Consider the following 136,583-nt stretch of genomic DNA (forward strand, 5'->3'; position numbering starts at 1 on the left):
AGGTGCCAGGTGTGGGCTGCCCCATCCGGCTTCCCCTCCTGGACTGAAGAACGACAGGGCCTCCCCCTCCCCCACCCCCGTGGCTGCCCTGCTGACCAGGTGAGGAGGGCCCACCTTGGTCAGGGGCAGGTGGGAGGGGATGGCGATGCCCTCCTTCTCCAGGAGCTGCTTCTCCTCGTCCGTCAGGACCAGCAGGGGGAAGTCCAGCTGGGAAAGCAAAAAAGCAGGTGGACGGTCAGGGCCCGGGGGGCAATGGCAGCTGGGGGGCCCCAGATGGGCGGTCTGTCCAGGCTGCTTACCTGCAAGGCCCCTCCTCCTCCTGCCCCCACCAGGGGCTCTTCCACGCGTGCCGCAGGGGGAAGGCCGAGGCCATCGCCACTCTCCACACCTGCCCACATCTCTGGAAGAGGGAAGAAAACGGTGGAACGGGCAGCGCGGTGAAGCAGCCACACATACCCCCTCTTCCCCCCCCCCCCCGTGCTGACCTCCTCTGTGGCCAGGCCAGGTCCACTCAAGACACCAAGCCAGCCAGAGCAGGTCTGGCTAGTGGGGGCTCCAGCCAGCTCCTGAGGGGGAGGGGCTCCGGTGGTTCCCAGCCAGTGGGGGTCGTTCATCCAAGGGGGTTGTTGGGGGGGGAAGCTGGCTGGGACACAGAGTCACAGGAAGCCTGACACTTCACACCATCTGGACCGGATCCCCCTGTTGACGCAGCGCAGGACGGGCTCAGCTGTTGAGCCTGGCTCCCACTTAAGCGGTGGCTCCCCAGACACCCTGGGGCCCCTCACGGCAAGTCCCCGTCCCCCCATTCAGTATCCGGGCACTGGATCTCTCTGACCCGCTTTGGGGGTCACATGAACACATGTTTCCGAAGGTCTGAGGAACCGAGACTCCGCCGGTCTCCAGGCGAGTCCCCCCACATGCAAATAGGCGACTGGGGGGGGTGGAGAGACTGTACCATGAGGACTTCTGAGCATGCGCAGAAGCTGAATTTCTAGCACTGCGCATGCATCGACATCTTGTTTTCAACTGTTTTTTTAAAAAATTAAAATTATTTTTTGGTGCTGCGCATGTGTTCACGCAAAGCAGACCTGGCCCCCCGAGTTCCCTAATAATTTTATTATTTTATGGCTGGGGGTCACCACAACATGAGGAACTGTATTTAAAGGTCGGGGCATTAGGTGGGTTGAGAACCACCAGGCAGCAATCCCCCTCCCCCCTTGGTGTCATCTGCAAATATATATTTTTTCTCCCTTCCCCCTAGGCTTATAGAATCTATGCATGGTGTGCTTGTTGGTATGATTGGTCTCTTAAATTGGGGGTTTTTAGATTACTTTTTAATATTAGATTTGTTACATTGTTTTTTATTGTTGTTAGCCACCCCGAGTCTTCGGAGAGGGGCGGCCTACAAATCTAAATAAACTAAACTAAACTAAACTAAATTTGATGAATTTCCCTCCTATCTCCCTCTGGATGGAAAATTCTGCGAAGTCCTGGAGCTGCTGAGCCGGAGCTGCCCACTTCCCTCCTGAGCCAGTTACCAATCCACCTGCGGGCGGTGCGGCCTCTCCCACATTGTTCCCTCTTACCAGGCAGGCGGCCTATTTTGTCAAATGCCTTATTGAAGTGAGAGTTTGGCAAGTGGGCGAGCGCCCCCCCCCCCGCCCCCACTAGAGCAGGAGAAACCGCGGTGCCTGGCGGGTGCCTGCCTTGCGCTCAGGTGCCGTTTCCCTCCCAGCCATTCCTCCCTCCTCGGCGCCACGCACAAGGCCCCCGGCAGCCCCCGGACCCGTCGCCCGGCCCAGCCAGCCCCGCTCACCCAGATCGATGGCCACGTCGTCCTCCGCCGCCCCCCAGGAAGGCTGGAGGGGTGGCGCGGGGCCAGGCAGGTGCAGCGAGTAGTTGTGCTCCCACGCCACACGGCCCGTGCCAGGCAGGCTGCCGGCGGGCGACGGGCTCCGGTCCTCGGCGAGGCTGCTCTGGCCGGAGGGCTCGGCGGAGCTGTCCGACTCCTCCCCGAAGGGGCTCCAGAGGCACCGCAGCAGCTCCTCCAGCTCGTCGTCCGGCCCGCCCGGGACCTGCGGGGCGAGAGGGAAGGAGAGGCGGCAGGAGCAACCGGGGCCAGCCGAGGGCGCCGCCCGCCCGCCTCTGCCTGGCCCGCCGCTCACCTGCGGGAAGCCCCCCGCCTCCGGCTCGGGCTCCGGCTCGGGGCCCAGGAACAGCTCCTCCCGCAGCAGGAAGTCCAGCAGGTCCTGCTCGGCCATAGCGGGATCCGAGGGGGGACTGAGCCCGGGCGGGATCCGTCCAAGGGAAGCCGGCAAAGAGTCCCCGCCGCCGCTCGCTCCCGTCCCGCTCCGACCCCGCTGCGCCGCCCCTTCCAACACGGCAGAGATGACGCCACCCCAGGAAGGCTCTCGCTCGCTCGGCCCGTCTTCCTCTCGGCCCGCCTCTCTCGCGGCCGCTCACTGGCTCGCGCGGGCATCACTCGAACTTGGGGGGAACCCCCTCCCGCGGCTTCTGACGTCATGGGGCGCGGGCGCCGGGCTCTCCCTCGGCGTCACGGGGCCTCGGAGGTGCTCTAGTCCGGGCAGAGAGAAAAAAGCTGAATGGTCTAACAACTGGCAACAAATGCTCCGTCCTACATATTGGTAAAAAGAATCCGAATACTAAATACATACTTGGTAAAACTGAACTAGCAGCGGACCCTCACTCAGTCAAAGACCTTGGAGTCCCCGTTTCCAATGACCTCGGTGCTAGAGCCCCCTGCAACAGCATGGCCAAGAAAGCATTAAGAATGGTAAACCTAATCTTACATAGCTTCTTCTCTAGAAACACTGATTTATTAACCAGAGCATACAAAACATTCGTCAGACCTATTCTAGAATATAGTTCACTGCATACCAGAGATTAATACCACTGCATACCAGAGATTAATACCACTGCATACCAGAGATTAATACTATGGAAGGAGTCCAGAAATAATTCACAAGAAGAGTCCTTCACTCCTCCTCACATAACAAATGACCCTACTCCTCCAGACTTCAAATACTAAATCTAGAAAATTTACAACTACGTCATCTCTGAACTGATTTAACTGTTGTTCATAAAATCATGCATCATAATGTACTCCGTCAGTGACTACTTCACCTTTAACAACAACAACACAAGAGCACGCAATAGATACAAACTGAATGTAAATCGCTCCAAACTTGACTGCAGAAAATACGATTACAGCAATAGAGTGGTCAACACCTTGAACTCATTAGCTGACTCTGTGGTTGCTTCCCCCAACCCCAAAATCTTCAACCTTACATTATCTACAATTGACCTCTCCCCTTTTCTTTTCTTTTTTAAATATTTTTTTATTAATTTTCATAAAAGACAAACAAGACAAACATACATTTAACATATATAGGGGCTACAATTGCCCCGCTCGAAATAGACGTCTAATACAAAAAAGAAAAACACTAAAATTTCTAAGATCAATACAGAGAAAAGAAATCTCATCTTTAAACTTTTCTTAAAGAGATCAATTCATATACGTATTACTTTTATTCCAATCATTTACCATTCTTTCTGTTTAACCATACATAAATCCTTTCCCAAATTCTATAATAATCAGATTCTTCTTGATCATTTATTTAGGATAAATGACCTCTCCCCTTTTGTAAGAGGTCTGTAAGGGCCATGCATAAGTGCACTTATGTGCCTAATGTCCCTGTCCTACTGTCTTATTATCCTTTCTATTACTACCTTCTACTTATGTTATGTTATGTTATGGCACCCAGACCTCTGGCGCATCAGGTTAACTAGGCACAGATAGCACCCCCCCCCCGATGAAGACCGGGACCTCAGGGGAGCTCCTGCCCATCAAGGCATCTCAGGGCAGCTTCGCTCAACAGGGGGGGCTCCGCTGGGCCTTCCGTACCCTTCCCCCCCTTTTTACTATATCATGTATATGAATATTATTGTATCTTTGTATGCCACCAACACGTACCAGACAAAACAAATAAAAATAAAATAAAACTGCGGTCCTGCCCTTCCAGCTGTTGCAGCTGTTACTAGATGAGTTGCTAAGCAAAGTCCCAGGTGAGGAGGAACTCGGGGCTGAAGACACTGCGTGGACTTTTGGCAGGAGGGATTCTCAGCAGGCAGCCCCCCTCCCTCAGCGCCCCCCTCCCCCCCACTCCTTACCTGGGAGCAGAAAACCTTCCCTGGAATCCAGTCCAATGGGGAGACCCATCCGACCTGCGCTGCCCCTCCCCCTGCCTGCCCCCCCCCCGGTGCTCTGCCTGTCCGTTCTGGGGCTGAAAACGCAGCTTGGGGTCTGACTCCTCTCTCGGGGGGGGGGGGGCTGCCAAAGGTTTCCAGCTCTCTGCCCCCCACAGCTGGAATCCCGGCTGCAGGGAGGGGGCTGAAATCCTTCCTCAGTCCCTAGGGGAGGGACAGGGGGGGCAGCTCAAAGGGGGGGGGGTCCCTGCTGGCTTCAGGGTCCCTCACAGGATCCTTCCTGGGCCACTTGGGAGCTGCTCCTCAGAACAAACAGGGGACCAACCCTCCAGGCTGCAATCCTGAGAGAGAGAGAGAGTGTGTGTGTGTGTGTGTGCGTGTGCGCGCACCATTCTGCAACAGTCTGAAGGGCTTTATAGGAAATGGAGCCTCCTTTCTGAGGCCATCGTTATTCTGAAGGGTCGTTAAGCAAATGGCCATAAGTCCCTGACCATCTGTATAGAAACATAGAAATACAGAAGACTGATGGCAGAAAAAGACCCCATGGTCCATCTAGTCTGCCCTTATATTATTTTCTGTATTTTATCTTAGGATGGATCTATGTTTATCCCAGGCATGTTTAAATTCAGTTACTGTGGATTTATCTACCACGTCTGCTGGAAGTTTGTTCCAAGGATCTACTACTCTTTCAGTACAATAATATTTTCTCATGTTGCTTTTGATCTTTCCCCCAACTAACTTCATGTCCCCTTGTTCTTGGGTTCACTTTCCTATTAAAAACACTTCCCTCCTGAACCTTATTTAACCCTTTGACATATTTAAATGTTTCAACTGTGTCTCCCCCTTTTCCTTCTGTCCTCCAGACTCTACAGATTGAGTTCATGAAGTCTTTCCTGATACGTTTTATGCTTAAGACCTTCCACCGTTCTTGCAGCCCATCTTTGGACCCGTATATCTTTTTGTGCTTTTCGAAATCCGCAAATGAACATGAATGGAGACTTCTGAAAATTCCCTAATAAAACCTGATGTTTTTCCAATTCCACCGATATATTGTATGGAACAGTGAGGGCAAACCTGCAGGCCACGTGCCGGGCCGTGTCTGAGGGCGGGTGGGGTGTTGCCCTCGGGCAACTCCAGCAGGCAGGTGCCAGATTTTCAGCTGGTTCTCGGCCGTTTGCGCTCTGCCCAGGCTTCGGGAACGGCTCCTGAACCCCGCGGATGGTGAAGACCAGCCCAACAGGCCCACCGGAATGTCAGAAACGAACTCCAGGTGGGCCAATTGGGCCGCTTTTTGCTCTGCCCAGGCATTGGGAGGCCTTCCTGAACCCTGAAGATGGCACAAAATGGCCCAGGGGGCCTACGGGACATCCAGAGGCTTCCGTGGGGTCTGGGGGTGGGGGAGGACATCGCATTCTGGCTGTGGGCACTCGAGTGCATACTAGGGCACGCTTTCGCACTCTTTTAGCCCCCGAGCCAAAAAAAGGTTCAACATCACTGGTACAGAATGCCCCAAATTTGAAAGAGTCAGGACCCTGTCATCATGGAGTAAGTGCAAGAGATGCCGTTCTCCTCCTACTTTTCTCTCTTTCATTTCCTTGTGGTCACTTCTGTAACCAAGGTGAGAGCACTTAGCAACGCCCCTCGAGCCCATAGGCTGCTTACTGAGGCTTCATAGCTCCAAGGGGTCTCCAGAGTCAGCGCAGGGACCCCAAAAATCGGCATCCTCATTTTGACAGACTTGCACAAGGAGGGTCAATCTTGGGCCGCTCAGGATTGAACTCCTGGCTGAGGGCAGAGTTTGCCTGCAATGCTGCACTCCAACCCCTGGGCCCCTGCAGCTCATGATGAAGGTCAGCCTTGTCTCGTCCCATAAATGTTGTTCCATGATGTTCTTCATGCTCCTCCGCCCGGCCCTCCACACACTCCCCTCCCTCACCCAGGCAGCAGTAGCCATTTGCCCGCCTGCAAACTGGGGCTTCGGGCTCTGCCTGTGAGGAGCCAGCGGCTTTGCCCAACAGCCTTGGCATTCGGTGAATGACGGCAGCTGCAACTACGGGGGTTGCTGAGCGGTGCAGCCACACACTTTGCAGTCAAAACTCCCAATGACCAGAGTCAACCCAGGAGGCTGCCTGTGATTGAAGTCTGGCAATGGTCCCTGTACCTACATACAGCAAAGGTTTCCCTCCTCACTGTTTCCTCCATTTGGCATCCCAGCCTCTAACCAGGTTTCCCTCCTCACTGTTTCCTCCATTTGGCATCCCAGCCTCTAACCAGGTTTCCCTCCTCACTGTTTCCTCCATTTGGCATCCCAGCCTCTAACCAGGTTTCCCTCCTCACTGTTTCCTCCATTTGGCATCCCAGCCTCTAACCAGGTTTCCCTCCTCACTGTTTCCTCAATTTGGCATCCCAGCCTTTAACCAGGTTTCCCTCCTCACTGTTTCCTCCATTTGGCATCCCAGCCTCTAACCAGGTTTCCCTCCTCACTGTTTCCTCCATTTGGCATCCCAGCCTCTAACCAGGTTTCCCTCCTCACTGTTTCCTCCATTTGGCATCCCAGCCTCTAACCAGGAGACCCTCCTCACTGTTTCCTCCATTTGGCATCCCAGCCTCTAACCAGGTTTCCCTCCTCACTGTTTCCTCCATTTGGCATCCCAGCCTCTAACCAGGTTTCCCTCCTCACTGTTTCCTCCATTTGGCATCCCAGCCTCTAACCAGGAGACCCTCCTCTTGTTTATTTCAGACTGAACTTTGCATGAAACTCTCCAGCCTCCGTTTTCCCTGAATTAATGGTCGGAATATAAACTTGGTGATTGGTGCATTTAATCGTTCATTATCTTGAGCTTTCCCAGATTCCCAGAGTCCTCAGAGAGGGGCGGCATACAAATCTAATAAATTATTATTAATTATATATTTATTCACTGAACGTGAAACTCAGTCAACTGGACATTTAAAAATGCATTATAAATACCACTTAAGATGTACGATGTTCCCAGGAGCATTTTTAAATAATATTTTTTGGTGTTATTGCAGGAAGCTTCAATTCCTTGATGTGTTTTGTGGAATCCTTGCACATGATACCAAGTGGCCCAATGACAATGGGCATCACTGTCACAGGTTTCATCCACAGCTGTGTAGTTGCCATATTTCATAATTTTTTCCAGTTCTTTTTCTTCGACTCTGGCATATCAGTGGACGGTACTCCTCGGCCCTCAGCGACCTCGACATCTGGCCTGTTGTGCTCCAAATGACGATCTGTCTGTTTTCGAACATCCCACAAAATCTTCACCGTCTCATTTTCAGTAACTTTTCCCAATTTGTGCTGGCATGACTTTTCGGATACAGGTACGTTGTATTTTTTACATATTTAGCAACTCAATCATGTCTAATTTTGTAATCAGTTTGTAGGATTTTGCTGCACTCACATATTGTGTAAAACCGTTTCAACTTTCTCGTTGCAAAGTCGGCAGTTTGGATGGTCAGTGGATTCCTGTGCCTTTTCCTTCATGGCCTCGGTTTGTGGTGCTTGTCCTGGTCCTTCTGCTTCTTTCTTGATGGCCCCCATCTAAAGCTCGGCCCAGGTAAGGTTGCCATCGCGTTTTCCTCCAACATTTTTCGAGTGTTGTCCATGCAAAGCTTTGGTTTTCCATTTATTTAATCTGTCATCCAGTTGTTTTTCCTTATGTTCTGCCTTTGTTTCTGTTGTTTTTAAAATGTTCCCCATTTTCACAGCCTGCAGCAATTTTTCTGTCCTTTGGTTCACATAATCATTCAAACATCGTTTTTCTTCTTGCACAGTTTGAGGGGTTTGTAACCCCTCTTGATCTACGAGCAGAGTAATTATTATTATTGTTATTATTTATCCTTGTTTACAGAGACATTTATATTGAGACTGGTTGTGAATAAAACCCTACATGGCTCAGAAGGACCAAAGTACTTACAGGACCGTCTCGTGCCTCACGTATCCCAGCGGCCGGTCAGATCACGCAGGGAGGGTCGGCCTTCTCCAGGTCCCGTCAGCCAAACAGTGTTGGCTGGTGGGCCCGAAGGGAAGGGCCTTCTCTGTGGCAGCTCCGGTCCTCTGGAGTTAGTCCCCCCCCGGGAGGGTCGCATTGCCTCCACCCTGCTGGCCTTTTGGGAGGCTTTACAAACACGGCTCTGCCGGCAGGCCTGGGACCGTTGAGCCCTGGCACTCTGCTTCGGCCGATAGAAGGTTCGTGGTATAATTTTAGTTGAATGGTTTTGAATGTTACGTTACGTTTTTTAAAGTTTGCATTGTTTTTACCTTGTACGTTTGGGATTTTTAAAATTTTGTATTCTTTAACTTTTATTTTGTATGCAAACCAAGATATCAAGCTTAAACACATTTTAGCTGCAATCCATGACTGCAATAGAGGGAGATTGCAGCGACATAGCAGCGCATACTAAACAGTGAGCAGCCAGGCCAAGAGCAACAGAGAAATAAGCATTTAACCAGTGGGGTCCCAGCTGGGGGTCGGCACTGTTTCACAAGGGTTTGCCTGAGAAAAGAAAACTAAAGCTTCTATTCTGGCGCCTTTCTACAATTTGACCAATCAGGTGCTTACAGTGGGGGTGTCTTCATGACCTTCCTGCCAATCAGGGTCAAGCTCTGTTGGGAGAATTGGCGCTAGACTTATGGTTGGGGATCACCACAACATGCGGAATTGTATTAAGGCAGCGTTTCCCAACCAGTGTGCCGTGGCACACTAGTGTGCCGCGAGACATGGTCAGGTGTGCCGCGAAGAAGGAAGCTCAGCTGCCCCGCCCGGCTGGAGTTTCCCTGGCGGTGGCAGCAGGTGAGCTTTGGGGCCCAGCGGGAAGGTGGCGGCAGCGGGAAGGTGGCGGCAGCAGTGGCACTGGGCAATAGCCGCTGGGTGGCAACAGGGTGGTCGGCTGCGAGCCAGAACTCCAGGACAGAGGCACCGACGGCGGCGACTGGACATGTTGCTGTACGCTGTACATGCTGGCATTGCGTGGCTGGCACTTGCCTCCTGGCTGGGATGGGATGGAGGCTCCAGCCCCACGCCCATGCCCAGCGCAACGCCAGCATATACGGCATCTAGCAACACGTCCAGCCGCCGCCGTCAGTGTCTCCATTCTGGAGCTCCGCCTCACAGCTGACCACCCTGCCACCGCCCCATGGCTACTGCCCAATGCCGCTGCTGCGGTGTGGTGTACGAGAAAGAGAGAGAGAAAGAAAGAAAGAGAGATAGCAAGAGAGGGAGAGAGAGAAAGAGAGGGGGGGAGAGAGGAAGAGAGGAAGCAAAAAAGAGAGAGAAAGAGATACCAAGAAAGAGAGAGAGGAAGAGAGAAAGACAGCAAGAGAGAGAGAGAGAAAGCAAAAGAGAGAGAAAGAGGGGGAAGGAGGGTGAGGGAAAGACATAGAGGGAGGGAAGGAGGGAGAGAGAAAGAGAGCAAAAAAGAGAGGAAGGAAGGGAGAAACAAAGAGGGATGGAGCGAGAGAGAGGGAAAGAAAGAGGAAGGAAGAGAAAGAGGGAGAGAGAAATAGAGCGAAAGGGAGGAAGAGAGATTTTTTTTGTCCAAACGTTTTTTAGCCCCCCCCCCCCCAATGTTCCCCAGGATTTTGTAAATGTGAATAATGTGCCTCAGCTCAAAAAAGGTTGGGAAACACTGAAACTTTAGCTCCATCTTGTGGCAATCTGTAACACCTGCAGCCAATATATTGCCAACCCAACAGTTAGGGGCAGAGTCTTAACAATGTGTCCCCCCCCCCCAAGCCTTCTGGGCAAACACAACCGGTCAGTGTCGCTTCGTGGATGCAAAGCACGGTACATATCCAAGAGGTTATGGGGGTTTTGGTCCAGGTTTTCCAGTTCAGCCCCAGTGCAGTGGATGATTTCAACTGAGTAGCAAATTACTGGCACTGACACAATGGCTTTAATTATGTTTCCATCATTCAGCTCTGATGTTAATATTTTGTGGGCCTTCCTGATGTATTCCTTTTGTGTTCACTCTTTTCCATTTCAGATGTTATCTGCTCCCAACAGGGCTAGGTGTTTGTAACATCCTTTGCTAATGCTTTCATCAGGCTCCCATTTCCTAATTCTATTCCTTCTATCCCCCCCCTTTTCCCTCACTGAATGGATAATATAGCACATTTTTCCAAGTCCAAAGTTCATTTTGATAATATTGCTGAAAAGTTGAACTGTGTTGAGTATTGATTTAAGTTCAGGGGGCCTTTATGCATACATTTTAAAGTCATCCATATAGAGTAGATGCTTTATCTTGCTACATTGGCTTGAGACTTGGTATTTTATTGTTGTTATTGTTATTATTTATTTATTTATGACATTTCTGTGCCTCCCATCTCACTGAGGCAACTCTAGGCGTAATTAATTACATTATATAAAACATTAAATATACATGTAAACAGCGTACAGTTAAAATTCAATTAACCGAGATGGAGGGGAGGATCTGGTGGGATGCGACTCATTCTCCTATTGGGACCGGTTCCTTGGGTTATGGTTCTCTACTTACTCATTTAATTTCTAGAGCTGTCCAACTCAATCGGGTGACGCGGAAGCCACCGCCACGGATGGCTTCCAACCCCTTGAATCGGACCCAGAAGCAAACCAGCAACCGGCTCGCGAGTGGGGGCGCCACCTGCAGGGTAGCGTCAGCGACCGAGAGGTTCCGACCTACGATAAGCACCAGTCTGCCGATCCGGGCCTCCCGGCGTCTTCTTCCGCCTCTGCCGGCGCCTCCCAAGCAGCCGCCCCGCGGAGCTGCTGCTGCCCCAAGGGGGAAGGGGGGGGCTGCTCTGGCGGGGTCTTCGCCGCCCCGGGACCCAGGAGCAGCCGCGGCGGAGCGGGAGGGCAGCGGGCGCCTTCCGACGGTCTCCCCTCAGCTGAACGCCGCAGAAGCGCGCATCTCAAGCTCCGGAGCGGCGCTCGGCAACCGCGGCCAGCTCAGCACGGCCGGACGTCCATTTCCAGAACCGCCCGCCTGGAAAGCGAACCTCCATGTCCGTCGAGGCATCCGGGGAGGGGAAGTGCCGGAGCCTTCGGGCCACCGCGGAGACAGCGAGTGAAGGCGGCGGGGGCTCCGCTCCCCCGGGCTGCCCTCCACGGCCGAGAGGCGTTTCGCGGGGCCTCGACTCGGCGGCTGGGAGGTCCCCGCGACGGTCCCGGGCATGCGCCCTGCCGGGGAGGCGCCTGGCGGGCGGGGCGGGGCCAGGCGAGAGGTGGGGCGGCCCTCCCCGTCCTCGCTCACAGCCCAGCGCCTGCCGCCGCCGCCGCCGCCTTGCCCCGCAGGTAAGAACGCGCCGCCGCCGCTGTAGCTCCCCCGGAGGCCCCGCTGGCCGCGCGCCCGACGGTCGGGGAGGGGCAGCGCTCCGGCCCCGGTGCTCCCTCGTCCGCCCTCCGGGAAGGGCCCGAAGCCCCAAGGCCGTGGCCGGGGAAGGCCCGGGCGCCGTCCAGCACTTCCCGGGTTTGCAGGGCGCGCGCGGGGAGCCTCTCCCGGGCCCGCCTCCAACTTTCCCCCGGGTGGGCGGGGGGTCCCAGCGGAGAGGGAGGGTCCCGGGAGGGCGGCGGGGAAGAAGCGTTGGACCAGGCGAGCGCCCCTTCCTCCCCCTCTCCGTCTCCCGCCCTTGGGCTCCCCACCCCCCGCCCTCCCCTCTCGGCTGGACTCGTCGTGCCGCTCCGCGCGGGGCCTCCGGGAAAGTTGGGCTTCGGGCAGAAGGAAAGCGGAAAGGAGGATCTGCTGGCCCCGCCCCCCTGCACTCCCCCCTGCAGCCCCCCCCCCCGGCCCAGCCAGACTACTTTGCGGGGTGGTGATTCTTTGCCGCAGCAGAAGCGGGAGAACCTCGCCTGCTCCTTAAATTCCAGGCGGGGAAAAGGCGGAGTTTCAATATTGAGCCGAATGTGAACAAAATCGCCCCTTTTATGGCGCTGTGCTCCTTGGCGGGGGGGGGGGGACTGAGGGAGGGGCGTTTGGCTTTGCATGAAGAGCGAGCGCTCTGTTGGGTTTCTGAAAGACTTTGTCCCAAGAGAAGGGAATCCGGAGCTGCTGGCGCTGAATTGTGGAGGCCTCGCCCGGCTTTTGCTAGCAGACTTTTCATGCCTGCCGGGAACACACACACACCTCTCGTGTATCAAAGAGAGAGACAGAGACAGAGAGTGAGTGAGTGAGTGAGCGACAGACAGACAGACAGACAGAGGGAGAGAAAGGGAGGGAAAGACAGAGAGACAGAGAGAGGGAGAGACAGAGACAGAGCGAGAGAGAAAGAGAGAGACAGACAGACAGACAGACAGAGGGAGAGAGACAGAGAAAGGGAGGGAGAGACAGAGACAGAGAGAGAGAGAAAGAAAGAGACACAGACAGACAGACAGAGAGAGAGACAGACAGACAGACAGAGGGAGGGAGAGAAAGAAACAGACAGACAGAGGGAGAGTGACAGACAGAGAGCGAGAGAGAGACAGACAGACAGAGGGAGAGAGACAGAGACAGAGAGAGGGAGAGACAGAGACAGAGCGAGAGAGAAAGAGAGAGAGACAGACAGACAGAGGGAGAGAGACAGAGACAGAGACACACAGAGAGAAAGAGACACAGAGAGACACAGAGCGAGAGAGAGACAGACCGACAGAGAGACAGAGAGAGGGAGAGACAGAGACAGAGCGAGAGAGAAAGAGAGAGAGACAGACAGAGGGAGAGAGACAGAGAAAGGGAGGGAGAGACAGAGAGAGAGAGAAAGAAAGAGACACAGACAGAGAGCGAGAGAGAGAGAGAGACAGACAGGGAGGGAGAGAAAGAGACAGAGAGAGACAGAGACACACACAGAGAGAGAAAGAGACACAGAGAGACAGAGCGAGAGAGGGAGAGAGACAGACAGACAGAAGGAGAGAGTCAGAGAAAGGGAGAGACAGAGACAGAGGGAGAGAGAGAGACAGACAGAGGGAGAGACAGAGACAGAGAGTGAAAGAGAAAGAGACAGTCAAAGAGAGACAGAGACAGAGGAAGTGCTCTAGTAGGTTCGTAGCATCCGCCGTGTGTGTGTGTGTGTGTGTCTTGTGCAATGTGGGTGCTCCAGAATGAGCAGGCGAGCCGTTTACAGGAAAAAAAGCCAAACCCCAAAGGGCAGTGGAAGCTCCGGCCTTTGTCAAACCTTTGGGCCCTTTTGATCTTTAACCTGCTGAAAACAGCTGTGAAATTTGGGGGAATCGGTTTCTCTGCCGTAATAATCCACTTTGGGTCACTGCTTTGCTCTTCGCTTTCCCTTCCTTTCCAAGGCGGCACTTCCTGGCCCGCTCTGCCAGGGACTCCAGGAAGCCTGTGGACCCCCCCCCCCCATGGACTTCCTGCGTAGCCCCCCCCCCCCATGGCCTTCCCGGCTTCTGCATTCTGCCGCTGGAGCTGAGAGGGCCAGGCGGCCGTTGTGCCGGAGGGGGCAGAGCGTGCAGCCGACTTTTCTCCCACACGGAAGTTGCCTTGCAGGGCTCAGCTTGAAAGGGCACCACTAGGTGTCACCGGGCACACCGTTGCAGAAGGGCCTCCGGCCGCTGGGTGCAGAGCCTTTGCAACTGCCACTCGGTCGCCTTCACTTGCGTGTGGGGGGGGGGCCTCTGGGGCGCGTATCTAGGATTGGGGGGGCTGCCCTTCACTTTTCTCATCTTAGCCCCCCCCTCCCTCTCTGGGGTCGTGCCCTCTGCCAGGGCCTGGTGCTGTGCTTCTCTCGGTCTCTGAATCGAGGCCCTCAGCCTCCCCCCACCCACTGGACTGAGAGGGGGGCAGAGGTGGCCAGGAGTTCCATATGTGGTAGCAATCATTCTGGACTCCTTTGCCGTGGGAGGGCGACACTCCCCACTCGGCCCCTCTTCCTCCTCCATCCCCATTGGGGAGAGGGGAGGCGCAGCCCAGGGGGCCCTGCAGTGGTTGGGCCAGAGGGCCCCCTCCCGCCCCTCCCTTTTCCGGCCTTGGGAGGGAGGGGAGGGAGTCCGGAGCCTGTTCTGGCTCTGTGGGGCAGGGGCCTCCTCTCCCTGCTCTTGGGGGCACCCTGGAGTGCTAGAAGGGGCTTCCGGTGGCCCCTCTGCCTCCGCCCCCTTGGCCCTCCTCCTTCCCTTGGGCCCGGTGAGGCGAGAGAGGGAGGGGGAGGGAGCTCTGGCCTCAGGGGAGCCTGTTGGGGCAGGAAGTGGACCTGTGGGCAGCTGACCAGAGGAGACCCGGCCCTTCTGCCCGTGGAGTCAGAGGTTTGGATGGGGGGGCTCCCTCCCTCCCCTCCCGGCCAGTGTGCTGCAGATGTTGGGCTCCGGCCTGTGGCGGCCCTCGCTCGGCTGCTGCAGGGAGAGCCCGGGAAAGTGGGCCCTGCTCAGAAGGGGTGGGGCTGGGGTGGACCCCGCGCCCAGGGAGGGGGCGGCTGAGTAACTCGGAATGGCACAGCCCAAGGCAGGCTCTTCTCTCCCCCCCCCCCGCGCTGGCTGTTGGGAGGCCTGTCAGCTCCAGCTCAGGCAGCCACAGCAGCAGCAGCAGCAGCAGAGCCGTGGAAGTCGGGCGGGTGAGCCATTTCCTGTTGCGCTTCTCTTTGGCGGAGGAGAGATGGCCCCGGGCCAGTGGGGGGGCTCTCTCCTCCTTCCCTCCGTCCCTTCCGCGGCTTGGCTGGCCTGGCTTTGCTTTGGCTTTCTGGAGAGCGAGGGGGGGAGAGCTGCCCCTTGCAGGGCCCTCCTGGCTGGAATGGGCTTCCCCGGGGCCCCGCCTTGCCAGGGGGTGAAGCCAAAGGCTGGCCTGATGGTCTTTGAGTCGGGGGCCCCAGCTCCACCCCCCACCACCACCACCTTCCCTCCCCGCGGAGCTGCCCCCCTGTCCCTGTTCTGGACGGGGCTCCCCGCTTGCCTTCTGAGACGCCGGGAAGGGGGGCAGGTGGGCCCGGCTCCTCCTCCGTTCCTGGGCTGCTCCGTGTTTCTGGAGGGGCGTTCAGAGCTGGGGTCCCGCTGGGGAGGGGGACGTCCACTCTGTGCCCCAAGTCATGCAGAGGTCAGTTCTGGATGGTGCTGCCATATATCCAAGCTAGAAAGCGGGCGGCTCTTTTGTTCCAATTATTCCCGATTTCCGTGTTTCTGACCCCACCCTGGGCAAGAGGGGGTCCAGGGGGCTCTTTTGAATGGCCGCCTGCCCCTCTCACCTGCCCAGAGCGTCTCTCTGGGGAAACTGGGGGGGCAGGGGGCAGCAGGGCCCCTCCTGTGGGTGGTTTCCCAGCCTGGTTCCCCATTCGGCCAGTCCGCCTCTGCTCCCCCCCCGCTCCCCCCCTGCTCCCCCCCCCCCGCAGCGTCTGCTGCTTGCTGAAGAGGTTGATCTCCTGCACTTCCGTTTTAAGAAATTGGCACACTCACACACACACACACACACACACACACACACAAACATGCAGGGTATCCAATGCAGTTGACAATTCCCCAGCTGCATTAGAGATGGTTTGGAGCACAACGGGGGTGGGGGGGTGGGGGGGGTTATAAGCCTGTTTGTGCCAGAGTGTGTGTGTGTGTGTGATGGCTGCAGCCACTGTCTGTGCAGGGGGGCAGGAGCTCTTTGTGGCCCTGCCAAGGCCGGAGGCGGGGGGGCTCGGGGGGGAGGCAGTCTAGGGCACCCACTCCGTAGCCTCCCAGCAAGCCTTCTGCCCCAGTTGCCCCCCTTCCTGCTTTGCCAGGTGACCCTCTGGGGGGGGGGGGCTCCCCTCCGTCTCCTCCTGTGTTCTCTGCCCAACTTCTAGCACAGGCAGAGTGGGGGGCAACCCAGATACTGACTGGGGGGGGAGTTCATGGCTGGTGGCTGAGCACACGTGGGTTTGATTCTGGACTGGGGGGGGCAGTGAAGGTCCTGATGTGTTTCACGAGTTGCCTCAGGAGGAAATGGGGCAGAGGCTTTGTGTGTGGGGGGGGGCGGGTGGAGTTGTGTCCTCCCCCCTTAGGAGGTCTTGTGGGATGATGGAGCCCACAGAAAGGGCCCCAGTTGGAGGTCCAGGACTGGGGCAGCTTCCAGAGTGCAGGACGGACGGACGGACGGACGGACGGACGGAAGGCTGCTGTGGCCCTGAACTCTGGCAGGGAGGCCCAGCAATGAGCAGGGGGCTCCCGTCCCCCCCCCCATCCCAGAGGAGGGCCTGCTTCTCCTGTTGGCCCTGGGTCAGAGGGTTGGGGGGGAAGTGAGAGGGAGAGAAAGGGGAAGCCCAGCGGGAGAAGGTCTTCTGGGAACGGGGAAGGGAAGGGCAGAAGGGTCCCCCCCATTGGTTGCTTCCTCTTTCAGAGGGGGGAGGGAGGGTGTGCTTAGGCAGAGGCCTGCCCCTCCTTCCTCCCCCCACAGCCCATGGAGCCTCTGGCATGCCTGGGGCTGAGCTGAGGCCGGGGGGGGGGGGACAGGGGGGACCCCCCTGGGAGCATGTGGAGACTCCACCTCTGGAAGGTCTCCCTGTCATGGGGGGGGGTGCCTGCCTCCTAGGGAGGGGGCCAGGGAGGGGTCTGGGCAGAGGCGGGGGGCACTCCCCCCACAGACAGCTGCTTCCTGACTGGGGGCTCCAAACAGCCCAGGGGTTTCATGGGAAGAAGGGGGGTTCAGAGCCCCTCCCTGCATGGTGCCCTAGAGAGGCTGGCCGGGCCCCTCACTCCCATTGTTGGCAACGTTAACAAAATTACCCCCCAAGTCCCACTCCGAGGCAGGGGGAGAGTTTGCTGATTTCTGGGTCAGTCTGGGGGGGGCAGCATCCTGGAGCCCAGCAGTAAAGGCAGCGAGGCCCAGCGAGACCTGCCAGGAACAGCAGGGGCAGGAAGGGCCTCCTTCAGGGGAGCCCCCTTGGGAGGGAGAGTTATGATGGCTGGGGAGGAGGAGGAGGAGGGGCTTAGAAGCCTCCTGGGGGGCCTGGTTGTGCTGACCACCCCCTCCGCTGGACAGTGAGGAAACGTCCGTCCTCCCTTTGGGCCTGTGTGGCTGCTTTGGGGCCGGCCATCCGAATCCACCTATTGGCCAGGGCCATTGAGGGGAGGGGCCTTGAGGAATGGGTGTGGCCTGGCCAAGCGGGGAGGGGGGAGGCTGGCCTTGGGGTCAGAGGAGAGGAAAGGGGGCCACAGAGAGGAGACACCCTCACCCTGTCCAGACGCTGAAGCAAGTGGGCTTCCAACCCAGCCCCTCCCCTCCCCCAACAAGGACCCCAAAGGACTGGGCAGCTGGACAGGCAGGATCAGGTACCCGGAGTCCTGTGGGGCTGGGGAGGGCAGAGGAGGTGCTTGGCTGGAGGACAGAGCAGAAGCCCCTCCCTGCCCCCTCCAAGCCCTGCAAGTGACCCCCCTCCCTGCCGGCTGCCTCTGGCACAAAGGTTGGGCGCTTCAGGCATATCGGGGTGGGGGGCTCATCCGGCACCCCTTGTGACCACCCTCAGATCTGAGCTCAAGGGGGTCCCTCCTGCCCCCTGCAAGCCTCCCACTCTGGGAAAGCAGAGGGGCGTGAGGAAAGGGGGCAGGGGGGGCACAGCACCTGGGTGTCCCGGGGTGGGCTGCCTTCCCAGTTCTCTCCTCCAGGAGGCGCCTGCTGGGCCTTGGGCCCAAGATGGAGCGCTTTCTCCCCTGTGGGGCTGCTGTGCCCGGGAGGGGCCCCTGCGGAGCCTCGTTTGGGGCCAGAGCCATCGGGGAAGCCTTCAGCTGTCAGGGGGCTGAGAGGGGGGGGGAGGCTGGGCCTTCTGGCTTCCTTCAGCGGTTTCCTCCTGCCGTCCATCTGGGCATAATCTGCCTCCTCTGGCCACGGGGGGGGGGGGGGGCAGGGGGCTTATCAGCTCAGCTCCACCCGGAGGGGCTTCCTCCTGTGGGCATGACGTGGCACATCTCCTCCCACGGGCTCCCCCTGGGCCCCAGCACCTTCCTCCTGCCCTGCCCTGGGCGTGCGACCTCCGCACTGCTCCACCGCGGTGAGCGTAAAGGGGAAGTTCCTTGTCATGGGACGACAGCCTCCTGTTCTGCTTTGACTGCTGCCCCCCTCCAGCAGCCGTGCCAGGGGTGGGGGTGAGAGGGAGGGGAGTGGGTTTTCTTGACTATTTGAGAGGCTCCGGGTCCGTTCTGGAAGCAGAGGAGCCCCCTTGTGGAAGGGGCCATGGGGTTGGGCAAGGAATTGCGGCCTCAGCCCCCTCCCCCTGCCTCTCCCGAGGCTGCCGCTGCCCCTCCCTGTGGGAAAGGAGGGGATCTGGGTTCCATGCAGGAGAGCTGCCGGTTTGAGCCACCCGTGCGGGCCCTTGCCTTGTCCTGCTCCCCACTCACCCCACCCTCCCTCCGCAGGTGAAGCAGGAGAGGCCACGTCTCAAGTGCCATCATGGTGGCCCTGTCGCTCAAGATCAGCATTGGCAACGTGGTGAAGACGATGCAGTTCGAGCCCTCCACCATGGTGTACGACGCCTGCCGCATCATCCGGGAACGGGTGCCGGAGGCCCAGATGGGGCAGCGTGAGTGGCCTGGGAGGCTTGCGTGAGAGGAGGGGAGGCCGAGGGAGGGTGGGGAGAGCCGCCAGCCACGAGCCGCAGTGGGCCGGGGGGGCGGTTCCCACTTCCACCTTGTCCCTGTGTCTTGGTGGCATCGCTGGCCGAGGCCCAACCCCCCTCCTGCTGTTCTCTCTTCAGCCCATGACTTTGGCCTTTTCCTCTCGGATGAAGACCCCAAGAAGGGGATCTGGTTGGAGGCCGGGAAGGCTCTGGACTACTACATGCTCCGCAATGGGGTGAGTACTTCCCTGCAGGGGAATTTCCGATCAGCCGAGCGAATTGGTAGAGGCTGAAGGCTGGTGTTAGCCACAGCAGTTCATGAAGGGCTCTTAGCCTAGTGTAACTCCCTGTGCCCCCCTCCCCAGGTGAGGGCACTCTTGAGCAGGGCAGACGGGGCCACGAGTAGAGCCACTCCTCAGAAACGCCCACGGCATGGCTCCGAGTCCAGAGCCCCTCTGGCTGGCCCAGCCTCGGCCTTTGCTTCTCCACTGGTGCTGTAAGAGAGGCAGGGCGACGGGTACCTCCTCCTGTCTACGGAGGGCCCCCTTTGTTGATGCTGGTGGAGGAGAAGGCTGGGCCCGGAAGCATCCTTCAGAGGAGACCCAGAGACCTGACCTCTGCACACACACACACACACACACACACACACACCACACCCCATGGAGCTGGCTACTCGAGGCGGAGGAGGAGAGGCTCCCCACCATGGCCCCAAGTAGGTCAGCCTAGGAGGAAGCCCCGGCTGATGGGCCAGGAGGAGGAGCCCAAGAGGGACAGCTCAGTCTCTGCTGCCCCCTTGGGTGTCCGTGCCCTCCTCTTCCCCCAATTCTGACCCTGGAATTTCTGGGTTGTGGCTTCCCAGGACACCATGGAGTACAAGAAGAAGCAGCGGCCCCTGAAGATCCGCATGCTGGATGGGACGGTCAAGACGGTCATGGTGGATGACTCCAAGACGGTCACTGACATCCTCATGACCATTTGCGCCCGGATTGGTGAGCAGCTTGGGGACTGTTGGGTTGATGAGGGGGAGGGGGAGGGGGCAGGAGGCAGCCTCCATTCCGTGGGACCTTCCTCTGCCCTCTCCCTTGGGCCAGGGGGGACAACTGTGTTAGCAAAGCTTAGGTGGGCTGCTGGGCAGTGGTGGCCGTGGACAGGACAACCTGGGTCCCTGGCAAGTCTGCTTTGTGCCCCCAGGCATCACCAACTATGATGAGTACTCGCTGGTGCGGGAGATCCTGGAGGAGAAGAAGGAGGAGCAGACGGGCACGCTCCGCAAGGACAAGACCCTGCTGCGCGACGAGAAGAAGATGGAGCGGCTGAAGCAAAAGCTCCACACAGATGACGAGCGTGCGTGGGCTGGGTGGAGTGCTCGGGAGGTGTGGGGGCGGGCGGAGGGGACCTCGGCGGCTCTCATCCTGCCCTGCCTCCTCGTGCAGTGAACTGGCTGGATCACGGACGCACTTTGCGCGAACAGGGCATCGATGACAACGAGACGCTGCTCCTCCGACGGAAGTTCTTCTACTCCGACCAGAACGTGGATTCCCGTGACCCCGTGCAGCTCAACCTCCTCTACGTTCAGGTGCCTCTCGCCGCCCCTCTCTTTACTGGGGCTTCTCTTCCCTCCCCCCCCCCGCTTTGGGGGCTGGCATGGGACGGTTTGGCCCACCTGCGGGCAAGGGAGGCTACTTAGGGGGTCCGGCCACGAGGGGCCCTGCTGATCCTGCTTCTCTGTCTTCAGGCCCGAGACGACATCCTGAATGGCTCCCACCCGGTCTCCTTCGACAAAGCCTGCGAGTTTGCCGGCTACCAGTGCCAGATCCAGTTCGGTCCTCACAACGAGCAGAAGCACAAGGCCGGGTTTCTGGAGTGAGTCCGCCCGCCTATAGCTTGGGCCCCCTGGGTCTTTTCCTCGGGCTGTGTCCTCAGCTGGGCGTTTGGGTGAGGGGAGTCTGGCCCGGGAAGGCCCCTCTCTGACAGAGCCCCTCTTTCCCCCCGGTGCAGCTTGAAGGACTTTCTGCCCAAGGAGTACATCAAGCAGAAGGGCGAGCGGAAGATCTTCCTGGTGAGCAGGGCGGCTCTGGAAAGCGGGCGCTGTGGCCCACCACCCACTCTAGGAGGAGCTGGCTGACGGGGGGAGGGAATCTGCAGGAGGGGGAGGGCTGAGGGGGCCAGGGAGAGGCCGGTCATTTGGGAGCAAAAGGGTGCAGCCACTGTCCTCCCTCCCCTCCCCCAAGGCCCACAAGAACTGTGGCGGCATGAGCGAGATTGAGGCCAAGGTCCGGTACGTGAAACTCGCCCGCTCGCTCAAGACCTACGGCGTCTCCTTCTTCTTGGTCAAAGTAAGCCATGCTCCTTCGGGGCCCCAGTGGCCCCCACCCGGGAGACCCTGGGGTGGAGGCTGGCTGGAGGGGAAGGGGGCGCACCCGACGGCCTGGGCACTTCCCTTGCAGGAGAAGATGAAGGGCAAAAACAAGCTGGTGCCGCGTCTGCTGGGCATCACCAAGGAGTGCGTTATGCGGGTGGACGAGAAGACCAAGGAGGTCATCCAGGAGTGGAACCTGACCAACATCAAGCGCTGGGCAGCCTCTCCCAAGAGCTTCACGCTGGTGAGGGCGCCTCAGCCAGAACTGACTCCCTCCCTCGTCCGCAGCCAAGGGCAGACCGGGAAGGGAGGGGAGCCCCCTCCCTCCCTCCCTGGATCAGGCAGAGTCCAGCTGGGCCCCCAACCACCTGGGGCTTCCCAGAGACCTGCCCCCCGGGGCAGCTGTGCCCAGTGGTGGCTGTGACGTTCTGCGGGCTGTCCACCTTGCCGCTGTCCGCTGTCAGACCTGCCGTTGCCTCCCAGCACAGCACAGGGTGGGGTGTCTCCTGGCCACTTTCTCTCCTAGTTGGCCTCTGCCAAATAGGCTTCATCCCCTCAGCCACGCCTGGAGCCGCTTCAGGGCCGCCTTTTGTGCCCAGTTGGAGGAGATCCCGTGACCCACAGATGGGGGACTGTGGGGGGCCATCACCTTCCTCCCAAGGCCCCCTGCTCTGGGGATTATCTGTTCAGGGCCAGCTGGGGACAGTGGGCAACCCCCCCTTCCAAACCTATTGCCACCCCAAGGGACCCCTAAGGGGCCAGGAGGCGGTCCCGGCTAAGTTGAATGGCTGAATTTGCCCCTCTCCCAGCCACACTGACCAGGAGCGCCACTGACTCCTGAGCGCGGCTGCACGGGGGGCTTTGTTTGGCCGGCCAGGAGTGTGGAGGGAGGTGGACAAGACCTTCAGCAGTTGGGTCTTGTGGGAGGCAGGAGCCCCAGCCAGAAATACCCCCCTCCAGTGACCGGCTTGGCTTTGGGGTTGCAGGACTTTGGGGATTACCAGGACGGCTATTACTCTGTGCAGACCACTGAGGGGGAGCAGATTGCCCAGCTCATCGCTGGCTACATTGACATCATCTTGAAGAAGGTGAGTCCAGGGTGGGGGCTGAGGGGCCATGTCTCTCCCCCCCTCTGGCTCAGTCCGGCCAGGGAGCAGGGATGACCGCTGCCTGTGCCTTGCAGAAAAAGAGCAAAGACCACTTTGGCTTGGAGGGCGACGAGGAATCCACCATGCTGGAGGACTCGGTGTCCCCCAAGAAGTAAGACTGGCTCCACCAGAGTGGGAGGGGGAGTCAGTGGGAGGGGGGGCGGCACTTCACCCCCTGCTTGCCTCCCAGGTCGACCCTCCTGCAGCAGCAGTTCAACCAGCTGAACAAAGCCGAGCACAGCTCTGTGGCCCTGCCGGTCATCATACGGCCCGGTGCCAGCGGGCCGGAGAACTTCCAGGTGGGCACCATGCCCCAGGCCCAGCAGCAGATCACCAGCGGGCAGATGCATCGGGGCCACATGCCCCCTCTGGTAAGCCACCCTGAGTCCTCGGAGGGGGGAGGCGTATAAAATCAATAGATAAACAAGGCAAGGGAGGGAGGGGGGAGGGAGGAAAGGAGGGAGGGAGGAAAGGAAGGGAGGGACGGAGGGAGGAAAGGAGGGAGGAAAGGAGGGGAGGGGGCCAGGCTTTCACCTGTCTCTGGACTTGCTGATGGCCTCAGTGCCGGCCACTGCGCCCCTCGTCTCCCCTGCTGCTCCCGCACAGGTCTGGGAGTTTCTGCTGCCCTCTGAGACTTGCTGCCCCTCTGGTTCTTGGGAAACAGGGAGGCAGCCCACCATTCGCCCCGCTCACCCAACCCTCCTGCTGCTGCTGCTGCTGCTGCTGCTGTTGGGGGGGGCATTGGGGGGGGGCTTTGGTTCATCCGTCTTCCTCTTGTTCTGCCCTGCAGACGTCGGCTCAGCAGGCGCTCACGGGCACCCTCAACTCCAGCCTGCAGGCCGTGAAGGCTGCAGAGTCCAGCCTGGATGACTTCGAGACCCTCCCGCCCCTGGGCCAGGATGCGGTGAGAGGGCCGGGAAGGAGGGTGTTCCCTTCCCTGGAGACGCCCCTCCTGGGCCGGACCCCTGGGGTGACCCCGGCTTCTCCCCTCCCCCTGTAGGCCTCCAAGGCCTGGCGGAAGAACAAGATGGACGAGTCGAAGCACGAGATCCACTCCCAAGTTGACGCCATCACCGCGGGCACAGCTTCCGTGGTCAACCTGACCGCCGGGGACCCAGCAGAAACAGACTACACAGCCGTGGGCTGTGCCGTCACCACCATCTCCTCCAACCTGACCGAGATGTCCAAGGGGGTGAAGTTGCTGGCCGCCTTGATGGAGGACGAGGGGGGCAACGGGCGGCAGCTCCTGCAGGCCGCTAAGAACCTGGCAGGGGCCATCTCAGAACTGCTGAAGACCGCCCAGCCATCCAGCGCCGAGGTCAGGGACAAAGGGGCCACAGGCAGCGGCTGGGGAGCTGGGGCCAGGAGAGCCAGCGTGGGGTGGTAGCTGGTGGGAGGGGACTTCAATGGAACCCCTCACAGGGTTGTTGTGCAGTAAAGGGGTGTGGAGGGAAGGCCGTCACTGCTGCGTTGAGCTCCTCTGCAAAAGGAAACGGAGCAGGCAGACTCAGCCCCTCCCTCCCTCCAGCGGTGTCCTTGCCCTTCTGGGCCTGCCAGGACAAGCAGCAGGGCTGGGGGGGAGGGGATGGAGGTCTAGAGTCATTTTCCTGACTGCCCCACTGGGCCAGGGCTGTTCTTGGGATTTCCGGGGGGGTGTTTCCTCTCAGGGCACCCTGACTCCTATGGCAGCTGCTTTCCTAATCCGGGGGGGGTGAGGGGGACTTTTGCCATCGACAGAGCAGAGTGTGGTCATGTGGGCAGCTTGCCCTTCTCGGGGCACGTGGGCAGACCGAGGACCAGGCGCTGAGGTGCACCCGTCTTCCTCCCTTCCAGCCACGGCAGAACCTCTTGCAGGCAGCTGGCGCAGTGGGACAGACCAGCGGAGAATTGCTGCAGGAGATTGGGGAAAGTGACATGGACCCCCATTTCCAGGTGAGGGGTCTGCCAGGAGCCACCCCAGATAGATGAGACTGGCTCAGCAGGAGCCGAATGAGGCCTGGGGGGCTGCAGGGAAGTCTCGAGGGGGAGAGGAGGGGAGAAAAGGCAGCAGGCCCTCCTGATCAAATGTGAGGCCTGCACTGCCAGGGCCACAGACTCGGGAGTTTGCTCCACCCCAGCAAGGGCTCCCTGAGAGTCGGAAGTCAGTCAGTGGTGCAGAACCAGAGGGGAGGGGAGGGGAGGGGGGCTCCGGGTGTCTTCCGGGAGGGTCTGAAAGGGAGGTTCCTGCCTTGAGCCTTCAGGGGTTAGAGTTGGGTGGGGATTCCGTGAGGTCTGACGGCCTGCAAGGTGACTCCGCCACGGGCAGTCGAGGTTTGTGGGCTTGGCCGCCATCTCTCTCAGGCTGTGGATGTTCATATGCAGATTGCGGAGAGCCGCCACCTCCGGACCCTGTCCATCCTTGATGCCAAGATGGTAAAAGGGCCTGAGCTGGCCTGTGGCTGTGCTCCTCCTTGCGGGACTCCTGTGCTTGCCACCCCGCCCCCAATCGGTGTGCTTGGCCGAGGGGTTCCTGCAATGCTTCCTCTCTGCGGCCTCCTCAAGGCCGCTCTCCGGCTCGACTCTGTCCGCTGCCCGTCCCCACCATCTGATTGAATAACCCATGGGAAAGCCACCCATGACCGGGTGATACAGGCCCCCCACTGCGCTCACTGCATGGATCCGACCTGCCTCCTCGGGGGTGACCTGGCGCCCTCTGAACCCCCAGAGATAATAGGGCCCCTCCTCAATGTGGGCAGTAGTTTCAGTTGGCCAGGAGAGAAGAGGAGGAGATGGGGGGAGGGAGGAAGATTTACAAAGTGGCCCAAGGGGGTCTCCAGCCCAGCAGCCCCTTCTGCTCTCCTGGTCCCCAAGCTGTGTCTGCGTGGATTTGGTGATGGGCTTGGTGTGCGGCACTCTGCGCCTGAAATTGAGCTGCTCTGGTGGTGACGGTTCCTGGTTGGGCAGGTTGGTGGCGGAAGTGTGGCCACCTCCAGGAGGAGGAGACCTGGGCCCCTTGGCCTGATGTGGCCCTTACTTCCTCAGGATGTGTTGATGCAGCTTGCCAAGGCGGTGGCCAGTGCGGCGGCCGCTTTGGTTCTGAAGGCCAAGAATGTGGCCCAGAAGACTGAAGACTCGGTGCTGCAGACGCAGGTGATCGCTGCAGCCACACAGTGCGCCCTCTCCACTTCCCAGCTGGTGGCCTGTACCAAGGTGGGTCCTTCTTGCCTGGGATTTGGGTGGTCAGCAGCACAGCCTCTGTCTGGACAGGTGGGGGGCCTCTGCCTTCTTGCCCTCTTACTTTCTCTGACGGACAGTGGCCAGAGAGCCTGCTCCCGACCTGTGCCCCTTGCTCCTCCTTTGGCAGGTGGTTGCTCCCACCATCAGCTCCCCTGTCTGCCAGGAACAACTGATCGAGGCTGGGAAGCTGGTGGCCAAGTCGGTGGAAGGCTGTGTGGACGCCTCCCAGGCAGCCACCTCTGACGAGCAGCTGCTGAAACAGGTTGGGGTGGCTGCCACGGCCGTGACCCAGGCGCTCAATGACCTTCTGGAGCACATCAAGCAGCACGCCACGGGTGGGCAGCCCGTCGGGCGCTATGACCAGGCCACGGACACCATCCTCAACGTCACCGAGAACATCTTCAGCTCCATGGGCGACGCTGGTGAGGAAGGCCGCTTGGGAGGCTGCCCCGTCTGCAGAGCCCCGGAGTTGCAAGGCGATGCCGGCTGTGTTTGTTGGGCAAACCCTCACGGCCTCTCCTTGCTCTCTACCCCCCCCCCCAGGTGAAATGGTTCGTCAGGCTCGCATCCTGGCCCAGGCAACGTCTGACCTGGTGAACGCCATCAAGGCTGATGCGGAGGGGGAGACCGACCTGGAAAACTCACGCAAATTGCTGAGTGCTGCCAAGATCCTGGCAGATGCTACAGCTAAGATGGTGGAGGCAGCAAAGGTCTGGCGCTGAGCTGCACGGAGCAGAGTGTTGGGGTGTTTAGGCCAGCGGTGCCTGTTTGGCTCTGTGGCCAAAACTGCACAATGTGGAAAACGGACCTCTATCCTGTGGGCAAGCAGTGCCAGGCAGAGGCACGCTCTGCCCCCTGGCACGCAGCTTGCAGGCGAGTGGGCTGTGCCAGAGCCCTCTTTGCGGGTGGCGGTTTATTAGAGTCACCCCTTCTGGTTGGAGCAGAGGAATTTGGGGGCGGGTGTGTTCTGATGGGTCTCCATCCTTCCTGCCAGGGGGCTGCGGCCCACCCGGACAGCGAGGAGCAGCAGCAGCGGCTGCGGGAGGCGGCGGAGGGGCTGCGCATGGCTACCAATGCAGCCGCCCAGAATGCCATCAAGAAGAAGCTGGTGCATCGGCTGGAGGTCAGTTCCGGGGGAGGGCAAAGCTCCCCCTCCCCTTTTGCCAGCTCTTTCCGATTTGGGGAGTGGGGGTCTCACCTGGGCCTTTCTGTCCAGCATGCGGCCAAGCAAGCCGCTGCCGCTGCCACGCAGATGATTGCGGCTGCCCAGCACAGCGCGGGAGGGAGCAAGAATCCTTCCGCCCAGCAGCACCTGGTGCAGAGCTGCAAGGTAAGGGGGTGGGAGGGCGGGGCCCTCTCTTCAAAGACCCCTCGGGTCCCTTGTCCCCAACGTGAGTGGGGCGGAGTGGGCCCCAGTAGGGGAAACCCAGACGTTCTCCCCTCTCCTCTCCTGGCAGGTGGTGGCCGATCAGATCCCGATGCTGGTGCAGGGCGTTCGTGGTAGCCAGTCGCAGCCGGACAGCCCCAGTGCCCAGCTGGCCCTCATTGCCGCCAGCCAGAACTTCCTGCAGGTAAGCAGACGCGCTGGCCCGGCCAGTGGCTAGAAAGGGGCTTACGCAAGCCCAGCCACTGCCCGTGTTGCCTGTCCGACCTCTTTCACTTCTAGCCCGGAGGGAAGATGGTGGCTGCTGCCAAGGCTACGGTGCCCACTGTTTCGGATCAGGCCTCTGCCATGCAGCTCAGCCAGTGCGCCAAAAACCTGGCGGCAGCTCTTGCCGAACTCCGCACAGCAGCACAGAAGGTCAGCCACTTTGTCTGCGGGGCCCCATGGGGGAGGGAGGGGGGGTAGAGCAGGAGGGAGGGACCTTGCTCTGTCTGGGAGGCTGAGCCTGGCCTCTTCTTTCCCGGGCTGGGGGAGGGGTGGGGAAACCCAGGGGGCTTTGATTGTGGGGGGCAGGAGCAGTGTGTGCTTGTGACCAGGATGGGCCCCCCTCCTCCCTCCAGGCACAGGAGGCCTGTGGCCCTCTGGAGATCGACTCGGCCCTCAGCCTGGTGCAAAGCCTGGAGAGGGACTTGCAGGAGGCCAAGGCGGCTGCTCGGGAGGGCAAACTGAAGCCCCTTCCAGGGGAGACGGTGCGTGGGGCAGGGGGCTCAAGGGAGCTGGGGGAGGCAGGGGGAGGCAGGGGGCCCCTGTGGGCTCCGGGCCCTTCATGACAGCCCCCCTGTGCCGCAGATGGAGAAATGTGCCCAGGACTTGGGCAATAGCACCAAGGCGGTCAGCTCCGCCATTGCTCACCTGCTGGGAGAGATTGCCCAGGGCAACGAGAACTACACAGGTAGGTGCCTGGCTCTGCAGGGGTTGTGACCGTGGCGGCTACAATTGTGGCTCTTTGTGGGTGGCCTGTCCTGTCCTTTTCCACCCCCACCCCCCTGGCCTGAGGAGTTAGGGGCTCATTTTAGCCTACAGCTGCCCCCACCTCCCCTCGGGACACCTCAGCCCAGCCGGGTTTGCCTTCCTGGGGATGGGGACGAGGCCCTTGTTCACCTCCAAGGGCAGGTAGGTGGCCGGGCAGGGGGGAGACGCCTGGGCTGCCCATCCCCGAGGACTCCCGTGCTCCCCTCCCCTCCCCCAGGGATTGCAGCCCGGGACGTGGCCCAGGCACTGCGCTCCCTCAGCCAGGCTGCGCGGGGGGTGGCTGCCAACACGGAGGACCCCCAGGCCCAGGCGGCCACCCTGGACTGTGCCGGAGACGTCATGGACAAAGCCAGCAGCCTCATCCGGGAGGCCCGCATGGCCGTGTCCAAGCCGGGGGATGCCGAGAGCCAGCAGCGACTGGCACAGGTGAGAGGGGGGCCTGGCTGGGCTTGGCCTTGCTAGGGGCAGCAGTTGTTTGGGGGTGTGAGTGGGAGGGCAGGCCAAACATTCTGCGTCCTCCCTGCAGGTGGCCAAGGCCGTGTCCCAAGCCCTCAACCGTTGTGTCAACTGCCTGCCTGGTCAGCGGGACGTCGACGCCGCCATCCGCACTGTTGGCGAGGCTAGCAAGAGGCTGCTGGCCGAGTCTGTGAGTGGGGGGGGCGCTCTAGGTCTGGGCGGGTGGGGGACCCTGGGCTGGCCCCATGTGGACTCTGCAGAGGGCCTCTGCCCTGCCGGAGCTGATCCCTGGAGGACGGGGCCAGAATGAAACAAGGCCCAAGGCTCCACAGTGCCTCAGTCTTCAGGATATCAGAGGGGTTGCTGGGTGTTTGGGGGCTTGGAGCGGGGGAGGAGTTAGGCACAGCCCCCGCTCTCCTTCCTTGGCTTTGGGAGAAGACTTGGGGAGATTAACCAGCAGCCCCCAGGCTGTGGATTGGCGGAACTGGGCCACGGCTCCCAGGCAGTGGAAGGGGCCGCCCTTCCATTACTCAGACCTGGGGTCCACTGGAGGGATGGGCTGCAGGAGAACCAGATACGGTGGCCGAGTCCTTGAGGGAAGCCACCTAGGCCACGCTGGTTCTTGGTTGGTCAGGAGTTGAGACGGGTCCCAGGTGGCCAAGCTTGACCACTGTTTCTGCCCCCAGTTTCCTCCCAGCACCAAGAACTTCCAGGAGGCCCAGAGCCAGCTGAACCAGGCTGCGGCCGGCTTGAACCAGTCGGCCAATGAGCTGGTGCAGGCGTCGCGCGGGACCCCCCAGAACCTTGCCAAGGCTTCCGGCAAGTTTGGCCAGGACTTCAATGAGTTCCTGCAGGCTGGGGTGGAGATGGCCGGGCAGTCCCAGGTAAGAGCCTCTGGCTGGGCGAGGAAGCTCTCCAGGGTGTCCGCAGAAGGAGCCCCCTGCCTTCAGGCCCATGTGGGGGTGTGGCGGGAGGCCCAGGCGGGACGTTTGGGAGGGCTGAACCCTGGCGGGATGCGAATGGGGGGCAGGAGCTGCTCCAGACAGCGTCCAGGGCAGGTTCCCTGGGGGCGGCCAGGCAAATGCCAAGGTGCCCATGGCGAAGGGATCAGGGTGTGAAGCATCAGGCCCTGTGACTGGCAGGCCGGGTGAGGCCAAGAATGGGTGGGTGGGTGTCACCAGAGATGCAAATGTGCTCTTTTTCCTGCAAGGTAGTTCCAGTGCCCGGGCGGTGGGCAGGGGTGGAAATCTGTGAGGGGGTCCAGCACAGCCCCAGGGGGCCGGACCAGAAGTTGGCGTTGGCAAAGGGCCCGGGGTGGGATGCAGCGGGGCCAGCCAAATCCCTCTGCACCTGACGTCCCGTGGAGGGAGGGTAGAGGCGATACCTGTGCAGGCTGCTCAGCTGCACTTGGGGGTCTGGGGACTAAAGAGCTCAGGCTGGCGTTCCAGAAGGGTGGTAAAGTCCCGAGGCAAAAAGGGGGAAGTGGGGCGGGTGGCGGGGGGGTTTCGCTCCTTGCTCTGGGAACTGCCCCATTTCCAGCAAGCTGAGCAGGGAGAGAGCTTAGGCAGGCGAGGGGGCTGCCCGTCACGGAGCGCAGCGATGGTAGGGAGGGGCTGGTGGCCGGGTGTGGTTCAAGAGCCTGAGGGTTCCCTCCGTCTGCCCCCCCCTGCAGTCCAAGGAGGCCCAGGGCCAGCTGGTCTCCAACCTGAAGGGCATCTCGCTCTCCTCCAGCAAGTTGCTCCTGGCAGCCAAAGCGCTCTCCGCAGACCCTGCAGCGCCCAATCTCAAGAACCAGCTGGCGGCAGCGGCCCGGTACACGGCCCTCTTGTGTTGGTGGCGGGAAGTGGGACCTCCCCCCTCCCCACTTCCCTGAGAACTGCAGAGATGCCTCAGTGGGGCCCCTCTTGGGCAAGGATGGAGGGGTCAGCACAAGTGGGCTGTGCGTTGAGGGCGGGGCAGGCTTAATGGCAGCGTCTCTTCCTCTCCCCCCCAACCCCGGCAGGGCTGTGACGGACAGCATCAACCAGCTGATCACCATGTGCACCCAGCAGGCCCCGGGCCAGAAGGAGTGTGACAACGCTCTGCGGGAGCTGGAGGTGAGCCAGCCCCACTCGGAGAAGGGCAGGTGCCGCGAGGGGGACTGGGGGGCAGGCAGGGCGGGCGGCCTCAGGCTCAGCGGACTGTGAAGGAGGGTGCAGAACCCCCTTGAGTCTTCAAGGACAGGCACGGAGGAAAGCATGGGCTTCCAGCAGATATCCAGGAGATATGAGTAATTATTCAGTCATACAAGACACATATATTAAAGTGGATAATTAATTTAATTTATTAAATTTATATAAATAATGTTTAGAAATAGCACAGTCACGTTAAACAGCCCCATCATTCACATTCAAATCAGTCAATAGCTCAGAGTATAATAAGAATATTACATATCAGACACATATTACATCTTACAAATACATTAGACTGCCATAGAACACACAGAGCTTACTACATCAGTCACAGTGAATCAGCAGAAAGAACAGAGAGAGTATCAGGCTTTCTGGCTCCCTCTGGTGGCAATTTGCAATGCTACCTCATAAAGCTATAGTACTTCAATACATGCAAGCATTCATTGTTAGTTTGTTTATATATTGCAAAGCAAACTGTCTTGTACAGAGTACTAACATTGACGGGTTCTCCTCTCCAGACGGTGCGAGAACTCCTGGAGAACCCCAGCCAGGCCGTCAGTGATATGTCCTATTTCAACTGCCTGGACAGCGTCATGGAGAACTCCAAGGTGAGCGGGGGTGGGGGCTCCAAACTCTTGACTGGAGAATCTCTTGAGGCCTTTGAGTTCCCCAAAGCTCGGGGGGTTGGACTAGAAGACCTCCAAGGAAGCCCAGCTTCATGTTGGTTGAGGCAGGCAGGGTTCCCTTGGGTCCCGTTTGTTGGGGGTCAAGGGAGGGTCTTGCCTTCTCCTTCTGCTCAAGGTCCCCATGGACAATTGGGGGGCCACTGTGGGACACAGAAGGCTGGACTCAATGGGCTTTGGCGGCCCCATTCAGCAGGGCTCTTCTTGTGTTCTTACGTTAAGGGGCAGAGGGCGCCCACCCCCTTTCTGGGTCGTCTTGGGGAGCTTTGCAGACCCCTGTAACCTCTTCTGCCCCCTCCCCCCTTAACACCTGCTCTCTCTGAGTGGCATGGAAGCCCTCGGGCTCCGTAGATTCGTCCGCGCACACCCTCACACCCATGCTTCCCTGCCTTCTGTCTGCTGCAGGTGCTGGGCGAGGCCATGGCTGGCATCTCCCAGAATGCCAAGAACAGCAAGCTGCCCGAGTTTGGAGAGTCCGTCAGCACTGCCTCCAAGGCCCTCTGCGGCTTCACAGAAGCGGCTGCCCAGGTGGGAGGCGGAGGCCCCTCGCGAGGCGGCAGTGGTGGGGGAGGCAATGCTCCCAACTGCGGAGCAGAGACTTTGGCGGGGGAGGGGCTGTCTTCCCTGATCTCAGGACTCCCTGTCCGTCCTCTGTTGCAGGCGGCGTATTTAGTGGGCGTTTCTGACCCCAACAGCCAGGCCGGACAGCAAGGCCTGGTGGACCCCACCCAATTTGCCAGAGCCAACCAAGCCATCCAGATGGCCTGCCAGAACCTAATCGACCCAGCCTGCACGCAGTCTCAGGTAGCGGCTGCCAGGGGCTGGGAGGGAGGATAGAGGGTTCTCAGGAGAACAATTGGTCAGAGGAACTGCTGGCCTCCAGATGCCGTGGGTGCGCCAACACTGGAGGTTTTCATAAACGTGCTGGAGGGCTACAAGTCCAGGATGGCATGGGGTCTCCTGCCTGAGCAGGGGGTTGGACTAGAGGACCTCCAAGGTCCCTCCCAGCTCTGTTGCGGGGGGTTGGGGGGATTTAACCAGGCAGTTGGGAATGCAGTCCCACAGCCAGTGGCGCTCCTCCCACAGAGGCGGGGGGGCTCCTTCATCCTGGGCATGATTCGTTGGGCCTCCTGGTGGGGAGAGCTAAGGCGGGGGGCCTCCTTGCCTTCCGCAGGTCTTGTCGGCCGCTACCATCGTGGCCAAGCACACCTCCGCCCTTTGCAATACTTGCCGACTGGCCTCCTCCCGCACCGCCAATCCAGTGGCCAAGCGCCAGTTTGTCCAGTCGGCCAAGGAGGTAGCCAACAGCACAGCCAACCTCGTCAAGACCATCAAGGTACCCCAGGTTATTCCCAGCTGGAAAGGGGGTGTCCGGCAGAGAGAAAAGAGAGCCCTACGCAGAGCCTGGAGGGAGGAGGCTCAGGGACAAGAGGGTCCCGGCTGAACCGAGCAGCTAGGCTCGCACTGCGTTCTCTGGGCCTGGCGGAGATTGGGCCAAGAGGCAGATTTCAGGGGCTTTGCAAGGTCGTGCCGCAGAGGGTGGGGGAGGGTTTCTGGCCAGGGGAGGGCAGGTGCGACCACTGCTGCCGGCTGACCCTCTCCTGCCTGGCTCTGTGGGTGCGTTTCCGCTTTCTGTGGAAGCCGGAAGTGGCTGGTTCTGGGCTCCAGTGTGGAAGGTAAAGGCCCAGCGGGGTCTCCCGGCAGGCTTTGGATGGCGCTTTCACTCCAGAGAACCGCGAGCGCTGCCGCGAAGCCACGGCCCCACTGATTGAAGCGGTGGAGAACCTGACCGCCTTCGCCTCCAATCCCGAGTTTGCCACCATCCCTGCTCAGATCAGCCCAGAGGTGGGCAACGGTGGCTGGGGGCCCGGAAGGAGGGAGGGTCCGCTCCTGGCCTGCTGCCCTGGGGTGACCCTCTTCCGATTCTCCGCAGGGCCGCAGGGCCATGGAGCCCATCCTCTCCTCGGCCAAGACGATGCTGGAGAGCTCAGCCGGCCTCATCCAGACCGCTCGATCTCTGGCGGTCAACCCAAAGGACCCCTCCAAGTGGTCGGTGCTGGCGGGCCACTCGCGGACCGTCTCCGATTCAATCAAGAAGCTGATCACCAACATGAGGTGGGGGCCCCCTGGCTGCCCGGCCCTCTTTCTCTCGTGGGGGGGGGAGACCACAACTGGGGAGATCACCTTAAGACTCGGGGACTGCCAGACGGCTGGAGAAGGGACTCCCTCTGCCCTCCAAGCGGTTGGCAGCACGTGGGCATCTCTGGCTAGTAGGGCTGGGGAGTGGAGAGGAGATGAGGCAGCCGGGGGGGGGCAAGCAGGGAGGGGTCCACGAGTGCATTTGCTGTCCGCAGGGACAAGGCTCCTGGCCAGCGGGAGTGCGACCGGGCCCTTGAGACACTGAACAAGTGCGTCCGCGACCTGGACCAGGCCTCCCTGGCAGCCATCAGCCAGCAGCTGGCACCTCGCGAAGGCATCTCCCAGGAGGTGAGGGGCTCAGCCGGTGCTGGGGGGGTGGGGGCAGCCAGGGGATGGGCCTCTGCGGAGAGCATGTGGCCGCTCCTTCCTCAGGTTGGAGGGCCGGTGGAGCCCAGTGCAATGCAGGAAAGGGGGGGGGCTGGCTGGGTAAAGAGACTGCAGCCCCCACCCCACTGTCAGAATTGGGTCCTCCTCCGGCTTCTTGGGAGGGGGGCTTGTCCTCCTGCTGACCCCCCCCACCCCCCGGTGCTCACGGCTGGCTCCTTCCACAGGCCCTGCACAACCAGATGCTCACAGCGGTCCAGGAGATCAGCAGCCTCATCGACCCCGTGGCCGGGGCTGCCCGTGCTGAGGCCTCCCAGCTGGGCCACAAGGTGAGGAGGAGACCCCCATGGCCAGGGCCGGGCGGGAAGGCTGGCAAGCCCCAGGCTCTCCGTGGCCGGTGTCTCTCCGACTGTCCTTCAGCCCCTTCTTCATGAGGCAGTGGGGGGTATTCCAGTCCCACTGGAGAGCTTTGAACCTCTGCACACACACCCCTGCTACCCCCACCCCCCGGCTGCCCTGGAGGTCTCCCTCCTGCTCTAGGCCAGAAGAGTCTATCATCTGCCAGGCTTGTGCCCTCCGGGCAGAAGATTCTCGGCAGGCCCAAAGCCCCCCACCCACCCAGCCACTGCAGCCTTTGCTACAGACCGCCATTGTGGTTTGTTGGCCTGGGCCACGCACAGCCAGCTCTAGGGTGAGGCAGGTGGGGTGGACGGGGGTGCCTCCGCTTGGTGCAAAAGAGGGGAAGTGTCTTGAGGCCTTGAAGAAGACGGGGGAGACCCCGTGAGTGGCCCCCTTGGCCCCAGCCCCCTCCTTCTCTGGAATGGCCCCCCTCCTTCGGCCTGGAGAGCAGTGCCTCGGTTGCCCCACCCCTGCATCTCAGGGGTGCCCCTTCCCCCCCCTCATTCCCCCCCAGGTCTCCCAGCTGGCCCAGTATTTTGAACCCCTGGTCGTGGCAGCGGTGGGCGCCGCCTCCAAGATGCTGAACCACCAGCAGCAGATGAACCTCCTGGACCAGACGAAGACGCTGGCAGAGTCCGGACTGCAGATGCTCTACACGGCCAAGGAGGCCGGCGGGAACCCCAAGGTACCCCCGGGGCTGGCCACCGGGGCGCGGGGAAGGGGGTGCGTGCAGAGTGCCACCGGGGCCTTACGAGGGGGGGCTCCCTCTTCAGCAGGCGGCCCACACGCAGGAGGCCCTGGAGGAGGCAGCGCAGATGATGAGGGAGGCGGTGGAAGACCTCACGGCCACCCTGAACGAAGCCGCCAGCGCCGCAGGGGTTGTGGGTGGCATGGTGGACTCTATCAGGCAGGCCATCAACCAGGTGAGCCACGGCCGAGGCTCCCTCAGGCCATGGGGCCTCTTCTCTGCTGGGGAGCCCCCGTGCCCATGTTTGCCAAGCCAGGGGAGGCAGCAGGGGGCGGGAGGCCCCTGGAAGCCATTGCTGCTGTGTCTTTTGGGGTGCTGAATTCACCCCCATCAGCCAGCTTGCCTGCCCCCCCCTCCCTCCCTCACGGGCGTAACCCCTGTGTCAGCCCAAAGAACAGCGGGCGGGGGGGAGGAACAGAGGCTGGGAATCAGGGAAGTAACCCCCCCCTCCTGGTCTTTCTCCTCCTTCCGCTGGGCAGCTCGACGAGGGCCCGATGGGGGAGCCTGAAGGCACCTTTGTGGACTACCAGACCACCATGGTGAAGACCGCCAAGGCCATCGCTGTGACTGTGCAGGAGATGGTGAGCTCATTGAGTGACCTCTTTGGGGGGAGGGCTCTGGGCACAGGAGCTGGAGGGCTGGTTCCCATGGAGACCCCCTTCCGGAGCCCAGGCCTGGTCTCTCCCACCCCCGTTTCCTTTCCTACCTCCTGTCTTGCGCTGCCGCCACAGGTGACCAAATCCACCACCAACCCAGATGAACTGGGCATCCTGGCCAGCCAGCTCACCATGGACTACGGACACCTCGCCCTGCAGGCCAAGCCCGCTGCCCTCACGGCAGAGAACGAAGAGGTGAGGGAGGGCACGAGAGCTGAGGGAGGGGAGGGCCCGGGGGGTGGCCTTGCCAGGAGCCTTCAGAGCCCCCTGCAGAGACCCTGGCCGGCAACAGAGGGGGCGCCAGGCAGGTCAGTTTCCTGGGGGGGGGCAGGCCCAGGTCTGCGTCTGCCCCCCTGGGTAGTTCGGTTCCCGCTTTTCCCAGCCTGGCTTGACTGGCATAATGGCCGAGACCGAGGGGGACATTAGGGCCCCTTTGTCAGGGTTAGTTTGTGGGAAAGGAGCCCACTGTGAGGTCCCCGAGGCAGAGCTGGCGGCCAGTGAGGCCCGTTCTCGCATTCCATGCTCCCCTCCAGATTGGCGCCCACATAAAGAACCGAGTGCAGGAGCTGGGCCATGGCTGTGCCGCTCTTGTGACCAACGCTGGAGCCCTGCAGTGCAGCCCCACCGACGCCTACACGAAGAAGGAGTTGATTGAGTGCGCCCGCAAGGTTTCTGAGAAGGTGATTCCAGACGGGAACGGAAGGATACCCCCAACCCTCCCCTCCCCCACCCAGGGGGCCGTGTCAGGGATCGGGACCACAGACCCTAGCGGGTTTCCTGCCTTGGTTTCCCATCAGGTTTCACATGTGCTGGCAGCCCTCCAGGCTGGCAACCGGGGCACCCAGGCGTGTATCACCGCAGCCAGTGCCGTCTCGGGCATCATCGCAGATCTGGACACCACTATCATGTTTGCCACCGCTGGAACCCTCAACCGGGAGAACGCGGAAACCTTCGCTGACCACAGGTCGTGGCTCCTGTGGGTTCGTGGGCGGGACCACCAGGATACTTCCAGCGGACTCTGACGAGCTCTTTCCTTGGCAGGGAAGGCATCCTGAAGACAGCCAAAGCCCTGGTTGAAGACACCAAAGTGCTGGTGCAGAACGCCACTGCAAGCCAGGAAAAATTGGCCCAAGCGGCGCAGTCTTCGGTGACGACCATTACACGCCTGGCAGAGGTGGTGAAGCTGGGTGCTGCCAGTTTGGGTTCTGAGGACCCTGAGACTCAGGTCAGAACTCGGCAGCCACAAGTGGCGGGCAGGCAGGTGCCCTTGGTGGGTCCTGGCTGCTCTGCCTCATCCTGCCCTCCTATCGTGCCCAGGTGGTCCTGATCAACGCAGTCAAGGACGTCGCTAAAGCCCTGGGAGACCTGATCAGCGCCACCAAAGCCGCCGCCGGCAAGTCTGGGGACGATCCTGCCGTCTACCAGCTGAAGAACTCAGCGAAGGTCAGGATGGAGCAGGGTGCCGTCTGAGGGTGGGCCCGGCGGAATCGTCCTATGTCAGGGGAGGACGGCTGTCCTTGAGCATCTCTCTGGCTGGTTGTCAGCAGGTGATGGTCACCAATGTGACGTCGCTCTTGAAGACCGTCAAAGCGGTGGAGGACGAGGCTACCAAGGGGACACGGGCCCTGGAGGCCACCATTGAACACATTCGGCAGGAGCTGGCGGTGAGGACTGGACTCCCTATTCCCCAAAACCACTGGCTGACCCTTCAGCCTCCCAGGCTGACCCCTCCCCCCTCCTCCTCCAGGTGTTCTGCTCCCAAGTTCCCCCTGCCAAGACCTCTACTCCGGAAGACTTCATTCGCATGACAAAAGGCATTACCATGGCAACAGCCAAAGCGGTGGCAGCTGGCAACTCCTGCCGGCAGGAAGACGTGATCGCCACAGCCAACCTGAGCCGTCGTGCCATCGCAGACATGTTGCGCTCTTGCAAGGTGGGCCCTGGGTGATTTCTCGTTGGAGGGGGAGGCAGAGCCAGGAGCCGTGGGGGGGGGGGTTGGAGGGGACGAAGGCCTCTGATCGTTTGACACTCATTTGACAAGCAACCCGGGGGGGAGGGCTAGAGAAGGTTGGCAGGGCCCTCCGGGGAGTTGGGCACCCCTCCCCCTCCTGTGCCAGGCCGGCCACCCTCTGCCTGCCTTTTTTCAGGAAGCTGCCTGCCATCCGGACGTGGGCAGTGAGGTGCGGCACCGAGCCCTGCGTTTCGGGAAGGAGTGCGCGAGTGGCTACCTGGAGCTCCTGGAGCACGTCCTGGTGGTGGGTGACCGTCCCTTCCCTCTCCCGCCCTCCAGGAGGTGCCCTCTCCTTCCGCAACCCAACCCGCAAGCGTGCCCTGCCCTGGGGGTGCCCAAGGACAGCTGCCTTCCCCCTGCGTGTTGGGACCTTGAGCCACCAGCCTGTGGGGGGGCTGGTCTTTGTACTGCAGGGGCGGAAGCAGGTTGGCTGTCATCCGGGTCCCTCTCCCTGCACTGCCAGGCTGCCCAGGGGCTGAGGAAGTTGGGGATGCCCCAGGGGATGGGGTGGAGGTCACCTGGAGGCCCCCGGCTGGCTTCCCCAGGCCTCCCTCCCTTTCCTGCCCAGCCCCTCCCGACTTCCCTGCTCCCTTCCGCCCCCAAAGCAGCAGCCGGCTCTGGTGGGACTCCGGTGGGCCCTGACGGTGCCTGGCGTGACTCCGTCTCCTCCCTCAGATCCTGCAGAAGCCCAGCCACAACCTGAAGCAGCAGCTGGCCGGCTACTCCAAGCGGGTGGCCGGCTGCGTCACGGAGCTCATCCAGGCGGCCGAAGCCATGAAAGGTAGGCAGGGATGCCCAGGCCTTGCAGGGTGGGGGGCCCCCTCCAGACTCACCCTCCAGACCCCTCCCATCTCTGCTTTTGGGGATTTGCTCCTTCCTTTCAGTGGCAGGTCCACCCCCACAGGCTGCACTCGCACAACGCAAGAGGGGGGGAGAGCCCGTCAAGCGTGGGGTGGGAATGCCGTGGCCCTCTGCCCCTAAGCCTTCCTGCCGGAAGAGCCGGGGCCGCTCTGGAGCCCTGCGTCCTCTTGTCTCCTGCAGGGACGGAGTGGGTGGACCCCGAGGACCCCACCGTCATTGCAGAAAACGAGCTGCTGGGGGCAGCGGCTGCCATTGAGGCTGCAGCAAAGAAGTTGGAACAGCTGAAGCCGCGAGCGAAGCCCAAGGTGCCCCTCCCCCCTCCAGCTGAGCTCGGCCCCTTCCCTGCCACCTGGAAAGGAGAGGAAGGAAGAAGGGGGTGGGGTTCCACTCGCTGCACTCAAAACTGCCGGGCAGCCTTAGGAGAACTCCGGCCACGGCTCCCCCCCGCCCCCCCCCCCCCGGATGGCGTGGCCCTGTGCCAACCTCTCCCGGGCAGAGCCGGTCTGGGGATGTTTCACGCCCATTTCATGCTCCCTCAGAGCCCTCGTCATTGCTCCCCGGGGAAGGGTTTTCTGGTGGGGAGGGCCTCCCCCCCATAATGGTCCCCTCCCTCTCCAGCAAGCAGATGAGAGCCTCAACTTTGAAGAGCAGATCTTGGAGGCAGCCAAGTCCATCGCTGCGGCCACGAGCGCTCTGGTGAAGGCGGCCTCTGCAGCCCAGAGGGAGCTGGTGGCCCAAGGCAAGGTGAGTGGGTGGGTGGAGGGCGCCTGAGCAGGAAGCCCTCGAGTCTGGCCTGGAGCTGACCTCCCCGTCTCTCTGCCCCCCCCCTTTCTCTCTCTTTCTCTCTGCCAGGTGGGCGCCATCCCAGCCAATGCCCTGGATGACGGGCAGTGGTCCCAAGGCCTCATTTCAGCCGTGAGTGTGGAAGGGGGGCTGGGGGGAGGCTGGCCACTGCTTGCTTCGAAGGACCTCTGTCCCTTTCAGAGGGAGGAGGCCCCTCCCACACCCATCGCCCACCCTTTGCTCTAGCCCGAGGCCCCCAGGCTCCCCCCCCCAGCCATTCTGCAGAGCTATGTCAATCAGAGAAGGGGGGGCCCCCACCCTGCAAGGCCTGGGCCACGGCGGAGGCTTCTGGGGCACTCGGGGGCCGCCTCACCCCTTGCTCACCTCCCTCCTCCTGCCAAGGCCCGGATGGTGGCTGCCGCCACCAACAACCTCTGTGAAGCGGCCAACGCGGCGGTTCAAGGCCACGCCAGTGAAGAGAAGCTAATCTCCTCGGCCAAGCAGGTGGCGGCCTCCACGGCGCAGCTCCTGGTGGCGTGCAAGGTGAAGGCCGACCAGGACTCCGAGGCCATGAAGCGCCTGCAGGTGAGGAGGGCAGAGGGGGGTCGGAGGGGGCCGCTGCCCTTCCCCCTCAATGGAGGGGGTAAGGGAGGGGGGGCTCCTCTTGGGTCCAGTTCATGCCTTGGTGGGCTCAGCCAGGACTGCCCTTCCTTGGGCCAGCTGGGGCCAGAACTCCATCCCGCACACGGGTTCCCGCTGAAGACAGTGCAAGTGCCTCAACCCGCTGCCCCCTCCAGCCCGACCGGCTCCCCCAGCAGAGGCCGCAGGGGTCCCTGGAGGGATTGGGGCCCTGGGCACTGCCTCCCTCCACCTCGGGGTCTGCAGGCACAGGGAGGCCGAGGCCAGCCCAGGGGGTAACCCCTCCCCTCCCCCCCTCCCGAATCTTCCAGGCGGCCGGCAACGCGGTCAAGAGGGCCTCAGACAACCTGGTGAAGGCGGCGCAGAAGGCGGCGGCCTTCGAGGACGAGGAGAACGCCACCGTGGTGGTGAAGGAGCGGATGGTCGGGGGGATTGCGCAGGTAAAGCTCCCCCTCCCCCCCGAGAGAGGCTGGGGCTGGGCCGGAGGGGCCCCGCCTGGGCTGACCGCTTCCTCCTCCTCCTCCTGCTCAGATCATCGCCGCCCAGGAAGAGATGCTGCGCAAAGAGCGGGAACTGGAGGAGGCGCGGAAGAAGCTGGCCCTGATCCGGCAGCAGCAGTACAAGTTCCTCCCCTCCGAGCTGCGGGACGAAGGGCAGAACTGAGTTGCCCCACGGCTGGACGCCACGCGAGGGCCGCCCTCCTCCTAGCTGGGCCCACCGCTTCTGTGCGAGCCCCACAGCCCCTTCGTGCCACACCCTGGACTGCTTTCCTGGGCCGCCCCCTGTGCCTTGGCTGCCTGCGCAGCCCGATTGTCTTGGGGGGCCCTGGAGCCCCCTCGGGGCTGTGCAATCTGGGGGGGGACCGACCGAGGTCTCGGCCCACCCCTCCTAGCCTCTGCCGCCGAGCATTTTGCCTTAAGGGCGGGTGGGGGCCGTGGCCGGAGGGCCAGCCCCGCCCTTTGATTCCCAAGTGCCTGCCAGACCCCCTCCAGTGTCGCTTGCCTTACCCCACCTGAGCCCACCCCCCTTGCACCAGCCTCCGAGCGCATCTGGGGACCATTCACAAGCTGAGGTTTCTCTCACCTGTTTGTAATTTTGATACCTGCATATAACAAGTCAGGCAGGGAGACCAGGGCTGGGAAGTGGGAGGGCGAGCGGGGGGGGCAAGGGGGGGTTTCGGCCTCTGATCCCCCCAGGCTGCCTGGAAAGGGTCAACCTGCAATAAACTGGTTTCTCTGCTCTTCTGCTGCTCTGCACACCCTCCTTCGCGGCTGGGAGCAGCCCCCACTTTTGGGGCCCCACTGCTCGGTCTTCCTCCCTCTGCCCTCGAGGAGAGCCCCACGCCTGCGTGCCAGCTCAGCTCTTGGGGGCAGACCCCCAGCTCCGTGGCAGCCTCCGTCCCTTGCAAGCCCCCAGGAGACCGGCCGGCTAGGAGGGTCCCCAAGGAGCCCCCCCTCGCTTGGCTGCCCCCTTCCCCCACGCCAGGCTCTTGCCCTCCTCCCCACCGGGCCCTGCCGTGCTCCCAGCATCTTCCCCGCGATGGAGGTCTGCCCCAGGCCATGGGTGCCCCAATCAGGGACCCTGGGAGGAGCGGAGCCCCTGGGCGTGGCGGGGGGAGAGGAGGGGACCCAAGTGGGAGAGAAGGGGCTGCGCAGGGTCTCCTGGCCCTGTGGGGTCGTGACTCCCGCCCTGACTGCCCGTTTCCTTGCCCTTGCGCCTGGCACCGTCCGGCTGGGGAGGGCGGGGAAGGGCAGAGGCGGATCCTCAGCTGACCCCACCAGCGGCCAAAGGAAAAGCCGGCGCCCAGACGTGCAGGGATCCAGCCTCTGCCCTCCTACCTTGACCCCGACTCTTAATAATAATAATAATAATAACAACAACAACAATAATAATAACAACAACAATAGTAATAATTTATTAGATTTGTATGCTGCCCCTCTCCGAAGACTTGGGGCGGCTCACAACAATAATAATAACAGTATAGCAATGGAACAAATCTAATAATAAAAAATATATAAAAAACTCCAACAATTAAAAACCATACAGCACATACACAGATGTCTTAGTTCCCCCATGCCTGGCGATATAGGTGGGTCTGGAGTAACTTGCGAAAGACAGAGAGGGTGGGGGCCGTTCCAATCTCCGTGGGGAGTTGATTCCAGAGGGCCGGGGCCGCCACAGAGAGGGCTCTTCCCCAGGGGCCCGCCAAATGACATTGTTTGGTCAACAGGACCCGGAGAAGGCCAACTCTGTGGGACCTTATCGGCCACTGGGATTCGTGCGGTAGAAGGCGGTTCCGGAGGTATTCTGGTCCAATGTCATGTAGGGCTTTAAAGGTCATTACCAACACTTTGAATTGTGACCGGAAACTGATCGGCAGCCAGTGCAGGCCACGGAGTGTTGTAGAAACGTGGGTGAATCTGGGAAGCACCACAATAGCTCTCGCGGCCGCGTTTTGCACGATCTGAAGTTTCCGAACACTTTTCAAAAGTAGCCCCATGTAGAGAGCGTTGCAGTAATCGAACCTCCAGGTGATGAGGGCATGAGTGACTGTGAGCAATGACTCCCTGTCCAAATAGGGCCACAACTGGTGCACCAGGTGAACCTGGGAAAACGCCCTCCTCACCACAGCCGAAAGATAGAAACATAGAAAGGCTGACGGCAGAAAAAGACCTCATGGTCCATCTGGTCTGCCCTTATACTATTTCCTGTGTTTTGTCTTAGGATGGATATATGTTTATCCCAGGCATGTTTAAATTCAGTTCCTGTGGATTTACCAACCACGTCTGCTGGAAGTTTGTTCCAAGGATCTACTACTCTTTCAGTGAAATAATATTTTCTCACGTTGCTTTTGATCTTTCCCCCAACTAACTTCAGATTGTGTCCCCTTCTTCTTGTGTTCACTTTCCTATTAAAAACACTTCCCTCCTGAACCTTATTTAACCCTTTAACATATTTAAATGTTTCGATCATGTCCCCCCTTTTCCTTCTGTCTTCCAGACTATACAGATTGAGTTCATTAAGTCTTTCCTGATACGTTTTATGCTTAAGACCTTCCACCATTCTTGTAGCCCATCTTTGGACCCGTTCAATTTTGTCAATATCTTTTTGTAGGTGAAGTCTCCAGAACTGAACACAGTACTCCAAATGTGGTCTCACCAGCGCTCTATATAAGGAGATCACAATCTCCCTCTTCCTGCTTGTTATACCTCTAGCTATGCAGCCAAGCATCCTACTTGCTTTTCCTACTGCCCGACCACACTGCTCACCCATTTTGAGGCTGTCAGAAATCACTACCCCTAAATCCTTCTCTTCTGAAGTTTTTGCTAACACAGAACTGCCAATGCAATACTCAGATTGAGGATTCCTTTTCCCCAAGTGCATTATTTTACATTTGGAAACATTAAACTGCAGTTTCCATTGCTTTGACCATTTATCTAGTAAAGCTAAATCATTTACCATATTACAGACGCCTCCAGGAATATCAACCCTATTGCACACTTTAGAGTCATTGGCAAATAGGCAAACCTTCCCTAACAAACCTTCCCCTATGTCACTCACAAACATATTAAAAAGAATAGGACCCAAAACAGACCCTTGTGGCACACCGCTTGTAACCTGTCTCTGCTCAGAATACTCGCCATTAACAATAACTCTCTGATGTCTATGCTTCAGCCAGCTTGAAATCCACTGAACTATCCAGGGATTAAGTCCAATCTTCACTAATTTATCTATCAGCTCTTTATGTGGAACCGTATCAAAGGCATTGCTGAAGTCCAGATAGGCAATATCCACGGCACCACCTTGATCCAACACCTTTGTGACATAGTCAAAGAAATCAATGAGATTAGTCTGACATGATTTGCCTTCGGTAAAGCCATGCTGATTTGGGTCCAATAAGTTATTGTTTTTAGGTGCTGATTTATCCTCTTTTTGAGTAGAGTCTCCATCATTTTAACTACCACTGATGTCAAGCTAACTGGCCTGTAGTTACCAGCTTCTTCTCTACTGCCCTTCTTGTGGATAGGCACAACACTGGCCATTGTCCAATCCTCAGGAACATCTCCTGTTAACAGGGATTGGTTAAACAAATCAGTCATGGGGGTAGCAATGACAGATCTGAGTTCTTTAAGAACTCGGGTGGATGCCATCTGGACCCATTGCCTTATTTATCTTTAATCGTTCAAGTTCTTCTAAGACATCGGCTTCTAAGATCACTGGAGCTGAATCCGTATAGCTGGAAGCAATGCTATATCCCTCTATAGTATTATTTTGTAAGGTGTCTTTTGAGAAAACCGAACAGAAGTAGCTATTGAAATGGTCAGCGATCTCCTTATTCCCATTAATGCATGTATTATTCCCGGTACTAAGCTTTGTGATGCTGCAGTTTTTCTTCTTCCTATCACTAATATATCTGAAGAAGGTTTTATCCCCCTTCTTTACAGATTTGGCAATTTCTTCCTCTTTTGAGGCTTTAGCAGCATGTATTATCTGTTTTGCCTCCTTCTGTCTCATTTTATACACCTCTCTATCAGCTATACTTCCAGACTCTTTATACCTCCTATAGGCAGCCTTTTTTTCATTGACTATAGCCCTTACATCATTGCTAAACCATAGCGGTTTCTTCTTCCTTTTACCTTTAGTTATTTGCCTTACATACAGTCCTGTGGCTTTTAAGATGGCCTTTTTTAATACAGTCCACTGGGTGCTCACTCCTGCCATTTTATCCCTCCCCTTTAATTCATTATTTAAATATTCCCCCATTGCATTAAAATTTGTTTTTCTGAAATCCAATACTTTGGTTGCAGTATAGGATTGCTCACAATCAGTTTTTACATCAAACCACAAACATAGATGGTCACTGCAACCTAAATTTTCTCCCACCTTGACCTCTGAAACCCAATTCCCATTCGTAAAAACTAAATCTAGAATATTCTCCCCTCTAGTTGGTGTCTTAACCAGCTGTGCCAGAGCTGCTCCTGTAAAGGCCTCTACTATATTCTTAGTTTTGCATGTAAGGGCACTGGGGATATTCCAGTCACCATCAGGCATGTTGAAATCACCCATAGCCACAATGATGTTCCAATGTTAGTTGTGGATCGAGGAGGACGCCCAAGTTGCAAACCCTCTCTGAGGGGGTCAATAATTCCCTCCCCCCAGGGTAATTGACGAACAGATGGAATTGTCCTTGGGAGGCAAAACCCACAGCCACTCCGTTTTGTCTGGATTGAGTTTGAGCTTGTTGACACCCTTCCAGACCCCAACAGCCTCGAGGCACCAGCACATCACTTCCACTGCTTCGTTGACTGGACATGGGGTGGAGGGACACGGATCCAGCAAACAGGTGGCGGAACTCACAGCTCCAATGGCCTTGTCCACTTCATCTGGTGTCACCAAGTCAAACTCCTCCCAGACGGATGGGCAAAGATGTTTAGCCCCAGTCACCTCGACTGACTTGTTATCTCCCCCCCCCCAGGAACACTGCTGCCAGCCCTGCTGCGACCAGGAGGGGGGCATCAGGATTTCAGTGGGGTTCAGCCTGTGCTTTGCCAATCAGCCAGGACCTCCCACCCACCCATGGCACCAGTTCCCGGCTAGGGAAGCTGCCCGCCCTCCGCCAAAGAGACAAAGTCCGGGAGCAGAGCTTGGCCTGCGCATGAGGCTGCGTTCTTGGCTAGCGGCCCTAATCCCCGGCTGGCTGCTCAGAGCCAGAAATAGACGGCTGGGGCGATTTGATGGACAGGCCTCCAGAAAGGCCTTTCGGTCCCCACCTGCTCGATGCCCATCACACCAGTGAAAGGGAGCCAGGAGGCACCCTCCACCATGGCCTGGGACTGCCCAGAAGGGGGAGGGGGTGGCCAGAAAGGGGGGGGTCATATTCACACAGTGGCTTGGCTGCAAAGGAGACCCAAGCACCGTTTGCATTCATTCAGCAGCCAATCTTTTGCACCAACACGGCTGCCAAATTGTTCCACCACCACCCCGGTTAAGCCATAAACTAACGATGAGGGGTGTGGCAGGAGTGCCGCGTTTGGCAAGGCAGGTACGGCTTTATTGTGAAGTCCGGTTACTGCCCGTCCTAGGCAGAAGGGGAACTTGAAAACGTCGCCCTAGCGCAGTGATGATGAACCTTTTTCCCCTTGGGTGCCGAAAGTGTGCGTGCGCAAGAAATTGCACATGTGCAAGTGCCGACACCCATAATCCAATACCTGGGGAGGGTGAAAACTGCTTCCCCCATCCCCCCGGAGGCCAGAAAAGTCCTTTCCCAACTCCTGGTAGGCCCAGTCGGCACGGATTTCACCCTCCCCAGCTCCAAAGGCTTCCCTGGAGGGTAAAAACGCCCTCCCCCATCCCCACGGAGGCTCCCTGGAAGCCAAAAACGCCCTCCCAGAGCCTCTTGTGTGAGCCAAAAATCAGCTGGCCAGCACACACATGCGCATTGGAGCTGAGTGAGGGTAACGGCTGGCGTGCCAGCAGATAGGGCTCCATGTGCCACCCGTGCCATAGGTTCGCCATCTCTGCCCTAGTGTGTGCTGCCCAGAGACGCTGCCCTCCAACGAAGGGAAACCACAAAGGAAACGAGCCACCAGGGGTGGGAGGCTCCCCTGCAGGTGTCCACCCGAATGTCTTGGAGGCTGCGGTACAACCTGAGACGGCACCAGGGAGCCACTGGCTGCCAGCCTGGATGTGTCGGCTGCACTTTCCCAGGGGGACCTCGCGGGGGGGGGGGGCTGGAGCAAGTTTTCAAAAGGGTTCCCCCCAAGAGGAACAGATTGTCAGATGCCATCGGGCAGAAGAGGAGAATGAATGCTGCCGATGCCGCCAGTTCCTCTCTTACCAGTTGCCGTTGCAAGAGGAAGTCGGGGTTCTGCAGGCGGAGGAGGCCTGGCGAGAGGTTTACCCGGTGGGAAACAGCTCCTCTCTTGGGAGGCCTCGGGGCCTCCCACTTACGCAGGCACAATCCAGTGCAGCCGGAGGGCAGGGGCCACCGTTGGTCCCCTCATGTTGCCTCCGCTTCCCTGGGCCCCCTGAGTCGAGGAAGCCACAGAACACATGGGGGGGGGGGGAAAGCGGGATAACCCAGCAGGAGCTGCTGTTCTTTGGGCCCAGGAAGTGTGCCCCCCTCCACTGCCCCAGGGCACACCGTGATGCAAATGGCCGCCCAGAGTCGCAGGGGCTGCTGCAGGAAGAAGGTCACCCCATACATACGTAGCCCACCGGGTCAGCTTCGAGAGGGCTGCAGCAGGTGGGGTTCACACACTCTTAGTGGTTGGCACATCAACTACAGTATTCCCAGAATTGACTGGATCGGGAAGATAGTCTCCTTTCCTCGGTGGCAACTCCTTGACCATCACCACTTCCTCGGCGGGAGTCCTCTTGAAAAGTATCGCACTTATTGGACCCAAATCAGCATGGCTTTACTGAAGGCAAGTCATGTCAGACTAATCTCATTGATTTCTTTGACTATGTCACAAAGGTGTTGGATGAAGGTGGTGCCGTGGATATTGCCTATCTGGACTTCAGCAAAGCCTTTGATACGGTTCCACATAAAGAGCTGATAGATAAATTAGTGAAGATTGGACTTAATCCCTGGACAGTTCAGTGGATTTCAAGCTGGCTGAAGCGTAGACATCAGAGAGTTATTGCTAATGGCAAGTATTCTGAGCAGAGTCAGGTTACAAGCGGTGTGCCACGAGGGTCTGTTCTGGGTCCTATTCTTTTTAATATGTTTGTGAGTGACATAGGGGAAGGTTTGGTAGGGAAGGTTTGCCTATTTGCTGATGACTCTAAAGTGTGCAATAGGGTTGATATTCCTGGAGGCGTCTGTAATATGGTAAATGATTTAGTTTTATTAGATAAATGGTCAAAGCAATGGAAACTGCAGTTTAATGTTTCCAAATGTAAAATAATGCACTTGGGGAAAAGGAATCCTCAATCTGAGTATTGTATTGGCAGTTCTGTGTTAGCAAAAATTTCAGAAGAGAAGGATTTAGGGGTAGTGATTTCTGACAGTCTCAAAATGGGTGAGCAGTGTGGTCGGGTGGTAGGAAAAGCAAGTAGGATGCTTGGCTGTATAGCTAGAGGTATAACAAGCAGGAAGAGAGAGATTGTGATCCCGCTATATGTTGTGGTTAGCTCTGGCCCAGCTCCTGCCCCAAGGAATGTGGAGGTGGATGTGGGGAAAACATCCACATGCCACAGGCCTGTTTTGCTCCCAATAGAAGTCTCCTCTGACCAAGGAAGTGTGAGTGACATGGAAGAGGGGAGTTTGGCAAACAGCCCAGGAGGAGATCAATCTTCCTTATCATCCCTGGATTCTGAACAAGAACTTATGACAGACCCACGCATGCAGAGAGTGAATGCATAGGAGAGAACAACTGAAGGATTATTACCGGAGATAAGTGAGGCCAGATCATGGTTTTGCTGTTTCCCTGTTCAAGACTGTGTGTGGACTTTCTGGACTTTGGAATTTGGACTCAATTTCCCAGTTACTGGGTGAGAAATTGGATTGCATTTAACCTGTGCCTTATGTGTAGCAGAAAATCCCTTTGACATTTAAAAAGGGATTTTTTTCTGCTTTTCTGTTGATAAAGACTTTTGGTTTTCCTTCTATCATGTGGTGTGTGTCTTTCTGGACTAATTACCCTGTAATTACGGGCAGTTGGGACACGCTGGCAGAACACTATATAGAGCGCTGGTGAGACCACATTTTGAATACTGTGTTCAGTTCTGGAGACCTCATCTACAAAAAGATATTGACAAAATTGAACGGGTCCAAAGACGGGCTACAAGCATGGTGGAAGGTCTTAAGCATAAAACGTATCAGGAAAGACTTAATGAACTCAATCTGTATAGTCTGGAGGACAGAAGGAAAAGGGGGAACATGATCGAAACATTTAAATATGTTAAAGGATTAAATAAGGTTCAGGAGGGAAGTGTTTTTAATAAGAAAGTAAACACAAGAACAAGGGGACACAATCTGAAGTTAGTTGGGGAAAAGATCAAAAGCAACATGAGAAAATATTATTTCACTGAAAGAGTAGTAGATCCTTGGAACAAACTTCCAGCAGACGTGGTTGGTAAATCCACAGGAACTGAATTTAAACATGCCTGGGATAAACATATATCCATCCTAAGATAAAATACAGAAAATAGTATAAGGGCAGACTAGATGAATCATGAGGTCTTTTTCTGCCATCAGTCTTCTATGTTTCTATGACTTAGTAAATAGTTTGACAGTGTTGAGGGAATTATTTGTTTAGCAGAGTGATGGTGTTCGAGGAAAAACTGTCCTTGTATCTAGTTGTCCTGGTGTGCAGTGCTCTGTATGACCTTTTGAGGGTGAGAGTGGAAACAGTTTTGTCCAGGATGCGAGGGGTCAGTCAATATTTTCCCCGCCCTCTTTTTGATTCGTGCAGTCTACAGGTCCTCAATGGGAGGCAGGTTGGCAGCCATTGTTTTTTCTGCAGTTCTAATTCACCTCTGAGGTCTGTGTCGGTCTTGTCAGGTTGCAGAACCGAACTGTCATACAGTTATAACTGTCTGGTTTGGTTCTGCAACCTGACAAGACCGACACAAGCCCAGACGACAGACTCAATGGTTCCTCTGTAGAACTGTATCAGCAGCTCTATCACAAAATTACATTTCAATTACAAAATTATATTACATATTAATGTTGGACTAATAATGTTGCTTGCTTTTGTTACTTTATGAGAAGAGAGTTCATGAGTTGCAATAAGCTTCCACCTGGTCTTCTCAGGTGGGAGAATCCAGGACCCCTGTTAATGCTTTGAATGTCCTGCAATTGTTGGGCCCACAAACCGAGGCTTCCCCTCCGTCTTGGATGAATGCTGATGGGGTAATTTTCCCCATCAGCCTCATGGCAATGTTAAAAAGGAATGGGGAGATGGCCCTCCCTCCCCCAGGCACCCAAGGAAGAGTGGGGATCCCCCCCCACTCCTCTTACTTGGAAGATAAGAATCCTGTCTATGTAATTGCATTATTACTGTGTGAAAAATACATTAACCCTGTCATTACACTGCCCACAAAAAAAAAGAGCTCGGTTGTTAAAGAAAAACTGTAAACATTTTAAAAAGGGGGAAAGAGAGGGGGTCCCTGCAGAACCTCTGCCCCCCTCCCCCCATTCCAACTCTCTGCAGGCAGCCCAGAAGGATGTGATGGTTTTTTCTGGGCCTCAGACGACCAGGACCCAAGGCTCCTCCGTTTGCGGTTCCTCTGTCTCTGCCCCCCCCTCCAAGAGCTGGAAGGGCCACCTGCAGAGAGCGGGCAGATGCCTGGCAGAAGACGAGCTCCGGGCCTGCTGGCGGTGGGGCTGGAGGGCTTGTCCCGACTTCCTTCCTTATGACTCCATTTCTAAAAGGCTCCCGTGTCCCTCACTGAGCTGGACCCTGGGGGGAGGCCCTGCGACAGCCAATCAGTAGCTCTGCCAGGGCCGGAGGAGGAAGAGGAGGAGGAGGAGGAGGAGCCATCCTCCTCACCCAAGAGATCGGCCCGGTGTCCCCCGCCCGTGTCATTACCCCCCCCATTGGGCCTAGGGAGTCACCCAGCAAGGTGGCCAGACTGAGTGGCATCCTCTGACTCAGCGGCTGACCCCTAAGGGAGGGGCTGTGCTGGTGGGCCTGAGGCTTGGCTGTGAGCTGGCCCATCCTGTCCTTGGAGAGGAGCCTCCACCCACATCACCATCACCATCTGTACCACAAGGCCTGTGCAAAGGCCCCTCAGCCTCATGGGGGGGGGGAGGATTGAGGGGGTCCTGGAAGGCCCTCCACCTGCCCCTCCCTGCCCCCCACCCCTGGCACTCTGAGGCTGGGGCCTCCCCTTGCCCTGGCCCTATTGCCTGCACTGCCCCCATCCTGGTAGTGGTCCACCAGCGTAGCCCAACACCCGCCTGGCCTCTCCAACCTCTCTGGGCTAGCAGAAGGCCCTAGCAGCAGCCCCTCCCCCCCAACCCTTTTCCTCTGCCCCCCCATGCCCCCCATAGCATCACCAATCCCCTTTTCCTAGCTGTTCCCTCCTCATTCCCAACTCGGGATCAGGAAGTCTGACATGGTGTGTCCCCCCTCCCCACTTTTAGTCCTTGGTGCCCATAGTAAATGCAGGGAGGGAATTTATTTAGAGACCAGGTTGCACATGTTATTAATATCCAAGTCCTCCTTCTGGAGGGAAATCCCGCCAACAGTAGAGCCCCCCCCCCCAGATTCCTCCAAACCCAAAGGTCCTCGGTCCCCCCTGCCCGCCAACGTGGTTCTGGGGCGGCCTCTGCCTGGCACGTCTGGACAGCGAGGGGAAGCGGGCGGGGCAGCCGCTGGCTGAGGGCTTCGGCTCAGCCGCCACGCGTGACCCTCCCTGCCGATTCCCGCAGTAGCGGGGCACCGCGGCTCGGTCGCCGATGTAGCAGGCCGCGGAGAGACCCGCCTCGACCTCAGCCTCAGCGGGGCTTGGGGAGCCTCCAGGCCGCTGTGCGGGGAAGGGGGGGGGGCGCGGGAATGCCGAAGCGCTTACGGCCAAACGGGGAGAGACGCGCTGCCCCTTGGCGGCCTGCCTTTCTCTCCCCGCCCGCAGGCCGGTCCGCGTTTGCCAGCTTGTCCCTAAAAGGTGCTGCTCGGTCGGCGGGGGAGGGACCGGCCCCTCCCCAGCTTTTAGGCAGCGCCAGAGGTCCGGGGCGTCCAGCCAGCACCCGCCGCTCCCGGCTCCACTCGGCTCCTTCGCGTCTCCGCCGCCCGCCGTCTCCTCTTTCTCCACCGTCCGTCCGTCCGTCGGTCACCCAGCCGCCGCCGCCATGGAAGCCATCAAGAAGAAGATGCAGATGCTGAAGCTGGACAAGGAGAACGCGATCGACCGAGCCGAGCAGGCGGAGGGCGACAAGAAGCAGGCGGAGGACCGCTGTAAACAGGTGACTCGCCCGCTCCCCGACTGGCCCCGAGAGGCCGAACACAACCCCCCCCCCCCAGTCTCTGCCCCTCCCCGCTGCTCCCCAAGCCCCGTTAACATTCCTGCCCGCCCCCGCCGAGGACTTGGGCCCAGGGACCCCGGGTGCCCTTCGCCCTTGGTGGTCTCCTCCGGTGGCGAGGGCCCCCAGGGGCCCTCCGTGACTCTGGGTTCTGGGCGGCCCCGCTTCTTCAGCTCCGCCGGTGGGTAGCGGCGTCCCAGCCACAGCCTCTCCTGACCCCCCCCCCTTCTTTTCTCCCCCCCCCCCCCCCCGCAGCTGGAGGAGGAGAAGCAGGGCCTGGAGAAGAAGCTGAAGGGAACCGAGGATGAAGTGGAGAAGTACTCGGAAGCCGTCAAGGAAGCCCAGGAGAAGCTGGAGATGGCCGAGAAGAAGGCGGCCGACGTGAGTGGGGCGGAGGGCGGCGGGGCGGGGGCGGCGGCCGAGAGCCGTGGGAGAGTCCTTTCGGGGTAAGGGTCGAGCCGGCGCCCTGATGAGCAGCGGCAGATGAGACGCGACGCCCCTGCAGGTATTCCGGGCGCTTTAAGCCTCGAGCAGCTGCTGCCTGCGGCGCCGGGGAGGGGCCTGGCCACGCGTTCCGCGCGGGGCGCCTAGAAGCGACCGGGGCTCAAGAGCAGCACCGCCGGGCGCCGGGCCAGCCGCCCGAAAACCTCTCCGGGGCCCACGGCCGCAGTTTCCACGCTTCCTTCGCTATTCCGGGCAAGAGCGGCCCTGAGCCCTGCCGGGGAGGCAGCGCAGGTGGCCGCGGGCCGGTCGCCGCCGATGGGAACGCCCAGCCCTCGCAAAGGCGCCCTATAAATAAACGCTCCTTTCCAAGCCGCGCCGCGTCTGGGTGGAAACCAATCCGGGAAACTCAAGGAGCTGCTAAAACGCAGCCGCCACTTGGAGGGCAGCCAGCGCACAGCCCGGCGGCCAAACCCCCCAGCCACGAACCGGACCCTCGACTGGGGAGGCAGAGAGACCGGCGGCCCCGAGGCCCCGGAAGGAGGCGGGGGAGAGGAAGGCTCTCCAGCGCGTAGGGGATGGAAGCCCCGGGGCCAGATCTGTACTTGGACCCCCCTCCCCCAGCCTTGGCTAATGGGGCAAATAATGCAGCCAAGACGGAAGGGCAAAGCAGTCCCCCCCCCCCACTTCTCCAGACGCTGAGATGCCCGAAGGGATCGAGATCTGCCTGGCTCAGAGAGGAGCCCATTCCCTTCAGAGGAGGATAAGGCGGCCCCCGCATCAGGGAATTGCTGCCCGCCGCCCATGAGCGCCCCCAGGATTCCCCTCCCCCAGAGAATCGCCACACTTCCCGGCACCAGGAATTCAGCAGAAGCGGGAAGAAAGCGGCAGCGCTGCCGCCCCCCTGCGGCCGGCCGGCCTGCCTTCTCTCCCCCTGGCCTTTGCTCATATTTGGAGATTCCCTGAGCCAGGGGGAGGGGGTGGGGCTGGCAGGGGGAGGAGCAACGCCTTGGGAAGGGCAGCCGCTCCCTCACCACCACCCCCTCCACGGCGGTCCCCCGCACCCGCCTCCCCTGCCCAGGGTCCCCTTTGCCCCTCTTTCTGGGCCCCTGTGGTGCTGCCGGAGTGTTTGGCTACTTAAGGGATCTGAGACTGGGCGCGCGTTGTACTCTGCGGGCCTGCGGATGGCGTGGCCCGTCCCCTCGAGCAAGGATCTCTCCAGCCGCAGCAGAACTGGGTGGGAAAGGATGCTCGGAGTGGCTGGAGACGTTCCTACGGACAAGGAGAAGGGCCGGGAATTCTGGAGAGGAGGAGAAGAAGCAGAAGAAGACCCTTTAGAAGCCAACGGGGGTCACATAAAATGCAAGGATCTGAAAACAAGCAACCCACATGAAAAGAGGTTCAGGTCAGGAAAGAAGAGGACAGACAAGACGTCTGGAAGAGTTTGCTGGCATCAAGAAAGCAACATCTCTGAAGACTTTAGCGGAAGAGGCTCATAGAAAAGGCTTCAGTTCTATCCTGCAACTGCTCCGAGGAGAAGAAAACAAGACTCGTTCAGTCCGCTCTTCTCTGCCCCCCCCCCACCGCCCCAAGCATTTTCTACCAGACTTTTTTTTAGTATATATTTTTTATTTTAATTTAATTGTTAACATCCCTTCAAGTAATTAATATAAATAATATCTCTATTATCTTCAGTGCTAAGCCATAGTGTTTCCTTCCTCTCATTATACATTTTTCTGAAAGCTAAAAACCCTTATATAACCTATTATTCAACTCTGAAAACAAGAAACAGATATAAGCCAATAAATTTCAAACTTTTTCCTTCTCCCTTTTAGTAATACAATATACAGTGGCACATCTACTTAAGAACGCCTCTACTTAAGAGCTTTTCTAGATAAGAACTGGGTGTTCAAGATTTGTTTGCCTCTTCTTAAGAACCATTTTCTATTTAAGAACCCGAGCCTGGAAAAAATTCCCAGGAACTTTGAGAGCAGCACGAAGGCCCAGGCAGTTTCCTGCCATTCCCTCTTTTATCACAGCCATCTCAGGCTTTTCTGGGCTGCCAGAGGAGCCTTTCAGTGGCGCTTAAGGAGGCACAAAGCATTTTCCTTTCTCTGGGCGTTTGGAGAGGGAATAAACCACTTCACTGGTGACTCCCTCGCACTGCGAGGTTGCCTACCGGAGCGTCTGGGCTTGGAAAGGCAAAACGGGGCGTTTCACCCAGGCTGGATCAACTTGGCTTCAGCCAAACCGAGGAGACACCACAGTTAAGGAAAGGCGCCGGCTACAAAGCGAGCGAGCAAGAGAAGAGTGGAGCCCTTCAGCATGGGAAGGAAGAGGAAGCAGGTAGCAGCAGCAGCAGCAGCTGCCTTTCAGTCAAAGGAGCAGGAGGTTCCCCCCTCTCTCCCGCCTGGGTTTCTCCCTCTGGCACAGTGTATGGGAGGCAGCCTCATGCCGGGCGTATGAGGCGCGTGCTCCTCCTCACCACCCCAGAGTCAGTGTTCCCTCTAATTTTTTTCTGGTGTGGGAGGAAAAGTGTAGTGTCTGAGCAGCAGTCCCTTCGGGACTGGGTGGCATAGAAGTATAAGTAAATAAGTAAATAAGTAAATAAGTAAATAAGTAAATAAGTAAATAAGTAAATAAGTAAATAAGTAAATAAGTAAATAAGTAAATAAGTAAATAAGTAAATAAGTAAATAAGTAAATAAGTAAATAAGTAAATAAGTAAATAAGTAAATAAGTAAATAAGTAAATAAATAAAGTGTGGGCGCACACTATCACGCATACGTGAGTTCTGACATCCATAATTCTATTTGGATTTGTACGATTTGTTTAAGCCTTGTTGTGAGCCGCCCCGAGTTCACGGAGAGGGGCGGCATACAAATCTAAATAATAAATAAATAATTCGCTCCCCCTTTCTCCTCCTTCCTCTCTCATCTCTTTCCTTTCTATCCCTCCCTTTCTCTTTCCATTCTCTCCCTCCCCCTTTCTCTCTATCCTTTCTATCTCTCACTTTCTTTCTTTCTTTCTCTTCCTCCTTTATTCCCTATTTCCCTCCCTCCTTTTCTCCCTCTTTCTCTCCTGGGGCTGCCTGTGCCTGCCCTGCCTAGACGGACCGCGTTCGGCATCGGCGCCCCATACACAGACGGCAAGAAGCTTGGTGGCGGGGCACGCCGCTAGGCCGCTTGCCTTTTGGCAGCCCTTGGTCAGTGCTCCCCCCCCACGGATGGACATTGTCAGTCCAGCGGATCCACCCCCCTGCCCCCACGGATGGACATCGGGCTGATGGGGCCGGCGGATCTGCCCCCTCCGGCCCACACCCCCACGGACGGACATCAGGCTGGCAGGGCTGGCGGATCCGCCCCCCCCCAGCCCACACCCTCATGGATGGACATTGGGCTGTCAACAGTCCGGTGGATCCGCAACTACCCCCACCCCCACATGGTATGGGACTTACCCATCCTAGCCGGAAGGAGAAAGAGTTAAAGGGACTGGAAGGGAAGCGGGCCACCAATTGGCCCCTTTCTTTCCCGCCTTTCCCCCTTTACTGTGCACTGTAGCGCGGGAATTTAAAATCTCAGCAACAGTTTGCCAATTCTAGCGCAGAGGTCGGTCCTTTGCGCTAGAATTGCAATCTTCAGGGCTGAGCTTTTAAATCTCCCACGCTCCAGCACACAACTCAGCTTAGAGGGAACTATGCCCAGAGTCCCTTTTTTTTTTAAGCCTTAAAGTTTCGGATTTTTTTTTTATTCCCCTCACCTTACCTTCTTCTTTTGGCAGCGACTCTCCTCCTCCTCTTCTTCCTCCTCCTCTTCCTCCCACCCAAACTCCGAGCTTTTATTTCTTTCCTAATCGGTTTGCACACTTTATTTGCTTTTACATTGATTCCTATGGGAAAAATTGCTTCTACTTAAGAACGTTTCTACTTAAGAACCTGGTCACAGAACAAATTAAGTCCATAAGTAGAGGTACCACTGTACATATTGTATATATTTAATAAATTTTACCAAACTTAATACCACTGCTAACACTAAAAATAAATTAAAAACTATTTATAAAAAGAAATTGTTATAAAAAAATAATCGAAAACCAACTACCCCTTTGCAAGCTGCTGATCCTCTTAATTAAAATCAAGAATCAAGTTTTTGATAGAATAGCTAATAACCCAGAGGACAAAACTATTATTGGAAGTTGGAGAAATGAGCTGAATAGAATGAACGAACAAGACCTGTGCCATGTTTTTTTCAGATGCATTGCCAAAATTTTAGCCAATGCACGCACAAACACCACCAGATGTGGGGGGGACCAGGCTCGGAGCCGTGTCTGCAACCCCCCCCCTTTGGACAGGATGGACTGCAAGTGAGTTGGAAGCAACCGTGTGCCGTGGCTGCCAGGATGAAACCCTCCAGGCTGCCCTACTGCGGCTCTAGGCAGCTGGTGCTCCAAGGGGCCGTTTTAGGGAGAGGCACCGACACGGCAGGCCGGGACCTGTCTTGGAGGTGGGTCTTCCCAGGTTGGTCCTTCCCACTCTGCGGAATGTGTCCGTTTCTCCACAAGGGATGCCCCTCTGGCCAGCGGCAGATGCAGGCCCAGCCCCAGCTCAGCCCCACAACGGCTGGGCCCCCAAGAGCATCACGGCCCTGTTGCAGGTGGGGGCTGCCAGCAGACAGTGGAATGGAGAAGCTGCCCCCCACCCGTGAAGCAGCCGAGGGGGACAGATGGGGCCACAACAGGCTGAGCCCAGCGTGGACGCCAAGAGGACTCGGGCTGCCCCAGTGCTCCTTGGGTAAGGGGGCAGGCAGACACCAAGCCCGCTTGCCGAAAGGAGGGCAGAGAGGAAGTGCGGAGGAGCAGAGAGGAAGTGCGGCCAATGGATAGAAAGGAGGGTGAATCCCACCCCCCAAATCAAGTGTCAGCCAGCCTGAAGCTGAGCCCCCCATGCAGAGCCTTCCTTCCTTGGGCCCGGCTGTGGAGGAAGGAATTCTTCTTCCAAAAAATAGTGAGATTTAACTTGGAAGTTCAAGGCGCTGCAGAGCCCCCTTCCTCACAACGGTCTCAGGCATATAAGTCCAATAAATAAATAATAAATAAATAAATGAACTTCCACCACCTGCAGAATCTCTGCCTCCACGGACCTCCTTCTCCACTTCCACGGGTGGTTTTTGCCCCGAGTGCTGAGGGGGAGGAAAGCCCTGGGCCTTCTCTGCGCCCAACCGGGCTGAGACAGGCAGGCCCTTCCCTTCAGCTAGCTCGGCGGGAGAAAGGACAGAAAGATGGCAGCCCATACAAAACTCCCACCTGCCAAGTCCAGGTACATTTGAAGAAAACGCCCAATTGTTTCTAGAAGGGGCTGCCGGGTCTTCTCGGACAGAGGGCAGTGTGTTACTCGGGGCCTCGTGTGGCTGCCCGGAGGCCTTGGAAGCTGAGAACGGGCTGCTCCGAGGGCGCCAAGCTCAAACCTACCACCTGTTCGTTCCAGGAAGAAAGGCGGGGAGTGGGGAAGAGCCGCCAGTCTCCAAGGACACCGCTAGGGGGCGTTAAACCCCGTCGGAAGGAACGAGCGAGTGGCGGGAGGTCAAGCGGGCTTCCCATTCTCCCCCCACAACCCTCTAGAGGCGCCTCTCGCTCCGCCCCGCGGGACCCCCAACCGGGCCGAGCAGAAGCCGCCGCCTGTCGTTGAGCGGGCGCTTTAAGGCCACGCCTGGCCCGAAAGCCGGGGGGCGGAGGCGGAGGGAGGCGGCGACAGCAGCTCCGAGGGCCGCCTCGTCCCCCACCCACCCGCCGCGCTTCTTCCTGCTGGGCGGGCGAGCGGCCGAGGGAAGCAGGGCCCAGGGAGCGCGGCCCGAGACCCCCGCCAGCTGGTCGGTCAGTCCGTGCGCTCGGCGGACGCCTCCTCCGCGGCGGGTCCAGCGGCGCCTCCCGTGCCGATCCCGGGACCATGGCAGGGGGCAGCTCCATTGAGGCGGTCAAGAAGAAGATCCAGACGCTGCAGCAAGTGGCCGACGAGGCCGAGGAGCGCGCCGAGTACCTGCAGCGGGAGGTGGACGCCGAGCGTCAGGCCAGAGAGCGGGTGAGCGGCCAGACCCCTCCATCCCCCCGAGCCCCGCCAGGGCTGCGCGCTCTTCCGCCTCTGAGCGTGTGCGGAGCGCCTCGGGGCCTGAGCGGCCGGGCAGCGGCCGGCTCCTTCGGGAGGTAGGGGCGGCTCCGGCTGAGCGCCTCGCTTCGCATCGCCCTCCCGCCCCGCCGCCTCCTCTTCCCGGCCTGGGAGTCCTTCCTTCCGCGGCTGGAGGGGAAGCCCGCGCTGCGCCCCAGTCCCCTCGCGAAGAGCCCGGCGGGGGGCGACCTGGCTGCCTCCGATCCCCTGGGGAGGCCGGGGTCCGGCCGGAGGGGGCCAACTGGGCAGCCCGAGGACTTCCACTTCCTACCTGGGGGGGGGGTGTTAGGCCAGATCGCCCTGCACGTTGGGAGCAATTCAGGGTTGGTCTGAGGGGCCCCAGGTGGCCTCTGAGCTGGGCTGTTTCCTTGCAGAGGTTCCGTGACCCAAACCAGGTGACCTCATCTGTGCTGGTGATGACACCTGGGTGCCTAAGGCACAGGTAATGCTGCCTCTTTTGGGTGATGGATGCAGCCCAGCTCAGACACCTCGCTGAGGAACAACAGGGGCGCCAGGACCCCCCCCTTTTCTCCCCTCCACGGGGGGGGGCGGCTTTGCTGCCTCTCCTCCTCTGGGCAGTGGCTGCTTCCTGGCCCAGCCCTGTGGGTCAGAGGGGGGTTTCCCTGCCCCTCCCTCCCCACGGCTGATCCAGACTTCCTGTGGCTCTTCTCAGGCGCCGGAAGGAAGGGAGGCTCTCCCCACTAGGCCCTGCTGTGCCCTCAGCAGGGATTGGCTCAGCCCAGAAGGAGGGCGGAGCCTCTGGGGGGGGGAAGCTGGGCTGGGCTGCTGCTGGGACCTTTTGTCCCTCCCGCCTGCCCTGCGGCCTCTCCAGCCTCAGTGGGGTTTGCGTGCCCCCCCTTCCCCGTTGTGTCAGGCGCCCGTTTCCTGCCCTGGGAAGCTTCTCTGACCCTGGGACGCCCGGTGGCTCCCGCCCCTCCAGGCTCTCAGGCCTCCCCCCCCTCCCAGTGGCAGATTGACCTGGCAGGATGCTCCTCCCTCGCCTGGAATGTGTGGAGGGGGGGCTGCCTAGCTCCTCCCCCCTCCTGAGCATTCAGCCCACCTCCAATTGGCTGTGGCTGCAATAAACAGGAAATCCTCAGCCCCCCCCCCCTCCCATTGTCCCCCTCCTTCTCTGGGGAATGTGCTGCTCTGGGGGGAGGGGGGATTCCTCCCGATTTAGTCAGCACTGCCCAAAAGAAAGCAGGGGGGCTCCCTCCCCCCCCTCCCCCCCTCCCCCTCTCCCTGCTGCTGCTTTTGTCCCCCCCCCTGTCTCTGCGGGAGTTGAGCCAGCCCCTCCCTCGTGAGTCCAGAATGGTCTGGGGGGAGAGGGCTCTGTTTTTATTCGTTCAGTGGGTTCATGGGTCACTTCCGGTTCCCAGCAGTCTCCTGGCCTGCCACACCCAAGCCCCACATTCCTCCTCCGCCTCCCCCCCTTCCTCCCTCCCCCCCCTGGCTTCTGGGGGCTGTACGGAGAGGCTGCAGAGCCCCCAGGGGCAGCAGCAGGTTCCCAGGCCCCCAGGCAGGATGTAGGGTGAGAGGGGGGGGGGGTTGAGTAGCAGGCAAGGCAGCAGCTCTGCCAAGGGAGCTCTGGAGCCCCACCACAGCCATCTAGGCCCTGCGCCCCCTCTCCTCACCCACCCTCCCCCCTTCCTTCCCTGCCCTTCCCTGCCCGCCAGGCCCCCCTTCCCCCTCCCGTTCCCCCAGGGCTGAGCTGAGAAGGGACCCTCCCGCCCTGACAAGCTCGGCCGGTGGGTCAGGCAAAGGTGCTGGGTCCCTGCAGTTTCTCCGAGGGGTGGAGGGACCTTCGCTGATGTCAGCAGGACGGAGGGGCGCCCCCTTTCGCTTCCTGTGGATTCGGGAGAGGCGTCTGCTGGAGCCTCTTCTGAGTGTTGCCGGTTCGCTGGGGCCCGAAGGCCTCTTCCTCCCCACGTTGCTCCATCCAGACCGCCTTCCCAGAGTCCGACGGGAGCAGGGCCAGGGATGGAGTCCTTCAGCACAACCTGAGGCTGGAGGGCTGTCCTCAGGGTCAGGGCCGGCCTTCTGGGTGTGGGTCCGGGACAGTTGGTGGGAAGAATGACCCACCCGGTCGGGAGGAAGGGTGCTGTGGGGCCCCCGCCTGAACGCGTGGGGAGCGAATCTTCTGTAGTGCAGGTTGCAGCGAGGCCCCTCTGGCTGTGGGGTGTAAGCCTCAAGGGGGGGAGGGCCCAGTCTCAGGACGATCGTTTCTTCGCAGGCCGAGTCAGATGTGGCATCTCTGAACCGCCGTATCCAGCTGGTGGAAGAGGAGCTGGACCGAGCGCAGGAGCGCCTGGCCACCGCCCTGCAGAAACTGGAGGAGACGGAGAAGATGGCCGACGAGAGCGAGAGGTGGGACTCAGGACCCTTCCCTCCCTGATCCGCCCAGAGGGAGCCACGGGGCTGCTGGGAAGGGTTGGGGGGGTCCTTGTCCTTACCGAAGGCATTAGGAGAAAATAAGGAGCAGCCCAGGAGAAGATCCTCCCGTGCTACAGTGGGGGGGGGGGGCAGCCGGGGACTTTCGCTCGTGGGCGGCTGCTTCGGTGCCTTCCTACCTGAGGCTGAGATTCTTCCGTGGACGTTCTCTGCCACGTATTTCTCCCTATGCAGAAAATACGACCTGCACATTCGGAGTCTCCTGAGGAGCTGGCAGGGGAAGCGCTTTTGTTAGTCGCAGGGTCAAAATAAGGGAATCTTTAGTGGCCTCTGTGTTGGAAGATGTCGAGTCTCTGATAATTGCTGACAGCTTCCGGGGCGAGCAAAGGGGGAAAGAAGGCAGGCGCAAGGGTCCCAGTCGCTCTCCAGCCCCATTCCGCCTGCCCACTGGCTGCAGAGGACCTGAACCCAGGGCCCTGGGAGCACTGGCCTCGCAAGGCGCCCCTTGTGGCAGAGGACGGGAGGGCCAGAGGCCAGACAGGAACCGAAGCCCAGGGGCCCAGAGGGAACATTGCTGGGCACTGCGGGGGCCGAGCAGAAATGAGGGGGCAAGGCTGGGTGGGCTCGTGCGCACAGACGCTGGGGGTCCAGGTTGCGGTGGTCGGCAGCTGTGTGTGTGGGGGGGGCCCTTCTTGACCAGGCCTCGTTTCCCCCCAGAGGCATGAAGGTCATCGAAAACCGAGCCATGAAGGACGAGGAGAAGATGGAGCTGCAGGAGATGCAGCTGAAAGAGGCCAAACACATCGCGGAGGAGGCTGACCGCAAGTATGAGGAGGTGAGCACTGGGGGGGCCCTGCAGGGAGGGGCCAGCTGTGGCCCTGGGGGTCTTTTGGGGGGGCCCCCTGCCCTCCCTCCCGCTTGATGTGCCTTCTGCTTGCCAGGTGGCCCGCAAACTGGTGATCCTGGAGGGGGACCTGGAGCGCTCCGAGGAGAGGGCCGAGGTGGCCGAGAGGTGAGCGCACCCACGGGAGCTGTCCAGCCATGGAGGGGGGAGTGCAGGGAGGCATCCTTTGGGGCAACCAAACAGCTTCCCTCCCCCTCTCTCACAATCGGTCCTTTTGAGAAATGCCCCTTTCGCACCCCCCCCCCCCGTGTGCCTTCCCTCTCCAGTCCGCAGGAAGCTGGTGGTGGGCTGGGTGGGTCCCTTGTGCGCAAGGCGGGTGGCCCCTGGACCCCTCCCTCGCATGGAGGCCCCTTCGCCTTCTCTGGTCTGGCCGTTGAGAAGGGCCCTTGCCTGAACTAAGCCCCGGTCAGCATCCGATGACCTCCGGGGCCTCGTCCAGCCTTGGGTGGCCAGGAGAGAGACCGACAGGTGACACTGGCAGGATCGGCTCCTCAGAAGGTGCCAGGCGGCTTCTGCCTTCACACGGACCTCTTTGAGGGGTCCCCCCATGCTCCGAGTCCCGAGCAGCCCCTCCTGGGGGTGGGCGGGGTGTGTGTCTTTGGGCAGCCCTGGCTGTGTGGATTGTGCTGGTGTGGCCCTCTGGCTAAGCCAAGTCCCGTACGTTGCCTCCCCAGCCGTGTGAGGCAGCTGGAAGAGGAGTTGCGCACAATGGATCAGGCCCTCAAGTCCTTGATGGCTTCAGAGGAAGAGGTACTGAGGGGGGGGCTCTCCCGCCCTCCTCTTCCTCGTCTCTTCCGCGCTCCCCTTGCGCGCTCTCTGTCTCTCTCTCTCGCTCACTCGCTCGCTCTCCTGCTCCTCGGCCCTTTCGCCTTCCTCCTGCCCCCTCTGCTGCTGGACCATCCCTGGCCGGCCTCTCCCGGACGCTGCCAGGGGGGCTCAGGGCTGGCTGCACCCCCAGGGCGGAGGGAGGGCTTGTCCTTGGAGGACGCAGAGGCAACGGGGGGGTGGGGGTGAGTGGGGGGGGCTAAACAGTAGAACCTTCAGCCATCTCAGCCTGGACCACACAGGGACAACCTCCCATCCTCTTCCTCCCCCCCCCCCTCGGATGGAAAGACCAGCTAGGCATCTATCGCTTGGGGGGGGCAGGTACCTGAGAAAACACACACGCACACCATGCTTGCAACCAGAGGAGAAGTTTCTGCTGGATCGACAAAGACACACACCCCAAAACACACACAAGCCAACTGGCTTTGTGCAGCTCAGTTTCTAGCCCTGCAGAAGGAATCTCTCGGGGCCTCTTCCTGGGAGCAGCCCCCCACCCCACCCTTTTTTTTCTCCACTGATGCTCTCCCTCCCTCCCTTCCCTTTTCCTTCCTTCCTTCCTTTCCTTTTCCTTCCTTCTTTCCTTTCCCTTTCCCTTCCTTCCTTTTCCTTTCCTTCTTTTCCTTTTCCTTCCTTCCTTCCTTCCTTCCTTTTCCTTCCTTCCTTCCTTTTCCTTCCTTCCTTCCTTTTCCTTCCTTCCTTTTCCTTCCTTCCTTCCTTCCTTCCTTTCCTTTTCCTTCCTTCCTTCTTTCCTTTCCCTTTTCCTTCCTTCCTTTTCCTTTTCCTTCCTTCCTTTCCTTTTCCTTCCTTCTTTCCTTTTCCTTCCTTCCTTCCTTCCTTTTCCTTTCCTTCCTTCCTTTCCTTCCTTTCCTTCCTTCCTTTCCCTTTTCCTTCCTTCCTTTTCCTTCCTTCCTTTCCTTCCTTTCCTTCCTTCCTTTTCCTTTCCTTCTTTTCCTTTTCCTTCCTTCCTTTTCCTTCCTTCCTTCCTTCCTTTTCCTTTCCCTTTTCCTTCCTCCCTTTTCCTTCCTTCCTTTTCCTTTCCTTCCTTTCCTTTCCTTCCTTTCCTTCCTTCCTTCCTTCCTTTCCCTTTTCCTTCCTTCTTTCCTTTCCCTTTTCCTTCTTTCCTTTCCTTCCTTCCTTCCTTCCTTCCTTTCCTTTTCCTTCCTTCCTTCCTTTCCCTTTCCCTTCCTTCTTTCCTTTTCCTTCCTTCTTTCCTTTCCCTTTTCCTTCCTTCCTTCCTTTTCCTTTCCTTCTTTTCCTTTTCCTTCCTTCCTTCCTTTTCCTTCCTTCCTTCCTTTTCCTTCCTTCCTTCCTTTTCCTTTTCCTTTTCCTTCCTTCTTTCCTTTTCCTTTCCTTCCTTCCTTCCTTCCTTCTTTCCTTTCCCTTTCCTTCCTTTCCTTTTCCTTCCTTCTTTCCTTTCCCTTTTCCTTCCTTCCTTCCTTTTCCTTTCCTTCTTTTCCTTTTCCTTCCTTCCTTCCTTTTCCTTTCCTTCTTTTCCTTTTCCTTCCTTCCTTCCTTTTCCTTTCCTTCTTTTCCTTTCCTTCCTTCCTCCCTTCCTTTTCCTTCCTTCCTTCCTTCTTTCCTTTCCCTTTTCCTTCCTTCCTTTTCCTTCCTTCTTTCCTTTCCCTTTTCCTTCCTTCCTTTTCCTTTCCTTCTTTTCCTTTTCCTTCCTTCCTTCCTTTCCTTTTCCTTCCTTCTTTCCTTTCCCTTTTCCTTCCTTCCTTCCTTTTCCTTTCCTTCCTTCCTTCCTTCCTTCCTTTCCTTTTCCTTTTCCTTCCTTCTTTCCTTTCCCTTTCCCTTCCTTCCTTTTCCTTTCCTTCCTTCCTTCCTTCCTTCCTTCCTTCTTTCCTTTCCCTTTCCTTCTGTTCTGCCGCTCTCTGTCTGGTGGGAGCAGCAAGTGTGGAGACCTTGAGGAGGAACTGAAAATTGTCACCAACAACCTCAAATCTTTGGAGGCTCAAGCTGACAAGGTAGGGGGCGGGGCGGGTGGGGCCCATAAGAGGGAGGGTCTCCCAGCAGTGCAAAGGCTTTGTGGGGGGAATGGGGGGGCTGCAGGCTGCTGCACCCCATAGCTCACCCCCTCCCCTCTCCCCCCCCAAGTATTCCACCAAGGAGGACAAGTACGAGGAGGAGATAAAGCTGCTGACGGACAAGCTGAAAGAGGTGAGGGGGGGTGCGTGTGGTGGGGGGTGGAATGGGTGGAGGGTCTGCAGGGAGAGCCTACTGACGTGCCCCCCCTCCCCAGCAGTGGCCCAGAAAAGAGAGCGCGAGGGGCTCCCCTCCCCTCTCCTCCCTCCCAGGCCCCTGGCTCCCCCCTCCACCTGGGCCCCTTGCTTAGGGCAGTGCGGGGGGGGGGAACGGCTCTGTCCCTTCTGCTGGGGACCCCCTGCTTCTCCCCCCCAACCCGGTTGCCCTGGGAAGCCCCGAAAGCCCAGCCGCACACGCACACACACACACACACACACACACACACCGGCCGGAGGATGGAGGGCCAGCAGGGGATGTTTCCCTGGGGGTCAGGAAGGGCATCTCGGCCCCCAGCTGGCACGGCCAGAGCCCCCCCCCTTGTCTGGACAGGAGGGGCCGGAGCTCAAGGGAGGGACGGGAGGGGGTCGTGGCTGGGGAGGTTCTGGGCCATTGTAAACTCTTCCCCCCCGCTGCCCCCCTCCCCTCTCCCCCCCTTCTGCCCCCCCCAGGCTGAGACTCGGGCAGAGTTTGCCGAGAGGTCTGTGGCCAAGTTGGAGAAAACCATTGACGATTTAGAAGGTAAGCCCCCCCCCTCACTTTGCCCCCTTAGCGCTTGGCCTGGGGGGTCGGTGCCTGGAGCTGAGTGGGGGGCCTATGGGGCGACATCAGTGCCTCTGCGCAAGGCCCCCCCCCTTCCTTCCCCCTTCCTTCCTCTCACTTTCACTCTTTTCTCCCCCCTCCCCCTCCTCCTTCCCCCTCCCCACTGCCTGGCTGCTGTCTCTCACCCCCTGCCCCCTGCGTCCACTGCCCCCCCTGCACTGCACGCTGGCCGCAGACGAGGTCTATGCCCAGAAGATGAAGTACAAGGCCATCAGTGAGGAGCTGGACAATGCGCTGAATGACATCACCTCCCTCTGAGACACCCCCCCGCACGGCCGCACTGCCCAGCCCACCCCCGGCCCACCCACCCCCCTTCTGCAGACGCCTCCTCGCCTCCCTCGCCTCCCCCACCACTCCTCCACCCTGGGGAAGCGCGGGGTGACTGGGGGTGGCGGTGTGAGAGGGGGGGGCTTCTCTGCGCTCCGGTGCCTTAGGGCTGCCCCCTCTTTGGGGGTCTGGCTGTGCCCAGAAGAAAGCAGCCTGCCTTATGCGGGGGGGCGGGGGACTCGGTGGGGCAGGGAAAGGCCCCCACCTGGGTGGGACGGGAGGGCAAGAGGCCCCTGCTGGACCTTCCTGCCCCTGCCTGCCCCTCCCTCTCGCCTGTCCTTCTACGGTGCCTTCTTCCTCCCCTGTTCTGTTCTCATGTTCTCATCTTCGTTCCAATAAACATCTCTCCAGAATCTCTGCGCCTGCTCTTTCTCCATTTCTGCCTCTTCATTGGAGCCCATCCAGCCTCACGCCGGCCCCTCCCCCCTTCGCCCTCTTGGGTCACGCGGGTGGGGTGGGGGAGGGGAGGCCAGTCCCACCTTCCTCTGCCCTGGGGTTCCCAGGCGTGGGGAGCGAGCGGCCCTCCTTGCAGCGTTGAGAATTGGGTGCAGTGCTGTTTCCAGAAGGAGGCCCTGGCATCCCGCAGCAGCCCCCCTTGCCTTAAGAAGAAGGGGCTCCTGGCCTGCCTCCCCAGGTGGGCCTTTCCTGCCTCCAGGCCTGCCGCTATTGGAAGGGGTCAAGGCGGAAATCGAGGGTGGGGGCGGAAGGGGGGTGCTGGTTCACTGGCTGTCCCAGGAGAGCAGCCGCCTAGCCTGGGGGGGGGCCTGGGAGAGGCTTTGGGGGGGAGGGGGCGTGAATCAGGCCGTAGGCCTCCTTGGTTGATGGTTTCCTCTGCACTGACAGCTGTGTCTTCCTTCCTCCCTTCCTTCCTCCCCCCCTTCCTTCCTTCCTTCCTTCCTTCTCTCTTTCTCGCCACCACCGCCGCCGCCGCCTCCTCGGCTTCTTGTCTAGCCCGCTCCCAGCAGGAGGCCCAGAAAAACCGTCTCCTTGCTAGAGAACTCCGGCTGATCCTCAACGGCCTCCACCACTGAGTTAGCCTCCCGGGAGGGCCCCTCCTCCTGCTCTAGGGCGGGGGGGGGGCTGCGTGTCCCTGTGCCTGAGGGTCAAGGGCTCTTGCCCAGGTGGCCCCCAGGAAATGGGGGAAGCCTTTTCCTCCACCAGCCTGTTGGGTGGGTGGGTGAGCCCAGGGAGGGCTGGTGGATAGGGGGATGGACTCTGCGCACCACTGCTACTCAAGTGGGGGGGGGACACCTGGAGGGAGCATCTACCTGGGCTGGAGAATGCGGGGGTGGGGCGCAGTCCTGGTTAGTGGTGGCCCCTCTGTTTTTCCACCTTCTCTGAGCATCTGCCGCCCTCTCCCTGTCTTAGCACCTTCATCCATCTGTGAGGATGCCTCCAGGCCTGGCATACAGGTGGGGGGAGGGGAGGGGAGGGGAGAAGGCTGCCCACCCGCCTCTCAGGGAGGAGGCCCTTCTAAGTGGCCTGGAGTCCTTGTAGCTGCTGCTCTTCTTCGGAAGGAGGCATCAGACTGACGTGCCCCTTGGGTGTGTGGGTGTGTGCCTGTGTGTGGGTGTCTCTCTTCCTCTCACTTGGATGGCTCTCCCCCATCCGGCTCTGTGCGCCTGCGCCTGGGTGTGTGTTTCTGTGTGTGCGTGTGTGTCCGTGGCTCGCCTTGTGTTTGCAGAGAACCTGGCCAGTGCCAAAGAGGAGAACGTCGGCATCCACCAGGTCCTGGACCAAACACTTCTCGAACTGAACAATCTCTGAGCTGGGCCTCCCCCACCCACCCCAGCCCTGCAGGAGGAAGGAGGGCCTCCCGCAGCCCCTCCCTGCACAGTTGGTGCAGCCCCTCCCCTTCCAGTGCAGATATTAAAGCAAACTGAGCAGCGAGAGTGGTGTGTCCCTGTGTCGTTTGTGGAGCTGGGTGCGAGGGGGTTCCATGCTCTGATCTGCTGGGGGGGCAGGTGTCCCTGGTCTCTTGGCTGTTAGTGGCCCTGTGAGGCGCTGGGAAGACTGTGAGGCGCTGGGAAGAGAGTTTGTGAGGCGCTGGGAAGAGAGTTTGTGAGGCGCTGGGAAGAGGCCTTGTGAGGCGCTGGGAAGAGGCCTTGTGAGGCGCTGGGAAGAGGCCTTGTGAGGCGCTGGGAAGAGGCCTTGTGAGGCTTTGTTAGGTGCTGGGAAGAGAGTTTGTGAGGCACTGGGAAGAGAGTTTTTGAGGCGCTGGGAAGAGGCCTTGTGAGGCGCTGGGAAGAGGCCTTGTGAGGCTTTGTTAGGTGCTGGGAAGAGAGTTTGTGAGGCACTGGGAAGAGAGTTTTTGAGGCGCTGGGAAGAGGCCTTGTGAGGCTTTGTGAGGTGCTGGGAAGAGGCCTTATGAGGCGCTGGGAAGAGAGTTTGTGAGGCGCTGGGAAGAGATGTTTTGGGAGTTCTTGGACCATCCGCTAAAACTGTCCAAGCCTTGGCATCCAGAGTTACTCTTCTCTGGTTTTGGCGCATGAGATTCCTGCGTGTTGAGGTGTCCCGCTGGAGTCTAGTGAACGTCTGGCCACCCTGAGCCTTCCAAGGGTGGGATCAGTCCACCCAGCTCTACCGAGCCTTCCTTCAATTGGGCGGCCCTTGGTGTTCCCACGGGGGCCTGTGGGGGTCTGGCTCACCCCGGGGTCCTCTAGGCTACCCTTGGGAAACGGGCCCTGCACACACCTCTGCCGGGAAGCATTCTATTTTGTGTGTTGTGTTGTCGTTTCTTCTAACCCCCTTTTTATTTCTAAGCAATATTTTTTCGCCATTGTTCAGGTCCACCACATATGGTAATAGGAACCCAGGATCGCTTTACATTTCCAGCATTCTGGCGATAATGTTTTGAAACATCTTTGCCCTTCTTGCTGGTGGAAAATGCCATCTGTAGAACATTTTGCGAAGGTTTTCTTTACATGCTGTTGAGAATGTGGGTCTGTAGTTTCTTTCCCATAGTTGCTGCCAATTGTCTAATTCTCCTTTGGTCTCGGACTTTGAGGAGAATGAACGGGGTCCACGTGGGTATCAGAGTCCAGGTGGAACACCCTTTTAAAATCCATTGAATAGCTGTACATCTTCCTTATTAATTTATCCTCCGTCCCTAGGAATATCTGACACAATTCTAGGGCAGTGTCGGGGAACCTCCTTTTTGCTCGGGTGCCAATGTGCCCCCACCCATAATGCAGTGCCCTCCCCTCCCACCTACGCTGCCCTTTTGCGCACAGGCCTCACTGTGGACTTCCCGTAGGCCCATTGGACCTTTTCCCACCCTCCACCAGCTCCAGGGGCTTTCCTGAAACTGAGGCGGGTGAAAACAGCCCCCTCCCCGCCCCACCCTCCGGAAGGCCAAAAATCGGCTGTCCAGTGTCAGCTGTCCCCTAGGGCAACGTCTTGCCTGCCCTCGGATGTGGCTCCACATGTCAGGCTATGGCACGCGTGCCACAGGTTCACTCTAGGGGTTTTACACGTCCTTTGTATTTGGATATATGGCCACCATTGACTTTTTAGTTCAAGGTATTGCCCATGGCGGTTTCGGTCTGGCGCCCAGTGTGCCGATAACCCCTGGGACCACCACGGCCACAATCTTTCCATTTCTATTTTCAGATCTTTATGATCTTCTCCAATTCTTTCTCTTCTACTATCCCCTGACAGTGCCACACCAATTATTCACACTTTCTTCGTTTCAAGCACAATTGTTTCTGTTGTTACCCAAAACTTTATTGGTCTGTATTCAGAGATCCCACAATATTATGTATTCATTTTTTTTACTCCTACTATTCATTTATTTACTATTAAATTAATTGCTGCCTTTCTCGTTTTGAAGTAACTCTGTGAGACTTACAACATTAAAAGCATAAAATATAATAAAAATATAATTAATATCCAAAGTAGTTAGAAATAAAATATGGGAGGGATCAGGAAGCACGGAAGGGGGGCGGAGGATCTTCCATTAGTCCATTATTAATAATAACAACACAGTTGGAAGGCACCTTGGAGGTCTATTTATTTATTTGTTTGTTTATTTGTCAGACAAATATAGTATTGTAATATATTTAACATAATATAAGGATAAAGTAGAGATAGAAAAGATAAAAAAGACATTAGGACAGGAACGGTAGGCACAAAGGTGCACTTATGTATGCCCCTTACACACCTCTTAGAAAAGGGGAGAGGTCTATTGTAGACAATGTAAGGTTGAGGATTTTGGGATTGAGGGAGGAAACAACAGTCCCATAGTGAATTCCAGGTGTTGACCACTCTGTTGCTGAAATCGTATTTTCTGCAGTCTAGTTTGGAGCGATTTACATTTAGTTTGTATCTATTGCATGCTCTTGTGTTGTTGTTGTTAAAGGTGAAGTAGTCACCAACAGGGAGTACATTGTGATGTATGATTTTATGAACAATAGTTAAATCAGTTCGGAGGCGGCGTAGCTGTAAATTTTCTAAACATAGTAATTGAACTCAGGAGCAGTAAGATAATTTGTTGCGTGAGGAGGACTCTTCTTGTGAAGTATTTCTGGACTCCTTCAATTGTATTAATGTCTGTTATGCAGTAAGGATTCCATACAGGTGAGCTGTATTCAAGAACTGGTCTGACAAATGTTTTGTATGCTCTGATTAGTAGATCGGTGCTTCTAGAGAAGAAGCTGCGTAGAATTAAGTTTGTGACTTAGTGCTTTTTTGGCAATGCTGTTGCAGTGGGATTTGGCACTTAGGTCGTTCTGCAAGTTCAGTTTGTCCAAGTGTGTATTTAGTATTCGGATTCTTTTTACCAATGTGTAGGACAGAGCATTTGTTGGATTTGCAGTTGCCAGGTGTTAGACCATTTAGCTACATGGTCAAGGTCCTTTTGAAGGGTAGAAGTATTATTGGAGGTATTAAATAGCTTAACATCATCAGCAAAGAGAACACAATTGCTTGTAATATTGTCACAGAGATCGTTTATGTAGAATATAAAGAGAGTAGGTCCTAGGACACTGCCTTGGGGAACGCCACTGTTAGCTGGAGCAGGATTAGATATGGCATTACCTATTTTGACCACTGTTGTCTGTTTGACAGGAACGCTGATATCCAGTTGAGCAGTGGTCCCGAGATGCCATAAGATTTTAGTTTCATAAGAAGTTTGTCGTGAACTACTGAATCAAAGGCTTTGCAAAAGTCTATGTAGATTGCATCAATTGATTTACCCTGGTCATTTGGGTAGTCCATATGTTTTTGCAGTGTAAAAGTTGCAGATTGCAGGATAATTTTTTTCTGAAACCAAATTGTTTGTTGGAAAGTAGGTTATTTGTTTCAAGGTGGAGTGTAATGGATTGATTAATGATGGATTCCATGACTTTGCAAGTAACGCAGATCAAGGAGATTGGTCTATAACTTGACGAATACAAATAGCCAGGCCCAGGTGGATTACATCTCAGAGCCCTAAAGTGGCTAGCAGAAGAACCACTGCGCCACATCTTCCAGAAATCCTGGAACCACAGGGGAACCGCCTGAGGACTGGAAAAGAGCTTCAAAGGGGGGGGGGGCAGACCCAGGTAACTACAGACTAATCAGCCTAACACCAATACCCGGAAAAATACTAAAAAAGAAAATTAAAAAACAGATCTGCCGTCAACTACAAACAAAATAATAACTAGCAACCAACACGTGTTTGTTAAGAACAAATCATGCCAAACCAACCTCATCTCATTCTTCAACACTCTGACTAAATTAGCAGACCAGTGAAATAATGTGGACATAATTTACTTAGACTTCAGCAAAGCATTTGACAAAGTAGATCACAACCTACTTCTCTGAAAGCTAGAAAAAAGTGGGATAGACAACTGCATGACAAGATGGAGTAACAACTGGCTGACTAATCGTACTCAACAAGTAGTCCTCAATGAGTCTAAGTCTACATGGAGAGAAGTATGTAGCGCGCCCCACAAGGTTCTGTCTTGGACCCAGCACTCTTTAATATCTTCATAAATGACCTAGATGAGGGAATAGAAGGGGGAACTAATCAAATTTGCAGATGATACTAAGCTGGCAGGAATAGCCAACACTCCAGGCTCAAAATCCAGATGGATCTTGACAGACTTAAAGAATGGGTCCTGTCTAATAAAATGAAATTCAATACAGAAAAAAATAAAAATCCTACACTTAGGTAAGAAAAACCAACAATACAGTATACGTACATATAAACTGGGTGAAACCACACTCAACAGCAGTGGCTGCGAGAGGGATCTTGGAGTCCTAGTACACAACCAGCTAAACGCGAGTCCTAAACTGCCTTAATAGAGGTATTGCAATCTAGGAATTGGGAGGTGCCAACGCCATTGGACTACACCTAGAGTCCTGCATCCAGTTTTGGCCACCACAAAAGGGGCATTGAAACTCTGGAGAAAGTGCCGAGGATGATGATTGCAGGAACTGGGCCTGGGCAGTCTAGCGAAGGGAAGGACCAGGGGAGAGACGCGATATCAGTCTTCCAATACTTGAGGGGCTGCCCCAGAGAGGAGGTCAGGCTGTTCTCCAAAGCAGCTGAAGGTCAGACGAGGAACAACCGATGGAAGCTGACCAAGGAGAGATTCAACCTGGAAATCGGGAGGAACTTTCTGGCGGTGGCAGCGATCAGCTTGACAGCGGAGGTTGTGAGAGCTCCAACACCTGAGACCGCCATCTGCCTGAAGTGGGGTAGGGACGGGGGGTGGGGGGGTGGACTAGATGACCTACAAGGTCCCTTCCAACTCTAAGCAGTCCGTAACCTGACACTCCGCCCCACCCGTTGGGTCCCCAGGCCACCATCTGGCAGAGCTGGCCTTCAGGCCCTCGGAGAAAGTCAGAAGGGTGGCAGCCCATCTCAGCTCGTTGTGCCAGAGGATGGGAGCCACCGCAGTGAAGGCTCTTCCCCGAACCCTGGCCAACGGGCCCCAGCGCATGACTGCCAGTGGGATGGGGCGGGCCAAGTCCCATGGGGGTGATGATAACTGACACTCCGAATTGCACCTGGAAAAAACCTGTCATCCAGCACATCTCTATCCAACAAAGCAAAATTTAATGTGCAGAAAAGCAAAGTTTTACCCTTAGGCAGGAAAAACCAAAGATAAAAGTACAGGTTAGGCAAAACCTGGCTCACAAATAATAACAGAGAGAGAGAGAGAGAGAGCTTGGAGTCCTCGTGGACGATCACTTAAACATGAGCCAGCCATGGGCAGCAGCAGCACCGCTCTGTGGAGGCCACACCTGGAATGCTGCACCCGGTCTTGGTCACCACATTGCAGAAAAGAGGTCGGGACTTTGGGGAAAGGGCAGAGGAGAGCAGCTGAGAGGACTGAACAAAAGGGGGCAGGAACCGAAGGGGGCTCCCGGGCCTCCTAGAGGGAAGAAGGGCTGCGGGGACAGGACCGAAGCACCCCACTCTCTGGCGTGTGTGTGTGTTTATCCTCCAAACTCAAAGCACCAGCAGGCAGGAGTGGCAGCATTGGATGGAAACTAACCAAGGGGCGTGCATAAGTGCACCAGAAGAGGGCGGGCACGCATGGGGCTGGACTAGAAGACCTCCACGGCCCCTTCCAGCTCCAGCCTGCATATAAGACGAGGCGGGCATGGCCGTTCATCATAGGCGCCGCGAGGGGCGCCAGAGCGTCGGGACAGGGAGGGCCGTCTAGGAGGTGCCAGCCTTCTTCCTGGATCTGGTCACGGGGCATGCGCGGGACGGGGGAGAAAGGCCGGGGCGGGGCGGGGCGTGCGCGTGAGGAGGGTGTCGCGGGCGCGGCTGCCGGCCATGACGCTGCCGGTCTTCTTCGGATGCGCCTTCGTGGCCTTCGGGCCGGCGCTGGCGCTCTTCCTGCTGACGGTGGTCGGGGAGCCGCTGCGGGTCATCATCCTCATCGCCGGGTGAGGCCTCCACGGGGGGGCGGGGGGCAGAGGGGCAGAGGGGGCGGGGCCAGGAGCTGACCGAGTCTTCCCCTCTCTCTCCCCCCCCCCCCACAATCCCCGCAGGGCCTTTTTCTGGCTGGTGTCGCTGCTCCTCTCCTCGCTGGTCTGGTTCGTGGCGGCCAAGGCGAGCGACGCGGGCGACCAGGCGCTGCAGCGGGGGCTGCTGGTCTTCGGCGTCCTCTTCTCCGTGGCGCTGCAGGAGGCCTTCCGCTTCCTCTACTACAAGCTGCTCAGGTGGGGGGGCGGGGGCAGGGAGGGGGCGTGGCTGCAGGAGGCCTTCCGCTTCCTCTACTACAAGCTGCTCAGGTGGGGGGGCGTGGCTGCAGGAGGCCTTCCGCTTCCTCTACTACAAGCTGCTCAGGTGGGGGGGCGGGGGAAGGGAGGGGGCGTGGCTGCAGGACGCCTTCCGCTTCCTCTACTACAAGCTGCTCAGCTGGGGGGGCGGGGGAAGGGAGGGGGCGTGGCTGCAGGACGCCTTCCGCTTCCTCTACTACAAGCTGCTCAGCTGGGGGTGCTCAGGTGACTCCCCACTCAGGTGGGGCGATCTGCCGGTGTGTCCCCGGGAGGAAGGGTGGCTGCTCCCCGCGGGCCCTCCGTCCTCTCACCCGGGCCGGGGCCCTCGTTACCCCCCTCCCCATCGCCTGCCCCCCCTTCCAAGGCCCGGACCCTCCCTCTCCCTCTTCTTCTGCTGGGCGGCTTTGGCTTCTCTGCCTCTCTGCCCTTTGACCTCACTTCCCCCTCTTGTTCGGTACTACAGCTGTTTCTTAATGCATCCTGATGCCCCCCATTGGGTTGGGACTGGCGGCTCCGTCTCACAGTTGTGGCCCTGCCATTAGACCAATGGCCGGCAGATCGCCCCACCTGAGTGGGGAGTCACCTGAGCACCGGGATCTGCAGCCTCCTTGCAGGATTCCCCATCCGCCTCCTTTGTGGGAAACTGGCTGTGGATGTTGCACATGGGGGCCGTCTGCCCGTGGGAGGTTGTGCCCACTGAAAACGCACACCAGTTGCCGAGGGCCCAAATCACAGTCGCATAATTGTGGGGACCCTGCAGTGGTCATAACTTTGAACAGTCCCTGAACACAAATCATTGGCCAGCGAGATGGTTGCCCAGCATCCTGTTTTAGAGATATTCCCAGGATGCCTTGCTCCGCCAGGATTCTCGGACACCTGCCCACCTTTCTCTATCGCGTGTCTGCGTGTGAGGAGGCTCCGGTTTTTTCCTGCCCTCGTTTGCATCCACCGCTTGCTGCGTAGGGTTTCTGGGACACATCCTGAACCGGGCCCTCCTCATTGATGGAGGGTCAGATCCATCATTCTTCTGCAACAGTGATGGCGAACCTCTGGCACGCGGTCCGTTGCCCTCACTCCGCTCCAACGTGCAGGCGTGTGCCGGCCAGTTGATTGTTGGCTCGCACAGAGGCTCTGGGAGGGCGTTTTTGGCTTCCAGAAGGGCTCTGAGGGGTGAGGTGGGCATTTTTACCCTCCTCTGTCTCCAGGGTAGCCTTTGGGGCCTGGGGAGGGCGAAACACAAGCCTACTGGGCCCACCAGAAGTTGGGGAACAGGCCGTTTCCAGCCTCCTGAGAGCCTCTGGGGGGGGAAAGCTGTTTCCGCCCTCCCCAGGTATTGAATGGCGGGCGTGTGGGCACTCACGAATGCGCGATAGCACACGCCCACGCTCTTTCGGCACCCGAGGGAGAAAAGGTTCTCCACCACAGTTATGGAACATGGAATCCCCCGCGGGAGAGAGCGTTTGTCTCTGGGTTCGGCCGTGAAGTCCCTGGTGCGTTCTCTCTCTCTCCTTGCAAATGCTTCACTACCGGACTAGGTAACATCGTCAGGCTGGGTTGGTTGCTTTCGTTCTCTACGTACAAGAGTTCATTTAGTGACCGTTTGACGTTACCACGGCAGTGAAACGTTATTTGTGACCGTCGGTCACCCGTTGCAGCATCCCCTGGTCACACGGGCACTAAAAAAACCCCCTTCACGTTGTTTGACCTCATTTGTGGTTGGTGCAAATATATGGGATGAGCAGAGTTGGGAGGGGCCTCGTAGGGCTATCTAGTCCAACATCCCCCCCCCAAGCAGGAGACGTTACATGAGGGCAGCCCCGCCTGTTCCCAAAAGCCTCCGGGGACGAAGCTCTCACGGCCTCTGAACGCAGCTTCTCTACTGGTTGAGAACGATTGGTCAGCCACTTAGATGCTGTCAATCCCATTTTATTCTAGTTTACCAAGAAGTGGGTTGTGGTCTACTTTGTCGAATGCCTTGCTGAAGTCTAACTATTCTGTCCACGGTATTTCACTGGTTGAAGAATGAAATTGGTTTGGCAGCGTGTGTTTTTAACAGACCCACGCTGACTGCTAGTGGTTACTTACTCATTGACGTTAGGCTAATTGGGCACACAGGAGCACCTCTCTGTCTCTCCCTCTCTCTCTCTCTCTCACACACACACACACACATGGCAACTTTAAAGCGTTTGGCCCCACCTCGTCTCTCCCAAGGATGGAGGGGCCGCAGACTCGGCTGGCCACGGATGGGGAGCCCTTTCAGGTCCGTGGCAGCAAGCGAGGGTCCACGCCTGCGGAGGGCGGTGGCTCCAGCTGAGGAGGGGAAGCCGAACTCAGCCGGTGCCTCTCTTTCCCTCCCCCAGGAAGGCGATGGAGGGGCTCCTTGCCCTCAGTGAGGACGGCTGCTCCCCCATCTCCATCCAGCAGATGGCCTATGGTGGGTGTCCTGAGGGCAGAGGGGGCTTTGGGGGGAGAGGGAGGGAGGGATGCGGGGGGGGGAAGGAATTGCGGGGGGGGGGCCCTCAGCCCAGGAGGAATCCCCGTCCCAGGGCAGAGGGGGAGGGTTTGGGGGAGAGGGTCCGCACTTCTGGGCCCGGCTGAGGGCTTCGCCTTCTGTGCCCACAGTGGCCGGCCTGGGCTTTGGGCTGATGAGTGGGGCCTTCGCCATGATCAACCTGCTGGCAGACTCTCTGGGGCCGGGCATCGTGGGGATTCAGGGGGACTCCCAGCTCTACTTCCTGACCGCAGGTACGGCTGACCCTGCCTAGGGGTGGGTGGGGGTGGGCCCTTCTCCCCTCACTGCCTCCGTCTGTCATCCCCCCCCCCCCCCCCCTGCAGCCTTCATGACGCTGGTGCTGATCCTGCTCCACACCTTCTGGGGCATCGTCTTCTTCCACGGCTGCGAGACCCACCGCTGGGGGGAGGTGGCCGCGGTGGTGCTCTGCCATCTCACCGTCTCTGCCCTGGTGAGCAGAAAGAGGGGGCTTTCTCTGCGTGCGCGTGTGGGGGGTGGGGGACAGAGGCTGGGAGGCTGCAGTGAGTCTGCCCTGCCCCCCAGCTGCCCCCTACCAGGCCTCCCACCTTGGCTGGTGCTGCCCCAGTGAATGGACCCATGTCCCAGGTGGCGGGGGAGGGTCTTGGTGCTAGTGTCCCTTTAGCATTGTGGTAGTTCAGGTGCTGCCCCCCGAGTGGCCCCTCAGAATCCACCCCCCCCCCATGAGATTGCCCCAGAGTCCCAAGGACAGCAGCACCTGGCAAGCAGCTTACATGCCACAGGAGTGTTTGTGTGTGTGTGTGTTTGTAGGCCCCTCCCCCCCTCTCCTGTGCAGCGGTGGTGCCCCCTCGGCTGTGCCGCTCTCCAGCAGCTCCAGCTGACCCCCCCCCCTCCGTTTCGGCCTGCAGAGCTTCTGGAACCCCGTCTACCTGGGCAGCCTTTTGCCCGCCTACCTGCTGATGGTGGCCATGGCCGTGTGGGCCTTCCACGTTTCCGGAGGCTCCAGGAAGAACCTGCAGCACTTCCTCCTGTGTGAGTGTCGCCCCGGCTCCTGCCCAGGTCCCCCCCCCGGGGTCCCCCTTCTCCTTATCCCCCCCCCCTGCACCCAGCTGGCGCAGCTCCCTCCAAGCATTGCCTTCCTGCTTCACAGGCCTACGGACTGCACCCCAGGCGGGATCCTGAGCATTCCGGCCCCCTTGCCCGGAGGCTGTCGGGGGCCGTTGTGCCCCTTGGGACGCAGGGGCTGAAGGTTGGACGGAGGCTGCCCTGCATCAGCCCCAGGAACTCTGCCTGCCCGCTGCCTGTCCTCTTGACTCTCGCTGTGTCTCCCTATGCTGGCTGGGGTGGGGGGAGGGGACCGGGGATGCTGGCCGGGCGGAGAAAGACTCCTGGACCTCCTGCGGCTCTCGGGGGGAGGGGGAGAGCACCCTCCTTTAGTAGCACCAATAAAGAGACTGGCCGAGAGCTCGTGTCTGTTTGGGGGTGTTGGGGGAGGGCCTTGGCCTCCTGTGGGGCCCTTGCCTGGTCAGCTGGTGTGACGCAGTGAGCTGGGCGGACGAGCAGAGGGCGCCTGGCAGCGTCTCCCGAGAAGAGCAGCAATCCTCCGGGACAAGAGGGGGGGGGGCTGGCTGGAGGGAAGCCATGCCACCGACATTGCCGTGACCCTCCCCGGCTGGACGGACGGAGGTCTGGCTCTGCTGGCTTTCGTGCCTGGCGTCCCTCAGTGGCTCCCTTGGAGCGAGTCACCAGGTAGCCTTTCCTGGCACTGGGGGCTTTTGCAGGGGGCGGGGGGGGGCTTGGATGCAAAGTGTCAATGCGGGCAGCCTTAAGTGGACACCAACATCTTAGTCAGCTCCGTCCCACCCACCCCGCTCTCTGGCATTGAGAAAGAGGCTCCCACCACCACCACCCTGGACAGGCAGGTGGTCCTCAGTGGGGACCAGTTTTGGTTGCTAAGCGATGCAGTTGAGTGACTGGCGCCCAGTCGTGCCGCCTTTTTGCCTCAATGATTAAGTCAATCCCTGTTGCTGTTCTGCAGCTGTTCGGCCAATCTGGCTCCTCCGTTGACTCTGCTTGGCAGAGATGATCCCCAGTGCCAATCAATTATTGGGTGACTCGGCCGCGTTCTGATCGTGGGACGTTGGGCGGGGGAGGGGTTGAGTCACAAGCCCCTTTTCAGAGCCGTTGCGGCCTCACGCATGCGAAATGAGGAGCCCGGCATCATCATCAGCACTTAGATTTATAGGCCACTCCAGTTCTTTACAGCCCTCTCGAAGCAGTTGACAGAGCCAGCCTCTCGCCCCCCAACAATCTGGGCCCTCATTTTGCTGACCTTGGAAGGCCGAGTCAGCCATGAGCCTGGTGAGGTTCGAACTGCCAAACTGCAAGTAGCCTGCCTGCAGTACCCCTCTCTGGCCACTGCGCCACCGAATGGCTGTCAGTCGAGGGTCACCTGCATTTTTCTGAATATGACGCACCTTCCGCCCACTAAAAAAGGCTGAAAATTTGGGTGTGAACGTAGCTTTCTAGAACGTCGCCTGATGCGCCAACCGCCTTCCCTGCTCTTGACCGGCCTTTCCCCCATTGCTGCTGGCTCTGAACAAGGTTTTTCTAAGCCCCAACCCGAGGATAAAATAATGTGCTGGAGCTGACCAGACTGAGGATGTTAGCCGGGTGGGTACCTGTTGGGCAGCTTTTCCTCTCCCAAAATTAAGGTGCATCTTATACAGGTACTCTGTACCTGTAAACGTAAGAGGTTACGTGTCCTCTGAGGATCTTCAAGCCATCTTGTGGCAGTCAGTTCTGCAGGAGAAGGATATGACGCCTGCTGAAGCCCTTTCCTTACAGCAGGCCAGGCCAGATGCCCACAGCCCTGCTGGTCTGGACGTTATGAGGCCTCGCGTGTCGTCCTACTCCCCCCCCCCCGCCTCTCCCCCAGGTGTTCTTTGCTGCTACGTACTTAAACTGTTTCCTAATTGGCCTGGTCAGGTGACACTTTTACTCAGCGCCTGGAGGGAGGGGGCAGCTGCTTCAAGGCACTGAAACAGACTGGGAAGGGCGGGGCGGGGCTTGGGGGGCCTCGGCTTCTGCAGGTAAAGGGACCCCCTGTAAAATTGTGCTAGGGAAGGGAGGCCTGCTTGCTTCACAGACTGGGTGTCGTTCGGGCTTTGGGCGAAGGGGGTGGAGAGTCGGCAGGTTCCAGGCCTCTGCAGCCCCACCTGAAGGCCCAGCCGCCACCTGTGTTTGTGCAGGCCATGAAGAGGCCATTAATCAGAGCGGTCCACCTTTTGGCCAATGAGGCTTCCCAGCAGGGAGGGGGAGAGAGCGACGCAGCCCAGAGTCCCCGTGGTGTTCCTCCCTGTGGCCCCTGCCCTCCACTTGGCCGTTGGGCAAGGCTCGGGCCAAGGAGGCTCCCTGGCAGCCAGGCAGGGGCTGCCACGCTCGGGGTGGCTGGTGGTTTCCTGAGGGAGAGTCCGGAGGTGAGTCGCAGGTGTCTGGCTGAGAAGCGTTTCGGGTGGCTGCCCTCGCTCTCCCACCCGCTCGTCTCAGCTCTGCTCTGCTGGGCCACCTCTGCAGCCGCTCTCGGCTCGGGCTGGCCTGCACTCCGCCCCGGATGCTGGCAGTGGGGGAGGGGGGCACGTGAGGCAGGAAGGAGCCCCCGGGGGGAGGGGCAGAGCGTGGCTGGGGGGCTGCCGGCTACAGGACGTGCTCATCCGTGGAGGCCGGAGCGAACAGGGCAGCAGACTTTTTGGCTTGTGCCCTGCGGAGAGAGAAGAAAGGGGAACTGGTGGCACAGGGACGGTTCTCCCACCCCCCACCTGTGTGTGGCCTTCTTTGGGGGCCAGCACAGGAGTGGGCGAGGGTGTGGGCCAAGCAGGGGCTCCGCGTGGCTCCCCCTCCCCCTGTGTGGCCTTCTTTGGGGGTCTGCACAGGACTGGGAGAGGGTGTGGGCCAAGCAGGGGCTCCGGGTGGCTCCCCGTCCCCCTGCGTGGCCTTCTTTGGGGGCCAGCACAGGAGTGGGCGAGGGTGTGGGCCAAGCAGGGGCTCCGGGTGGCTCCCCCTCCCCTGTGTGGCCTTCTTTGGGGACCAGCACAGGAGTGGGCGAGGTTATGGGCCAAGCAGGGGCTCCGGGTGGCTCCCCCTCCCCCTGCGTGGCCTTCTTTGGGGGCCTGCACAGTAGTGGAAGAGGGTGTGGGCCAAGCAGGGGCTCCGGGTGGCTCCCCCTCCCCTGCGTGGCCTTCTTTGGGGGCCAGCACAGGAGTGGGCGAGGGTGTGGGCCAAGCAGGGGCTCCGCGTGGCTCCCCCTCCCCTGTGTGGCCTTCTTTGGGGGCCTGCACAGGAGTGGGAGAGGATGTGGGCCAAGCAGGGGCTCTGTGTGGCTCCCCCTCCCCTGTGTGGCCTTCTTTGGGGGCCTGCACAGGAGTGGGAGAGGGTGTGGGCCAAGCAGGGGCTCCGCCGTGGGGCTTCCTCTCACCTGCCAGCCTGCCTGCGGTGCTTGAGGACGTAGAAGAGGAAGGCGAGGGCCGTGGCAGCAAAGAGGGATCCAAAGAGAATGGCCAGAACGTCCCCTGCAGAAAAAGGTCCCCTGATGAATCTCCCCCCCCCCAATGAGGGAGAGGAGGCTTGCTGGGGGGAGGGGGCGTGTGTGAAGTTGCGGCTTGAACATTTTCAGATTGCAGCCGGTGGGATGAATATTGGGAATCCACACGCAGCGGCCCCCTCCCCACCCTGCCCAGCCCCTCCCCAGGTGAGTCCAGGCCTCGGAGACAGGTGATTCCCCTCCGGGAGGGGCCTCCTGGGCACAGGAGCTGCCAGTGTCACCATCGCACTTGCTGTGGGAGTTGCAGGCAATGCCTCACCTGTGCGGAGGGAGACGCCCACCCGCTTCTCAGCACCTGGGAGCAAAGCAGAAAGAACCACCAGAGCAGCTCAGAGGTTGGGAAGACGTGGGTGCAAAGCCCCCCCCCCCACACACACACCTGCGAACTGCCTTCCGTGGGTCGGAGGGGCTCATGCCCCCTGCACAGGCCGAGAGTTGGGCAGAGGGGCACCTAACCAACGGCTGTGGTGGCTCGCGAAGGGCCAGGAGAGTGACCGGGCCAGGGTGGTGCCCGAGAAGTGAGCTCTCCCCGGGACAGCCTGATTCCCTCCAGGAGAGGAGAACACCCCCCCCCAAGGGCAGCCGGGCCTGCGTGTGAGCGGCTCCAGTTCTGCCCTTGAACTAGCTTCCCACAGAGGACGTGGGTGCTGCTCTCCCCCAGGAGGCCTTTGGACTCCCCAGCCGGCCTCCCCTTTGCTCGGCTCCAGGCCCAGCTGCCCCTCCTGAGACCCACCTGCTCTTCCCTGGGCAGCCCAGCAGCCCCCCCCCCCCACGCCTCCTCCGGAGCGGAAGGGCAGGACCCAGGTTTGGCTCCCCAGCACCCGCACACCCACCAGCTCCGGCCAGGGAAGCCAAGGAGGAGGCGGGCGGCTGACCCTCCCGCAGCCTGGTGTGGCCAGCTGAGTACCTTCTCCAGGCGTCTGGCCCAGGCCGTCTCTCGGGGCGCCACCTGGTGGAGCAGAGGAGGGACCACCACCTAGAGGGAGGCAACAGGGGCTCAAACCTCTTTCTGACTCTGCTCCCCCCCCCCCAAGCAGAAGCCCCCAGACCCAGCCGTCTATCAGGACTGGGGGAGGAGGGGGCTGTTCCTTCTTGCATTCTGGGTGGCAGCTGCTGGAAGGGACCTTCCCAAGCAGCGTGACCCTAGGCTGGGGGGGGGGGCTCCCCAGAGGTTGGAAAGACCAGAGGGCCGGAGCTGTCTCGGGGGAGGGGCGGGGGTAAGCAAAGTGCTTGTGGGGACAAAAGGGACAAAGTGGTTTTGTGGGGAGCGGCACCAACTCCCTGCATGGAAAAATGGACCACCAGGTTAATTCAACAATCAGGTGACATGAAAAAACCACAGAAGGGGGGGGGGCTCAGTTCTGAACTTCCCAGCAAAAAGCAGCCCGGCCCGGGAGAGAGAGCCGGGGATTCTGGAACGGTACCTGCTTCAGGCTCTGCCGAGCCCCCTCCCTCCTCCGAAGGCCCACCACCTGCAAGACACAAGCAAAGCGGGCGTGGGGGGGTCCTACCAGTGCGCTGGGCGACTCCGTTATGGTAGCAACCGGTAGATTGCGCCATAAGAACCTAAGAAGAGCCAATGCTGAATCAGGCCCAAGCCCATCGAGTCCAACCCCCCCAAACTGTCCATGGGGATCTTGAGCAGAAAGAGAAGGCCAGACCCTCCTTTTCCCCTGACCCCCAAACAAATGGGGCCCAAGGGAACCCTGCCTGCCTCAATCAACATAGAGGCATCAGCACCTGGACACCCGTTTCAATAAGGGAAGGGAGGGAGGGAGGGAGGAAGGAAGACAAAGAAGGAAGGAAGGAAGGAAGGAAGGAAGGAAGGAAGGAAGGAAGGAAGGAAGGAAGGAAGGAAGGAAGAAAACCTAAGAAGAGCCCTGCTGAATGGGGGCATCGGCACTTGGGCACCAGTTTCAATAAGGGGAGGGAGGGAGGGAGGGAGGGAGGGAGGAAGGAAGGAAGGAAGGAAGGAAGGAAGGAAGGAAGGAAGGAAACCTAAGAAGAGCCCTGCTGAATGGGGGCATCGGCACTTGGGCACCTGTTTCCATCACCGCTCCAGTGCCATCTTCCCCGGTCAGTTGGGTGGCGCCAACTTTTCCCCTGAGATTTTGGGTCTTTTGTGCTTCCTGCGCATGTGCAGAAACAAACGCTTGCGAGGGGATCCCCACACATGTGATATACCGACAATTTTCTCGTGCGCACGAACATCCCCTCGTGAGATTTTGGCACATGCATAGAAGCAAAGTCTCACGAGGATTCGTGGGTGCGCCCACATCGGGAGGATGTGCATGCAGCGCACCAGTTTGCAGGTAGGTGCAACCCGCCACAGAGTCAAAGGAAGGTCAGCTGCACACGCCCATGGACTATGGTGGGGGTGGGGGAGTGAGTCCGCTGCTTGTCCGAACCTCAGCGGGAAATGACGCGTCCAGGAGACTCCCGCGGAGTTTTAGGCAGGGGGAGAGATTCGTCCAGCTGCCTCCGAGGTTCCCATCCATCGAAGGCGGAGGAGCCGAGTTAAAGCCAGGGCCTCCCCTGTGCACGTGGCCTGCTTGACCCTGCCGGAGGTCCGAGTGAGGCTGGGAGCCCCAGGGAGAGTTGCCCCGTGAGGCTCCGGCTTCTCTCGCCTGCCATGGAGGGTCAGCGCACTTTTGCTGCCCCGGCCAGACTGGGATGCACCTTGGCTATCATTCTCACCCCGGGGGTGCGTGGGAAGGGGGTGGTAGCCGGACGAATGCGCCTTTCACTTGGTCAACACTTGGACTCCTGGCGTGGCTGATAAGGTACCGGCAGGAGGGAGCGGCTTGTGTGCTTTCCAGGGCTGCGGCAGAGGCCAGGCCAACGCAGCTGCCCGTGGCCGGCGAACCTTGAATCAGAGGCAGGGGTGGCTGGGTGGGACGGGGGTGACCCAGGGAAGGAACAAGCGCTTTGCTCACAGCTACTCATATCTCGGTCACACCTCCTGCTTGGGTTACTGTAATGCACTCTACCTGGGACTGCCCTTGAAGTCCCCCTCGGAAACTCCGACTGTTCCGGAAGGTGGAAGGTGGGGCGGTGAAGGGCTGCTGCCATTTCCCCCACTTTCCTTCAGGTGCGGTTCCAAGCGTAGGTCCTCACCTGGGAGCCCTCCACGGCTCAGGACCGGGCCGTCTGCAGGACCTCCCCCTTCCAGGTCAGAGCAAGCTCTCTTCCCTTTAAACGTTGCCATCTGATCCGACCAATCAACCTTGGTTCACAGCTAAACATAAGCAGCTACGTCCTTCCAAAGAGGAAGCCTACAGGAAGGTGGTGGAATGCTGTACAACGTGGCCAGAAATGTATCGACAAGCGAGATCAGAGCAGCAAAAAGAAATAAGCTCTGAAAAGCTAAAGAATCAATTCTCAACAAAGGAACCAGCAAACATGTGGAAAACTCTCAAAAACACCACCGGTTACAGCAAACCACCTTCCCAAGCTGAAGGAGACCAGCAAGTGGCAGATGACCTGAATGGGTTCTACTGCAGGCTTGAAAATAAACCACAACCACCTATCTGCACCACCTCCATCCCAGACACACCAACAACAACCAAGCCTCCTACAACTGAATTCATCCCATTGGGTTTACAACCCCTGGTGATCACAGAAAAGGAAGCACAAGATCCATTTCACAGACAGAAGCCTGGAAAAGCACCAGACAAGATAACTCCTTCTTGCTTAAAAGTCTGTGCTGACCAATTGGCCCCCATCTTCACCCAAATCTTCAACGAATCACTGGAGTTGTGCTATGTTCCTTCCTGCTTCAAACGCTCGACTATCATCCCAGTGCCGAAGAAGCCCTCCATCAAGGAACTGAAGGACTACAGACCAGTTGTTCTAACATCTGTAGTAACTTTTGAAAGACTAGTGATGTTCCACTTGAAAACCATCACGGATCCACTGTTAGACCCCCCTGCAATTTGCATACTGAGCAAATAGATCAACATATGATGCTGTTAATATGGCTCTACACTACCTTCAACATCTTGAATCTCCAATGACCTATGCTAGGGTCCTCTTTGTAGACTTCAGTTCAGCATTCAACACCATCAAACTGGACATCCTTTTAACTAAACTAAATCAGCTAGTAGTACCTGAATTCAATTGTGATCTCGGGGGAATTGGTTCCAGAGTGTCGGGGCCACCACAGAGAAGGCTCTTCCCCTGAGTCCCGCCAAATGACATTGTTTAGTAGACGGGAATCCCAGCGGACGGTTAAGTCCCACAGAGTTGGCCTTCTCCAGGTCCTGTTGACTAAACAATGTCAGCTGGCGGGACCCAGGGGAAGAGCCTTCTATGTGGGGCCCCAACCCTCTGGAACCAGCTCCCCCCAGAGATCAGGACTGCCCCCACCCTCCTTGCCTTTTGTAAACTTTTTAAAACCCACCTCTGCCGTCAGGCACGGGGGAACTGAGACACCTCTCCTTGCCTATGTAGTTTTATGTATGGAATGTTTGTGCGTATGTTTTTATGTAAGGGTTTTTTTAGGTTTTTAATGTAAAATTGTTATTTTAGACTTAATATTAGATTTGTCATTGTATACTGTTTTATCACTGCTGTGAGCCGCCCCAAGTCTGCGGAGAGGGGCGGCATACAAATCTAATAAATAAATAAATAAATAAATAAATAAATAAATAAATAAATAAATAAATAAATAAATAAATAATAATAATAATAATAATAATAATAATAATAATAATAATAATAATAATGTGGAATGAAGGGGGGGAGATGCTCTCGGTGAGCAGTTCCCCAAACTGGAAGCAAGGGGAGCACCTGGACGCACTTTCTGATGTACCTTTCGAGGGGTGTCAGACGGGCAAGAGTTCCCCATCACCGGCACTACAGTTGCGCCCCCAGAGACCGGCATGGGCATGTTTAGCAGGTGCACATGTGCGTCAGCATAAGATAAAGCTTCTGAGCATGCGCAGGAAGCCAAATCTCACCCAAGGGCGCTTGCGCACATAAGGTTTTGCCGATTTTTTGTGATTTCTTTACATGCGCGGAAGCCAAAAAGCCAAAAAAAAAAAAAGGATGCGTGCACGTGTCTGGGACACAGAGCTGCGCATGCACCTCCATTTTCCCTCCCGGAATGCCACCCCCCCACCCCCGTCTCCCCTGGAACCCGGTACTGGTGTCAGATATCTAGATTTCCCCACCAGGTCTTTTCTTAAACTGGGATAGTTTGGCAATATAGGTTTATATATATGGATTTCTTGCAGGTGACTTCTTCATCATGAAAGTTGCCTCGATAGTTTGCTTTTTCCCAGACTGTCTTTTTAGATTGATTCATTGTGGCTAAGTGACACTTTACACCAAAAAAACTAAAGAACTGGTAATCGACTTCAGGAGGAAGAAAGATGCCCATAAATGGTGGAGAGGGTTGGTAGTTTCCAATTTCTGGGCCCTTGTATCTCAGAGAGGACCTCTCGTGGACTCTGAATGTCAACATACTTGTGAAGAAGGCACACAAGAGGCTGCACTTCCTGAGAATGCTCAGGAAGATGAAATTGATCTACTGCTGTCCTACTATCGCAGCAGCACCATTGCGAGTGTCCTGACACATGGCATTCTCGCCTGGCATGGGAGCAGCTCCGAAGCAGATAAAATAGCTCTACAGAGAATTGTTAAAACTGTCCAGAATATTATTGGGCTCCGGCTACCTGCCCTGGACGATACCTTTCCCTCTCACTGTCCTAGCGAGGTGCACAACATTCTCAGGGACTCTTCTCATCCTGCTTACAATCCCAAAAGACTGTTGCCTTCTGGTAGAAGATACAGAACAATTAAAACTCGGACCACACGTTTTCTGAATAGTTTTTATCCCAGAGATTTACTCACACTTAACAATGAACTAAAGGGTCCCCGTCAGTGAGCAGTTGGACAGTATGACTTGGTCTGTTGTGTAGATGTTTGGGTGGTTCAGGGTGGGGAATTTGTGGTGTATTACATACTGTATACATATACCAGGGTGATCCAACAGAAAAAAGAAACACACAAACACACACATATTTCTGTTGGATCATCCTGGTATATTGAAGGAACGTCACAGGGCATCTGGGTTGGGCCTACAGGCAAAAAGGAGCTGTGACGTTCTTTCAATATACCAGAAAAAAGAAAAAAAAACATGTAGCCCCTCCCTGGTACAAACTGAAGGGATCAGATCTGGTGGCCTAGAGGTTAATTCTCTGCCTTACAAGGCAGAAGCCCCAGGATCAAATAAGGGTATGGCTAGCTGATGAAGCCAGAACAAGGCTGAAATAGCGCTATCCTAGTCTCCCTTAATTTTAAAAATTCAGCAAAAACATGTGATACATATACATATATATGCTGTGTATATACATTCAATGACAATATTTATATTTTATATTTAGATCTGTAAATTCAGTCAAGAAACACCCCCCCCCCTTTCATCTACCCATATTTGAGCCCCCGACCATCCATTTTTAACAAAACCAACTTAGTCAGAAAGGCAGGAGCACAAGCACAAACCAGGAAAGACTTTCTGGCTCCCAGAAGATGGTGCTTGAGTTTCAATCATGGCAATGACTCACTCCCCACCCCCTTTTATTCCCCAGTGTGGACTTTGCAAGCGAGTGAAAGCAGACTTTGTGTGCCTGCGTGAAGAGGTGGTGCTGGCAGTATCTGCCCACGCCACTGCCTGTATGGTTTCACAGGTGTGTGGCAATTTTGGCGTAGAGTAGAACTCGGCTAGAGAATCTCCAGAGATATCCTTATAAACTTGGTATTCTTGGATTCAGGAAATCCTTTTCCCACCTGAAAACAGGTGGAGTTTGGCTCACTTACCAGGTGGCTGGACCTTCTTGAGGCTGTGAAAACTCGAAAGGACGCTCCGGCCGTGCAGGCCCTGCAGCAGGCGGAAGTTACCCTGGATAGGCTCATCGTCATCTCCTTGGAGGGTCTCCTCCAGCACTGAGATCTGCAGGGACAAGGGCTGGCGGTGGTCACCTGGGCGAGGTGGGTGGGCAAAGGACCCAAAGGAGGGAGAGGGGAGAATCGTGGAGCGCAAACCTGATCCTGGGAGAGCTGAACTGTTCGATTAAAGACTGTCCAGTTCACCGTCTGATAACAAGGTGGGGTGGTCAGCGAGCCGTTGTAGCGGAAATAGCGGTCGATGTCATAAGGGAGCAGCTTGGCTACATCAAAGCCAGCAACTGCGGTTTCCTCCCCTAAGAAAGGAGAAACCTCTGCGAGGATCATGCCTGGAGCATCACACTGAGAAACACACGGGTGGGAGCCATCAAGATGGGCGGTGCTGCCTGTCACCCTGAGACCCCGGTGATGAACCTATGGCGCGCATGGCTCAGGTGGCCCACGGAACCTTTTGTCAGGGCCCCAGGTCAGCTCCCGCGTGCAGGTGCATGCTGGCCAGCTGAGTTTCGGCCTTCTGCAGGGTGGGAGAGGCCATTTTTCTCCTCCTTCAGGAAAGGCGACAGAGTTCGGGGATTTTTAAATTGCCGCTGCACGTGCACGCACACGCCTTGCATGCGAGCGCCCACGAGTCCCACGCAGCGCGGGAAGAAGCGAACCGGCAGTGAGTGAAAATTAGAACCCACCCCTTCAACGGGCCTACCGAAGTTTCATTTCCGAACTTCCGTTGGGCTGTTTTTCACTTTCCCCAGGCTGTAGGAGGCTTTCCTGAAACCTGGGGAGGGCGAAAAACAGCCCAGCGGGTCTACCGGAGGTTCATTTCCTGAAGTCTGAGGAAGGCAAAAAACAGCCCAGTGGGCCTCCTGGAAGTTGAATTTAATTTAATTTATTTACCTTCCAAGTTGCCCAATTCCGAGGGGACTCTGGGCAGCATACAGTCATAGGCAATATAAAACCATAAAATATATAGCCTTACATAACACAAGACATCTAAACCAAAGTTCATTTCCTGAAGCCTGAGGAAGGCAAAAATCCCAGAGGCTTCAGTGGGGCCTGCGTTCATGTGCGGGGGGGGCACTACATTGTGGGTGTGGTCTCTCTCTCTCTCCCTCTCGCGTGTGTGCGTGCGCCCTTTTAGCACCCGAGCAAAAGAAGGTTCTCCCTCCCTCCCTAAGAGCATCCCCCTTCAGACGAATGGATTTGGGGCACCATTCCCTGTAAGCTGCGCACGTGAGCGCGCGCGCGCTCCAAAATACCCCCCGCGCACCCTTTTCCTCACCTGCGCACTCCCCAACCCCCTGCCAGCCCGCGGGGGGGCGGGGGAGAGGCGCGGGCAGTAGAAGGGAGCCGCGGCCACACCTGCCTCTCCATGGTGCCTCCGGCCCCCTCGCGCTCCAGGCCTCTTGGCCCTGCCCCCCACCCGCCCGGCCTCTCTTTCTCCTCCGCTGCAAGAGAGGGGGGGCAGGCATTCTCCAGAGGCTGGCAGGCGTGCGGGCCGGCGCACGCTCTTCCCATCTCCCTGCCTGCGTGCCCGCCCGGAACATTTAAAGTAAGAGCGAAGGGTTTTCTTATTTTGAATGTTCCGGGCGGGTGGGCTGGCAGGGAGATTTGGGGAGCACGCGCCGGCTGCCCCCCGAACACCTGGCCGCCGGCCCACCTGCTCGCCGCCGGCCCGCCGCTCGCCGCCCGCCCGCTCGCCGCCCGCCCGCCGCCCGCTCGCTCGCAGCGAGCAGGCTCCAAAAGTCGGCTGGGATACAAAAGTCGGCTGGGATACCGGGAGGCGGAGAGTGGCCGGGCGCCATGTCTTCGCCTCTGCGCGCCGCCTCCGCCCGGCCGAAAACAAAACGGCTCCAAAAGTCGGCCGGGCTCCCGGAAGGCGGCGCGCGGCTACTTCCTCTTCGCTGCAGAGCCGCACGGAGGCGAAGACACAGTGCCCAGCCATGCTCCGCCTCCCGGGAGCCCAGCTGAAAACAAAAAGACAACGGCGCCCTCCACTCTCTCTCCATCTCTCTCTCTCTCTCTTTTTCTCTCTGTTGCCGGCGTGGTGAACGAGAGAGAAAGAGAGAGAGAGAGAGAGAAAGGAGGGGAGAGAGAATGAGAAAGAAAGCGAGAAAGAAAGCAAGAGAGAGAGAAAGAGAGGGGGGAAGGAGGGGGAGGGAAAGACATAGAGGGAGGGAAGGAAGGAGAGAGAAAGAGCAAAAAAGAGAGGAAGGAAGGAAGAGAGAAAGGAAGAGGGATGGAGAGAGAGAGGGATTGAAAGATGAAGGAAGGGAGAGACACTATTCTTGTCCGCTCACCCCGAAAAAAATTAGAGGGAACACTGATTTGGGGGGGGGATCAGGGACCCCGTTGGCACAGGGAGCAACAGTTGTGGCTGGTGAAGAGGAAGCGAGCGTGCCCACTTCTCCTTCTTCTGACTTCCGTCCGTTGCCTCGCTCCTCTGACCGGGAGGGAAAGGTCTTTAAAGCCAGCCAGGGTGGCGACTGAGGACCGGTGCAGGGGAGCCGGCCAGTTCTCGCTTTCCTGGCAAGGCACCCTGGACGCCAGCGGGTCCCATGGGAATGGTAGCCTCGCCTGCAGGTGATGCCGGCCCCTCCGCTGCCTGACTCCTTTGCCCCCAGCTCTCTCCAGCCAGGCCCACAGCTGGGGAATGAGGGGGAGCTGCCCACTGCCCCCCTCTTTACCTTCCTCCTGGATCTCCCTCAGTTGTTGGAGGATGTGCTCATAGGGTTCGTTTGTCTCCGTCCCTACCTGGAACAGACAAAAGCAGCAGCAAGAGGTAATAATAATAATAATAATAATAATAATAATAATAATAACAACAACAACAACAACAACAACAACAACAGATTTGTATGCCGCCCCTCTCCGAAGACTCGGGGCGGCTCAGGTAGGTATGTAGGCACCCTGCCTTGTGTGGCCAAGGGCCTTGCTTCTCGGGGGGGCCTGCTTTATGCATGAACAACGCCATCCATTGTACATTAAATAACACAACTCAACAGCCACAGGCATTGCTTGAATGCTTTCGGAAGGGCAGCTGGTGGAAATGCTGTCAGTGTTCCAAGGAGGGTCCCTCCCACAGCACGGCCCCTGCCCGGCCCACCCTCATTTCCTACACACACACACACACACCCATCCCCATCACCTGCAGAAAGGCAGCTAGCACGGCCAGCCCTCCCGGCTCACTCGCGGCCTCCTGCAAACTCTCAAAGCGGGAGCTGTAATGGACCACATGGATCTGGAGGCAGAGACAGAGAGGTCAGCGCTGAGCACAATCGAGAGCAGTGGAGGGACACCAACATTTTTACTACCACACTGTGGGTGTGGCTGATGCAGGACACCCTGCATTTTCTTTCAACATCTTCCAGTGCAATTTGGGGGCTCTGGGGTGGAGCTCCATGTTTGTGACCCCACCCGTCCGGCCAGCAGCCCACCCTGCTCCAGAGGCACCCCTGTTGGTCTCCGGGGTGTTCCTGCAGCTTGTACACAAGAGACGATCGCACTTCACAGGACACAACCGCAATGAAACCCTGGGAGGAAACTCTGGCATTTCAAGCTCCTGGAAAACAACCCGGTCGCAGAGAAAACGCCACAGAATTTCTCCTGCAGCCCTTGGAGACGCCCAAGAAGAGTGGAAAGGCCCACTGCATTTTCATATACTTTCATTCCATTTTTAAAAGACCCCGTTCAATGCATGAGCAGCTCCGTCCGTGGCTTGGGCTTCAAGGCCAGCAAAGCTCTGCACCTCCCAAAGCCTAGAAAAGGCCGCGGGGGCTGTTTGACCGGCACCATGGACAAGAGCCCGGGGCTTACCTCGCCCGCGTAACGGTGCCCGTCCACTGTGTGTTCAGAGCCAGGCCGGGCGCTCCCGGATCCCCAGTGCAGGTGCAGCTGGGCTGCTTGGTATGGCTGGGGGAAGCCACCCCCACCGAGGGTCATTTTCCTGGGCAGACCTAGAAGAACTGGAGAAGGGAGAGGGTGAGACACGGGCGCATCATGCGGCTGCCTTTTGCACTGCCTGCAGTCTGCGAACACTCTCCAGAGGCAGCTCCATGGAGAGACCGTTGCAGTAGTCGAACCCTGAGGTGATGGGGGCGTGAGTGACTGTGAGAAGAGACTCCCTGTCGAAATGTGGCCGCAACGGGTGCACCAGCCGAACCCTTGCAAGCATCCCCCTCACCACCACAGCTGATGTCCTAAGCTTAGCTGTGGATCAAGGAGGACACCCAAGTTGCGGACCCCCTCTGAGGACTCCCCCCTCCAGGGTAATGGATGGACAGATGGGATTGTCCTTGGGAGACAAAACCCACAGCCACTCCATCCTATCCAGACCCCAACAGCCTCCAGATACCAGCACATCACTTCCACTGCTTCACTGAGTGGCCACAGGATGGAGATGTATAGCTGAGTGTCATCAGTGGACTGATAGTAACTCACCCCGTGTCCTCAGATGACCTCACCCAGGGGTTTCATGTAGATATTAAAGAGCAGGGGGGAGAGGACCGACTCCTGAGGAACCCCAGAAAGGAGGGACCTAGGAGTCGACCTCTGACCCCCTGCTAACACCGACTGCGACCGACTGGAGAGGTAGGAGGAGAACCACCATAATACGGTGCCACTCACTCCCAACACCTCCAGTCGGCGCAGAAGGATACCATGGTTGATGGTATCGAAAGCCGCTGAGTGGTCAAGAAGCACCAGGATAGGGGAATGACCCCTATCCCAGGTCGGCCAGACTGACTGCAGGATGGAACAAGCAGGTTTTCCCCTAATAATAATAATAATAATAATAATAATAATAATAATAATAATAAAATTATTATTATTATTATTTATTAGATTTGTATGCCCTCCCTCTCCGCAGACTCGGGGCAGCTGACAACAATAATAATAACAATATGACAATGTAACAAATCTAATATTTAAAAGAAAATATCTAAAAACCCATTATTTTAAAACATACAATACAAGCATACCATACATAAAACTATATAAGCCTGGGGTCTCAATTCCCCCATGCCTGGCGATACAGGTGGGTCTTAAGCAATTTACAAAAGACAAGGAGGGTGGGGGCAGTTCTGATCTCTGGGGGAAGTTAATTCCAGAGGGCCGGGGCTGCCACAGAGAAGGCTCTTCCCCTGGGGCCTGCCAGACGACATTGTTTAGTCGACGGGACCTGGAGAAGGCCAACTCTGTGGGACCTTATCGGCCGCTGGGATTCGTGCGGCAGAAGACGGTCTCGGAGGTATTCTGGTCCGATGCCATGTAGGGCTTTATAGGTCATTACCAATACTTTCCCACCTGTCCATGCTCATAACATCACTCAGCTCAACTCAGCTCCTCTTTTCAGGGCATACGGGATAGAAGTAGGTGGGCAGGGAGACCTCTATCTAACTGCAGCCCCCCCTCTCCCGGGAACTCAGGCTTGACTCTGGCAGCACAGTGGGAAGCCTCAGAGCAAGTGGCTGGAGAGACTTTGAGAAGAAGGCCTGGTGCACCATTAACTCACATCAGGGCTCACCTCCTCGCCAGAATGTCCAACGAGATATTCTGGAAAATCGTATTGCAAGCAGGACTCTTTCCAGGTTGAGTGGACAGAGGGTGGTGGGTGGCTGTTGTCACCCAAAGAGCCATTGTTGGACCTGGGAGCTGTTGTCCAGAACAGGAGCAAAACACCCCGTCCTGCTTTCTGATTAAAGGTTGATCACCATCAATGTTGCAGAATTTATTTTTCAACTTGCAGAAGGCGGTGGGCAATGGGACAGGACCCCACCTGTGAGATGTGGTTGACATACACAAGATACCGAGTCAACTGCCAGGCACAAAAGTTTTTCATTTTGTGGAAATGTCCCAATCCTCAAAGCGACCGTGAGATTTGTGCTTGTGGTGCTACCGAGGGAATTAACTCAATGGCTGACCATGTGTTGACCGAGGAGGGGAAGAAGACCTGACACATTCTCTTGGCGCCATTGGGCTCCCTAGTCTGCCAGGCCTGGACTTCCGTTTCCCAGGACAAGGTGCAGGGAAAGCTCTGTCCTTGGACGGAAGGAGCAGGTCTCTGAGAAGCCCTAACGGAGCCTCCTGACGGGGAGGAAAGTGGAGGGAATGGAGGCAGCCGGTGGGAAGGGGCCGTTTCCCATGCTGTAGAAGAACAACCAGCCCTTTAAAGGGGCCGCCAGAAGATAAGAGTGGTGAGAAAGCATCACTGATGGCCAAAGCCAACGCCGTCAAGGAAGCAGATGGTCCTTCAAGGAGTTTGAAGGAGGACTACTACGGGCTCTTCCTTGATAAAGGGGGAAAATGTGGGGTGGACGCCGGTCCCACCACCAAATGGATTTAGTACTGAACAATAGTATCCACCTTGTGGTCCTTCCTGGAGCCACATCCAGGTGTTTGCAGTAGGGTCTCATCCCAGGGCCATGTTCCTCAACGTTTTCATAAATTACTTAAAGAAGGAAATAGGAAAGGTCCTCAACTATTTGGCAGATGACACTAAGCTGGGAGAAAGAGGCTGCTACCCGCTCAGAAAACAGGCCCAAAGGATCTCAACAAAGTTAAAAATTGGGTCTTATCCAACCAAATATAATTGAGTGGGAAGAAATGTTGTTTTCTGATTTTATCAGAAAAATCAGGGGCACAGACGCATAAAAGGAGGCACCTAGTTTGGCAGTGGTCTGTGTGGGAAGGGCCGGAGCAAAACTGCTGCAGCTGCCCAGGGAGTTTGTTTATTTATTGTTAGAGTTGAAAGGGACCATGAAGGCCATCGAGTTCAACCCCCTGCCCAAGCAGGAACCCTATAGTGCACCAGTCAAGTGGCAGTTCAATCTTCTCTTAAAAATGTTGATGCATTCACAGAAATGTAGGGCTGCGGTCGCCGGCCTTTCTGCTCTGTGCCTGCCCCCACAATAGGGCAAGGACCCAGAGAAAGAGGAAAGGGGGCACGGGGGGGGGGGAAGTGGCCAGGATGGGGCAGGCCTCGGAGGCTGGTCAGAAGAGCTTGGGGTGTGCAGAGGAAGAGGCCAAGGGGAGCCATGAGTGCGGCCACCCTGTACGGTGTGGATTTACCCTCTGTAGTACACCAAGAGTAGGACAAGAGCCAGTGAAAGGAGGATTCAAACTCGAAATACGGAGGAAGTCTTGAGACGGAACCTCCGCCCTGCCTGCACACGTTAAATTGGTATTTTGATCACCGCCCTGCTCCGTCTTGATGGGGAGGAGTGTCATCTATTAGATATATTGCAGATGTTGTCAGTTTAAGTTCTCACTCTGGTCCTCTTTTGGAGTGGGAAAATACTCTCTCCTGATTGGTTGTTTGGTTGATCAGTTTCATATAAAAGGAGCTGTGTCAGCCAGGGAGTCAGTTGCCTCACAGGCAGCACTGAGTAAAGAGCTGTGAGAAATGGCTCTGGCCTCGTCTCTGTCCTTAACCAAGGCAAAGTTTCTTCCCGAGAGAGAATCAGGGAGGCCTGGATTGATTTTGGCATTTCTGGAAAAGGTTGCAGGGTGAATATAAGCCCAGCTGCAAAGAATGGTCTAGGCAACCTCGGGGTACCTCATCGGAATAACGCATTTGAAGGCCCAGGAAGCTTCCCTTTATTCTTACTTTGCGTTCTGCCGTGATGAGACGCTTCCTTTGATGCTTGTGTCCAGCTCCATTCATCACATTTTAAATCCAAGTGGATGACAGAGGTGACCAGGAAGTAAAGACTGCATCTCGTGAAGGACGGAAGCAGCCCCTCCCTCTGAGAATCCCGTCTCTTTTGGGCACCGGTTCTGAAGGCTGATGGAAGAACAGCTTTGTCCTTAAAATGTATCAGCTGGTCTCTCTTTCGTCTCCATTAAAAGTAAGGGAGGGGCCTGGACTCCACAACTCTGGGGTCCTTCCTTCTAACATGGATGTCAAGACCACAACACTTGCGATGTATTGTCTCCACTTTTGGTCACCACGACACAAACATGGTGTTGAGATTTTAGAAAGAGCACAGAGAAGAAGAACAAGGATGCTTAAGGGTCTGGATTTGGGGGGAAGGAAAGGACTGTGACGTGACAGCAGGATTCCTGTTCCCCAAAGCCCGTGAGGGCAGGACGAGAAGCAACTGACGGACATGAATCAGGCAGGGAGACAACCTGGAAGAACTCAGGAGAAAGTTCCTGACAGCGAGAACAGGCAGCAAAAGGAGAACAGGGGCCCCAACACTGGAGGCCCTTAAGAAGAGGCTGCACGTGGTACAGGATCTCCTGCTTGAGCAGGCGGGTGGACTAGAAGACCTCCGTGGTCCCTCCCAACTCGGCTCATTGCTCTCACAAAATTATTTCTTTTTCTTTAGCAGAATGTTTGTGTTTGACTGTAAAAGGCTTAGCAGTTGCTTCTGGCTTTATTTCAGTGCCAACCAAGTGCCATTGCTTTGTTATGGGATGCTGTGCCTTCTAGCTGCCGACCAGCCAGTGGGGATCGGAAGGAGAGACCCTCAAATTAAAAAAATAGGGGGGGGAGTTTTACTACCACACTGTGGGCGCAGCGGATGCAGGACGCCCTGCATTTTCTTTCAACATCTTTCAGTGCAAAATGGGTGCTCTGGGGTGGAGCTCCATTTTCGCTACCCCACTGCACCCCCCCCATTGTCTGGGCAGTAGCCCACCCCTGCCTTTATCACAAATCAATCCACCTTCTGTCAAAGGACAAAGTAAGGCCATGTGACAAGATGCGCAGCTAATACATTTTACAAACATAAATACATAAAGAAAGAAACAAACTTGAACAGTGACTTGGGGTCCTTGGAGCTGGTGCTTATAATTAAAATAAGCAATTACAAACAAAAAAGGGGATGGCAGTGACCGCCATGCAGCCAGAGCCCCATCCTGTTTATTGTGACCCTGCCTCACACACACACACGAGACAGAGAGAGAGAGAGGAGAGAGAGAGAGGAGATAGAGAGAGAGAGAGAAAGAGAGAGAGAGAAAGAGAGAGAGAGAGAGAAAGAGAGAGAAAGAGAGAAAGAGAGAGGAGAGAGAGAGAGAGAGTCCTATTCTAACGATAGAAGAGACTACTGTATTTGCATCTCGGGGTTCCTTGTAGCACTCAGAGCTCGGCTATTTTCCGGCAGACATTTCATTATCAAACTAGGTGACACCATTTGAGCCCTGATGACATCATCTAGTTTGGTAATAAAACAGCCAAGCTCAGAGATCACCGAGGACCCCAAAGTTCTCTCCTTAAGTGGACTGAGCAAGTTCACCTGTTTGCTTGCATGGGACCACCTCGCAAACCCTTTCTAATTCCTGTAGAGCTTGGAGGGATCCCTGAGGGATCTGGTCCCGGAGTCTGGGCGCTGTTGTCAGGGACCCTCCAAGAGGTGGGGGGGTCAAGGGCAAGGGCAGAGCTGGAATCTGGCAACAGGCACCATCTCTTTTCCATGCACCTCCGGAAACCCCACTGCGGGAGGCCAAGAGACGGCCCCCTGGTTCCAGGCCAAGAGACGGCCCCCCCGGTTCCAGGCCAAGAGACGGCCCCCCGGTTCCAGGAAGCAGGAAGAACTCCTGACCGAGGAGCTGGCCTGGTCCCCGTCGTCCGGGGGTGCCACACCCAGCTGGTCCTCAGGCGCTCACCGGTGTGGCCGTTGTTCTTCAGGGGAAGCGTCTCCTCGGGAGGCAAATCGTACCCGGAGAGCAACAGAGGCTCCAGCCTGGCGTTGAAGCTGACAGTGGACGTGTTGATGTTGATGGGGGACTGCATGTGGCCGCCGCAGTGGGAGAACTCGGACGCCCACTCTGGCATGTCTGAAAGAGAAGGACACGCGTCAGGGGCCTCTTCCCTGCCTCAGAGGGCGTGGGGCGCTGGGGGGGGGGAGAGGAAGCTTGACCAGGAGGGAAAGTGGAGCTTGGTCCGCCTCACTCTCGGCTGTGCAGAGAAGAGAGAACGTCCAGGCAGGTTTTCTGGGTTGGAGACTTCGCGCAGCTCTGGCTTTAAAACGCCTCTCAACTGCTGCACGAACAGGTTGGATCTGGGGATCGGCTGGTTCTGCCAGGCTGGGCTGCCTGCAAGAGAGCCGGGATCTTGGGGTCGATCTGGCCAGGCTCGCCTCCAGCCTGTAAATGCAGGTGGGCTGACAGCTCTGGGCCAGGCGGGCAGGCGGGAGGAGGGGGGAGGGAGCCACTGCCCAGTGAAGGCCGGTAGGTGCCCTTGGGTGGGGAGGAGGCTGGGCGCAAGGACATCTCTGATGGCCTCTGCCGCAGGGAGGGATATGTGGGCAGTGGGCACGACCTGCAGCGGCTAAGGAAGGGGGGTGGGGGAAGGCGGAGGGAGGGGGCCTTCCCTGCTGCTGCAGCCGGAAGCCCAGGAGTGCACAGGCAGCAGGTGTGACCAGAGCTGGGTGATCATTAACCAGCATTCACCTTGCCAGGGGCCCAAGGGAACACGGCCGGCCTTTACCTTTGTAGCTCCAGTGATGGTCTTTGTGCCCGGCAACACCTGGGGAGCAAAGAAGAGAACCTGACTTGAGTGGCTGCTCCCACAAAAGCAGAAAAGGGGGGGGCTTGCCCCTCCCCCCACTCCATTTTAATTCTAAATGTGGGGAGCAGCTCCCTTCCTTCCCCCCCTCCCTCCCTGAATGACAGGCCAGGCCAGAGGTTGGGTGGTGGGCTACAGAGACAGAGACCCTGCCTCCCTCTTCCGCAGGTCCCCCTGGTGACCCCAGATGCCGCCGAAAGGAAACGCCAGTCTAAACCGGCTCCGGCCGTGAACAGCTCTTTGCCTCTCAAAGGTCTCGGGACGGTTCCCACCTCTTGGTGCTTCTGCGAGTGGGGGTGTTTGCAGGAGGGTTGAGGGATGCAGGGATAAAGTCCTGTGCCGGGTGTAATGAAGAAATTGAAACCTATTTATATTTACTTATTCCACTTCCCAATGGGACTCAGGGCAGTTTACAACAATATAAAAATACAAATTACAATGATAAAAGAAGTCAAATATAAATGTTATATTTTATATGTTATAAATGTTATAATCTTTCAACATTAAACTGGCAAATCTTATTCTCTAACTGCAACTCTATGGATGACCTCTACAACACATTCTTGCTTGAGATGAAAGTAATCATCAGACTTTACGTACCATTTGCATCTGCCTCAACCAAGAAAAATTACCTCCCCCTCTCAATAAGAAAATTACAATTAAAAAAAAAATATCTCTGGCGTAAAAACGAAAAAGGACAAGTAGTAAACTTCATAAGCCGTTACAAAAGCATATGCAAACAAATAAAACCAGAATGTCTCAACTTCCACAACATACAAGAGGAAAACCTTCTACGCACAAAATTTATTTATTTATTAGATTTGTATGCCGCCCCTCTCCGTAGACAAGGGGGGGGTCACAACACAATAAAACAGTTCATAACAAATCTAATAATTTACAATTTAAAATATTTTAAAAATCCCATTATTAAGCAGACATACGTACAAACATACCATACATAAATTGTATAGGCCCGGGGGAGATATCTCAGTTCCCCCATGCCTGACGACAAAGGTGGGTTTTAAGGAGTTTACAAAAGGAAAGGAGGGTGGGGGCAGTTCTAATCTCTGGGGGGAGCTGGTTCCAGAGAGTCGGGGCCGCTACAGAGAAGGCTCTTCCCCTGGGGCCCGCCAAACGACATTGTTTAGTTGACGGGATCCGGAGAAGGCCCACTCTGTGGGACCTAATCGGTCGCTGGGATTTGTGCGGCAGAAGGCAATCTCGGAGATATTCTAGTCCAATGACATGAAGGGCTTTATAGGTCATAACCAACACTTTGAATTGTGACCGGAAATTGATCAGCAACCAATGCAGACTGCGGAGTGTTGGTGTAACATGGGCATATCTTGGGAAGCCCATGACTGCTCTCGCAGCTGCATTGTGCACGATCTGAACTTTCCAAACACTTTTCAAAGGTAGCCCCATGTAGAGAGCATTACAGTAGTCGAATCTCGAGGTGATGAGGGCATGAGTGACTGTGAGCAGTGAGTCCCGGTCCAGATAGGGCCGCAACTGGTGCACCAGGTGAACCTGGGAAAACGCCCCCCTCACCACAGCTGAAAGCTGGTTCTCTAATGTGAGCTGTGGATCGAGGAGGACGCCCAAGTTGCAGACCCTCTCTGAGGGGGTCAACAGTTCCCCCCCCCCAGGGTGATGGATGGACAGATGGAATTATCTCTGGGAGGCAGAACCCACAGCCACTCCGTCTTATCTGGGTTGAGTTTGAGTCTGTTGACACCCATCCAGACCCCAACAGCCTCCAGGCACTGGCACATCACTTCCACTGCTTCGTTGACTGGACATGGGGTGGAGATGTACAACTGGGTATCATCTGCATACTGATGATACCTCACCCCATGCCTCTGGATGATCTCACCCTGTGGTTTCATGTAGATATTGAATTGTAGGGGGGAGAGGACCAACTCCTGAGACACCCCACAAGGGAGAGACGTAGAGGTTGATCTCTGACCCCCTACCAACACCGAATGCGACCGACCGGAGAGGTAGGATGAGAACCACTGTAGAACAGTGCCTCCCACTCCCAACCCCTTGAGTTGGTGCAGAAGGATACCATGGTCAATGGTATCGAAAGCCGCTGAGAGGTCGAGAAACACCAGGACAGAGGATAAACCCCTGTCCCGGGCCCGCCAGAGATCATCCATCAACGCGACCAAAGCAATTTCCATGCTGTAGCCGGGCCTAAATCCTGACTGTTGAGGGCCTAGATAATCAGCTTCTTCCAAGGACCGTTGGAGTTGGAGTGCCACCACCTTCTCAACACCCTTCCCCATAAAGGGAAGGTTGGAGACTGGCATATAGTTGTTAAGAATGGCTGGGTCCAGGGAAGGCTTCTTGAGGAGGGGGCACACAAGTGCCTCCTTGTAGGGATCCGGAAAGGACCCCCTCCCCAGAGAAGCATTGACAATCTCCTGGACCCAGCTCCGTGTCACCTCCCTGCCTGTAGAGACCAGCCAGGAGGGACACGGATCCAGTAAGCAGGTGGCGGAACTTACAGCTCCAATGGCCTTGTCCACTTCATCAGGCGTCACCAGATCAAACTCTTCCCAGACAGATGGACAAGTACGAGCCCCAGTCACCTCGACTGAATCATTGTCAGTCAACTGTGTTATCCAATTAGAGTCGAGGTCCGCCCGGATCCGAGCGATTTTATCAGTGAAAAACGTGTTAAAATCCTCGGCAACACTCTGTAAGGGCTCCCCAACTCCCGCCTGGTTAAGAAGGGAGCGGGTCACCCTAAACAGAGCGGCCGGGCGGGATTCCACTGATGCAATCAAGGCAGAATGATATGCGCATCTTGCCGCCTTGAGCGCCACTTTGTAAGTCTTAATAAAAGCTCTTACAAGTGTTCGATCGGATTCAGACTTACTCTTCCTCCATTGCTTCTCTTCTCAAATCCAATCGAGCTTTCTACAACTTTGTCAACAACAAACGCAAGGACTCTAAACTTATCCCACCTCTCAAAGGACCCAACAACAAAGAATACCACGACGATTCATCCAAAGCTAACCTTCTCAATTCATTCTTTGGCTCTGTATTTGTCAACAGCAACGGCTCATCCCCCAAATTCATAACTCGCACCTCAAATTCTCTCAATGACCTAACCCAAATAGACTTCACTGAAGACCAAGTTGAAAAAGCATTACGTGACCTTAAACCAGCGGTCCCCAAACTACGGCCCGCGGGACGCATGCGGCCCATTGAGGTCATCTATCCGGCCCGCGGAAGCGCACAAGATTTTACATATACACAATAAGTTCCCGAATCTCCCGTCCATTCACTGTGAAAAACAACCCCCCGCACAGCCTTTTCCAAGGCTGTGCAATGAAGCCAGGCGTTGGAGTTGGAGGCGGGGAGCAACGAAAGTGCAGAGGCCAGCAAAGGTTTTTCTTATTGTGAATGTCATGCGTGCGTGCGCGCACGCTCCCCATCCCCCTGCCAGCCTGCGGGGGGCGACAAGGAGGACACTGCCCCTGTGTGCTGCCGGTGCCAGCCCAAAGATCACGGGGGTGGGGGCTCGGATCCACGCCCCCGTGGTGCTGCCGGCACGATGATCGCTGGGGGGACAAGAGAGAGAAAGGGGGAGAGAGAGAAAGAGTGAGAGAAAAAGACAGAGAGAGAGAGAGAGGGAAAGAGAGAGTGACAAAGACAGAGAGAGAGAGAAAGAGAGAGAGAAAGAAAGAGGGAGAGATAGAAAGAGAGTGAGTGAGAGAGAGAAAGAAAGCAAGAGAGAAAGAAAGCAAGAGAGGGACAGAAAAAGAAAGCAAAAGAGAGAGAGAGAAAGAGAGGGACAGAGAGAAAGAAAGAGAGAGAGAGAGAATGCAAAAGAGAGAGAGAAAGAGAGAGGGACAGAGGAAGAAAGAAAGAGAGAGAGAGAAAGAGGGAGAGAGAGAGGGAGAGAGAGAGAGTGAGTGAGAGAGAAAGAAAGAGAGAGGGACAGAGAGAGAGGGACAGAGAGAAAGAAAGAGAGAGAGTGAGAGAGAGAGAGAGAAAGGAAGGAAGAGAGAAAGAGAGAGTGACAGAGAGAAAGAACAAAAGAAAGAGGGAGAGATAGAGAGGGAGAGAAAAAGGAAGAGGGAGAAAGAGAGTGAGTGAGTGAGTGAGAGAAAAAGAAAGCAAGAGAGAGAGAAAGAGAGGGACAGAGAAAGAAAGAGAGAGAGAGAAAGAGAGAGAGAAAGAAAGAGGGAGAGATAGAAAGAGAGTGAGTGAGAGAGAGAAAGAAAGCAAGAGAGAAAGAAAGCAAGAGAGGGACAGAAAAAGAAAGCAAAAGAGAGAGAGAAAGAGAGGGACAGAGAGAAAGAAAGAGAGAGAGAGAGAGAATGCAAAAGAGAGAGAGAAAGAGAGAGGGACAGAGGAAGAAAGAAAGAGAGAGAAAGAGGGAGAGAGAGAGGGAGAGATAGAGAGTGAGTGAGAGAGAAAGAAAGAGAGAGGGACAGAGAGAGAGGGACAGAGAGAAAGAAAGAGAGAGAGTGAGAGAGAGAGAGAGAAAGGAAGGAAGAGAGAAAGAGAGAGTGACAGAGAGAAAGAACAAAAGAAAGAGGGAGAGATAGAGAGGGAGAGAAAAAGGAAGAGGGAGAAAGAGAGTGAGTGAGTGAGAGAAAAAGAAAGCAAGAGAGAGAGAAAGAGAGGGACAGAGAAAGAAAGAGAGAGGGAGAAAGAGAGAGAGAGGGAGAGATACAAAGTGAGTGAGAGAGAGAGAGAAAGAGAGTGAGAGAGAGAAAGAAAAAGGGAGAAAGAAAATGAGAGGAAGAAAGAGTGAGAGAGAAAGAGAAATCTCGCACTTGCTCCACTTCGTCTCCTCCCCCTCCCCAGGACGGCGTTAAGAAAACTGCAGGGTTTTTTTATAGTCCAGCCCTCCAACAGTCTGAGGGACAGTGAACTGGGCCCCTGTGTAAAATGTTTGGGGACCCCTGCCTTAAACCTTCCCTATCAGTCGGACTAGATGGTCTATGTGCATATTTCCTAAGAAATCTATCTTCTTCTATAGCAGAACCACTGAGCATAATCTTCTAAAAATCCTTCAGAACCAGCACACTTCCTAAACTATGGTCGAAAGCAATGTCATCCCCATCTTCAAAAAAGGAGACCCATCTCTTGTCGATAACTACAGACCAATTTCACTATGCTGCATCCCATGTAAAGTCATGGAATCAATTATAAACCAATCAATTACTCTCCACCTAGAAACTAATAATCTGCTCTCTAACAAACAATTTGGATTCAGAAAAAAACTATCCTGCAACCTACAGCTCCTCCACTGCAAAAACATATGGACAACTCATCTTGACCAAGGAAAAACTATAGATGCAATTTATATTGACTTCTGCAAAGCTTTTGATTCAGTGGTCCACGACAAACTACTTCTAAAACTCAAATCCTATGGCATCTCAGGATCCCTCCAGAGCTGGATTACTGCATTCCTGTCAAACAGGCAACAAGTGCTCAAAATAGGAAGCTCCATATCGACACTCGTCCCTGTTAAAAGCAGTGTCCCCAAGGTAGCGTACTGGGACCTATGCTCTTCATTCTCTACATCAATGACCTTTGCGATCTCATCACAAGCAACTGTGTTCTTTTTGCAGATGATGTAAAACTCTTCAACACCACTGAAAACACAACTACTCTAGAAAAAGACCTAGACTCAGTTTCTGACTGGTCCAACACATGGCAACTCCAAATCTCTACCAGCAAATGCTCTGTCCTACACATCGGCAAAATGAACCAGAACTTCAAATACAAACTGAATAAATAAATTATCACAGATAATCCCCACTTGGTCAAGGACCTTGGAATACTAATAATTAAAGCTCTAAGTGCCAAAGCCCACTGCAACAACATCGCCAAGAAGGCCTCAAGAGTTGTTAATCTAATCCTACATAGCTTCTGCACTAGAAATCTCACACTACTTACCAGAGCTTACAAAACTTTTGCCAGACTCATCCTAGAATACAGCTCATCTGTTTGGGACCCATACCACATTTCTGACATTAACACCCTCGAAAATGTCCAAAGATACTTCACCAGAAGAGCCCTTCACTCCTCTACCCAAAACAGAATTCCCTATGAAACTAGACTTACAATCCTAGGTCTTGAAAGCTTAGAACTACGATGCCTTAAACATGATCTAACTATTGCCCACAAGATCATATGCTGCAATGTCCTCCCTATCAAAGACTACTTCAGCTTCAACCGCAACAACACAAGATCACACAACAGATTCAAGCTTAATATTAACCACTCCAAACTTGACTGTAAAAAATAAGACTTTAGTAATCGAGTTGTTGAAGCGTGGAACTCATTACCGGACTCTGTAGTATCATCCCCTAACCCCCAACAATTTACCCTTAGACTATCCACGGTTGACCTCTCCAGATTCCTAACAGGTCAATAAGGGGCATACATAAGCGCACTAGAGTGCCTTACGTTCTCTGTCCTATTGTCTCTCCTATATCTCCTATATCTTCTCTACTGTATCCTCTATAACCTTCATTGTGTATTATTGTGAAATGGACAAAATAAATAAATAAATAAAACCCCAATTATAAAACCCACAACACAAACAATACAATCAACATACATACATACCACTCAACACAATTCAGTCGTGACAGATGTAAATGTTTATTTACTTATTTATTTATTTATTTATTTATTTGTTATTAGAGTTGAAAGGGACCTTGCAGGTCATCAAGTCCAACCCTGTGCTCAAGCAGGAAACCTTACACCTCCCCTGGCAGTCCAGTCTCCTCTTGACTGTGTCGAGTGATGGGGCCTTCACAACCTCCGCTGGCAGGTTGTTCCCCTGGTTGATCGCACTGACCGTCAGGAAGTTCCTCCTTATTTCCAGGTTGAATCTCTCCTTGGTCAGTTTCCATCCGTTGCTCCTGGTCTGGCCTTCTGGTGCTTTGGAAAACAGTGTGACCCCCTCCTCTCTGTGGCAGCCCCTCAAGTACCTGTATACTGCTATCATGTCCCCTATGGCCTTTCTTTTCTCAAGGCTATCCATGCCCAGTTCCAGCAACCTCTCTTCACATGCCTTGGTCATTCTGGTTTCTCTTTTCTGTACTTTCTCCAGAGTTTCAATGTCCTTTTTCTAGTGGGGTGACCAAAATTGAATGCAGTACTCCAGGTGTGATCTGACTAGGGCATTATAGAGTGGTATTAGGACCTCTTTAGTCGTGGAGTGTATCCCCCTGTTGATGCATTTTAAGATTGTGTTGCCTTTTTTAGCCATTGCTGCACATTGCTGGCCCTTATTGACTTGGTTATCCCCCAAAACTCCGAGATCTCTCTCACAGTCGCTGCTGTTAAGTGTGATTTCTCCCAGTTTTTCTTAGATTTTTCTTACCTGGGTGTAAGATTTTGCTTTTTCAACATTAAATTTCATTTTGTTAGTTTGAGCCCATAGTACTAATCTATCTAGATCTTTCTGTATTTTGAGCCACAGAGAAGGCCCTGCTCTGCAGTTCCCGCCAACCTGCATTGCTTAGTCCACGGGGTCTGGAGGAGGCCGACCCTGTGGGATCTTTTTGGTCTCTGGGAGGTTTGCGGCAGGAGACGGTCCCGTGGATAGTCTGGCCCTGAGCCATGTAGAGCTCTCTAGGTGACCACCAACCCTTTGAATTGTGTCCAGAGACTAATCAATAGCATAATAAAGCTGGCAAGCCATTGCGGTAAGATGTAGAGATGGCCACACGTTTTGATGACTTTAAAGGGGGGGGGAAGATAAAGAGATCCCTGGGCAAGGGGCTTTGAAAACTCAATGACACCCCTGGGGGGGGGCAACCTCCCACCAGCCCTCGTTGCCAGACAGCAGGGGGCAGGAAGCAGCCGTGCCTGTGATAGACTCAGAGGGATCTTGACCGAATCCTGCAGTTCAATCCTCTTATGTAAAGAAATAAATACAATTCCAGCCGTGGATAAAGGACACCCTCCCCTTTTTTTTTTTGCTCCACGACTGTCATTTTCCTTCGAAGGAGGCACGATAGGGACTACCAGCCTGTCCGAAGGCTTCCAGCCTTGGTGGGCTACTAAGTGGAGGCCCCCCACCATCCTTGGATGCCTTGCAGGTGCCACGAATCAGGCAGGACAATTGGGCACTGCAGACTCAGCTGGAAGCCTCAGTCGACCTGTCAGCAGCTCCCCCCCCCCTGGAAGAGAAGAGCTGCCAGCCAAGAGGGGGAGGGAGGGAGGGAGGCAGAAGGGCACCCCAAGAGGTCTACCCCCCCTCCCATGGGACATCTGGGAGGCACCCCAGAATGAGTTTATTCCAAACATCTGCAAATCTTAAACCAAAGTCTGGGTGTCGTAAGAAATAAAATAAATAAACCAAAGAGGTGAAAGCCCGGGCACCACTGTCCCCCTTTTCGGGCAGACCCCGCCCCCCCTCTCCCTCTCCCCATGCTTGAAGGAGGAGCCGGGTCCCAACCAGGTGCACGCAGAGGAATTGCTGTTTATGTGCAGGAATGGTTAAATCCTAAACAATTATACTGTGATGCAGAAGGTAGGATCCTAAGTATAGAAATTTTGATAGATTATTAAGAAACAACTTTAATAGTAATATATGCCCCAAATATAAACCAAAAAGAACAGATTAATAAAATACAAGGCCAGTGTATATGTTTGACTGGAGATTTTAATGTGATTGTTGATGCAAACAAAGATTATAAAAGAAACATAACAGAAAATTAGTACCCAATTTTTTTTTGACACGGTGAAGGAATCCAGACTTAAAGATTTATGGAGAGAAAAACACCAGATGGAAAATCAATATATGTATTTCTCACCCCCTCATAAATCATGTTGGAATAGACATGGTATGGGGTAGCATAGAAATAGAAAATAAAATAGAAAAAAATTCAAATTGGAACAAATATTTGGGCAGATCATCACCCAATTATAATAACTTTAAAAGGAACAGAAGGAAAGAATAAAAGGTGGACAATGAATCCAAAAGTAACAAAAGAGAAGGACTATATATGGAAAAAGAACTAAATTTCTTTTTAAAAGAAAATTGGAATAGCGAAACAATGATACAAAATCTATGGGACACTGCCAAAGCGTATATTAGAGGATTAACCGTAGTATACATTAGCAAGGACAAAAGAAGTAAAAATAAACTAATGGAAGAATTACAAGATCAAATTAAAAATTTAGAAAGTAAAATGCAATTTGACCCGCAAAATGAAAACTTAGGAGAGGAAAGAGATAAACGGAAATATAGGATTAACCTGATAATTAAAGAAGATATAGCAATGCAGATTAAAATGGCGAAACAAAACCACTTTGAGCATGCGAACAAAATTGGCAAATGGTTAGCATATAAATTAAAAAAGGGAAAAGAAAAGATATATTCAACAATTAGAGAATAAAAAGGGATGATACAGTTCGCATTGCACAACTTCGCCTGGTGCACCAGTTGCGCCCCTATTTGGACAGGGAGTCATTGCTCACAGTCTCTCATGCCCTCATCCCCTCGAGGTTTGACAACTACAATGCTCTCTACATGGGGCTACCTTTGAACAGTGTTCGGAAACTCCAGATCATGCAGAATGTAGCCGCGAGAGCTATTGTGGGGTTACCTAGATTCGCCCACGTCTCTCCAACACTCCATGGCTTGCATTGGCTGCCAATCAGTTTCTGGACACAATTCAAAGTGTTGATAATGACCTATACAGCCCTACATGGCATCGGACCAGAATACCTCCGGAACTGTCTTCTGCCGCACGAATCCCAGCGGCCGATAAGGTCCCACAGAGTTGGCCTTTTCCAGGTCCCGTTGATTAAACAATGTCATCTGGCGGGCCCCAGGGGAAGAGCCTTCTCTGTGGCGGCCCCTGCCCTCTGGAATAAACTCCCCCCAGAGATCAGAACTGCCCCCACCCTCCTTGTCTTTTGTAAATTGCTTAAGACCAACCTGTATCGTCAGGCATGGGGGAATTGAAGTATCTCCTCCAGGCTTATATAGTTTTATGTATGGTATGCTTATGTTGTATGGTTTTAAATGATGGGTTTTTTAGATGTTTCTTTTTAAATATTAGATTTGTTACATTGTCATATTGTTATTATTGTGAGCCACCCCGAATTTGCGGAGAGGGGCGGCATATAAATCTAATAAATTATTATCATTATCATTATCATTATCATTATCACTATCACTATCATCATTATCACTATCACTATCACTATCATTATCATTATCATCATCATCATCACTATCACTATCACTATCATTATCACTATCACTATCACTATCATCATTATCACTATCACTCACTATCACCATCATTATTTATTTATTTATTATTTATTTATTTATTTAACAACAATGATTAAAAACAGCATGTAGAAGTCCAATTAATAAAACAACTAAAAACCCTTATAATAAAACCAAACATACACACAAACATACGATGCATAACTTGTAATGGCCTAGGGGAAAGGAATATCATAACTCCCCCATGCCTGGCGGCATAAATGAGTCTTGAGTAGTTTACGAAAGACAGGGAGCGTGGGGGCAGTTCTAATCTCCGGGGGGAGTTGGTTCCAGAGGGCTGGGGCCGCCACAGAGAAGGCTCTTCCCATGGGGCCCGCCAAACGACATTGTTTAGTTGACGGGACCCAGAGAAGGCCAACTCTGTGGGACCTTATCAGTCACTGGGATTCATGCGGTAGCAGGCAGTTCCGGAGGTAATCTGATCCCATGCCATGTAGGGCTTTAAAGGCCATGACCAACACTTTGAATTGTGACCGGAAACTGATCGGCAGCCAATGCAAGCCACGGAGTGTTGAAGAAATGTGGGCGAATCTTGGAAGCCCCACGACGGTCATTATCATTATCATTATCGGACAAAAAGAAAAAGATAGCAAGGGAATATTATCAAATGCTCTATCAAAAGGAAGAAATTGAGAAAGGGAAAATAAAAGAATACTTAGATGAATTCCACCTAGAAGAAATTTCTAAATTTAATACAGAGATTTTAGATAAGGAAATAACCACAGATGAATAAGAAAGAGCAATTAGGAAACAGGAAAATAATAAAATGCCAGGATCAGATGGGATGATGATGATAATGATGATGATAATGATGATGATGATGATGATGATGATTATTATTATTATTATTATTATTATTATTATTATTTTAATTAGATTTGTATGCCGCCCGTCTCCGAAGACTCGGAGCGGCTCACAACTACAAAACAGTACAAATCCAATAGTTAAAAACAATTAAAACCCCCTTAATATAAAAAACAGTCATACATCTCAGACAAACCATACGTAAAATGGAAACGGCCCTGGGCAATCAATTTCCCCATGCCTGACAACAGAGGTGGGTTTTAAGGAGTTTGCGAAAGGCAAGGAGGGTGGGGGCAATCCTAATCTCCGGGGGGAGTTGATTCCAGAGGGTCAGGGCCACCACAGAAAAGGCTCTTACCCTGGGTCCTGCCAGACGACCCAGAGAAGGCCAACTCTGTGGGACCTAATCGGTCGCTGGGATTCAAGCGGCAGAAGACAGTTCTGGAGGTATTCTGGTCCGATGCCATGTAGGGCTTTATAGGTCATTATCAACACTTTGAATTGTGTCTGGAAACTGATTGGCAACCAATGCAGACTGCGGAGTGTTGGTAAGATGTAGAGATGGCCACACGTTTTGATGACTTTAAAGGGGGGGGGAAGATAAAGAGATCCCTGGGCAAGGGGCTTTGAAAACTCAATGACACCCCTGGGGGGGGGCAACCTCCCACCAGCCCTCGTTGCCAGACAGCAGGGGGCAGGAAGCAGCCGTGCCTGTGATAGACTCAGAGGGATCTTGACCGAATCCTGCAGTTCAATTCTCTTATGTAAAGAAATAAATACAATTCCAGCCGTGGATAAAGTACACCCTCCCCTTTTTTTTTTTGCTCCACGACTGTCATTTTCCTTCGAAGGAGGCACGATAGGGACTACCAGCCTGTCCGAAGGCTTCCAGCCTTGGTGGGCTACTAAGTGGAGGCCCCCCACCATCCTTGGATGCCTTGCAGGTGCCACGAATCAGGCAGGACAATTGGGCACTGCAGACTCAGCTGGAAGCCTCAGTCGACCAGTCAGCAGCTCCCCCCCCCCCGGAAGAGAAGAGCTGCCAGCCAAGAGGGGGAGGGAGGGAGGGAGGCAGAAGGGCACCCCAAGAGGTCTACCCCCCCTCCCATGGGACATCTGGGAGGCACCCCAGAATGAGTTTATTCCAAACATCTGCAAATCTTAAACCAAAGTCTGGGTGTCGTAAGAAATAAAATAAATAAACCAAAGAGGTGAAAGCCCGGGCACCACTGTCCCCCTTTTCGGGCAGACCCCGCCCCCCCTCTCCCTCTCCCCATGCTTGAAGGAGGAGCCGGGTCCCAACCAGGTGCACGCAGAGGAATTGCTGTTTATGTGCAGGAATGGTTAAATCCTAAACAATTATACTGTGATGCAGAAGGTAGGATCCTAAGTATAGAAATTTTGATAGATTATTAAGAAACAACTTTAATAGTAATATATGCCCCAAATATAAACCAAAAAGAACAGATTAATAAAATACAAGGCCAGTGTATATGTTTGACTGGAGATTTTAATGTGATTGTTGATGCAAACAAAGATTATAAAAGAAACATAACAGAAAATTAGTACCCAATTTTTTTTTGACACGGTGAAGGAATCCAGACTTAAAGATTTATGGAGAGAAAAACACCAGATGGAAAATCAATATATGTATTTCTCACCCCCTCATAAATCATGTTGGAATAGACATGGTATGGGGTAGCATAGAAATAGAAAATAAAATAGAAAAAAATTCAAATTGGAACAAATATTTGGGCAGATCATCACCCAATTATAATAACTTTAAAAGGAACAGAAGGAAAGAATAAAAGGTGGACAATGAATCCAAAAGTAACAAAAGAGAAGGACTATATATGGAAAAAGAACTAAATTTCTTTTTAAAAGAAAATTGGAATAGCGAAACAATGATACAAAATCTATGGGACACTGCCAAAGCGTATATTAGAGGATTAACCGTAGTATACATTAGCAAGGACAAAAGAAGTAAAAATAAACTAATGGAAGAATTACAAGATCAAATTAAAAATTTAGAAAGTAAAATGCAATTTGACCCGCAAAATGAAAACTTAGGAGAGGAAAGAGATAAACGGAAATATAGGATTAACCTGATAATTAAAGAAGATATAGCAATGCAGATTAAAATGGCGAAACAAAACCACTTTGAGCATGCGAACAAAATTGGCAAATGGTTAGCATATAAATTAAAAAAGGGAAAAGAAAAGATATATTCAACAATTAGAGAATAAAAAGGGATGATACAGTTCGCATTGCACAACTTCGCCTGGTGCACCAGTTGCGCCCCTATTTGGACAGGGAGTCATTGCTCACAGTCTCTCATGCCCTCATCCCCTCGAGGTTTGACAACTACAATGCTCTCTACATGGGGCTACCTTTGAACAGTGTTCGGAAACTCCAGATCATGCAGAATGTAGCCACGAGAGCTATTGTGGGGTTACCTAGATTCGCCCACGAAAAACCCCAAGAATCAATCAATCAATCAATATTGCAGTAACCTTCCTCTGGAGTGGGGAGGGATTTTATAGTATCCTTCCCCTGCCACGCCCACCAAGTCACGCCCACAGAACCGGTAGTTAAAAAAAAGTTTGAATCCCACCACTGCAGTATTTATAATGTCTCCGATGAAGTCCTCTGAACTGAATAGCTGAGTGGAGGGTCTGCCCCCAGCCAAGGACATACCCAGCAGCCAAAAGGTAACTGGAGGAGATTGCTAGATCAAGGACCTTCATTTGAGACCTGGAATTAATCCTGGACTTCCAACCTTACAAAAAGGCTCCCAATCGGAGGAAAAAGTCCCCAGCTCCACAAACCAAATGCCCGCCTGCATTCTGGAACTCAGGGGTTGAACTCGTCAGACTTATGAGCCACAAAGAAACCCTTATTGTGTCAATATGCACAGATACAGTCTAGACATCAAAGAGACACTGAAATATCTACGTTCAGGAAGAGTAAAAATTTCTTAGGTAACTTGTTAATTACAAATCAGAGAAAATTAATAGGAAAAGCATATAAATATATGATAGGATATAAAAATATAGATCAGACCTTGAAAGATAATATAAGTTGGTGCAAAAATATAGGAAGAGAAATTGACTTAGAAACCTGGGAAAAAGTCTGGATATACAACTGGAAAATAACCAAATCAATTTCATTAAAAGAAAATCAAATCAAGATGTTTTATAGGTGGCACTTACCACCCGATAGAATTGCTAAGATGTTTCCTAACATGTCCCCAAATTGTTGGAAATGCAAACGAGAAATAGGTTCTTATTATCACCAGTGATGGACTTGCCATAAAGCTAAATCATACTGGAATAAGATAGAAAAGTTGATAAAAGAAATTTATTTTACTGGAGATAAAGAAAACTCCAGAATTTTTTTTATTAGGTATAACGAACCAAAAATACAAAAAAGAGATTTTTTAGTTAATAATTCACATCTTGACAGCAGCTAGGATAGTATACGCACAAAATTGGAAGGGAGAAGACATCCCCAAGGAGGATGAAGTAATAAGGAAAATTATAGAATGTGCTGAAATGGATATGATGATGAGGCAGTTAAATAATCAAGAAGAATCTGACTTTTATAATATTTGGGAAAAGATTTATCTACGGTTAAATAAAAAAAGATTTGAAAACAAAGTAAAATGTATAAAAATTGCTTATCCTTAAAAAATTATTATTATTGTTGGTTGATTTATATAAAAACAAAAAACTCTTCTTTTCAATTATCGTGTTGACTTTGCAACTTTAGTATTTTCTTTTTCTGTATTAGTAAGACCTCTACAATGAGCGGGGCAATTGTATCCCCAGTTTATGTTAAATGTGTGTTTGTCCTGTTTGTTTTTTTATGGTAATTAATAAAAATATTTGGGGGGGGGAAAGAAACCCTTATTGTGTCAAGACATACACACACACACACACACACATGAGAGAGGGGGAAGGGGGAGAGAGAAGGAGGGAAGGGGGAGAGGGAGAGAGACAGGGAGAGAAACAGAGAGAGGGGGAGAGGGAGGGAGGGGGAGAGAGACACACAGAGAGACAGAGATATAGGGAGGGAGGAGAGAAGGAGAGGGGAAAGGGGGAGGGGTGGAGAGAGGGGGAAAGAGAGAGAGTGAAAGCGGGAGGGAGGTGTGGAGAGAGGGGGAGAGGGAGAGAAAGAGAGACAGAGGGAGGGGGAGGGAGGGAGAGATGGAGGAAGGGGAGAGAGAGACAGAGAGAGAGGGAGGGAGGGAGGAGAGAGAGAGGGAGGGGGCAGAGGGAGAGGGAGAGGGAGGGAGCGAGGAGAGAGAGGGAGGGAGAGAGCGAGAGCGAGAGCGAGAGCAGCTCGTTGGCCTTCATGGCAGCTGTAAAGTCCGGAGAGCTCATGGGGGGGGGGGGGGGACCCAAGTTAGTCAGGGCTTCTGTCCCGAGGGGCTTTTGGCGTCTGCATGATTGCCGCCCGGGTTGCCTTGGTGTGCGCGGCCCGCTTAAAGCTTTGACCCCAGAACCTCCGGGAAAGGGAGTCGCCGGCGGTGGGCAGCCAAAGGCTTTCTGGTGCCCAGGAAGTTGCCCGCTCCCGTCCGCCATTGGGACTCACCAGCGACAACCCTCATTTCCAGCCGGAGGAATTTCCAGGGCTGCTTCGGGGTCGCTCGCCCCCCGTCAGTCCGCTCAGTGGGGTCACCCTGCCGGGACAGGAGGCGCTGACGGCCCGAAACGGCGTCCCGGTGGGGGCGGAGGGGGGGTTCTCACCCACCTGCGTCGCCGTCTTCCCCCTCGTCGCCCGCTGCGCAGGGTCGCCAGGCGGCCCACAGCAGCAGTAGCAGCGGCAGCAGCGACCAGAGACGGAGCCTCGGGCTCTTCGCGGGGCGCATCTCGGTTTGCCCTCGAAGTCGCGTCTGCAGCCAAGCAGGCCGAGCGTCTCCTAATGTCCAAGGGACCCGCTCGCCGCCTTTTATAGCGGGGAGTTGTGCCGCGCCGCCCCGTCTTAGCCTGCGGAGGAAAGTGCTACAGCTGCGCGGGAAGAAGATGCCCCCTTTCGGCCCTCCGCTCACTCTCGCTTCTTGTTTGAACCGCCCTTTCAGCCGCACTGGGCTGGTTATTTGTGGCCCCAGCGATGCTCCCCCCGCCCCGTCGGAGCAAGGCTGCCTCGGTCCTCACACCGGCAGGCTGGTCATCGCCCCCCCCCCTCCCGTTCCCTTTCCCTGCACGGCGCGCTCTCGCGGCCGAGAGCATGAGGCCGGGGCCCTCCGCCGTAGCCTGATTGGGACCGGGCGATTATCGGGGCCTTTCGAGGCAGAAGAAAAGTCACCCGATCCAACCTGGGAGACGCCCGAGGAGGAATCGCTCCAGTCCCGCAACCTTCTTGCGTGACCAGCCTTGGTTCGGGACAGGGGTCCCTGCAAGCATCCCCGCCCCGAGGCTTTTCTCTGAGACCCGCGACCTTCTCCCGGCAGAACCGGTCTTGGGCGCCTGGCGCGGCATTACTGGAGGGCAGCGGACGGTGTCTCAAAAGACTGCGCGGCCCCTTAGATGCGGGCGCTGGAAGCTGCTTCTGGGGCAGAGGGCCCCGAGGGGGAGCCAGCTGCCGCCCTCCGCCACCCACCGACCCAGCAGGGAGGGGCGAGGCGTTTCAGCAGCCGGGCGTTGGAAGGTGGGAAGGAACCTGTGCGGGACTTTGAGGTCATTAGTCTCGAGGGCAAAGAATTTCCGCTGGCAGAAGAGGGTGGCTTTCTGGGATCCGAGGCGCTCACTGCAGGATGGACCAGGGACCTTCCACAGGGCAGCCAGGGCTCAGATCGACCCCGACCCCGGTTGCTTTGATCTTAGTAGGAATGTTCACGCTCAGAAAGGAGCCTGGTCCAAAATATCCCGCGAACGAGCTTTAAGGCCTCCAATGAGTCCCACCTGGAGTCGTCCCAAAACAGCGAGATGGGCGGTATATAAATAATGAGTAAATGAAAAACAATAGATTGGTCGTGCCTTGTCTCAACCACCGAATCCCTCCTGGACAGCATCAGGGTTGCGCGCCCTTCCGAAGTGGCTGGTGGTGGGAGTCCAGTAACTGGAACTTACTGGACTGCCACCCACCCACCGCCGCACCTCCAAGCGGGCAACCTCTCCCCGCGGAGGCGCGGCTCTGATGCTCGGGAATCGGCGTTTCGGCCCTTGCCCCGCTCGTACAAGATCCCTGCCGGCGTGGCGAGACGAGCGGCTTTCTCCGGGAACGTTGCTGTCCCGCAACCAGCTTAGCCCGCCCTGGGCTCGGTACCGGCCGGTCTGCACGGAGTGGCCGCGTCGCGCCCTCCCCCGGCAGCTGCTGCTGGTGGAGCCTGGAAGAACTTCACCCGGCCGGCTCCAAGCGTCCCGACGCCAGCCCCCCCCCCCCCTCTCCCCGGGTGAGATACTGCCTGGACGCAGCGGGCTAGCGAAAACGGAGCTCCACCCCAGAGCGCCCAATTTGCCCTGGAAGGTGTTGAAAGAAAATGCATAAGCCCCGCCCACAGTGGGGTAGTAAAAATGTTGGTCGCTCCTGACTGCCAGCCCCCCACCTCCCCCTCCCCCGCGGGCCGGTCGTGTAGGTCCTGCCCGAAGGCCTTTCGGGGCGAGTCTTGTTCTTTGCTGGGCACGGAGGCCGGGGAGGGGCAAATTGGCCGTCCCTTTCAGCAGCGGCTCAGCGTCCAACGGGCCAGGCCATCAGAAGTCTGCAGCCAAAGGGGGGAACCGAGAGACGGAGGGTCCGCCAAGAAAGCCCCTCCCTTCGAGGGGGAAAAAAGAATTTCTCCCCAAGAAGCCTTGTCCGCTGCAGCCCCCAAGATCCGTCCCAACGTCGGCAACCTCACGGGCGCCCCTCCACCCCCGTCGTATCCCCAACTTGTGGATCAAGCCTGCCTCCAAACCAGCGATTGCTGTGAAAGAGAGCTTCTGCTCTTCAAGTATCTCTCCCCACCCCCCACCCCAAAAAAGGAAGGAGAAGCTGCTGGCTTGGCAGTCAGAGCTGTAGGGAAGCTGCAGATACTGGCTTGCAGTTCAAGGGCTTACCAAGAGGGGGCGGGCTTTCTCAGGTGCAAAGGGAAGACATTTTCTTCTTTTTAAAAAATGTTTCCAGTTTTGGCATTCCAGCTGTTGTTCTGTCTGATAAGTTATATTACTAGAAAGCAAACCCACACATTGGAAACATTGATCGAATGCAAAGGAGTATCATTTCACAAAGTCTTGCAAGAAAATCATTCAAGTCTAAAGCATTTTCAAGCTGACAGAAACTCCACCCATGGATCACAGATATGGCTCCAGGAAGCACACCAACTAAAGCATAAATCTTCACCAATTAGTTGGGTCTGGATTTTTTCCACTTCACTCACTGTTCAGAGCTAAACTATCTTCTGTAAAAACAGGAACAGAGATCCAGGAATTCTCTCCAAGCGCCTTCTCCCAGCTGCCTGTTATGACCTAACCCTCAACATCCCCTTCATCCTAAGAACTGAATAAGGGTTTATTAAACTGATGGTGTTGATATGTAATGATAGAAATTAAGTAGATTTAATTGATACAATTTGGTTTCCTTTCTTTCCTTGGGAATTTATTTATTTATTTACTTACTTACTTACTTACTTACTTACTTACTTACTTACTTACTTACTTACTTACTTACTTATTGGATGTGTATGCCGCCCCTCTCTGAAGACTCGGGGCAGCTAACAGCAATAATAAGACAGCATATAATAATAATCCAATACTAAAAACAATTAAAAACCCATTATAATAAAAACCAAACAGACATACAGACATACCATGCATAAAATTGTAACGGCCTAGGGGGAAAGATTATCTCAGTTCCCCCATGCCTGGCAGCAGAGGTGGGTTTTAAGTAGCTTAAAAAAGGCAAGGAGGGTGGGGGCAATTCTAATCTCTGGGGGGAGTTAGTTCCAGAGGGCCGGGGCTGCCACAGAGAAGGCTCTTCCCCTGGGTCCCGCCAAGCGGCATTGTTTAGTTCACAGGACCCGGAGGAGACCTACTCTGTTGGACCTAACTGGTCGCTGGGATTTGTACAGCAGAAGGCTGTCCCAGAGATAATCTGGTCCGGTGCCATGAAGGGCTTTATAGGTCATAACAAACACTTTAAATTGTGACCGGAAACTGATCGGCAACCAATGCAGACTGCGGAGTGTTGGTGTAACATGGGCATATTTGGAAAAGCCCATGATTGCTCTCGCAGCTGCTTTCTGCACGATCTGAAGTTTCCGAACACTTTTCAAAGGTAGCCCCATGTAGAGAGCGTTACAGTAGTCGAATCTCGAGGTAATGAGGGCATGAGTGACTGTGAGCAGTGACTCCCGGTCCAAATAGGGTCGCAACTGGTGCACCAGGCGAACCTGGGCGAACGCCCCCTTCACCACAGCTGAAAGATGTTTCTCTAATGTGAGCTGTGGATCGAGGAGGATGCCCAAGTTGCGAACCCTCTCTGAGGGGGTCAATGATTCTCCCCCCAGGGTAATGGACGGACAGATGGAATTGTCCTTGGGAGGCAAGACCCACAGCCACTCCGTCTTGTCTGGGTTGAGTTTCATGTAGATATTAAATAGCAGGGGGGAGAGGACCGACCCCTGAGGTACCCCACAAGGGAGAAACCTAGAGGTCGACCTCTGACCCCCACTAACACCAACTGCCACCAACCGGAGAGGTAGGAGGAGAACCACTGAAGAACAGAGCCTCCCACTCCCAACCCCTCCAGCCGGCACAGAAGGATACCATGGTCGATGGTATCGAAAGCCGCTGAGAGGTCAAGAAGCACCAGGACAGAGGACAAGCCCCTGTCCCAGGCCTGCCAGAGATCATCCATCAGCACAACCAAAGCAGTTTCCGTGCTGTAGCCGGGTCTGAATCCAGACGGTTGAGGACCTATGATATGGTTATGAGAATATCTTGTAAGATTTGGATGATAAAGTATGGATAATTAATATTTAAGATTAAATATCTTTTTGAAGAGCAATTAGTATATGATAAGGATAAATAAATTTTAAAAGGTAAATAAAGATGTATGACAATTGAAAATAATCATTTTGGCCTAAATATAATAAAATTTAATAGATAAGTGAAAGCAAATAGATGAGATATAATAGCTAATAATAATAATAATAATAGTAATAGTAATAATAATAATAATAATAATAATAATAATAATAATGGCTTAGTACAAGAAAGATCGAGGAAGCTCTGGAAATTGTAAAGCAGCAGATAACAGCAACAGCCAGAAAAATTGAGCGATATGAAGGTAGGATCACCCAGTACAGGCAGAATCAAACATTTCAATCCAACCAGAGGCAGTTCTACCAGAACCTGCATCAGCAAACAGATAAGAAAATTGAAAAGCCAGAGGTGAAATTAACAACAAAGTTCTGGAAATATCTCTGGGAGGTCGAAAAGGACTATAACAGCACTGCTGGGTGGATAAAGGAGTTTGAGAAGGAATTCTCAGGGAGCAATATGCAGCAGCTGGAGATAACACCTGAAATGATTGCAGAAAGAGTGAAGAGGGTAAAGGACTGGACATCCCCTGGCACTGATCAGGTGCATGGTTTTTGGCTGAAATACCTGATGAGTCTGCATGCAACAATGGCCGAATTGTTCAACAAAATGCTGCAGACAGGAAATATTAGTGAATGGCTTACAACTGGCAGAACATATTTAATACAGAAAGACGCAGCAAAAGGAGCCATACCAGGAAACTACAGACCAATAGCATGTTTACCGACCATGCTCAAACTGCTGACAGGTGTCATAGCTGACAGAATTCAGGACTACCTAGAAGAAAATGACATCATGCCAGTGGAACAAAAGGGCAATAAAAGACGAAGCAGAGTTACGAAAGACCAGCTTCTAATTGATAAAATGATTTCGGAGAACTGTAAGAACAGGAAAACAAACCTATACATGACCTGGATTGACTACAAGAAAGCCTTTGAATCCTTGCCACACAGCTGGATCATAAAATGCCTGGAAGTCATTGGAGTCAATGAAAACATCAGGAAATTCATAGAAAAGGCGATGAAATATTGGAAGACTGAGCTTTTTGTTGGGAATGAAAGCTATGGACTGGTCAACCTCAGAAGGGGCATCTTCCAGGGGGACTCTTTGTCCCCATTGCTATTCATCATCGCTATAATCCCGCTGTCACTCATCCTACAGAAAACAAACCTAGGCTACCAAACTGCTAGGAATTCACCTAAAATTTCACACCTGCTGTATATTGATGACCTGAAGTTGTACGGAAAATCAGAAACTGAGATACAGTCACTAACCAACACTGTGCGAATCTTCAGCAATGACATCAGCATGGAGTTTGGCCTGGTTAAATGTGCCACAGCGGCACTGAAAAAGGTGAAAATCACTGAAAGTGAGGGCATTGAAATGCCAAATGGTCAAACCATCAAGTGCCACCAGCCAGAAGCCTACAGATACTGGGGCACCATGCAACTGGATAATATCAAGCATGGCCATGTCAAAACTGTGATCAGCAAAGAGTACATCCAGAGGACCAGAAAAATTTTGAAGAGCAAACTGAATGGTGGCAACACCATCAAGGCCATAAATACTTGGGCCATACCTGTCATTAGATACACAGCTGGCATAGTGAACTGGACTCAAGCAGAGCTGGACAACTTGGACAGGAAAACCAGAAAATTAATGACAATCCATCATGCACTACACCCCCGCAGTGACGTTGACAGGCTATATTTACTAAGGAAAATAGGCGGCAGAGGACTTTTGTAAGTGAAGCAGACAGTGGAAGAAGAGAAGCATGCATTAGCTGACTATGTGAAGGAGAGCAAAGAGTCAGCGTTGATGGAGGTCAACAATAGGAAGCTTCTCAAGGTGAAGCAAACTAAGGACCAGTACAGAAAAACTGTAACTCAGTGTTGTATGGACAGTTGGCGGAACAAAGCATTGCATTGGAGAAGATTGAAAGCAGTGGATAAAGAAAAGACCTGGTCATGGCTTACAAGTGGAACACTCAAAAAGGAGACAGAAGCACTGATACTGGCGGCACAAGAACAGGCCATTAGAACAAATGCTGTCAAAGCAAGAATTGAAAAATCAACAGACGATCCAAAGTGCAGACTCTGTAAAGAAACAGATGAAACAATCGATCAAATACTCAGCTGCTGCAAAAAGATCGCACAGACTGACTACAAGCATAGACATGATGCTGTGGCACAGACGATCCACTGGAACTTGTGCCGGAACTACCATTTCCCAGTGGCAAAGAACTGGTGGGATCATAAGCCTGAAAAAGTGGTCGAAAATGAGCAAGCAAAACTACTGTGGGATTTCCGACTTCCAACTGACCGAATTCTGAAGTATAACACACCAGACATCTTGATTGTGGAGAAAAAGAAAGTATGGATCATCGACATCGCAATCCCAGGGGACAACAGAATTGAGGAGAAGCAGCTAGAGAAATTAGTGAAATACGAAGATCTAAAAATCGAGCTGAAACGACTCTGGCATAAGCCAGTGAAAGTGGTCCCAGTGGTTCTTGGCACGCTGGGCGCAGTGCCAAAGGATCTCAGCGGACATTTGAAAACCATTGGAATTGACAAAATCTCCATCTGTCAATTGCAAAAGGCCGCTTTACTGGGATCGGCAAACATAATTCACCGCTACATCATGCAGTCCTAGGTGCTTGGGAAGTGCCTGACTGGTGATGAAATACGAAATCCAGCATAGTGATCTCGTTTGCTGTGTTGTATTGACATAATAATAATAATAATAATAATAATAATAATAATAATAATAATAACAACAACAACAACAACAATAATAATAATAATTTATTAGACTTGTATGCCGCCCCTCTCCAAAGACTCGGATAATGATATCGGAAAAGTTTATATTAAAGTTTTCCAGGTGATAAAAGTAAAGGAGGCAGCATATTGTTGGATGATAAATGCCCAATATAAATGTAAATTAATTGTATTGTACTGAAGGTATTGCACTGTTTAAAAGTGGAGAAAATATTTAAAAAAAACTTTTACCCAAAATAAAAACACCATCCCCCTCATCCTCTGACTCAGACAACACCCAAACTGGGGGAGTTTCTACAGTCTCTGGCGGTTCCCCAGTCACCAACTCTTCCTCGCTCTCACTCTTAGATTCAGATGGCAAGAACACTGGTCTGCAAGGCCAGTATTCCTCCTGCTCCTCAAAATCTGTGACCAGCTGAGCCGGACGTGGACCACTCAACAACACTAGTCCCTAATTACAAAGGTATCATAGAACTCCTCCTCTTCTTCTTCCTCAGTGATTAGAACATAACCTTGGATAATCATCATGTCCCCAAAGCCCAGTTGATATTATTTGGCCATTGATTGCATTGCTTTTATTTATTTATTTTATTCAATTTTTTTTAATGCTACCCTTCTTGTTAGACTCAGGGCAGCTTACAACATGTTAGCAACAGCACTTTTTAACAGAGCCAGCCTATTGCCCCCACCATCCGGGTATTATTTTTGCTATAAACTTTTTCACTATGAAAGGAACCCTGTTCCTTCTTTTCATGTCTTTTCACGACAAAAGTGGCAGGAATAGCCAACACTTCAGAAGATAGGGGCGAAATACAGAAGGTGTTAAGATTCTGCCAATGGGGACTGGCCTGGCTAAGGCCAGGACATACCAGAAGGATCTTGACAAACCTGAACAATGGGCGCTATCTAACAAAATGAAATTCAATGGTGAAAAAAGTCAGGTTCTACATTTAGGCAAGAAAAATAATGCACAGATACAGTATAGGTGGTTCCTTGCTCAACAGTAGTAACTGTGAGAGGGATCTTGGATTCCTAGTGGATTCCTAGTGGAATCCAATTAAATAGGAGCCAGCCGTGTGCAGCAGCTGCCAAAAAAACTAACACAGTTCTAGGCTGCATTAACAGAGGGATAGAATCAAGGTCATGTGAAGAGTTAATACCACTTTATAAGGCCTTGGTAAGGCCACACATGGAATCCTGCATTCAGTTTTTGTCGCCACGATGCAAAAAGATGTTAAGACTCTAGAAAGAGTGCAGAGAAGAGCAACAAAGACCATTAGGGGACTGAAGGCTAAACATATGAAGGATGGTTGCAGGAACTGGGCATGGCTAGTTTAATGAAAAGAAGGACCAGGGGAGACAGGATAGCAACCTTCCAATATCTCAGAGGTTGCTACAAAGAAGAACATAAGAAGAGCCATACTGAATCGGGCCAAAGCCCATCGCGTCCAGCTTTCTGTGTCACACAGTGGCCCACCAATTGTCCAGGGGGATCTTGAGCAGAAAGAGAAGGCAAAACCCTCCCTTTCCCTTGACCCCCGACAAATGGGACCCAAGGGAACCCTGCCTGCCTCAACCAACATAGAGGTGGCACTTGGACATTCGTTTCAATGACCATCTATTATTATTATTATTATTATTATTATTATTATTATTATTATTATTAATTAGATTTGTATGCCGCCCCTCTCCAGAGACTTGGAGCTGCTCACAACAACAAAACAGTACAAATCCAATAGTTACAAACAATTTAAAACCCTTAATATAAAAAACAGTCATACATCTCATACAAGCCATACGTAAAGCAGAAACGACCCAGGGGAATCAATTTCCCCATGCTTGACGGCAGAGGTGGGTTTTAAGGAGTTTGTGAAAGGCAAGGAGGGTGCGGGCAATCCTAATTTCCGAGGGGAGTTGGTTCCAGAGGGTCAGGGCCGCCACAGAGAAGGCTCTTCCCCTGGGTCCCACCAGACGACATTGTTTCGTCGACCGGACCCAGAGAAGGCCTACTCTGTGGGACCTAACTGGTCGCTGGGATTCGTGCGGCAAAAGGCAGTCTTGGAGATATTCTGGTCCAATGCCATGTAGGGCTTTATAGGTCATAACCAACACTTTCAATTGTGACCGGAAACTGATTGGCAACCAATGCAGACTGTGGATTGTTGGTGTGACATGGGCATATTTGGGGAAGCCCATGATTGCTCTCGCAGCTGCATTTTGCAGGATATGAAGTTTCTGAACACTCTTCAAAGGCAGCCCCATGTAGAGAGCGTTACAGTAGTCGAATACACTTGGCATCTATGAATCTGTCTAATCCTGCCTTGAAGCTATCCAGGCTGACAGCTGTCACAACTTCTTCTGGAAGGGAATTCCATAAACCCTCAATGACCCGCTGGGTGAAGAAATATTTCCCTTTGTCTTCACTTTCTTACCTATGAGCTTTGGGGAGTGCCCCATCCCCCCTAGTATTAGTAAAGAATTTTTCTATCCCATGCATGACACTTCAACCTAGTCACATCTTAAACACTGTCTTTCAAGGCTGAAGAGACCAAGGTGCTGCAATCTGCTTTCATAAGGGAGATGCTCCATTTCCTTGATCATTCTTGTTGTCCTATTCAGTCAACCTATGCCCCAGAGCCCCTAAGGGTAGAACAAGAAGCAATGGGTGGAAACTAAACAAGGTGAAAAGTAACTTAGAACTAAGTCGAAATTTCCTGACAATTAGAACAATTAATCCTTGGAACAGCAGTTGGGAATGCCCCAAGACTGGGAGTTTTTAAGAAGATGTTGGATAACCAGTAGTGTAGGGTTTCCTGCCTAAGCAGGAGGTTGGACTAGAAGACCTCCAAGGTCCCTTCCAAGTCTTGTTACTGTTGCTGCTGCTGCTGCTTCTGTTGTTATTGTTGTTGTTGTTGTTATTATTGTTATTGTTGTTGTTATGGGACTGCGTTTTAGACAGGAGAAAGATGGTGCCATATCCCTCTGCCTCTGCTGAAGGAGGGCTGTCCAGTTTTCACCTCTTCGGTCTCTTTGACCCCTCTTTCAAACCAGCGGTGCTCTCTGTGCAAAATGTGAACCGATGGCTGGATCTTGTCCTGGCGGGTTTGTGCCTTTGCGAAGCGGGAATGGCTCTCGAGGCCGATGGAAGAAGGAAGTGCAGAACGGTCCATTCAGAATAAAACAAACGGAGAGGCGGTTTCCGAATCTTAATCAAAGTGCAAATGCTCAGACGAGAGACCCGCCTAACCCGACGTCACGAAACGCGCTCCGGCCGTTTCTCCGGCCTCCCTCGTGACTCGGAAGGGGCGGCGCTGGGTGGCCGTTTGAACGCAGGCGGGAGGCTCTCGGGCAGACCCGGCTGTCTCCTCTGGGCTCCCGGTAGGTCCGAAGCGGAGCCCGCGACGGCACCGTCTTCCCGGGGATGAGCGCCGCCGCTACGGGCCCTCCCGGGCACAGCCGCAGCTCTTCGCCGGAGCGGAGGAGGACAGACGAGCTGCTCCGGACCGAAGAGCGATACCTGGAGCAGCTCGAAGGGGTTGCGACGGTGAGCAGCAGCAGCAGCAGGAGGCGCGCGCCTCTCGCCTGCCTCGCCCCGGGTGGGGACGCGGTCGGGCTCCAGTGGCGGGGCGCGCGTGACGCGGGGAAGGAGGCGGCAGCCGGAGGGAGACTTTCCCGGCAGCTGCTCAGCCTGCCTCTTCGGGGGGAAAGAAAGCAGGGGACCCCTTTCCCCAAGGGGCGAGTCCACGGATACTTGTTTTTAATCTTTGTTAACACTGCAAGCTATTCAGACGCCCTGGGAATGGATCCCCTAAAAGCTACACCGATATATACCTGCATTCCCCCCCAATGTACGGCTACCTCCCCTTAGGTAAGGCGGCTGAAAACAGCGCTAAAACGAAACAGCCCTGCCTTCAGAGGGGAGGGGGGAGGACGGAGCAATGCGGAAGGAAGGCTGCCCAGATGCTGCTCACTTGAACAATGTCCACTGGGGGGAGAAAACAAGAGACATTTGCTTGCATGTACATGTGCTTTTATTTATTTATTTATTTATTTATTGGATTTGTATGCCGCCCCTCTCCAGAGACTTTATGTTTGTGTGTACACTGGTTATATTACCTTGTTTGTATGTAAACTGAGAGCTTATGCACTGGAGACAAATTCCTTACGTGTCAGTCACATTGGCCAATAAAGTAGAAACATAGAAGATTGAAGGCAGAAAAAGACCTTGTGGTCCATCTCGTCTGCCCTTATACTATTTCCTGTATTTTATCTTAGGATGGATATACGTTTATCCCAGGCATGTTTCAATTCAGTTACTGTGGATTTACCAACCACATCTGCTGGGAGTTTGTTCCAAGGATCTACTACTCTTTCAGTAAAATAATACTTTCTCATGTTGCCTTTGATCTTTCCCCCAACTAACCTTGTTCTTGGGTTCATTTTCCTATTAAAAACACTTCCCTCCTGAAACTTATTTAACCCTTTTACATATTTAAATGTTTCGATCATGTCCCCCCTTTCCCTTCTGTCCTGCAGACTATACAGATTGAATTCATTATTAATAATAATAATTAATAATTTATTAGATTTGTATGTCGCCCCTCTCCGAAGACTCGGGGCGGCTCACAACAAGCGATAAAACAATATTGTACAGGCACAAATCTAATATTAAGAAAAAACTAAAAACCCTATCAATTTAAAAACCAAACAGCACATACATACCAAACATAAATTATAATAAGCCTGGGGGAAAGGTGTCTCAAATCCCCCATGCCTGGCGGTATAGATGGGTCTTAAGTAGTTTACGGAAGACAAGGAGGGTGGGAGCAGTTCTAATCTCCGGGGGGAGTTGATTCCAGAGGGCCGGGGCCACCACAGAGAAGGCTCTTCCCCAGGGGCCCGCCAGACGACATTGTTTAGTCGACGGGACCCGGAGAAGCCAACTCTGTGGGACCTTATCGGCTGCTGGGATTCGTGCGGTAGTAGGCGGTTCTGGAGGTATTCTGGTCCAATGCCATGTAGGGCTTTAAAGGTCATGACCAACACTTTCAATTGTGACCGGAAACTGATCGGCAGCCAATGCAGGCCACGGAGTGTTGTAGAAACGTGGGCGAATCTGGGAAGCCCCACGATGGCTCTCGCGGCTGCGTTCTGCACGATCTGAATTTTCCGAACACTTTTCAGAGGTAGCCCCATGTAGAGAGCGTTGCAGTAATCGAACCTCGAGGTGATGAGGGCATGAGTGACTGTGAGCAATGACTCCCTGTCCAAATAGGGCCGCAACTGGTGCACCAGGCGAACCTGGGCAAACGCCCTCCTCGCCACAGCCGAAAGATGATGTTCCAATGTCAGCTGTGGGTCGAGGAGGACGCCCAAGTTGCGCACCCTCTCTGAGGGGGTCAGTAGTTCCCCCCCCCCAGGATAATGGATGGACAGATGGAATTGTCCTTGGGAGGCAACACCCACACCCACTCCGTCTTGTCTGGATGGAGTTTGAGTTTGTTGACACCCATCCAGTCCCCAACAGCCTCCAGGCACCGGCACATCACTTCCACTGCTTCGCTGAATGGACATGGGGTGGAGATGTACAACTGGGTATCATCCGCATATTGATGATACCTCACCCCATGCCCTTGGATGATCTCACCCAGCGGTTTCATGTAGATATTAAATAGCAGGGGGGAGAGGACCGACCCCTGAGGTACCCCACAAGGGAGAAACCTAGAGGTCGACCTCTGACCCCCCACTAACACCGACTGCGACCGACCGGAGAGGTAGGAGGAGAACCACTGGAGAACAGTGCCTCCCACTCCCAACCCCTCCAGTCGGCGCAGAAGGATACCATGGTCGATGGTATCGAAAGTCTTTCCTGACACATTTTATGCTTAAGACCTTCCACAATTTCTGTAGCTCATCTTTGCACCTGTTCAATTTTATCAATATCTTTTTGTAGGTGAGGTCTCCAGAACTGAACACAATATTCCAAATGTGGTCCCACCAGCGCTTAATACAGTGGGATCACAATCTCCCTCTTCCTGCTTGTTATACCTCTAGCTGTGCAGCCAAGCATTCAACTTGCTTTCTCTACTGCCTGACCGCACTGTTCACCCATTTGGAGACTGTCAGAGATCACGACCCCTAAATCCTTCTCTTCTGAAATTTTTGCTAACACTGAACTGCCAATACAATACTCAGATTAAGGATTCCTTTTCCCCAAGTGCATTATTTTACATTTGGAAACATTGAACTGCATTTTCCATATTACAGACCCCTCCAGGAATATCAACCCTATTGCACAATTTAGAGTCATCAGCAAATAGGCAAACCTTCCCTACCAAACCTTCCCCTATGTCAACATATTAAAAAGAATAGGACCCAAAACAGACCCTTGCGGCACACCGCTTGTAACCAGGCTCTGCTCAGAATACTTGCCATTAACAACAACCCTCTGATGTCTACTCTTCTTTCTACGGAAAGTCTTCTGCTCTCTAGTCTAGTTTAGTCTATTGTCTATTATTTCTAAGTTTAAAATCTTCTTTGCTAAGATATGGCTTGGATTTGAGTTTCTTCCACAATTTCACACCATCAGGCTTCCTTCTTTTAGATCTTTTACATATTTTTATTTTCCCTTAGTTTCACAGACAAGCATAACTGTTTTGATTTCTTTTTATTTGGTAATTCATGACCATTTATTCATCATGTTCTGAGTTACAGCCTTCTCTCATCATCACCAACAGGCCCATGGATTTGACTTGTACTGCCCATTGTGGCTTTGGTCAGTTGAGGCATGCCACATCCATCCTTCTAAAGAGATTCCTGGTTAGCTTAGCACATTTCGTCTGGCAGGTAACAACAGAAGCAAAGCCCAGTTTCAGCTCCAACTTGGTCAAGTAATTTTATATAGGACAGGCCCTCTGAAGTTTACCTTGCAAGAGGCATATAGTTTGTTGCATCAACAATAAAGTAGGTGCACTGAGTAAACAATTTTGACTTAAAAGCAGAGCCAAACTTGAGATACCCGACAAACCAGATTTTCTCCATGCTGCAGGAAGAGTGAAAATGGGAACGTTGTATAACGGTGTTCTGTCCCTTTTCAGTACTTCGTGGTCGCCCTGAAGGCCAAGGGGATCTTGACGCCAGAGACCCACAAAATCCTCTTCGGACCCTGGGAGTCCATCTGCTCCACCAGCCGGTAAGGTCAGCCTTGTGGACATTGTGGCCACAGGGTGGGGGGAGGGGGGGAGGGAGTGGGCAATGCACTCTCCTTGGACTTCACCCATCCCTCTATGTGTGTTCACAGGCAACGCCTTATTGTTGAATCAGCTCCTGTACAAAGTAGGCTCCATCGTAGGATTGTCTAGATGTTGCTGTGTGTAGGATACGGTTTGAAAAACTAAAGGTGCCTGCAAGAAAGTTGGATAAAATGCACTAAAAATTTTGATTACACTATATGGGAAAAGAATGTGTTTGAAAATATTGAAATTTACATTATGTTGTAATGTTAGGAAAATTTTTATAAATGGTGTACTGTTAGTGTAAGTCACCAAAGAAATTGCCTAAAATGTGTAAAGGTACTTCACATTTATATTGAAAATGTGTGAATAACTCACATTTCAGCATTTTGTGTGCCAATAGATAAACCAATTCAGTCACAGAATTTATCTATTGATCTATTCATTTAGTCATTTTATCAAAGAAGGTAATACAATTTGTCTGGCATGGTCTGTCTTTAGCAAACCTTTGCTGACTTCCAGTAATCACCTTGGTCATTTACTAGATGCTTCCAGTATTGTCCCAGGTGTTGCTGTCTAATGTTGTGTTGCTGGTGGAAGGATTGAAACATAGACGAAGCTCCTTGCAGGGTGAAAAAAGCCAAAGGCTGCGTAGAGGGGCGGCATACAAATCTAATTATTAATAATAATAATAAAAATAAAAATAAAAATAATTATTAGTAGAAAAGGCCATGAAGCCCAAAGAGCCAAAAGCAGCAACTTGTCCTAAACTGATCCTAACACTTTCAGCTAATACACCTACACAGCTCTACATGATGCTGTAATTCATAAGCACATGCCAACATCATGGACAACGCTGCCGGTGTATGATGGGAGTTTGCAGGAAACCTGTGAGAAGGCTAGGTAAAAGAATGTGCTTACTGGTGCCAGCTAGGGCTCCCATCTCTTCCCATGGCCTCATGCAATACTGTCTGTTCCTGAGAACATGAACTTTCCAGGCCTACCCAGAAGCCTGTAACTGCAAAGCCTGAGCAAAACGCTTATACTAGCAGCACAATGTGAACTAAGCATCCCATGTGGGGTTTCCAGCATATGTGGGCATGCCCATCAATATGACCTTTGACTTACACAAGGAATACTACAGGCACGTCCTTAAAAAAGAAATTCCCGCAAGACCGACTGAGCAGGTGTTGGACCTCGGAGCAGTTCCTGCTCCTCTTTGTGCTGTACCCTTTCTCCGTACAGAGGCTGCTGGGCAGCTGGTTGGGGTTGAAGGTGAGTGCGGAAAGGCCCCGGGCGTTTCCTTCACGGCTCCCCCTCTTTGCCTGCAGGACGCTGCTTTTCCACCTGGCCAGAGGCCATTTTGCATTAGGACTTGAGAGCTTTGGCCACCAGCTGGTGTTCTACGTCCATCACGCGGAGAATCTGGAAGCAGCCCAGAACCTCCTGAAGGTATGACCTCTGCAGGTGACCCCGCAGGTCAGGAGCGCCTTATGCACAGCCTTCATCCCCCCACCCCCCCTCTTTGCCCCTCCCTCATTTTACCCTTCCAGTTATCTGTTCTTGGCTTCTTCTTTTGGCCACGATCCTGGCCTGGAGAGGAGGCCGGGCAGCCACCCTGACCTGCTTCTCCCTTTACTCTGCAGAAACTGGTGAAGAAGAACAAAGCTTTTTCCCGCTTCAAGAAGCTCCAGGAATCCCGGCCAGAGCTTCAAGGCTGCCGGCTGGAAGAGCTGCTGCCGCTGCCCCTGCAAAGGCTCCACCGGTAAGTGGCAGAAGAGCCGAGTCTCCCTTCTCTGGCTGGGAAGCCGGCCCTCACCTGCCGCTCCCCACCTGAGCCTCCGAGAGAGGCTGCCAGGAGACCCTTGCCTCGCTGCTGGCTTTGCACGGCCGGTCGGTCGGGGTGAGATGGGGCATGTGGGGGTGGGTGCAGGCTGGGGTCTCTGATGTGCAGCTGACAGGGAGGTGCTTACCTCTCCGCCTCTAATATCTGTCTGGCAGGTACAGGGACCTCCTGCAAGATTTGGAGGCGCACACTCCCCCAGAGAGCTCTGGATTTGACCAACTCCAAGGTAGGACCCTAACTAAGCCCAGTTATTATTTATTGTTTATTGATTCAATTTTTATGCCGCCCTTCTCCTTAGACTCAGGGCAGCTTACCACACGTTAGCAACGGCACTTTTTAAAAATAGAGCCAGCATCATATTGCCCCCCCCCCAATCCAGGTCTTCATTTGACCCCCCTCGGTAGGATGGAAGGTCGAGTCAACCTGGAGCCGGTGGTGAGATTTGAACTGCTGACCTGCAGATCTAGCCGTCAGCTTCAGTGGCCCGCAGTACAGCACTCTACCTGCTGCGCCACCCGGACTCATAGCCGCAGAGGCCCCTGATTCTTGCCTGAAATAATTTTGGAGGGGTGGGCTTTCTTCCCAGTGGCCCAGGCTGGAGAACGGGCCACGTTGCTGGTGGGTGACACGCTGTCACTTGCAGGGTCCCTGCGGTCTGTCTTGGAGGTCCTGCGCCGAGTGGAGGAAATCTCTCGTGTCCGTGAGAATCTGCGGAGGATGAGGCAGGTTCAGAAACAGCTCAAGGGACAGAAGACCCAAGTCCTGGCTCCAGGTGAGGCCTCCGTCACGTCCTCGTGCTAGACCCTCGTGAGGAGGCTGCAACTGAATGCAGGTCAGACGTAAAATAAAACCGGCAATTAATGCTATCGTACAAGGACCAGGCTAGGAACCGGGAGGCCGTGAATTCTAGTCCTGCTCTCGGTTGACGTGGCAGTCGCAGTATTACCTGCCAAACGTAGGTGGAGCCTGGGGAAACCCAACGAGGGCAAAGTGCCCCTCCGGGTCAGTGGATCCTTTTGGTAGTAACAAGGTGATGGCCTGGACTTTCAGGGGGTCTCGGACTCACGGAGGGTCCTTCCTACAGCCCCTCACAGCTGCTTCTTCCAGGGGGCACGGAGTGCTGTCAGCTTCCCACGAAAGGGAGGGCACTTTTTGAAACTTGCACTTTCATGCTCTCTAACAGAGGAGGAGGAGGAGGGAAGGGGGTGTTTCCTCTTGCAAATCTATTGTAAACTCATTTCCAAAATGCATCTTCAGATTCATGGAGGAAAATGGAGTCTAAAATCCCTTTTTTATTTATTAGATTTAGATTTGTATGCCGCCCCTCTCCGTAGACTCTTGATGTGTTAGCAACCCAAATGCTGTCTCTCTCGTTGTGTTTTTGGAAATCAAAAGCCGAGTTTTGGACTCATGCGCCAGTGGCTTGGCTCAGCGGTCAGTGTGGTTAATCCCGCTGTGTTTCCCAGAGAAACCACTCCTGCCGTCACCGAGGGTCCGCAAGGGATTTCGGAGCCTCTGTCATAGGTCCCTGGTATCTGTCCTTTCTCCATGCAGGGCGCCGGTATCTCCAGGAAGGTTGGCTGGTGGAGGTCTCCTCCAAGGGGAAGGGGATGCAGCGCAGGAGGTGCTTCCTTTTCTCCGATGTCCTGCTGCTGACCAAGCCTTGCCACCCGCTCCACCCCTGGAATTCACACAAGTTTGCTTGCCAGGCTGTCTACCCCCTGCGTCACTGCGTGGTGGAGAAGGTCTTCGGTCACACCCAGAGCCAAGGGGGGCTGCTCAGTGTAAGTGCTCTCCCCCCACTCCCAGCTGCTGCCACGGGGCTGGCCCCTCCCACCCAAAGCCCACGGTGGATCTATGGGGGAGGGTAATGTGGGAGGCCCAGCTGGTGGCAAGGACGGGCGACAGGCATTGATGGCTCGATAGCCGGGGACTTTGGGACGGGTGAACTGGGAACGTCCAACCCCGAAGGACTTCTTTTGGGATACACAGCCATCCCCTGTCCTTCTTTCTCTCTCTTCAGCTCTCTTTCCCACACGAAAAGTTACTGCTGATGTCTTGCGATCAGGAGGACTTTGCCCAATGGCACCAGAATCTGGTGGGGGCTATCAGGTAGGCTGCCCCCCTCCTGAATAACATTTGCAGAATCATTTATTGCAACCCCAGCAAGGGTTCCTTAGGGTGAGGCAGCGACCGCACTGTAAGTATCACAGTGTATGTGAGCCCGACCCAATTTCTGCCCAAAATGACCTTTGGCTCATCAGACCCAGGGGCAGAGCTTAGGTTCGAGAGAAGGCATTGCACGGCATCCCATTCCGTTTGCAGTATAATACGGGACCGTCTTCTTCCTCATACATGAGGCAGGGCCTAGGGGAAGAGCCTTCTCTGTGGCGGCCCCGGCCCTCTGGAATCAACTCCCCCCCCTCCGGAGATCCGAAATGCCCCCACTCTCCCTGCCTTCTGTAAAGTTTTGAAGATCCATCTTTGCCAGCAGGCCTGGGGCCAATTTTACTACCTTGCCCGGCCCAATGAACAGATGCCTGATGCCTGAATCCCTTTTAGCTATGGGAAATTTTAGTTTAATTTTATATAGATTTCTATCATGTGTATATTAATTATTATTATTATTTGTTTTATTTATCACTTATTGGATTTATATGCCGCCCCTGTCTGAGGGGCCGCCCTGAGTCTCAGGAGAAGGGCGGCATAGAAATTAATTAATTAATAAATATTTATTGCTGGTTTTGCCAGACAATCAGTGGAGAGGCTGGCAGGACTGACGGAGGACTCCCTCTGGCCCCTGGCCGGAGAAGGTCCACCAGCGAAGCCGAGGCCTCGCACACTCTCCCCACCCGCCTCTCTTGCTCCCTCCTTGGGGCTTCCCCCTTCCTGCTCAGCCCCTCACCCACTTGAGTGTGGAAGCTGGTGGGAAGTTGCTTCACTAACAACCAGGACGTTGATTTAATAGTTGCAGTGGTGACTGCCTAGATCGGTGATGGTGAACCTATGGCAGGGGTGCCACATGTGGCACGCGGAGCCATATCTGCTGGCACGCGAACCGTTGCCCCAGCTCAGCTCCAAGATGCACGTGTGTGCTGGTCAGCAGATTTTTGGCTCGCAGAGATGCTCGGGGGGGGTGTTTTTGGCTTCCAGAGAGCCTCCCGGGGGATGGGGGGGCGTTTTTACCTTCCCCCGGCTGCAGGGAAGCCTTTGGAGCCTGGGGAGGGTGAAACACAAACCTACTGGGCTCACCAAAAGTTGGGAAACAGGCCATTTCGGGCCTCCAGAGGGCTTCCAGGGGGTGTGGGGAACCTTTTTTGCCCTCCCCAGGGATTGGACGATGGATGTGGGCACTTGCACATGCACGATAGCGCACAGCCACACTTTTTTGGCACCCAAGGAAAAAAACATTCACCATCACTGGCCTCGATTGTCATTGCAAAGTAGGTGCACTTTGTGACTTCATTCGCTTAGTGATGGGAATTGTGGCCTCAAATAGACTGTAAGTATGGTAAGGTTTTTTCCTCTCTCTCCTTACAGAGAGCTGCCAGTCTGTGGCAGAAGGCCGAGTGAGCCAGTTGGACTCTGCAGGGAATAGCCTGTGCTCCCTGGTTCAGTTGTTTGGCAATCCACCAGCCTGCAGACATTGGTGCTGCCCTCCTTTGGACGTCTGACCCTAACACAGCTCTGCACTCGGTCTGGTTCCCGGTTCCTTCCCTCCAGAGAAACAGGATGCTAGGAACGGCCCTTCCGCTGCGTCCAGAAGCACCCGTCCCTTATTGAGCCTGGAGGCAGCTGTGCAACGCAAGAGGCTAAGGGTCCTGGGATGGAAACATGTATTTTCTGTTAATGGCTATGGACGCTGATGGCTTCTCCTTGTGAACTCTATTCCAAGGTTAGTTTTGCCTGCCAAGACAGGAAAAACAAACTGCTGCTTTAAGCGTTTTCAAATTGTATGGAGAACTCCATAGCCAGAACTCCAAATGTAGGCAAAGTTTGGTATTGCTGTAATCCTATTCTCAACAGATATTAATAACAGATTACTTTTGAATCTTTGTTGCTAACAGTGGAATGTGGAGATCTTCCAGATCCTCAAATTTCAGATAATAGGTTCAGGTTTTTTAGGGAAGGAAGGGGCAGTTTATGGTGGCTTTCTAACAATATTACAATTTATAAAACAATTTCTAGCAAAACAATTTCTACAGTAAGATTGCCAATTTCATCTAAAATGAGTAGATACAATAAGCAAATCATGTAACACTTATTTTCAAATGTGTCTTGTTTTCCAATGCATGAACGTAAAATCCATGTGACCCCCTGCCCGATAGGTTGGTACTGTTTAGGAGAACTGAAGAAAGCATATTTTTATGACTGTCAAAGGAATAAAAATTTTCTGTTTATATAGCAATAGCATTTGGACTTACAGTATATACCGCTTCACAGTGCTTTACAACCCTCTCTAAGCGGTTTACAGAGAGTACGCATATTGCCCCCAATCACCTGGGTCCTCATTTTATCTCCCTTGGAAGGACGGAAGTCTGAGTCAACCTTGAGCCTACTGAGATTCGATCTGCCAAACTGCTGGCAACTGGTGATCAGCAGAAGTAGTTTGCAGTACTGCACTCTAACCAGGTTCTTTCTTTATTTCTATTCTAAAATGTTGCAGTGTGGAAAATTATGCTTTCCTAAATGGATACTCACTTTAAGAAAATGTTCAGAGATGACTTAAAAGACAGTCTAGTAACATACAGGTGAAACGCAATATACGAGGGAGACTCATTACACGCAAGGCAAGATAGTTCAAGCTGTGATTTGTCATAATTATGTTTATGGGGAACAGCTGATGAATTCCCAAATCCTCAATTCCAGAAAATTGGAATATAACATGCAATCAATAAAACAAGGATTGTACATAGAACAATATCGGATCTCTGAAAAGTATAAGCCTATGCACCCACTACTAAGTCTGGGTCCCTTCTGCAGCAGTTGCTGCCTCAATGTAGCGTGGCATGGAAGCCATCAGCCTGTGGCACTGCCGAGGTGTTAACGGTAGAGCAGGAGGCTTCAACAGCTGCCTTGGCCCCTCTGCATTGTTTGGTCTCCTGTCTCTCGTCTTTCGCTTGACAGCGTCCCATAGATTCTCTACGGGGTTCAGGTCAGGAGAGTTTGCTGGCCAATCAAGCACAGGAATCCCACGGACATTGAGCCAGGTTTTGGTGCTTTTGGCAGTGTGGGCAGGTGCCAGGCCCAAGCTGACCTGTGGAAGGAGGCATGAAGTGCTCCAAAATCTCCTGGTAGACAGCTGCGTTGAGCCTGGACTTAATGAAGCACAGTGGACCGAAACCAGCAGAGGACACGGTCTCCAAATCAACCCAAACAGTGGAAACTTTTGCATCTCATTTGGAAACCAAGGAACCAAAAATATGGAGGAGGAATGGAGAGGCAGACACTGCAAGAGGCGCGAGGTCAACACAGCCTGTGTTGATTCGGGGAAGAATGTATTGTAAGCTGATGCACTGAAAATAGTTTAGAAAGGATACAAGAGAGCAACCTCAATAGTTCCGGGGCTTGAACAACTCCATTGGAAGGAACCCAACATGGTCTTCCTCTCTGGGCAATTGAGTAATGGTCTGAGACGAAGGGGCTTAGAAGTGTTGCCTTTGTCTTGGTCAGACCATTTTCTATTGTGGCTTGACTTCCTGGCTCCAATCCTTCCCCGCAGAGAGGCGGAACCGACTAGGTGGGTCCGTCCCAGACGCCTGGTGGACCCAGAGGGCTTTCAGAGGGCGCTTGGGTTATTCCAGAGACACTTGTCCACAGTTCAGCACAGTCTCTTGCTGAAGCCTGGAACAAGGCTGCAGAGGAGACTCTTGACCGGATTGCGCCGTTGCGACTTCCCCGCAGTACTAGACCCCTTAGAACTCCATGGTTCAACGAGGAGCTCCGGGAGTTGAAATGCCAAAAGAGACGTCTAGAGAAGCGATGGAGGAAGAGTAAGTCCGAATCCGATCGAACACTTGTAAGAGCTTTTATTAAGACTTACAAAGTGGCGCTCAAGGCAGCAAGATGCGCATATCATGCCGTCTTGATTGCATCAGCGGAATCCAGCCCGGCCGCTCTGTTTAGGGTAACATGCTCCCTTCTTAATCAGGGGGGAGTTGGGGAGCCCTTGCAGAGTAGTGCCGAGGATTTTAACACGTTTTTCGCTGATAAAATCGCTCAGATCCGAGCGGACCTCGACTC

The 136,583-nt window shown here is 54.9% G+C and overlaps 6 protein-coding genes across 22 annotated transcripts in view; 4 read left to right on the forward strand and 2 right to left on the reverse strand.

Moving 5' to 3' along the window:
* The window catches only part of CREB3 (cAMP responsive element binding protein 3), a 5,049-nt gene extending 2,613 nt beyond the window's left edge, over window positions 1-2,436 (reverse strand). Inside the window, exons 1-4 of the mRNA XM_070743707.1 lie at window positions 2,166-2,436; window positions 1,817-2,075; window positions 300-400; window positions 115-207 (exon numbers count right to left, since the gene is read on the reverse strand). Coding sequence (XP_070599808.1) covers window positions 115-207; window positions 300-400; window positions 1,817-2,075; window positions 2,166-2,261 — 549 coding nt within the window. The 5' untranslated portion in view covers window positions 2,262-2,436. The remainder of the gene's footprint in view (window positions 1-114; window positions 208-299; window positions 401-1,816; window positions 2,076-2,165) is intronic.
* Window positions 2,437-11,430: 8,994 nt separating this feature from the next.
* TLN1 (talin 1) lies at window positions 11,431-41,019 on the forward strand. 11 transcript variants are annotated; one of them, XM_070743689.1, is made up of 57 exons: window positions 11,431-11,519; window positions 18,510-18,673; window positions 18,848-18,945; window positions 19,569-19,698; window positions 19,901-20,053; window positions 20,143-20,285; window positions 20,445-20,572; window positions 20,708-20,768; window positions 20,941-21,045; window positions 21,157-21,312; window positions 22,055-22,156; window positions 22,252-22,328; window positions 22,407-22,587; window positions 23,007-23,120; window positions 23,217-23,534; window positions 24,050-24,148; window positions 24,578-24,628; window positions 25,238-25,405; window positions 25,560-25,854; window positions 25,976-26,142; window positions 26,427-26,555; window positions 26,649-26,762; window positions 26,890-27,003; window positions 27,099-27,233; window positions 27,437-27,565; window positions 27,666-27,768; window positions 28,066-28,274; window positions 28,375-28,494; window positions 28,991-29,188; window positions 29,977-30,116; window positions 30,307-30,400; window positions 30,994-31,083; window positions 31,564-31,686; window positions 31,819-31,962; window positions 32,333-32,494; window positions 32,863-33,003; window positions 33,092-33,273; window positions 33,513-33,645; window positions 33,909-34,010; window positions 34,595-34,765; window positions 34,854-35,003; window positions 35,308-35,409; window positions 35,560-35,679; window positions 36,018-36,164; window positions 36,282-36,448; window positions 36,526-36,709; window positions 36,802-36,927; window positions 37,029-37,148; window positions 37,232-37,417; window positions 37,632-37,739; window positions 38,171-38,276; window positions 38,537-38,661; window positions 38,975-39,100; window positions 39,209-39,271; window positions 39,542-39,724; window positions 40,090-40,218; window positions 40,310-41,019. In XM_070743689.1, the coding sequence occupies exons 2-57, from the start codon at window positions 18,544-18,546 to the stop codon at window positions 40,439-40,441; spliced, it is 7,683 nt and encodes a 2,560-aa protein (XP_070599790.1). In that variant the 5' UTR covers window positions 11,431-11,519; window positions 18,510-18,543; the 3' UTR covers window positions 40,442-41,019. The 11 variants fall into 11 exon arrangements, with proteins under 11 accessions (XP_070599790.1, XP_070599793.1, XP_070599794.1 ...); XM_070743692.1 differs by having other exon boundaries at window positions 37,032-37,148; XM_070743693.1 differs by having other exon boundaries at window positions 34,857-35,003.
* A 10,063-nt stretch (window positions 41,020-51,082) lies between these two features.
* On the forward strand, window positions 51,083-67,526 carry TPM2 (tropomyosin 2). 6 transcript variants are annotated; one of them, XM_070743712.1, is made up of 9 exons: window positions 51,083-51,692; window positions 52,005-52,130; window positions 60,577-60,710; window positions 61,452-61,569; window positions 61,676-61,746; window positions 62,313-62,388; window positions 64,561-64,623; window positions 65,157-65,226; window positions 67,319-67,526. In XM_070743712.1, exons 1-9 carry the CDS (start codon window positions 51,579-51,581, stop codon window positions 67,399-67,401), a joined length of 855 nt encoding a protein of 284 aa, XP_070599813.1. In that variant the 5' UTR covers window positions 51,083-51,578; the 3' UTR covers window positions 67,402-67,526. The 6 variants fall into 6 exon arrangements, with proteins under 6 accessions (XP_070599813.1, XP_070599814.1, XP_070599816.1 ...); XM_070743713.1 differs by lacking the exon at window positions 67,319-67,526 and adding an exon at window positions 65,483-65,987 and having other exon boundaries at window positions 51,456-51,692; XM_070743715.1 differs by lacking the exons at window positions 51,083-51,692; window positions 52,005-52,130 and adding an exon at window positions 57,757-58,259.
* Window positions 67,527-73,320: 5,794 nt separating this feature from the next.
* On the forward strand, window positions 73,321-77,812 carry APH1A (aph-1 homolog A, gamma-secretase subunit). Its single transcript, XM_070743719.1, has 7 exons — window positions 73,321-73,521; window positions 73,627-73,797; window positions 76,218-76,291; window positions 76,480-76,602; window positions 76,693-76,820; window positions 77,257-77,380; window positions 77,499-77,812. The coding sequence occupies exons 1-7, from the start codon at window positions 73,409-73,411 to the stop codon at window positions 77,528-77,530; spliced, it is 765 nt and encodes a 254-aa protein (XP_070599820.1). The 5' UTR covers window positions 73,321-73,408; the 3' UTR covers window positions 77,531-77,812.
* Window positions 77,813-78,568: 756 nt separating this feature from the next.
* On the reverse strand, window positions 78,569-114,475 carry LOC139162851 (carbonic anhydrase 14-like). 2 transcript variants are annotated; one of them, XM_070743706.1, is made up of 13 exons: window positions 114,215-114,475; window positions 98,284-98,322; window positions 97,461-97,631; window positions 91,668-91,816; window positions 91,000-91,092; window positions 90,539-90,605; window positions 87,996-88,153; window positions 87,771-87,903; window positions 82,373-82,420; window positions 81,856-81,924; window positions 81,208-81,243; window positions 80,823-80,916; window positions 78,569-80,108 (listed from the first exon to the last, which is right to left on the reverse strand). In XM_070743706.1, the coding sequence occupies exons 1-13, from the start codon at window positions 114,330-114,332 to the stop codon at window positions 80,045-80,047; spliced, it is 1,239 nt and encodes a 412-aa protein (XP_070599807.1). In that variant the 5' UTR covers window positions 114,333-114,475; the 3' UTR covers window positions 78,569-80,044. The 2 variants fall into 2 exon arrangements, with proteins under 2 accessions (XP_070599807.1, XP_070599806.1); XM_070743705.1 differs by having other exon boundaries at window positions 81,856-81,923; window positions 82,319-82,420; window positions 114,215-114,474.
* A 10,027-nt stretch (window positions 114,476-124,502) lies between these two features.
* Window positions 124,503-134,748, forward strand: ARHGEF39 (Rho guanine nucleotide exchange factor 39). Its single transcript, XM_070743725.1, has 9 exons — window positions 124,503-124,806; window positions 128,360-128,454; window positions 129,826-129,946; window positions 130,141-130,259; window positions 130,496-130,566; window positions 130,984-131,112; window positions 131,895-132,124; window positions 132,364-132,452; window positions 133,881-134,748. The coding sequence occupies exons 1-9, from the start codon at window positions 124,684-124,686 to the stop codon at window positions 133,936-133,938; spliced, it is 1,035 nt and encodes a 344-aa protein (XP_070599826.1). The 5' UTR covers window positions 124,503-124,683; the 3' UTR covers window positions 133,939-134,748.
* Window positions 134,749-136,583: the final 1,835 nt, after the last annotated feature.

This window comes from Erythrolamprus reginae, chromosome 2 (genome assembly GCF_031021105.1).
Source record: "Erythrolamprus reginae isolate rEryReg1 chromosome 2, rEryReg1.hap1, whole genome shotgun sequence".
Classification (NCBI taxonomy): Eukaryota; Metazoa; Chordata; class Lepidosauria; order Squamata; family Dipsadidae; genus Erythrolamprus; species Erythrolamprus reginae.

Bases quoted from the DNA above. Each gene is read 5' to 3' on its own strand.
- TLN1 (XM_070743689.1), top strand. From the start codon at position 18,544: ATGGTGGCCCTGTCGCTCAAGATCAGCATTGGCAACGTGGTGAAGACG. The intron at 30,117-30,306 runs GTACACGGCCCT...CAACCCCGGCAG, and splicing joins CAGCTGGCGGCAGCGGCCCG to GGCTGTGACGGACAGCATCA. The intron at 31,687-31,818 runs GTGGGAGGCGGA...CCTCTGTTGCAG, and splicing joins TCACAGAAGCGGCTGCCCAG to GCGGCGTATTTAGTGGGCGT.
- TPM2 (XM_070743712.1), top strand. From the start codon at position 51,579: ATGGAAGCCATCAAGAAGAAGATGCAGATGCTGAAGCTGGACAAGGAG. The intron at 60,711-61,451 runs GTGGGACTCAGG...GTTTCCCCCCAG, and splicing joins ATGGCCGACGAGAGCGAGAG to AGGCATGAAGGTCATCGAAA. The intron at 62,389-64,560 runs GTACTGAGGGGG...TCCCCCCCCAAG, and splicing joins TGATGGCTTCAGAGGAAGAG to TATTCCACCAAGGAGGACAA.
- APH1A (XM_070743719.1), top strand. From the start codon at position 73,409: ATGACGCTGCCGGTCTTCTTCGGATGCGCCTTCGTGGCCTTCGGGCCG. The intron at 76,292-76,479 runs GTGGGTGTCCTG...CTGTGCCCACAG, and splicing joins CATCCAGCAGATGGCCTATG to TGGCCGGCCTGGGCTTTGGG. The intron at 76,821-77,256 runs GTGAGCAGAAAG...TTCGGCCTGCAG, and splicing joins ATCTCACCGTCTCTGCCCTG to AGCTTCTGGAACCCCGTCTA.
- LOC139162851 (XM_070743705.1), bottom strand. From the start codon at position 114,332: ATGCGCCCCGCGAAGAGCCCGAGGCTCCGTCTCTGGTCGCTGCTGCCG. The intron at 97,632-98,283 runs GTAAAGGCCGGC...CTTCTCTTTCAG, and splicing joins CCATCACTGGAGCTACAAAG to ACATGCCAGAGTGGGCGTCC. The intron at 82,421-87,770 runs GTAAGTGAGCCA...TGTGTCTTGCAG, and splicing joins CAAGAAGGTCCAGCCACCTG to GTGGTGGGCCTTCGGAGGAG.
- ARHGEF39 (XM_070743725.1), top strand. From the start codon at position 124,684: ATGAGCGCCGCCGCTACGGGCCCTCCCGGGCACAGCCGCAGCTCTTCG. The intron at 129,947-130,140 runs GTATGACCTCTG...TTTACTCTGCAG, and splicing joins CAGCCCAGAACCTCCTGAAG to AAACTGGTGAAGAAGAACAA. The intron at 130,260-130,495 runs GTAAGTGGCAGA...TCTGTCTGGCAG, and splicing joins CCCCTGCAAAGGCTCCACCG to GTACAGGGACCTCCTGCAAG.